Source organism: Salmo trutta, chromosome 6, assembly GCF_901001165.1.
Source record: "Salmo trutta chromosome 6, fSalTru1.1, whole genome shotgun sequence".
Classification (NCBI taxonomy): domain Eukaryota; kingdom Metazoa; phylum Chordata; class Actinopteri; order Salmoniformes; family Salmonidae; genus Salmo; species Salmo trutta.
This window is the reverse complement of record NC_042962.1, coordinates 18,962,616-19,106,794: the sequence shown is the minus strand read 5'-3', so window position 1 is coordinate 19,106,794 and position 144,179 is coordinate 18,962,616. Positions and strand designations below refer to the sequence as shown.

Sequence of the window (144,179 nt, the reverse complement as noted above, 5' to 3'; positions counted from 1 at the left end):
TTGACTGTTTATCGCTAATGCTAAATTAGTAAACACAGGAAATGTAACTTCATGGGGATTAGGGATTAGTTCAGTCATTTGGAAATGAGGGCCGTGTTTATGTTCTGAGACATGAGGAAAGCCATTATTTAGACACCTCAGGGTGTTACTGTAAATGCTCTATGCTCTAAATACTCAGTGCTGCCTCATAGAATACCCTACGCAGGCATTGTCACTGTTAGCAAGTGCCCAACCACCTTGTCTGGTAGCAGTTTATAAGAAAAGTGATATAAAGAGGGCCAGTAAATTAGTTAACAAACTGTTATGATTGGTAGCTTTAGCCCCATGCCATGTACTTTGGTAACTACTACAAAGCCACAAATAGGTTGGCTAAAATAAAAACTATTATTTAACCTTACCTGGGAAAATGGGCTCCTTTTTGATGGTATTTCCTTCTGGAATCTTTTTCGATCCTTACTCTGCACAGGCCGTATTTTTCCCACGTACGTCTGCTCTAACCTTACCTGTGAAAATAGGCCCCATTTTGAAGCCCTTCCCTTCTCTAGTCTATTTTGAGTTAGTCCCTGGTGCCTGTTTGAGATCATTGGCCCCAGTCATTGGTTTACAGACAAACAACAGATCCTGACTCTGCCCAGATCCCAAGAATAGATGGTGATGATACCAGTTGGACATCTTCCTCTGGCAGTTTATACTACAAATGATAGTTTTACATTTTGGGTCCTCTCGTTAAAACCCGATAATGGAGGGGGGTCAGAATTATTAAGGATTATTTTTCCATACTTACACAGTCATTGACATGGGCGTCCGAATTCTCCTTTGACACTTTTGAGTGTGAGGTCTCCGCATACCTTCAGAAACCCATCCACATGGCCCAATACGAGATCCATGAACAAATCCGTCACTGTTGGGCTACTTTGTTACAGTTAGATGGAGATTTAAACTCTCTGTGCCATTGTTAAGCTAATAAAAACAAATTGACACATGGATTTTACAGATACATGTACCGCATTTCTCTCTAGGCCTCTTTGGACTCATCCGTCAGGGCATTTATATTCCGACAGGTGTGGGGTGGGGTGGGGGGGAAGAATACGTACGATCCTCAGTGCTGCAGGTGCTAATCTTTCCCCGTGCTGGAAGGCTCAGTTGGGGTTCAGGGGAGCTGTGAGAGGGGGAGATCTGAGGCAGCGGCTGGTTTACTCCTAGCCCCGATGGAGCAAACCGAGCATGGCCGTCTGCTTTGTCCTTAATCAAACTGATTTTTCCTCCATCCCCTTGCCTTCAAGGGGCTCTCAGCTCTCTGGAAGACTTAATGGTTCCATCATAATGTTTGGCAAAGGTAGAGGAGAGATCCGGGAGAGTTTGATAGATGCGTTCATACTGGATGACTGTATGAAGGGAGGGGGACTTGAGTTGAATCTGTCAGACAACCGAAACAGGGAATCCATTGTGATAAGTACAAAAAAGGAGCTATCTAGAATATTAAAGGGTTCTTCGGCTATCCTCATAGGAGAACCCTTTGAAGAACCCTTGGTTGGTTCCAGGTAGAACCCGTTTAGTTCTAAGTAGAACCATTTTGGGTTCCATGTAGAACCCTTTCCACAGAGGGCTCTACATGGAACCCAAAATAGTTCTATCTGGAACCCAAAAAAGTTTTACCTGGAACCAAAAAGGGTTCTCCTATGGCAGTGGTCATCAAACAGTCAAAATGAAAGCCAAGATCTACTGCTCACATTTTTTTTAAACATGACTTAAAAAACATAAGCCTATGCAACACTAACCTATTAAAAATAGTACTGTAGCAATTTGCTTTTTTGCAGTAGACTATAGGCCCAATACATTATCACTGCATATTTACTTTAATTGACCTGCCAATGCATTGTTGTTCAGACCATTTTTTTTTAGGTAGGCTATATGATCACACCAGTAATAGATCAGTTGTGTATTACTTATGAGGCACAGCTGAGTGAGCTTACTTTTAAATCATTTGCTTTTTATTTTACTGGGCTGATGGTGCCTGCATCTGATGGTCAGTCTCAGCGGAGGGAGAGAGCAGCAGACTGAGGGTCCACCTTTCAACATCCCTCCGCTCTCCCTTTCCTCCACTGACACTGACAATAAAGGGACATCGTCTTCCAGCTGATGGGGAAACTAGTCGCACTGCGTTATTTCTGCCTCATGGACAAATTCCTGTTGTTACTGCTATGAACAGAGAAAGTGAAATATTCCTCAATATTAAAAAAGACCCAAGAGGCTAATAATAACAACGCAAGCTTATAGATACACTTTCCTACTCATTCATTACAGCTGCAGTGCTGGTTGTAGCGTGACTGGAAGTAAGGAGAACGCACATTTTGTGTGTTGACAGTGCTGAGTAAGAACTTATAAAAAGTCACTCATAAAAACTGCAGCTCTTTGCTGTATTCGTTGACAGTCTCTCTCTAGTCATGTTTTAAACGTTTTTAAATCTCACAGTAACAACTTTGCTGTAGGTTTCTTTTCCGCCTGATACGTTACTGCAGACACGGGAATCTGAGCCATCTGATTGGCCATCGAAAGGCCTATAGCAGTGGCGGTTGGTGCCGTTTAAGATGAGGGAGGATAACTTTTTTTTTAATGGACATGGTCTTATTTTTATTACAGCATATTGAATGACTGTCATTCATATTCCATTCACCCAGCTCAATGTAACATAGATAGGTTTAGGCAACTGCATGACACTCACATTTTCCCTATACCCGTCACAACCTAGCCTATGAATGAAAGTTTACAATGTAGGTGCACAGGTAGAGAACATTTTGAGTAATCAAGGTGACAGACAGTGACACATTCAATACCGCCTTGCACACTCTTGCATGCATCTACCTGATCTAGGGTGTAATCATTAGTCCAACAGTTGCAAATTAGAGTTTCTATTGGACAAATTCAGTTATGTTTATCCCTGTTTTGTTCCATTTGCTTCTGTTTAAGATATATTTTTCAGCAGATTTGGCGGAATGAATACACCCCTGATCACACACTTCACTTTCATAGCAGCCACATAAAAACAGCATGATCACTTTTCTCGTTGTACATATAATTCCTTTTTGCAACTATCTATGCGCTTTCATCCTCTCATCTTTTTCCTTCGCTTGTGGACTTCAGTGGACACAACACATCAGCTGTCTGTGGCCAGGCGAAAAGCATTTCCAAGCCAAACCTTCATATCATGACGCTAACCGCTACACACAGCCTACATTGTTGTCACGTCATAGTCAACATAGCTACTAGAACCAATGGATTAGTAAGCCTGCTGCAATCATGCAGTACAGTGTACAGTCAGAAAGCAGTTTAGCAGTTACATCGGCGGGGCCCGGTGGCAATAAATTAATAAAACCAAAAGCTTACCTTGACTTGGAAGAGTTCCGGTGTTGGATAGCCATAGCAGGCTAGCTACAATAGCATCCCTCTCTGTTTGAACCGGGTGTAGGGTAAACTGGCTAGCTGCATTCGCCAGCTAATTGAAAGTGAAAATTAAAAAAACATAACCAAATATAGCTAGCTCTCTCTCGCTTCTCCTAAATTTTGGAACAAAGTAATTTGTTCAAAACTGTTCAACTATTGTCTTTCTCTCTTTGAGTCAACTACTCACCACATTTTATACACTGCAGTGCTAGCTAGCTGTAGCGTATACTTTCAGTACTATATTCATTCTCTGATCCTTTGATTGGGTGGACAACATGTCAGTTCATGCTGCAAGAGCTCTGATAGGTTGGAAGACGTCCTCCGGAAGTTGTCATAATTACTGTGTAAGTCTATGGAAGGGGGTGAGAACCATGAGCCTCCTAAGATTTGTATTGAAGTCAATGTACTCAGAGGACAGAAGTTAGTTGTCCTCCGGCTATACCATGGTGCTATGCTACAGAGTTCTGCTGAGGCTACTGCAGACCTTCATTGCAAAACAGTATGTTTTACTCAATTATTTGATGATGTGTATATATTAAGTATAGTTTTATCTAAAAAGGATAACTTTAATGTTTCACAATTGTTTTATTTTATTAAATTCACTGAGGAGGATGGTACTACACTGAGGAGCCTCCACTGGCCTACAGTGCACTTGAATTGCTCTCTGGGCCCGCCAGGAAGGTAGAGTTTGTACCTTCAGACACATGAAATGGTTCAAAATGAGAACACTTCACCTACCCGGCACACAGGGCTGCTGAATCGGATGTGCCTACAGCGCAAGAGAAAATAAAATAAAATAGGAACACAAGGCTTTATCGTTGGGCTTTTTATTGAAATGTTTGGCGATCGACTAGGAATGCCTTGGAGATCGACCAATCGATTGCTATCAAACTGTTGGTGACCCCTGTCCTATGGGGACGAAGAACCCTTTTGGAAACCTAGTCTAAGAGTGTACTGTGTTCCATCCACATTCCTTTGAGATATTACTCAAAAACGGATATAGCTTATATTGTAGTGACAGTCATTCAAGTGACAATACAATACGTTGTATCCATTTCCCATTGACCATTTAAACCCCTTTTGGGGGGCCCTAGTGGAGATGTTGAATACTGGCAGTTACATCGGACATGCTCTGCACTCTTACAAATTACACAACACTTAAGCTGCCAGACTGGGCTGTCTGCTGTCAACAGCAGTTATTGAAATTACAGTCCAATGCGGCAGATGAAGGTTTAAAGGGAAACAATAGGCGCAAGGTTTGTTTTTGCAGGCGATGTGGTGACATGGATTCTAGCGCTCAGCGCCCTTTAGAATCGGTCTCAGTTGATTTATGTTAATGATACATGGCCGCCACATTCCGCAAAGCACCTGCATTCCAGCAGCCTTTCAGGCAGAGATATCGAGGCCTGGTATAAAGAATAACCTGTCCCTAACCATCTATTCTTAACAATTATGTGACATCTTCAGACTGGCATGCCTGAGATTCTTGCTTCGGTTCACGGCTAAGGGCAAAACAACAGAATCCATCAGGTGCGACAGCTTCCTAGGCTAGCAGACTTACAGTACGTGTCTGAAGACCAGATGTGTGAACCGTGGCATGATTGTCATTGACTGTTGTTGTTTGAAGAAGAAGCTATAAAAAAAAACAGTGAGAGACTAAACTTGTTGGAGATTGATGAGTTTTTAGTTCATTTATTATTGTGTCACAGATCAATTTCATCTGCATTTATGTCTGTATTTGACTGGAGGTAGCTGTGGTGTGATGAATCAGCTTTGTGTAATCTATAGGTGGAACAGAATGTGTTTCTGGGCTCTTCAAGAACAAAATGTAGAGAAGTCACTCATCAATGGTTCTCACTTAAAGGGATCAGAAAAGCTGAAAGGCTCAGAGTTTGAGGCCGTGTGTGTGTCTACACGCTTTACTATACTTGTGAGTACCAGAAGTCCTCACTTGTAAAAAGGCTATTTTAGGTTTATGGGTTAGGCAGTTAGGGTTATGGGTTAGGGAAAATAGTATGTTGATTGGGAATCGATTGTTGGTCCACAAAATGTTTATGTGCCCATCAGTGTGTGTGTGTGTGTGTGTGTGTGTGTGTGTGTGTGTATTTTCATTCATGCGCCCATCAGTGTGCGTGTGTGAGGTACACTCAGACAGAGAGAAAAAGGGCTGTATAAATGGCCTATTTTTCTGGCCAGTAGCAGCTGAGGCCCTGCACTAATCAGCCTGAGTGGCCTGTAGAGAGAGAGAGGCCTACAGAGCCAGAGAGCACCTAGCCTGCCTGTGCTGTGTACCACTACCACTACCACTACCACCACCGTCCAGCAGCTAATGTCAAAGTAGTAGAGGAGCGTAAAAGGCTGTCGCTCAAGCTGTTGGAAGGCTGGTTCAGTGGGCCCACCACCTGGGACCTTCCATCTTAATTTTCACAGGAATGCTTTTTGGGAAAATACTCAAAGCCCCATTCTTTGGGGAGAAATTTTGAAAATGTACAATGGTAAAAAAGAGACATGTCAATGCAGAAAGCAAATGTTTGATGCTTTTGAAAGGGAAAATTGAACCATGAAGGTACAATACAATGCTTTCCTACTGGTAGTCTGTGTTTACCAGCTTTAAAGCGGAAATGTGCAATTTCTGTAAAAAGCTGAGGGATGGGGCTGGAGAAATGTAACCACTCAAATTTATAGAACTGTGGATGCAAGGACTTATTATACAATTTTTATTTTTAACCATGTTTTGAGGCTATATAGTGATTGTTTACATTTACTTTGTTTACAAACATTGGAGGTAAACAAGCTTATATTTTGGTTTCGGATGGGGTACGACAGTTGAACTAAGCTCATGAGGCATTTATAAGTTAAATTCTTCAAGAATCAATGAGTACATATCATTAATGTATAAGTCAAAATATGGATGTATAAACTGCAGATAGGCCTTTTAAGTTAATTCAGTTTCCCCAATATACATGTTCTGTACTGGGCACTGCAACCCTCGTTGTTGGCAATACTTGCCAAGGCCCATAATGTGTTCAACAGTCAAAGGCATCTTCCCACTTCTGAGTGGCTTTTGGATCCCTTTGAAGCGCTATATGGTTGGAGAGATAACCGGGCACCTGCTTTTAAGCATGGCGTATCTCTATCCCACTGTTTGTAAACAAAACCTCTTGAAGTATGATGGTGTAGGATGAGGGCTGGGGGAGGAATATAGGGGTGGCTGCAGATTCACCAACATTAATCAGGCACCCATCAGACAGCCAGTGCTACAGCCCTGACAGCGGTATCGTGGTTCTGTACCTTCTGAGTGGAGCATACTAGCTTAGTCAACCCCTCAGTAGAATTCAAGACAGGTTTCATGAGAGAGAAAGATCAAAGGTCAAGCAGGGGTCAGAGCCCTAGAGTTTAAAGTTTGCTGTGTTTGGGTGAAGATTAAAAATGTCACACAGGTGTGTATTATATGCATTGGAATCCACATGTTCTGGAATGTTCACCAATGAGGTTATTTGCACTATTATTAGCTACCACCACCACTACTATTTGTAGTACTTGTACTACAATACAAGTCGTTGATAGTGGTGAAAGTTGTGTTGATAGGATGATGATTATATGTTGAGGGTCAAAAGCAGAACACTTTGACTTGTTTTTCATCCAGTGTGAATGTGAGTTTAACACAGCTTGAGTCAATGCTTGAAAGAAAATACTGACTACTATCCAAGTTGTAACCTACAGAAACCATCTAAAACCGGACAGTGAAATACAGTTACACACACATCAGAGCCTTGTTCCTCTAGGTTTCTTCCTAGGTTCCTGCCTTTCTAGGGAGTTTTTCCTAGCCACTGTGCTTCTACATCTGCATTGCTTGTTGTTTGGGGTTTTAGGTTGGGTTTCTGTATAGCACTTTGGACATCTGCTAATGTAAAAAGGGCTTTATAAATACATTTAATTGATCACTCTTTTAGAAGAAAGCACTACAGCATCAGTATGTAGGCCTGCAATTTGGTACCAGGAGGGCTCTACTCAATCCGCATCGCGGAAGTTCAGCTTTACAGCGTGATTGAAATTTAAAGGCAATGTTCCTGCTTTAGCGGAGACTGCATTCACGGCTGACGCTGCATATGTAGATTCAATCGGAAATGACCTTTACATTTCTACTGCGGAATGTGTAATGCTTCAGCATTACAGATTTAATAGAGCCCGTAGTTCATTTTTTGAGAAGTGCTAAAAAGTATCCATTGTCACAATTTCGTTGTAAATACTGTACTAAACAAGTGGAAGCTGAAACAGGACTGTGAAATAAAGCCAGGACCCATGTTTTTGTTAGTCATACAGTCCTACAGAGGGGAATTGTATTGTTAATTAGATATATGGATGTACCTGGCAGCTAAACAAGTTAGGTTTGATGAATCACTCAAATCTCAATTAGCTAATCCTGTTTTGTGTTGTACTGCAGTACATTAATTGTGTAAGTAGGGCCTACAAATAATACACTGCACTGTACCTTGCATTGTAATATAATCTATGATCCTAATATACTATAAATCAGCCAAGTTTATAATCTTCAAGAGAAGAAACAGGCTAACAGTCTGTAGCCATCATCCTGGCTATCCAGTCTCATGAGCTCTACGTTACATTTCAACATTTTTACAAGCATGTTGCATATTAACGTTTTTGTGGTCAAAACATTGTATATTAGGTGTAGCCGGCCTACACACCCAGCTTAATTACATAGAAAAGGCTACATCTCTGTAGAATTAAGCCAATACAAGGTAAAGGCTTTCTGAAATATTGAAACAGAGACGTTATTAGTCATCTGTGATCAGTCTGTCTGACAAGGCTACCATTATGTCTCCTGTCAGCACACAGTTACACTAAAAAGGATCACACATATGGAGAAACTGATTCACGGCTAGCACCACCTCTGTCCTTACAATAATAGAGAGAGTCATTTGTTTATCTAGACGGGACATCAGAGGAAAAGTCCCCGGCAGAGTCAGAGTGTTGAGCTTCCAAATGAAGCGGCGCCGCTTCCCTGCTGAACCGGCCGCGAGGAGAGATACTGTCAGCGTCAGGTATTACCGGCATTCTGGAAGAAGGGGAGAAAGACTCATCTCTTCTCCCTCTATCTTTCTCTCGTCTCTACCCCAGAGTGGAGGGAAATACTTGTCAGGGCGCCTCTGAACCACAAGATTGAAAGCGACCCGATGACAAACCTGACGATTAATTGCCCAACTTCATCCCTTTTGACACGAGCACATCCTTTTCTGAGTGAGTGAGTGTGTGTGGGGGGGGTGGCAATGAGCTTATGTTTTTGACTTATGTTCCTCACCCCCCAGTATTTTAAGACAGTCGATAACAGTGTAATTACTTTGTTTAAACTGCAAGGTCTTGCAAAGGGCTGGAAGTGAATGAAGTGAATTTGACCAAAAAAAAGGCAACATCCATAACCACAGCATCAGAATGTGTCAAATCTATGGTAGGAGCTCATTGAATTTTTATGTCACATAACAATGTTCACAAACTGTACAGTTGAAGACTGCATTTACAGTTGCACTGTACCACAAGCATTTTCATGATACTTTGTTGGCCATTCCCAGTCTATAGAACATTTATTTCAGTGCCATAGGAATATGATGTGATATTGTAACAGACAAAATACCTTAAGAATACATATTATTCATTTTCTACAAACACAATAATCCGATTTTAAAAAAAATCCAAAGGCAATAATAATTACTTTGTGGCTTTTTCTTATGCATTAAATGGGGAAATGTTGGGAACATCCTAGAAGAGTCTAGACTCAATGTAGTGTCATCACTAGCAGTCCAAATGGAATCCAACACCTCAAATATATAAATAACAATAGAGCTTTACAAACCTGATAAAAGGTGGCAGAAAGTCTGTTCCAAGCGTTCTTTCTGATCATTTGCATAACTATCAAATCACAGTCTTTGTTTTGGTGGCTTCCTCATCGATCAGTAGTCCCCTCCGTCGTATCTAAATGGATGAGAAACCCTGTCGGGATAGCTGTTGGACGCGTAGTTGCCGTAACGGTAAGTGTCAAAGTTCTCAGCCCTCTCAATTTTAGCTGGCAGGGTTTCCGGCTGGTACGACAGCGCAGACTTGATGACCCCAGAATCTTCAGGAATCTTGAGATCGGAGTAAGAGGTGGGCGAGGTGTCCTCGAGCAGGGAGCTGCAGCTGGGCAGGCCCTTGACGTCGTAGATGTTGTCGCTGTACTTGACCACGGAGGACTTGGGGCAGGGCTGGTAGGACACTTTGGTGGTGGTGGTGATGATGGTCTGCAGGGCAGCGGGCGTGGCTGGCGCTGGGCCAGGGTACCTGCACGGGTACTCACTGTTGTAGTAGTGGTGGTTGGTGTTGCCAGGAAACTGTCCGTACTCGCCCCGCTCGCTGTACGTCCCCTTGCCCAAGATCTGTTTCCAGCCGTGGTGCTTGCTGGTCGTGTCGTAGTTGTTGCGGTCGTGGCCCGAAAGGACCCCGGTGGTGTGGGTTGTGGCAGTGCTGGTACCCAGGCCCGAGCTCACCTTGCTGGGCTCCGGGGCCTCCGCCTGGGGGCTACTGGGGTCCTTATATAGGGCTGTGTAGGAGCCCGAGCCTAAATAGCTCGGCACGGCAAAGTCGTAGCCACACGGAGGCCGGGGCATGTACAGACGGTGGTTGGGCTGCTTCTGGAGTGTGGATTGGGCCTCACCCATGTTGGCGTGGGAATCGTAGGCAAACTTGTAGGGCTCAGGGTTTTGGAAGGGAGGGTAGTGCTGGGTCTGGATGGGGAAGTTGGACTCAGCGATGATGCTAAAGCGGTCTGGGCCCTCCATGCAGGACAGCTGGTGCAGGTTGGGGAAAGGAGCGCCCAGGTCGTGGTATCTCCCAGTCTGAAGAATATTTAGTACTTATTAGTGATTGGCTAGGCAAAGACAGTCCACTGCATCTACCAATTTAATAAATGGCATGTGGGTAGTTTGAGTTTTTTACTTTTCAATCACATTGTATATGCAAAGAAGGGCTTTTACAGTATTCGAAGTACAGGTCACCAAAGTGCTTACTGTTTCTGCCACCCAAACTAAACAACCACAACGGGAAAGCAAAGGCAACAGTGACAAGGAAAACATGTTGAAAGGAACCATCCACCTCTGGCTGAGCAGGTAAATATTCAAAGCACACTTGAACAAAAATATAAACGCAACATGTAAAGTGTTGGTCCCATGTTTCATGAGCTGAAACAAAAGAACCCAGAAATGTTCCATACCCTCAAAAAGCTTTTTTTTCTCTCAAATGTTGTGCACAAATTTGTTTAAATCCCTGTTAGGGAGCATTTCTCCTTTGCCAAAATAATCCATCCACCTGACAGGTGTGGCAAATCAAGAAGCTGATTAAACAGCATGATCATTACACAGGTATACCTTGTGCTGGGGACAATAAAAGGCCACTAAAATGTGCAGTTTTGTCACACAACACAATGCCACAGATGTCTAAAGTTGAGGGAGCGTGCAATTGGCATGCTGACTGCAGGAATGTCCACCAGAGCCGTTGCCAGATAATTTAATGTTCAATTCTCTACCATAAGCCGCATCCAATGTTGTTTTAGAGAATTTGACAGTACGTCTAACCGGCCTCATAACCGCAGACCACGTGTATGGCGTCGTGTGGGCAAGCGGTTTGCCGATGTCAACATTGTGACCAGAGTGCCCCATGGTGACGGTGGGGTTATGGTATGGGCAGGCATAAGCTACGGACAAAGAACACAATTTCATTTTATCGATGGCAATTTGAATGCACAAAAATACTGTGAAGAGATTCTGAGGCCCATTGTGAGGCCCATTTTTTAATTTAAGATATCTGTGGCCAACAGATGCATATCTGTATTCCCAGTCATGAAATCCATAGATTAGGGGCCTAAGGAATTTATTTCAATTGACTGATTTCCTCATATGAACTGTTGCATGTTGCGTTTTGTATTTTTGTTCAGTATAGATATGACTATTGAGGGCAAAGTTTCTTACATCTGGCTCCATCAACCTCCTCTTCTGGGAGAAGTGTGGAGAGGACATCCTCCTCTTCACTGCACTCCTCCGGACCTCCGTCTCAGACTTACTCTCTGGTCTGGGGTGGTCATGGACCCCCTTCGCCTGCAATCACATCAATACATACTAGGATGTTACTTTCTTGAAATTAGAAACATCTTTGGTCACGTTTAGGATTACTCTTAACTAAATAAATTGTAATATTTGTGTGGGAATGTTTTGCACAGAAGCTCATAACTAAAAATGGTTTGTTTATTGTTTTTTACTTTAATTAACTCATCTTTACATTTCACTAATAAAACAACAAATCCATGAAGGCATGTTAATTATCATTTATTGCCTAATATCACAAAATAGAAATACTAAAAACTCAACACTTAAGTTTACAGTACTTGTAGGTCTGCTTATAAACGGCTAATAAACATACATAGTTAAGTAAATGCATGTATAAGATCTGCTGTACTGTACAATACATTACAGTACTGTACATTAATTATTGTATGAACAATTGTATTGTATGAACTTGTATGAATGCTTAAAAACGGTTAATACAGAGATCTGCAAACGTGTTACCTCTCAATTCAGAATATGAACCCACAAACCTGGAAGAATATAGCTTTTCCATCTATTCTCCAGAAGTTGGTGACGGGGTAGCCACTGTGTCCTCTGCATGGCATCAGCTCCAGGGCAGAGTTACAGCTGGGGCACAGCTTCTCTGGAGAACAACCCCCAATACACACAACCACACAGTTTTAAACAAAACCATGTTGGCTAATAGTATAGAAGTGATTTTTGTATTCAAGTATTGTAAGTTTATTTATGAAATATTATACTGTTATGATGTGAGGAGAGGAATAGTCTATTATGTGGAGAGTGGTTGAAAGTGAATGCTGATGAATACATTTTTTACAATAAAAAAAGAATACATATTTACTATGAGGGGTATTATTTTTAATTAGACCGTTTTTTCCCCAGTCAGACCAACAATATCTGAAGTTGTTTAATAAGTAGGTGTTCTGTATATAAAGCTTTATTGAGTTTATTTTATTGAAGCACCAAGTGCCACATTTCTATAGTGTATCAAGGTCATGACGATGTGAATGAATGAGTCAGAAGTATCAAGTGTTACCAGGTGTTAAGTTTAATAGTTTAATCTCTTTACAGAGTGAGTGGAATTATAGGCTATTCTCAAAAACAGCCTACAATATCGACAGGCCCAATAAGTAAGCTATCATTATGAATAATTTAACTGAGCTCATTAAGCTTTAAGAATAATTACAGTGTTTATTTAGACAATAGGCAATTATTTGATTCAACATCAACAAGTGTTTTAATGTCTTCCGAGGAGACGGGTCGCCAGGTGTACACCATATACATGACAGCTGTGCATAATGCATTTACTCACTTTGTTGTTTTTGTCGTGCTTTGTCGCAGATAGCCGGTCGGAGCTGGAGTTTGCTTCCGTCAGCCAGCGTGCAGTTTCGGCCGCAGACTACCACGCCGAGGCAGGACTTCTTGAGAATCTGACAGTTGTGGTTGTTGGTGTTCCGCATGGCCCATCCGCTCAGGTGCCGCTGTGCGTTCTTATCCTCGCCGGTGTAGATGTAACGAACATACCCGTCCGTCCACTCCTGGAAAGCGTCATACTGCTTTGTGTCCTGTCAGAATTAGGGTAAAATATAGATTTTGATGGATTCATTATTTTTCAAGTGCTTTTTATTAAAATGGATAATACGGTTAAAACAAAAACTACAGGCCAATTAATAGAATATTCCTGCAATTAGTGTTTATTGTGACGAGAACCAAAGATATGGACACAAACTGCAAATGAATATATGTTATTTGATATCTGAGCTATGAAAGCATAGCATAAGGCAAATCATGACAACATGCGTGTCAACTAATATATCATTAACTCTGCATATCTTCACAAATTAAAACTGATTTATTCGATTCAACCGTGACCTACTTTATTTTATAGGCTACCACATGCTATAGAATTTGTTATTTTAAATAGCTGTCAATTAATATATTTTAAACGATAGCGTCAACTGGCGTATGCAAAACGTCGACATTAGCCTACCTGAGGCAGCTTTGGGTCGTTGATATCCCACGTTAACTTCATACCAAAGGAAGAAACACAGTCGGGGTTTTCAAACTGATCCGAGGACTTTGACATCTTGTTAGAATCTCACAATTTTACGGTTTTGAACTTGACTCATAGCAGGACCCACCAATACATGTACCGTCCCGTAGCCGCGCACCTTACGAAATCCCTTTCTTTGTAAAAAATAAAGCATATGACAGACAACGCTAAAAATGAAAAAATAATTAGAGAATATATGTCCAGAAGTACATGATCTTCATCCGATTTCCTTTATTTTCTCGGTGTTAATCCAAAATGCCCTTGTGTCCTGGGGAGTGTCACGCGATGCCACCGGAATAACAAGGTGAATGACTGTAGGTAAGGGCTGTCTCGTCTATGTAAAGGAGGAGGCAGGACTAGGAAATATGTCTAGCCTCAGCTCTGTTGAGGCTGAGCACTTTCAGTTCACCTGATCCGTGGCGCTGACCTCAACTTACTGCATGTCCGTTTCCCCGAACGTTTCTTTCTAGCACTGTGTATGTATGAAACATCAAAAACTAATAGGCTATTATACTGTGTCTCTATGTTGATCTTGAATATACACAGACGTCATGAAATGACTCACGGCCGTCCACAAACGATGGGAATTGGCCTGGGCTGTTTCTGTGGGTCTATCTTAATTTATTTTTCGATGATGCTTGCAGTTCTGACAGGAAAATTATCTGTTGTAAATTTCAAACCTGTTGGTTAGGATTAACGAGTCCTCTGAGCTCATAAATCAGCAAAAATATAATGTGAATTATCTGAATGTGAAATAGCAACATTCAACGGTTACACAAGTAGCCTACATTGACAGGTGTCAACAAGTGATCTATCTGAGATCATTAAGAGTTGTTGTATGTAAACCTAAAGCCACACTGACGTGTAAACACCAAAACAGCTGGGGCTGCACATTAACAATAAACAAAGCATCAATCATTCGGCATTGTTAACGAATGTCATGTTTTAGAGATTTTTGTAGGCTACACCCATGTCTTTACCTATTGTTTTATTGTGGAATGTTGTTCACTTTTATTTTATTCGGGAATCAGAATTTGGATATTTTCCCGACAGCATTTGGCAGAGAATAATACACATTTGAAGCATGTCAGGGGTTTGTTTGCATGTTTCCATCCGCCAAATTGGCACTGTTACGACTTGAGGCTGATCAAAACATAGGCTAGGCTACTGTATACGGTTAAAATGTACTTTTTCGATTATTATTCTCCTTCATGTGAAATTAAAATCTATTGCTGTCCATTAGGCTATTCATTGAGCGAATTACCAGAATATCTAAATAGAACCACTGGCATAGCAGCCCATCCAACCCAAACATATAACAAAATGTATTATTTATATACATTTATTTAGGCTATTTATTTAATCGTTTGTTTGGGGTCGCCCCAGAGGTAAGCCCCCGTCCCTCAAACTCTCACAATAAAAATAAACTGTCCATAATGGATAATATCTGGAAAAGGACCTTATGTAGTTTTTTGCAATAGCCCTCTGTGACAAAGGAATATTTATCTCAAAACTGTGATTTCTATAATATGTGTCTGGAGATTTGGTCAACTGTCAGATTTGTCCAAAATTAAACAGTAATGAGTAGGGTCAGCTATAACATAAGGACCCTTTATTAATGTCCTCGTTACATGTAGTGCAACAAGACCACTCTGTAAAGTTCTCTACTGTCGATAGATTTAAACAAACAATATTGTAATCACCAAGGTCACAACCATAAACTGTCAGCTCCATCTGACTGATAGGTTAAACTAGAATATGCATTTTGGCTCAAATATGTTACATTTAATTAGGTTTTAAAGTCATACAGCAACTGAGGAAAAATACAATTGCTACTGTGTATACCACTTGAATGAAGTAGAACATTTTTCTTTGTCAACTCAGTAAGACAAACAGTCAGATTTTTGTCTAACTTCAACTCCGTCACATTGCTGAAAGATCTGATAGAATGGTCGTTTTTATTGGGGATTTTTTACCACTAACTGTGAAAGTCCCATTTTAATTTATCAAAATTCGAATTTTATGCACAACTTTAGATGTTTGTTTGGCCATTATGTATCCTCCTTATGCAAATAAGATCGAATGGCTTCACACACAAAAAAACAACAAATGTTTTTCCGCCCAAAACGGCTTCAAACACAATAATGGATTCAGATTGCTCTTATCAAGAAAAGTTTCACTTAGTTTAGTTTGAATTACCCGTAACGAAAAGAAAGGAGATTACAACATTTATTTGGACAGATTATGGTCCTTCATGCGCGTCTTTTCTAGCGTTAGTTCACTAATTAGATTCACCTGTGGCAAAATTGTCCCTATAGCTACACTCGCACACCGCTAATTATGAACGTAAGTTTGTTAATTTTTTAACAATTAAATGCAATCGTTTCTTCGCGAATTATTACCTAGCTGCCTAAAAAACTAATATTATCGTAAAACATGGTAAATTATGGAAATGTATTTAGATTTGCTAATGTTAGTGAATATAGGACCCCATTGAAGAGATCAGCGGTGTAACGCTAACTATAGGCCTATCTATTACAATTATATTAATCAAAACGATGCGTATTTTTCACATTTTCTATCAGTTCGAAATAATTTTGGAGGATGCTTTCGTCAGCAATAATGTTGGAGCCATCACAGCAGCACTTCTGAGGGAGAAAGCCTCCAAGTCGTTGGTTAACAGATTGAACAAAGTCGCTAACAAGGTAGCCTATTTTCTCACATCCACATTCATCAAATTACATTTAACCCTTTGTGGGTATGAAATTCCTGCTTGAAGTAGCCTATTTATATAAAACAATGATCAGTAAAACCTTACCAAAGCACATTGGTTCCACAATAAATGTGCTGAACAGTTTTGTTAGAATTGTAAACATTCTCTTCCCCGTTCTCCTCTGTGGATTGCAGGAACTTGACAGAAGTGTGTTCAAAAGTGTCACTTTGCTTTTGAGAGCAATTGAAGATGTATGCCAGTATGATGAAGACTGCTTTAACTGCCTGGCCAGGCAAGGTCTCGTTTACAAGATAAGTATCTTACCATTCAATAAATGTATATATATTTTTAAATCTCCAAAGATGTGTTTAACATTCAAATGTAACCTATCGGGTTCTGATGGGTCTATTTGACTGTGTTTGTTCATTTCCACATGTTGACGTGGTTTGAAAGAGCTGCAGACTTTCTGAAAATGGAAGAATGCAAAGGTGTGAAGGACCTGCCCAGCCTTATTGAGACCTTTTTTGATTTTTTCCTGGTAAGGTGTGAGTTGGCCAAATTTTAAATCAACCCCCAGCCCTACCCACTCATGTAGATCTGAAAATATTGGATGTCTAACCAATATGTTAATTACTTCACCTTGCCTTATGTTAGGCTGGGTGGGTTGTTTGCCATGTTGCTTTCCTATCTAGGTTTGCAAAATTCCACAAACTTTCTCAACATGTTGTCCAGAAATCCTGGTTTGAAGACTCCCGGAATCAGGAGGGAATAAGCAGGAAACCCATGAATTTTGGAAAAGTTACAGGAATTTTGCGAGGCTATCCTTATCAAATCATTTCAGATCTACAGAAGTGTCTAGGGCAGGGCTCTCTAGCCCTGTTCCTGGAGAGCTACAGTCATGTAGGTTTTTGCTCCAACCCTAATCTAGCACACTTGATTCTAATAATTAGCTGATAACCTGAATTAGGTTAGTTACAACTGGAGTTGGAGTGGAAAACCTACAGGAGGGCAGCTCTAAAAGAACGCCTGGAGAGCCCTGGTCTAGGGTCGATTTAGAATACATTTCCAATGTTATTTCACTGCATCAGCCAACTAAATACTAATGTTTTTTCACCTCATTTTTCAGCGTTTGCCTCCTTCTGTTGAAGGTGAGCTTTTTCTCTAATTTTGATTATTCCACAATTGCCATCCCTTGCTTTGTTTTATGCTGGTAGCTACAGTAATGCTGTTTGTTTTGGGGGGGAAAGACAGAGGTCAGCTCACCAGCGTCTTCCTGCTGCATGTTGGAGTGGTTGGGACCGATCAAGACGTCACGTTTAGTCTGAGATTAGAGGTAAGGCTGTACAGTCATTGAGAGCGATGATGTTGGTTCAGAAGGTTATGAAGAAATACATTTTGTTCACTAAAAAGGGAGACTGTCTAATAGAAAAGCAGGAAAAACGTTAAAGAACGGAATATATTTTTCTAAACATTAACATCCTGCAATTCTATTGGATGTTACATTGTTCTTGTCTCCAAAATGATAAAACGAATACTTCATTGTTTTCTTTCTATCCATTCAGGCTATAAGGACGATTAACTCGATCCTCGACAATACCACAAAAGAAGAGAGGAGGAAACTGAGCATGTCCAAAGACCATTGTCTACTCCTGTAAGCTTTCAGTCATGACGGATTCCTGTAAATACGAGAACATGGAGAGAGGCCTTTCCAACATTGAAATGGTTGTCTGAGAATGCATTGCCCCCTAGTGGATAGATTTAGTCTACACTGCATTTTCTTTTTTCTTTTCTTTAGCAAGATCGTGTTCATTAATGCAGTTTGACGTTTTTTTCCCCTCCAGTGAGCAATTTGCAAAAGCCATTCTCAATGTGGGCGGTGAGTGACACTTTTCAGTTTTTTTTATGGAATGCAATTCACTGTATGAAAAATGCATAGTTGTCTGTGACTGACTTGGGTAGTGGTTTTGTTCAGACTATGAGATGCAGGTGGCCCTATCAGAAGCACTCTGTCGAATGACCATAAAGAGGTCGAGGAAAGAGCTGACCAACAAGTGGTTTGCCAACCCAGTTTTTGCAGAGGGCTTCAATGCAATAAACGATACAGAATTTGAGATAGTAAGTTTCTGAGTTCCAACCTCCCCCATAAATAATTCAAATGTTGATAGTGGCATTCAAAGAGGGTAAAACATGCATGTCTTAACTGTCAAAGACTAGCCTTAATTTTTTTCTCTGTTGCAAAATAGGACTGCAGAACTTTTCTCAATGACTTGAACAGCTATTTTGGAGATGAAAGAAGGGGAGTCCACACTATTTTTCTCTACATTTCAAACACCCACCTCCTTATTCTCATTTCATATAATTTAAATAAAAAAATATTATTCTGTAAAGAATAAGTCACATCAAACACAAGTTTCACATGGTAAGATAATGGCCTGTTTCTCATAGGGTGTTCACGTTCCCCTGCACCTGTGTGTTTCTTGACACCACTGAGGTAAGACCAGCACTAGTCCCAGGATCACTGCTCCAAAGTCATAAGGGAACATGGATGACACTCCAGATAATATAAAGCTAAATGTGTGGCAGTTACAAATGTCTTATCTAAAGCTAACTGTGTCTCATGTCATGCATGCATTGGGTCTGATATTCCCCTCAGGCAATGATGTGTGTAAGACTTACAAATGAATGTCTGTCTTCAGCTGTTCATGCCAGAGGATGAGAAACTGGAACATTTCTGGGTGGACTTCAACCTAGGAACGTCCTGTATCAGCCTCTTTGTTAACAACCCCGAGGTGAGACTGACCAGACCACACACACCAGTGTACGTCAGCGATAAATGAATGTCAGTAGTGTTTACTTTAATGGGTCGCTCCTAGATTTCCAATGTCCTAAGTGAGGCTTTTAAATTTGTTTTCCCCCTCTGCCATGTCGTCTGGCGCTACAGGGTTCACTGTGGGAATCAATCCATTTGCTAAGAGCAGACGTCTTTAGGTTCAGTGTGTGTGGTGAGTGGAGAATTCCTCTTGCATCATTAGCCCTTCAGTTTGATGCTGAAATGAGGATATGGGACTTTTCCTTTATTTGAGAAGTAACAAGCTGCATTTTATATTGTTTACCATGATTCTCCCTCCAGACTGTGATAATCAGACCATTCTGACTGTTCACCTGTCGAACCCCCTCACCTATCGCATGACCAAGGGAAAGATGGTCCAGATCATCTTCGATCCCAAGCATGACATCCTGGATGCTGCCAAGAGGGTCTTTGAAAGCAAACGACTACTGGTAACCCCTAACATGACAGTTGAATTATGAGGACAATGCTTTACCAATAAGTTTATGCGCATGAGAAGCCCATTGTTAAGTTATGAAAGTAGGCTATGCCATATTCTTCCCTTTCCCACAGCAAAGTGTAGGTTCAGATGACCAGCCATCGATACAACACGTCATGGAACCCTTGCAATCAGATATGTTCAGTTCTTTAATCTCAGACTGTGATGTATTAGACCAGATCACATAGGTTATGCTATATTAATTTCCACATTAAAGGGATGCTTTGGGATTTTGGCAATATTTGTTAACATATACCCATAGACTTCCAGTCAGTAGTTAGCATTGGCTCGCAAAACTACCTCAAACTTCTTTCATACTGTACGTAGATACAGTTGAAGTTGGAAGTTTACATACACTTAGGTTGGAGTCATTAAAACTCGTTTTTAATCCACTCCACAAATTTCTTGTTAACAAACTATAGTTTTGGGAAGTCGGTTAGGACATCTACTTTGTGAATGACACAAGTAATTTTTCCAACAACTGTTTACAGATTACTTCACTGTATCACAATTCCAGTGGGTCAGAAGTTTACATACACTAAGTTGACTGTGCCTTTAAACAGCTTGGAAAATTCCCGAAAATGATGTCATGGCTTTAGAAGCTTCTGATAGGCTAATTGACATCATTTGAGTCAATTGGAGGTGTACCTGTGGATGTATTTTAAGGCCTACCTTCAAACTCAGTGCCTCTTTGCTTGACATCATGGGAAAATCAAAAGAAATCAGCCAAGATCTCAAAAAAGAAGCAGACAAACAATAGTACGCAAGTATAAACACCATGGGACCACGCAGCTGTCATCGCTAAGGAAGGAGACGCATTCTGTCTCCTAGAGATGAACGTACTTTGGTGTGAAAAGAGCAAATCAATCCCAGAACAACTGCAAAGGACCTTGTACATGTTGGAGGAAACATGTACAAAAGTATCTATATCCACAGTAAAACGAGTCCTATAATGACATAACCTGAAAGGCCACTCAGCAAGGAAGAAGCCACTGCTCCAAGACCGCCATAAAAAAGCCAGACTACGGTTTGCAACTGCACATGGGGACAAAGATTGTGCTTTTTAGAGAAATGTCTGATGAAACAAAAATGGAAGTGTTTGGCCATAATGACCATTGTTATATTTGGAGGAAAAATGGGGGAGGCTTGCAAGCCGAAGAACACCATCCCAACCGTGAAGCACGGGGGTAGCAGCATCATGTTGTGGGGGTGCTTTGCTGCAGGAGGGACTGGTGCACTTCACAAAATAGATGGCTTCATGAGGGAGGAAAATTGTGGATATATTGAAGCAACATCTCAGGAAGTTAAAGGCTTGGTCGCAAATGGGTCTTCCAAATGAACAATGACCCCAAGCATACTTCCAAAAATGTGGCAAAATGACTTAAGGACAACTAAGTCAAGGTATTGGAGTGGCCATCACAAAGCCCTGACCTCAATCCCATAGAAAATGTGTGGGCAGAACTGAAAAAGCATGTGCAAGCAAGGAGGCCTACAGACCTGACTCAGTTACACCAGCTCTGTCAGGAGGAATGGGCCAAAATTCCCCCAACTTATTGTGGGAAGCTTGTGGAAGGCTACCCAAAATGTTTGACCCAAGTGAAACAATTTAAAGGCAATGCTACCAAATACTAATTGAGTGTATGTAAACTTCTGACCCACTGGGAATGTGATGAAATAAATAAATACATTCTCTCTACTATTATTCTGACATTTCACATTCTTAAAATAAAGTGGTGATCCTAACTGACCTAAGACGGGGAATGTTTACGAGGATTAAATGTCAGGAATTGTGAAACTGAGTTTAAATGTATTTGGCTAAGGTGTATGTAAACCTCCGACTTCAACTGTACATAAATGGTATCCACAAGTTCATCTGACTGAGGAAGTAGATGAAGGGCCTCAGTCCCAAAATCCCGAAGTGTCCTTTTTAAACGACCTTGACTCTGGGGGTAGAGGTAACATAGTAAATGTAAATCCGGGACACTCCAATATGGTGTGTATTAATTTTGTGGATGTTCGTTCAATTCGTTTAATATGTTACGAATTCCAATTTGTTTTGGCTAAATTAGCTAGGGAGCTATGGTTAGGGGAAGGATTAGCTAACATGCTATCTAGTTACGAAGTTGCTACAGTTGTCTGTGAGATTCGAACACGCAATATATGGTTTGCTCGACTTCGCCTTACTTTTGTTTTAAGAAACCTGTCTTATGTAACCGATCATACTAATTTCAGTGTCTCCGTTTACTATGTTAAGTCTAGTCTGAGACCAGGCTGCTGTAAAAGAATGTATGAATTCATGGAATGTATTTCTCCACTAGATCTCGACGTGCTAGCTGCATTGGAGACCTCATCACTGTAAGTACCCTATGCTTTATTTGGCAGTCTAGATGGTTATTTATGATACATTGGGTTTTTAAGATGAGCAACTGATTGTTTCTGCCAAGGTCCCCTACTCTGGCAACTGCAGGCAGCACAGAGGTAAGCATTAAAACACATGAAGGGGTAACTTAACCATACTCAGTGGGGCTCCTTCAAACTAGTCCCACACTGTGTCCAACTCTGTAAAGCTGTATCATTATATGGCACGTGGTAATAGAGTTGACTGCTGCACAAATAGTATGGGAGTACTAATGATTGTTTTGTCCTATAGATCCCTGCTGTAAACCAGACCAGTCTGGCAACAGCTCTGTCTCGGTGAGTGATCAGAGCAAAAAGTGTTTCAATGGTTCACCAATACTGTACTCTTTCTGTATTGCCATATTTCCGTGAAGTCATTGTTTTTCTCATATCACAGGGAAAGAATTGAAACTTCACCGGAGGACATCTTCGAACTGTGTGCCAGCTCTGACACTGAGGTTTGCTATTTGACTCTTGTCATTTTATGTCATGGGCCTTCCCCCAATGTCTGCTGTGATGCTATTTGAGCAATGCTTTCAATGAGACAATGAGTATTCATCAAGGCAGTGGATCTAATGACTGTAGATGCCTTTAAAAAATATACAGTAGAAGTCGGAAGTTTACATACACCTTAGCTGAATACATTTAAACTCAGTTTTTCACAATTCCTGACTTTTAATCCTAGTAAAAATTCCCTGTCTTAGGTCAGTTAGGATCATCACTTTATTTTAAAAATGTGAACTGTCAGAATAATAGTAGAAAGAATGATTTATTTCAGCTTTTATTCTTTCATCACATTCCCAGTGGGTCAGAAGTTGACATGCACTCAATTAGTATTTGATAGCATTGCCTTTAAATTGTTTAACTTGTGTGAAACGTTTCAGGTAGCCTTCCACAAGCTTCCCACAATAAGTTGGGTGAATTTTGGCCCATTCCTCCTGACAGAGCTGGTGTAACTGAGTCAGGTTTGTAGGCCTCCTTGCTCGCACATGCTTTTTCAGTTCTGCCCACAAATTTTCTATGGGATTGAGGTCAGGGCTTTGTGATGGCCACTCCAATACCTTGACTTTATTGTCCTTAAGCCATTTTGCCACAACTTTGGAAGTATGCTTGGGGTCATTGTCCATTTGGAAGACCCATTTGTGACCAAGCTTTAGCTTCCTGATTGATGTCTTGAGATGTTGCTTCAATATACCCACATCATTTTCCTACCTCATGATGCCATCTATTTCGTGAAGTGCACCAGTCCCTCCTGCAGCAAAGCACCCCCACAACATGATGCTGCCACCCCCGTGCTTCACGGTTGGGATGGTGTTCTTCGGCTTACAAGCCTCCCCCTTTTTCCTCTAAACATAACGATGGTCATTATGTCCAAACAGTTCTATTTTTGTTTCATCAGACCAGAGGACATTTCTCCAAAAACAATGATCTTTGTCCCCATGTGCAGTTGCAAACCGTAGTCTGGCTTTTTTATGGTGGTTTTGGAGCAGTGGCTTCTTCCTTGCTGAGTGGCCTTTCAGGTTATGTTGATATAGGACTCGTTTTACTGTGGCTATAGATACTTTTGTACCTGTTTCCTCCAGCATCTTCACAAGGTCCTTTGCTGTTGTTCTGGGATTGATTTGCTCTTTTCACACCAAAGTACATTCATCTCTAGGAGACAGAAGGCGTCTCCTTCCTGAGCGGTATGACGGCTGCGTGGTCCCATGGTGTTTATACTTGCGTACTATTGTTTGTACAGATGAACGTGGTACCTTCAGGCGTTTGGAAATTGCTTCCAAGGATGAACCAGACTTGTGGAGTTCAATTTTTTTTTCTGAGGTCTTGGCTGATTTCTTTTGATTTTCCCATGATGTCAAGCAAAGAGGCACTGAGTTTGAAGGTAGGCCTTGAAATACATCCACAGGTACACCTCCAATTGACTCAAATGATGTCAATTAGCCTATCAAAAGCTTCTAAAGCCATGACATCATTTTCTGGAATTGTCCAAGCTGTTTAAAGGCACAGTCAACTTAGTGTATGTAAACTTCTGACCCACTGGAATTGTGATAGATTATTTCACTGTCTGTAAACAATTGTTCGAAACATTACGTGTCAGGATATCTTCTTGTGCATAACTGACTTGCCAAAACTATAGTTTAACAAGAAATTTGTGGAGTGGTTGAAAAACGAGTTTTAATGACTCCAACCTAAGTGTATGTAAACTTCCGACTTCAACTGTACATTCAATACGCTTGGTTGGTACTCCCCTCTATTTATTTGGACAGTGACGATAAAATTGGTTAATTTGGCTCTATACTAAGCATTTTTAGATTTGGGAACAATGTTTCATGAGCCGACAGTGCAGAATGTCACCATTTTTTTATTTTGAGGGAATTTTCATGCAAATGTTTAACCATTTTAGAAATGAAAGCACAATGTATCTAGTCCCTCCATTTGAAAGTTAGTCTGTGGACACCTACTCATTCAAGGGTTTTTCTTTATTTGTATTATTTTCTACATTGTAGAATAATAGTGAAGACAAACTATGGAATCATGTAGTAACCAAAAAGGTGTTGATTTAAAATGATTTTAGATTCTTCAAAGTAGCCACCCTTTGCCTTGACCACTTTGCAGACTCTTAGCATTCTCTCAACCAGCTTCATGAGGAATGCTTTTCCAACATTCTTGAAGGAGTTCCCACATATGCATAGCACTTGTTGGCTGCTTTTCCTTCACTCTGCGGTCCAACTCATCCCAAACCATCTCAATTGGGTTGAGGTCTGGGTGATTGCGGAGGCCAGGTCATCTGATGCAGCACTCCATCACTCTCCTTCTTGGTCAAATAGCCATTACACAGCCTGGAGGTGTGTTGGATCATTGTCCTGTTGAAAAACAAATGATAGTCCCACGAAGCGCAAACCAGATTGGATTGCATATCGCTGCAGAATGCTGTGGTAGCCATGCTGGTTAAGTGTGCCTTGAATTCTAAATAGATCACCAGCAAAGCACCATCACACCTCCATGCTTCATGGTGGGAACCACACGTGGAGAGCATCCGTTCACCTACTCTCTCTCTCTCTCTCTCTCTCTCTCTCTCTCTCTCTCTCTCTCAGACAGTGGTTTGAACCAAAAAGTCTCAAATTTGGACTCATCAGGCCAAAGGACAGACTTCCACCGGTCTAATGTCCATTGCTCGTGTTTCTTGGCCCAAGCAAGTCTCTTCTTATTGGTGTCCTTTAGTAGTGCCAGTAGACCATGAAGGCCTGATTCACGCAGTCTCCTCTGAACAGTTGATGTCTGTTATTTGAACTCTGTGAAGCATTTATTTGGCCTGCAATTTCTGAGGCTGGTAACTCTAACTTTTCCTTTGCAGCAGAGGTAACTCTGGGCCTTCTTTTCCTGTGGCGGTCCTCATAAGAGCCAGTTTGTTCAAGTGCAGTCGCGAAAACCATCAAGCGCTATGAAGAAACTTTAAAAGTTCTTGAAATGTTCCGGATTGACTGACCTTTATGTCTTAAAGTAATGATGGACTGTCACTTCTCTTTGCTTATTTGAGCTGTTCTCGCCATGATATGGACTTGGTCTTTTACCAAATAGGGTATCTTCTGTATGCCACCCCTACCTTGTCACAACACAACTGATTGGCTCAAACGCATTAAGAAGGAAAGAAATTCCACAAATTAACTTAAGACACACCTGTTAAATAAAATGCATTCCAGGTGACTACCTCAAGAAGCTGGTGAGAGAATGCCAAGACTGTGCAAAAGGGTGGCTACTTTGAAGAATGTCCAATATAAAATATATTTTGATAAATTTTTTTACTTTCTACATGATTCCATGTGTTATTTCTTAGTTTTGATGTCTTCACTGTTATTCTACAATGTAGAAAATAGTCAAAATAAATAAAAGCCTATGAATGAGTAGGCGTGTTCAAACTTGACTGGTACTGCACACACACCGTGCATTCGGAAAGTATTCAGACTGACTTTTTCCACATTTAGTTACGTTAAATAAGAACAATTCTATATCTACACAATATACCCCATAACGACAAAACAAAGCATTTTTTTGTGCAAATTTCATTAATCTCGAATACCTTATTTACGTAAGTATTCAGACCCTTTTGTTATGAGGCTCTTTCCATTGATCATCCTTGCTGTTTCTTCAACTTGATTGAAGTTCTCCTGTGGTAAATTCAATTGATTGGACATGGTTTGGAAAGGCACACACTTCTATATAAGGTCCTGCAGTTGACAGTGCATGTCAGAGGAAAAACCAAGCCATGAGGTTGAAGGAATTGTCCGTAGAGCTCTGAGACAGGATTGTGTCGAGGCACATATCTGGGGTAGGGTAGCAAAAAAGATTCTGCAGCTTTGAAGGTCCCCAAGAACACTGAGATCTCCATCATTCTTAAATGGAAGAAGTTTAGAACCACCAAGACTCTTCCTCGAGCTGTCCGCCCGGCCAAACTAGCAATCGGGGGAGAAGGGCCTTGGTCAGGGAGGTGACCAAGAACCCGATGGTCACTCTCTGACAGAGCTCCAGAGTTCCTCTGTGGAGATGGGAGAAACATCTCTGCAGGACTCCACCAATCAGCCCTTTTTGGTAGAGCGGCCAGATGGAAGCCACTCCTTAGTAAAATGCACGTGACAGACTGCTTGGAGTTTGCCAAAAGGCACCTAAAAACTCTCAGACAATGATAAACAAGATTGAACTCTGCACAAAGCGAGGTCCATACAGAAATCATTTGAGATCGGTGTGGAAGAACTTGAATGGCCTGCACAGAGCCCTGACCTCAACCCCATTTGGACACTTTTGGGATGTATTGGAACGCCGACTGCGAGCCAGGTCTAATCACCCAACATCAGTGTCTTCACTAATGGTCTTGTGGCTGAATGGCAGCAAGTCCCTGCAGCAATGTTTCAACATCTAGTGGAAAGCCTTCCCAGAAGAGTGGAGGTGTTATATCAGCAAAGGGGGGACCAACTCCATATTATTGCCCATGATTTTGGAATGAGATGTTTGACTAGCAGGTGTCCACATACTTTTGGTGTGTGAATTTTGTACGTGTATATTTTGACGTTCACTTATAGTGTGTTAAAGTAGGCGTAAGTTTAGTATCTGGTCCCATATGACTAGCACTTGGATGCATTTGTAGGTTTCTGATTTTTGTTTTGCCCAAAAAGAACTGAAGGGTGAATGTTTTGTCACTTTAATTGTAAATCAGAATGGAAGACCTTTCTGAACACCTACATTAATATGGATGCTGTCATGGATAATGAATTAATCGTGAATGAGTGATTATCCATAATCATGGTAGGTAGCATCCAAATTAATGTAGATGTGTTCAGAAACCTCTTCCATTCTTATTTACAACAGTGACTCCAAAATTACACTACATTATTAACCATTCAGTTCCTATTGGGCACAACATAATCAGAAACACAACCCAAACTGCAAATGCATGTAAATAAGGTATTCCCTAAGTGAATTTGTCCAAATGCTTATGAAAAAATGGAGGGACTAGATGCATAAAGTGCTTTCATTTCTAAACGGTAAAATGGATATCTATGAAAATACCCTCAATATGTGACATTCTGTACTGTGCCTCGTATGGCACATTTGATCTCAAATTCAAAATGCTGGACTATAGAGACAAATGTATCTTCACTGTCTCTAAATAAATACGGAGGGGAGTGTCCAAGATCATAATGAAAACCTGCCACCTTCTGGAGACCACAGGAACACTGCTTGTGCAGTCAGATCATGTCACTGAAAATGTCTGTCTTGGGCCTCGGCATCACCATCACTGCATGTGTTAACGTCTGACTGCCTCAGGTCACTGTTGAAGTAACTGAGACTATTGGTGCCACGTATACAGACTTGTCACATGTCAGGAAGCCAGAGAGTATTACATTCTTGACTGCTTTGAAGAGGTACCAGGTCAGTTTGTAGATAGAGAAATGTTGACTACTTATTGTCGACTGGCTATTGTGTATGTTTAGTGTGTCAAGTACTAAATTACTTTCCTCAAGGGCATCTGTTTGGCTATATTTCCCTCTACATTTAAATATCTGTGTGTGTGCTGTTTGTCTGTTTTGCAGGTGGCCAGAGCAAAAACAAGGCTCTTCAGCACTCAGTCTCTCTCCTCTGGCGGGTAAGGCCACAGTCCTAAATACTTGTCCAAAAGACTTCTGCTCCTGTTATATTAGTCACAGTTGTCTGAAACTGTATCTATAGTTGATGTTGTCCCTTGGTAATCGAGTGGTCACTACTAGTTGCAGAGGACTAGTGCAATTACAGTTCATTGATTGTCCATGTCCTTCTGTGTCCTCTTCTGCTTCAGGTCAACACACTCCACCCCAACCAACAAGGAGAAACAGCAGCAAAAGGTTTGGAAAACAAATTTCACTATTTGATCAAAGTATAATGGTATTGCACTCTGAATGGGATTCGCTGCTAACCATTTGTGATATCGTAGCTATTTTCACCAATTTCATTCATACTGAAGCCCAATGTTGCCTAACTTCAGTCCTCCAGGACCCCCCAACAAAACACATTTTGTTGTAAACTAAAACACCTGATTCAACTTAAGGGCTTGACGATTAGTTAACTAGTAGAATCAGGTGTGCTTGTCCGAGGCCACAACAAATATATGTACTGTTGAGGGTATGGGGAACCGGAGTTGGGAAACACTGCTGTAGCCAGTGGCGTTGTTTTGAAATTGTCCTATTCGTATGAATGAATAAGGTATTGAACTTTATTGATATCCTCTGTAGTCTAAATCAAAAGGCTCTCCTCCTCCCCCTGCTGAGGCTGGCAGCAGTGTGATCCTGTCCCAGCGGGCCAAACACGACTACACCAGGAAGAAGCCCAAGAGCAAACTGAAGAGTGAGCATGCCACGTCCCGCCTCCCCTCACACCCACTCATTCTGTTTGAGTGCTCTGAGCTGCGTTGGTCTAGTAGACACCCTGCTGTAGCCCGTCTCCCCCTCACTCTCTCTACAGTTCTCCCCCTGTCCTCTCCCAGCAGTGCAGAGGAGGCCTCCCCTGTCAAGGTAACACGTCTCTCCTTTATTCTAGGTTAGTAACGTCATAGCTAGTGGCAACCGTAGCCCTTTTTCACCTAGGCTACCAGACAGTACCACCCCTTAGAACAGACTGTCATTAACATGTTGGGAAGTTATCAAAATGGACAAAATTATTGGGTATGCCAGTGTTTTTTAATTGTTTTTATAGATACAGTATGGGATCTAGGAATCTGTTCCATGGTCATTTATTCTTGAAGAATATCAAGTGAAAAACAAATCCTAGGATGTACAGTCATGGCCAAAAGTTTTGAATGATACAAATATTAATTTCCACGAAGTTTGCTGCTTAATATTTTTGTCAGATGTTACTATGGAATACTGAAGTATAATTACAAGCATTTCATAAGTGTCGAAGGCTTTTATTGACAATTACATGAAGTTGATGCAAAGAGTCAATATTTGTAGTGTTGACCCTACTTTTTCAAGACCTCTGCAATCCGCCCTGGCATGCTGTCAATTAACTTCTGGGCAACATACTGACTGGCAGCCCATTCTTGCATAATCAATGCTTGGACTTTGTCAGAATTTGTGGGTTTTTGTTTGTCCACCCGCCTCTGTAGGATTGACCACAAGTTCTCAATGGGATTCAGGTCTGGGGAGTTTCCTGGCCATGGACCCAAAATATGGATGTTTTGTTCCCCGAGCCACTTAGTTATCACTTTTGCCTTATGGCAAGGTGCTCCATGCTGGCTAAGGCATTGTTCGTCACCAAACTGTTCCTGGATGGTTGGGGGAAGTTGCTCTTGGAGGATGTGTTGGTACCATTCTTTATTCATGGCTGTGTTCTTAGGTAAAATTGTGAGTGAGCCCACTCCCTTGGCTGAGAAGCAATCCCACACATGAGTGGTCTCAGGATGCTTTACTGTTGGCATGACACAGGACTGATGGTAGCGCTCACCTTGTCTTCTCCAGACAAGCTTTTTTCCGGATGCCCCAAACAATCGGAAAGGGGATTCATCAAAGAAAATGACTTTACCCCAGTCCTCAGCAGCCCAATCCCTGTAGCTTTTGCAGAATATCAGTCTGTCCCTGATGTTCTTCCTGGAGAGAAGTGGCTTCTTTGCTGCCCTTCTTGACACCAGGCCATCCTCCAAAAGTCTTCGCCTCACTGTGCGTGCAGATGCACTCACACCTGCCTGCTGCCATTCCTGAGCAAGCTCTGTACTGGTGGTGCCTCGATCCCGCAGCTGAATCAACTTTAGGAGACGTCCTGGCGCTTGCTGGACTTTGTTGGGCGCCCTGAAGCCGCCTTCACAACAATTGAACCGCTCTCCTTGAAGTTCTTGATGATCCGATAAATGGTTGATTTAGGTGCAATCTTACTGGCAGCAATATCCTTGCCTGTGAAGCCCTTTTTGTGCAAAGCAATGATGACGGCACATGTTTCCTTGCAGGTAGCCATGGTTGACAGAGGAAGAACAATGATTCCAAGCACCACCCTCCTTATGAAGCTTCCAGTCTGTTATTCAAACTCAACCAGCATGACAGAGTGATCTCCAGCCTTGTCCTCATCAACACTCGCACCTGTGTTAACGAGAGAATCACTGACATGTCAGCTGGTCCTTTTGTGGCAGGGCTGAAATGCAGTGGAAATGTTTTTTGGGATTCAGTTCATTTGCATGGCAAAGAGGGACTTTGCAACTAATTGCAATTCATCTGATCACTCTTCATAACATTCTGGAGTATATGCAAATTGCCATCATGCAAACTGAGGCAGCAGACTTTGTGAAAATTTAAATTTGTGTCATTCTCAACTTTTGGCCACGACTGTAGCTGTAATAGCATAGGTCCAGTTTTTGGTTTGCCTCTACCTCGGTGTGATATGAAATGTTGTTGCTGTTTGACAATTGATGTCCACGACATCCCCTTTCTGTTTTGAACAGCATCGTACACCAGCATGCAAATCAGCGGAGGGAACACCAAGTAAAAACATTGCAGAACGGCTATTTGACAAGCTCAAAGAGGAAAAAACTCTGGAGTTTCCTCCTCCGTCCAACCTGATATCACGAGATTCAGGCAAGCTATACAGTGCCTTCAGAAAGTATTCAGACCCCTTTTTCCACATTTTGTTACATTACAGCCTTATTCTAAAATGAATTAAATAAATAAAAATCCTCAGCAATCTACACAGAATACCCCATAATGAGAAAGTGTAAACACATTTTTAGAAACAGAAATACCTTTGTTACATAAGTATTCAGACTCGAAATTGAGCTCAGATGCATCCTGTTTCCATTATCATCCTTGAGTTAACCCACTGTTCCCCGGTAGGTCGTCATTGTAAATAAGAATTTGTTCTTAACTGACTTGCCTAGTTAAATAAAGGTTACATTTAAAAATAAGAATAAAAAAAAAATAAAAAAAAAATATCTATCGATTGCAGTCTACCTGTGGTAAATTAAATTGATTGGACCTGATTTGGGTAGAGACTCACCTGACAGTGCCAGAATGTCAGAACAAAAACCAAGCCATGAGGTCGAAGGAATTGTACGTAGATCTCCGAGACAGGATTGTGTCGGGGTGAAGACCTGGGGAAGGGTACCAAAACATTTCTGCAGCATTGAAGGTCCCCCAAACACAGTGGCTTCCACCAAGACTCTTCCTAGGGCTGGCCGCCCGGCCAAACTAGCAATTGGGAAGAAGGGCCTTGGTCAGGGAAATGACCAAGAACCTAATGGTCACTCTGACAGAGCTCCAGAGTTCCTCTGTGGAGATGGGAGAACCTTCCAGAAGGACAGCCATCTCTGGAGCACTCCACCAGTCAGGCCTTTATGGTAGTGTGGCCAGACGGAAGCCACTCCTCAGTAAAAGGCACATGAGAGCCCGCTTGGAGTTTGCCAAAAGCATCTCAGACCATGAGAAACAAGATTTTCTGGTCTGATGAGACCAAGATTGAACTCTTTGGCCTGAATGCCAAGCATCCCGTCTGGAGGAAACCTGGCACCATCCCTACGGTGAAGCGTGGTGGTAGCATGCTGTGGGGTTGTTTTTCAGGGACTGGGAGACTAGTTAGAATCAAGGGAAAGATGAACTGAGCAAAGTACAGAGATCCTTGATGAAAACCTGTTCAGGACCTCAGATTGGGGTGTAGGTTCACCTTCCAACAGGACAACGACCCTAAGCACACAGCCAAGACAACACAGGAGTGGCTTCGGGACAAGTCTCAATGTCCTTGAGTGACCCAGCCAGAGCCCGGACTTGAACCCGATCGAACATCTCTGAAAAGACCTGAAAATAGCTGTGCAGCGACTCTCCCCATCCAACATGACACTGTTTGAGAGGGTCTGCAGAGAAGAATGGGAGAAACTCCCCAAATACAGGTGTGCCAAGCTTGTAGGGTCATACCCAATAATTGATGCTGTAATTGCTGCCAAAGGTGCTTCAACAAAGTACAGAGTAAAGGGTTTGAATACATATGTAAATGTGATAATTCAGTTATTTAATATTTTATTTTTATTTTTTAGCAAATATGTCTAATCGGTTCTTGCTTTGACGTTATGGGTATTGTGTGTAGATTGACACAAAAAACAACAATTTAGTACATTTTAGAATGGGCTGTAGCATTACAAAATCTTGAAAAAGTCAAGGGGTCTGAAAAAGACTGCATCTGAAATGGTACCCTATTCAATATAGTACAGTTGACCAGGGCTCATAAGGGCAATGTTAACTATGGTTGAGTTGATTTTATTTTTGTCATTTAGCAGACACTTTTATCCAGTGTGACTTACAGGAGCATTCGGGTTAAGTGCCTTTCTCAAGGTTGGCACATCGGCAGATTTGTTTTCACACCTGCCACTCACATCGTGGTATACAGACCTGTTTCTCATGGGGCTATAGTTAGACCTGTAGCTGATGTGAAACCTGTATGGGATTTCCACTTCAATACAGGTATACAGCATGTCAAAATAAAAGTCCCATACAGGTCTCATATCACATACAGTTGTCACATTAGCTAACAACATTGCATTCCTTGTAGGCTTCCATGATGTGACTGGGGTGGACTGGGATGAATCTGTGTTTCACCGGGAGGAACAAGATGAATCTACACCTACTGTAAGGTACTCCGTAGTACTTGCCTGGTGCCAGATCTGTTTGTGATCTTTAGCCATCGCCATAGACTACGACCATAAGCATTGGCAAAACAGCACAAACAGATCTGGCACCAGACTCAAGATACATCCCAGTAACACATGTTTGACCTCTCCCAATAGGAGAATCCTTCTCCTATTCCTATGTCTTCTCTTGGAAGATTTACTAACAGAGAACCTCCATTTGTACCCTGGTGCTAGTTATTCTATTGTTTTGTTGGGTGTTTACTGTACTGTTGTTTCTAACTAATGTGTTATAACATGTATAGATTTTCATAATATACATGTAATCTGTCATAATGAGTGCTTGAATTGGAAAGGAGCTCACTGGAGCTGAGAACCGGCACCTCAGTTTTTCTACTGCTTGAGCTCCTGTTCCTCTAGAATATTAGCTCAAAAGTATTGTGGAGCTCCTGCACCTAAATATAAACAGTACTGGCACCCAAAATGAGTACCAGCACCTATTTCAGTCCAGGTCAAGCACTGGTCATAATGTAAAATTATTATTTCAGGACCATGTTCCCAATCAGGAGGCTGGAATTCATAGGAAGAGGCCTTGGGCCTCAGGTATGTCTCTGAATTCCCTCTGCAATGACTTAACATGTACTGTTGACCAATCTGGTCTTTTTTTTTATTTCTAAAAGAGCATTTGTTTTCAAATACTTACCTTGGTCGTATTCATTAGGCATCAAACTGAATTTAAAGGACTAACTGGGAGGGACTACCTGAACTTGTCCTTCGTTTTCAGTTGCAAAATGTTTTAATATGATAGAACACTTGATTAAACATGGCCCTCAATGAAGGAGAAATTACCATAAAGGTGTGGACTGGAGCTGACTGTGGTCAATGGCCATGTTGTGGTCATATTACTCAGCAGAGCGTGCTGACTCGGGAGGTGCAGCAGAGAAGAAGAGTGTGCCACTAGAAAGGGATCCAAGGCAAAGACCCAGGGCCTTCTTTCCCTCAGGACCTCTCGAGGAAGCTGCTGGTAATGCATACATACAGTTGAAGTTGGAAGTTTACAGTGGGGGAAAAAAAGTATTTGATCCCCTGCTGATTTTGTACGTTTGCCCACTTACAAAGAAATTATCAGTCTATAATTTTAATAGTAGGTTTATTTGAACAGTGAGAAACAGAATAACAACAACAAAAAATCAAGAAAAACGCATGTCAAAAATGTTATAAAATGATTTGCATTTTAATGAGGGAAATAAGTATTTGACCCCTCTGCAAAACATGACTTAGTACTTGGTGGCAAAACCCTTGTTGGCAATCAGAGGTCAGACGTTTCTTGTAGTTGGCCACCAGGTTTGCACACATCTCATGAGGGATTCTGTCCCACTCCTCTTTGCAGATCTTCTCCAAGTCATTAAGGTTTCGAGGCTGACGTTTGGCAACTCGAACCTTCAGCTCCCTCCACAGATTTTCTATGGGATTAAGGACTGGAGACTGGCTAGGCCACTCCAGGACCTTAATGTGCTTCTTCTTGAGCCACTCCTTTGTTGCCTTGGCTGTGTGTTTTGGGTCATTGTCATGCTGGAATACCCATCCACGACCCATTTTCAATGCCCTGGCTGAGGGAAGGTTTTCACCCAAGATTTGACGGTACATGGCCCCGTCCATCGTCCCTTTGATGCGGTGAAATTGTCCTGTCCCCTTAGCAGAAAAACACCCCCAAAGCATAATGTTTCCACCTCCATGTTTGACTGTGGAGATGGTGTTCTTGGGGTCATAGGCAGCATTCCTCCTCCTCCAAACACGGCGAGTTGAGTTGATGTCAATGAGCTCCATTTTGGTCTCATCTGACCACAACACTTTCACCCATTTGTCCTCTGAATCATTCAGATGTTCAGACTTCAGACGGGCCTGCATATGTATTCTTGAGCAGGGGGACCTTGCGGGCGCTGCAGGATTTCAGTCCTTCACGGCGTAGTGTGTTACCAATTGTTTTCTTGGTGACTATGGTCCCAGATGCCTTGAAATCATTGACAAGATCCTCCCGTGTAGTTCTGGGCTGATTCCTCACCGTTCTCATGATCATTGCAACTCCACGAGGTGAGATCTTGCATGGAGCCCCAGGCCGAGGGATATTGACAGTTCTTTTGTGTTTCTTCCATTTGCGAATAATCGCACCAAATGTTGTCACCTTCTCACCAAGCTGCTTGGTGATGGTCTTGTAGCCCATTCCAGCCTTGTGTAGGTCTACAATCTTGTCCCTGACATCCTTGGAGAGCTCTTTGGTCTTGGTCATGGTGAAGAGTTTGGAATCTGATTGCTTCTGTGGACAGGTGTCTTTTTTACAGGTAACAAGCTGCGGTTAGGAGCACTCCCTTTTAAGAGTGTGCTCCTAATCTCAGCTCGTTACCTGTATAAAAGACACCTGGGAGCCAGAAATCTTTCTGATTGAGAGGGGGTCAAATACTTATGTCCCTCATTAAAATGCAAATCAATTTATAACATTTTTGACATGTGTTTTTTTCTGGATATTTTTGTTATTCTGTCTCTCACTGTTCAAATAAACCTACCATTAAAATTAGACTGATCCTTTCTTTGTCAGTGGGCAAATGTACAAAATCAGCAGGGGATCAAATACTTTTTTCACCCACTGTACATACACTTAGGTTGGAGTCATTAAAACTCGTTTTTTCAAACACACATTTCTTGTTAACAAACTATAGTTTTGGCAAGTCGGTTAGGACATCTACTTTGTGCATGACACAAGTAATTTTTCCAACAATTGTTGAGACAGATTATTTCACTTATAATTCACTGTATTCCAGTGGGTCAGAAGTTTAGATGCACTAAGTTGACTGTGCTTTTAAACAGCTTGGAAAATTCCCGAAATGATGTCATGGCTTAAGAAGCTTTTGATGGGCTAATTGACATCATTTGAGTCAATTGGAGGTGTACCTGTGGATGTATTTCAAGGCCTACCTTCAAACTCAGTATCATTGGGAGCAATTTCCAAACGCCTGAAGGTACCACGCTCATCTGTACAAACAGTGGTACGCAAGTATAAACACCATGGGACCACGCAGCCGTCATACCGCTCAGGAAGGAGACGCATTCTGTCTCCTAGTGCGAAAAGTGCAAATTAATCCCAGAACAACAGCAAAGGACCTTGTGAAGATGCTGGAGGAAACCGGTACAAAAGTATCTATATCCACAGTAAAACGAGTCTTATATCGACAAGACCTGAAAGGCTGCTCAGCAAGGAAGAAGCCACTGCTTCCAAATCCGCCATAAAAAAAGCCAGACTACGGTTTGCAACTGCACATGGGGACAAAGATTGTACTTTTTGAAGAAATGTCCTCTGGTCTGATGAAACAAAAATAGAACTGTTTGGCCATAATGAACATCATTATGTTTGGAGGAAGAAGGGGGAGGCTTGCAAGCCGACGAACACCATCCCAACCGTGAAGAACAGGGGGTGGCAGGATCATGTTGTGGGGGTGCTTTGCTGCAGGAGGGACTGGTGCACTTCACAAAATAGATGGCTACATGAGGGAGGAAAATTATGTGGATATATTGAAGCAACATCTCAAGACATCAGTCTGGAAGTTAAAAGCTTGGTCGCAAATGGGTCTTCCAAATGGACAATGACCCCAAGCATACTTCCAAAGATGTGGCAAAATGGCTTAAGGACAACGAAGTCAGGGTATTGTAGTGGCCATCACAAAGCCCTGACCTCAATCCTATAGAACATTTGTGGGCAGAACTGAAAAAGCGCATACGAGCAAGGAGGCCTACAGACCTGACACAGTTACACCAGCTCTGTCAGGAGGAAGGGGCCAAAATTCACCCAACTTATTGTGGGAAGCTTGTGGAAGGCTACCCAAAATGTTTGACCCAAGTTAAACAATTTTAAATGCATTGCTACCAAATACTGAGTGTACAGTCGTGGCCAAAAGTTTTGAGAATGACACAAATATTAATTTTCAGTCTGCTGCCTCAGTTTGTATGATGGCAATTTGCGTATACTCCAGAATGATCAGATTAATTGCATAGTCCCTCTTTGCCATGCAAATGAACTGAATCCCAAAAAACATTTCCACTGCATTTCAGCCCTGCCACAAAAGGACCAGCTGACATGTCAGTGATTCTCTCGTTAACACAGGTGAGTGTTGATGAGGACAAGGCTGGAGATCACTCTGTTATGCTGGTTGAGTTCGAATAACAGACTGGAAGCTTCAAAAGGAGGGTGGTGCTTGGAATCATTGTTCTTCCTCTGTCAACCATTGTTACCTGCAAGGAAACACGTGCCGTCATCATTGCTTTGCACAAAAAGGGCTTCACAGGCAAGGATATTGCTGCCAGTAAGATTGCACCTAAATCAACCATTTATCGTATCATCAAGAACTTCAAGGAGAGCGGTTCAATTGTTGTGAAGAAGGCTTCAGGGCGCCCAAGAAAGTCCAGCAAGCGCCAGGACCGTCTCCTAAAGTTGATTCGGCTGCGGGATCGAGGCACCACCAGTACACAGCTTGCTCAGGAATGGCAGCAGGTGTGCAAAGCTGCCATCAAGTGAATGGGTGGCTACTTTGAAGAATCTCAAATATAAATTATATTTTGATTTGTTTTACACTTTTTTGGTAACTAAATGATTCCATATGTGTTATTTCATAGCTTTGATGTCTTCACTATTATTCTACAATGTAGAAAATTTAAAAAAATAAAAACCCTTGAATGAGTAGGTGCATTCTGAAAGTATTCAAACCTCTCACTTTTTCCACATTTTGTTATGTTACAGCATTATTCTGAAATTGATGAGGAAAAACATTGAATCTATCTAAATCATAACCTTATTTACATAAGTATTCAGACCCTTTGCTATGATACTCAAAATTAAGGTTAGGTGCATCCTGTTTCCATTGATCATCCTTGATGTTTCTACATCTTGATTGTAGTCCACCTTCGGTAAATTCAATTGATTGGACATGATTTGGAAAGGCACACACCTGTCTATATAAGGTCCCACAGTTGACATTGCATGTCAGAGCAAAAACCAAGCCATGAGGTCGAAGGATTTGTCCGTAGAATATTTGTATACGTTTTCCCAAAAATTGCTAATGTTTTTAGAAAACAACATGTTTTCACTTCATCTTTATGGGGTGTAGATGGTTGATATTTTATTTAACCAGTTTTAAATTGACTAACACATCAAAATGTGAAATAAGTCGAGGGGTAACAATACTTTCTGAAGGCACCGTATGCTACTGGTTGTGCAGGCATTCATTCCAACCCCATCTGTTTCATGCTTTCCAGAATCAATGAGCAGAGTGCTGAATGAGGAGGTGGAGTCTGAGATGGAGATGGGCTCTGGAGTCATCGCTGCATTCCAGACCTTCAAGAGCCAGCTGAGAGCGCACTTCTCGGTGATCACATCACACTCGTGCAACACAACAGACTCAGCAAAAAAAGAAACGGCCTCTCACTGTCAACTGCTTTTATTTTCAGCAAACTTAACATGTATAAATATTTGTATGAACACAAGGTTCAACAACTGAGACATGAGCTGAACAAGTTCCACAGACATGTGACTAACAGAAATTGAATAATGTGTCCCTGAACAAAGGGGGGGGGGGGTTCAAAATAAAAAAAAATAGGTCAGTATCTGGTGTGGCCACTAGCTGCATTAAGTACTGCAGTGCATCTCTTCATGGACTGCACCAGATTTGCCAGTTCTTGCTGTGAGATGTTACCCCACTCTTCCACCAAGGCACCTGCAAGTTCCCGGACATGTCTGGGGGGGGGGATGGCCCTAGCCCTCACCCTCCGATCCAACATGACCCAGACGTGCTCAATGGGATTGAGACCCGGGCTCTTCGCTGGCCATGGCAGAACACTGACATTCCTGTCTGACACTGACTTTCCTAAGTACAGGCCTTGGTGTAACGCTCATTCCTTCGACAATAAACGCAAATCTGACCATCACCCCTGGTGAGACATAACCGTGACTCGTCAGTGAATAGCACTTTTTGCTAGTCCTGTCTGGTCCAGCGACGGTGGGTTTGTGCCCATAGGCGACGTTGTTGCCGGTGAGGAGCTGCCTTACAACAGGCCTACAAGCCCTCAGTCCAGCCTCTCTCAGCCTATTGCGGACAGTCTGAGCACTGATGGAGGGATTGTGCGTTCCTGGTGTAACTCGGGCAGTTGTTGTCATCCTGTACCTGTCCCGCAGGTGTGATGTACCGATCCTGTGCAGGTGTTGTGGTCTGCCACTGCGAGGACAATCAGCTTTCCGTCCTGTAGCGCTGTCTTAGGCGTCTCACAGTACGGACATTGCAATTTATTGCCCTGGCCACATCTGCAGTCCTCATGCCTCCTTGCAGCATGCCTAAGGCACGTTCACACAGATGAACAGGGACCTTGGGCATCTTTCTTTTGGTGTTTTTCAGAGTCAGTAGAAAGGCCTCTTTAGTGTCTACAGTTTTCATAACTTTGACCTTAATTGCCTACCGTCTGTAAGCTGTTAGTGTCTTAACGATCGTTCCACAGGTGCATGTTCATTAATTGTTTATGTTTCATTGAACAAGCATGGGAAACGGTGTTTAAACCCTTTACAATGTGGATCTGTGAAGTTATTTGGATTATTTCAAATGATCTTTGAAAGACAGGGTCCTGAGAAAGGGACATTTCTTTTTTTGAGTTTACAATAATGGTCCCTCCTGTTACCCTGGTCCTGGAGAGCTCCATTCTAATCTCCAACCCAGAATTATCTTGCGTGCACTGATCAGCTACTGTCACCAGAGACCAGCCCGGCACTAACACACGATTCCTCCAATCGCTTACCCATCAAGACCTTTAAAACGAGACACTAGGAAACATTTGACCATGGAGCTATTTGATAAAGGTTGCTACCCTTCATGTTTCAGTTGACTAATCCCCCTTTCCTATTGTTCCTACAGTCCAGATACAAGAAGATTGAAGCCCGCTCCCTGCAGTCTCTGATGGACTGTCAGAAAAACGTCACCTCTCTCCTGGGTGCTGTCCACGACAGCAGGTAAAAACCATCACCTGGACCAGTCTTAAATAATAATGGATTCATTGATAATTGATGTATTCATTTAGATGACTCAAGTCACTTTCCACTTGGGAACTCGCCTCATCCATGGGTGAAGTTTATACACAGTGATTGGAAATGCCACCCATTCTTATGATTGTTGGAAGGTTCCGCAGAGGTTGGTTGAGGATGTGGTTTACAGTGACATTCTTCCTGTTTGTGCAGGCTGGTCCACCTGGAGCGCTTCCAGGCCACCGTAGTCCAGGAGCTGGGCCGTCTGGAGAATGACTGCATCTCGCTCAAAGAGATCGAGTGGGAAACTGTGGTCTGTATTCTGTCTCTCCGGCTAGCACACCGTCCTCATTGAAACGCGTTACTTAATTTGATGTTACCATTACTTAAACCTGGGCCGTGTGTTTGTTAGGGCAAGCAAAGGAACAGATTTGTAACAGAATTACATGTCTTATGGACAGGTGGTTCAACTTCTGTTTTCTGCCTTCCGGTGCCAAATGAACACGACCCAGGCTGCCTTATGTTCATAATGAGATCATTTGTGGCTGATGTATGCACTGCTACGAAGATGACTTGGAAAGAAGGGCAGGCAAACTGCACAAGAACCAGTTGACAGTACCTCCTTTCTTCCACTAGGGTTCACTCTTGCTTCCACATAATGCTTGCTGGCCCACTCCTAGTAGTTAGGGTTTTGTTCAAAATGATTCAAAGGGTTCACATTGTTTTGTTAACTCCTTTCGTTTTTCAGAACTTTTGGCAGAGCGAGTCTCAGTCCGTGCGGTCGTTCTGTGACCAGCAGCAGCAGAAGTAAGCAAGCACTAAACGGCCAACTGACCTAACCTCAATGCAGGGATATAGTACATATCACATCACATGTATCTAATAATAATAATAATAATAATAATAATAATAATAATAGCCGTGTCAGATTGAAAGTCATGCTCTCCCATGTCCTTCCAGGTTAGAGTCACTAGGAGAGCCCGGAGACGGCTGGAGGAGCAGCATGTCACAGAGGGAGGAGGCTGCAGCACCACCGGTACACTTCTGACCCACACAATGTATACCATGCATCACATGGCACGTCCCGTGGAATAGTCTGTCCGCCCTGCCCTTGGACATCATTCTTGTATTTTCAAATGGCAAATGAGATATTGTATTATAACCTATAAACGCGGACACGGGTCAACCATCTTATTGTTTTTTTGGGACGATGTCTGTGAAAACGTGTAAAAACACTATGTACACTGCAAATCTAGCCAGGGTGAAGCAGGAGAACCCGTCATCTCTGTAGCCGTGCTCTTGGTTGTGATGTCATGGTCACAGAGTTACTGTGTTAGTGGACTTCGGATGTACTCGGGCTCCCCCAGGATGAGCTACAGCCCACACTGAACCAAGCAGAACTGAGCCAGCAGCAGCAATCCGTAACCCACCTGACTCCTAGAGTATCAAAGACAATATTCCCAGCCTGAGCACAGTCAGTGTAGAATATGGCTGTTTTGGATTTCTTGGTCTGGCAGGATGCCTGTAACAATATTCAACATGGGATTACGTTGGTGTAAAGGGATAGGTCACTTTTTGAAGTTGGGAGATTCTGGATGTGGCTAAATAACCAGCCAATTATCTTATTGTTTTGATGGAACTTCAATATCATATGCAAGTTGAAAATAGACTTCAAAAAAGTGAACGATCTCTTTAAGATTACAATAAAGATGACTTCTTTCTTCCTCTCCCCAGGAACCTCCAGAGTAGAAAACTGGTGACAAAAGAACTAGAAGCTAAGACTCTCCAGTTCCTGATGAAACCAACACCACTTTGGACCTTTATACTGACATTGAACCATGAGTGACGTCGTACAGACGTGTAATGGCTGATAGACCGTGACCAAAGTTCTCACACAGGCAATGACCTACCTTGCTCATTTTTGTTCTGCCATTGTTCAAAATACACTCAATGAGAGCCAATACATGAATAGCTAAAGGATAATAATAATAGGCTGATGAATTTCAGGGACTTGGTTAGACATCAGAGAGCAAGGCAGACCATGCGTGTTTATTTTTTTTATAACTTTAGTCATGTTTGTCGATAGCCACTCAGACATTCAGTGATTGATTGAGAAATGCAATGTATGAAGTCTACGAAAGTCATCAGGAAAGCCTGTAAAATATAGTTTTTCTAAAGAACCAGTAAAATGTTTACTATGTTTTGCACCCATAAACTTGCTTTCAAATACAGTGGGATATATCAGGTCTGTTTAGCAGTGTTTCTAAGGCATCTTTAGTTTAACAATGATTTGAGTGAATGCTCTGGAGGGATATTTTTGGTGAGTACATACCGGAGGTTATATTCAATAAAGGCATAGTTGTGGCCAAATATATTGGCACCCTTGCACTTTTATTAAATAATTCCCTGTAAAATAAGTTAATAACTTTTGCAATGTTCAACCCAGTGATATTGGATTTAACATTCCAGAAACAATTTTATTTTTGTGAACTTGTTCATATAAAAAAAAGTGTTTAGAAGATACAGGCAAATGGCCTGGACAAAATGATTGCCACTCCGGAGCTAGTACTTGATTGCACAGTCTTTGGCCAAGATAACGGCAGACAAATGCTTCTTGTAGCTATCAATAAGCTTGCTGCACCTTTTCTACTGACAATTTGGCCCACTTTTCAGCAGCAAATGGCTCTAATTTGTCAGTGTTTGAGGGGTGCCCTCCACCAACTGCTGTTTTCAGATCTCGCGTAGGTTTTGGATGTGATTCAGATCTGGACTTGTCACTGGCCACTTCACAACAGTCAAGCATCTCTTTTCCATTCCTGGGTGCGTTTTGTGTGTTTGGGGTTGTTGTCCTGCTGGAAGATCCACAACCATTAACGGAGACCCAGTTTTTGGCTACTGGGTTGAACATTGGACTCTAACACCTAATCTGCTGATTTCATGATGCCTTGTGCAAATTTGGCCCCCAGTACCAAAAGCAAAGTAACCCTGCAGCATTCTCAAACCCCATCTTTGATTGTATGGAGGGTGTTCTTTTCATTGAATAATTAATTTGGTCGTCAGTTAACAGCACTGATATGCATTGCCATAGAACTCATTTTGTTTCTTTGGTCCACAGAACATTGAAGTGTTTAGTAGTTTTTGTGTAGTTAAAGCAGGCTTTCTTGTCTCCATCAGCAGTGTGGTCTTCCTATGTTTACCATCAACCAAATAAAGTGTTTGAAGAAAAGAACACCGTTCTTACAATTTATTAGAACGAGGTTTGATAATGCTGTGAGGTTGCTTTGGAGCTGGGGTCCGTAAATGTGTGCAAGACCTCGTGAAATCTCCAGTTTGAGTTCAACCAAGTGTCAAAAAACACTCTTTGAGCAGGACAACAACCTAAAACACGCACAAAAAGCCCACTGAATGGTTCAAGAAGAAACACTGGACTGTTCTGGAGTGGCCAGTGACGAGTCCAGGACACGGTTTCCCAAAAGCATCTTCAGGTTAAGTTCATTATAGAATTGATGGTTCTAACGACTTGAGCCTTAAGATGCAAACGGGAAACCGGACCCAGATTCCTATCCATAAAATCCATGATGGCAGCATGTCATGTTGTTTGTCTGTGACTAGTAGATTTTTAACCTACTAATAACCTATTAGTTTATGGTGGAGCAAATCTACAATTTCCTTGTGTTGTGCAAACGATTTAGTTTTACTGTTATAAAGCTCGCGGGTCTCCTTCAACTCAGATACACTTTTTTTTTTTACATTCATTTTTCGCTATTTGCACTTGTTTACTTGACGTTTACCAAAGTAACCCCCTCTGGCTGGCCTGGGTTCTATCCTCAGATTTCCATTAGCGGAGTGTCTCGTCCAAGCTGCTCCTCTTCGCTCTCCGCCTGGCTGTCAGAGGCAGCTCCACAACCCCTAACCCACTCACATACAGACGGATACATGCACACAGTCCCTCCTTACCTTTCATTGGTCACAATTTCTTACGTCGCTCAGAGAAAATGACAATTTTCGTGGTATTACTTTGTGCACTGACTTTACTGAACTATGGAGAAAATATTGTCGCTGGGTGAGTACATCTGACAATGTGCTCTCCCCTCCGTTAGACATTTTGTCTGCGGGAACTCGCTCTTTTTCACACGGTCCACTTGTCCAAGTGCCGATGCATTTGTGGCATGATGTGACTAGTACGAACTTGTCACAACCAAAGTCTAATGGTTTTAAATTACTGTTTTGTATTGTCTGGAAACTCGTAGAATTCACTTGCAGTAGGTCTCTTAAAAAAGAGAAGCCGTGCAAGGTTATTACAGAGGTGCCTAGTTTGTTGATATCAGGTAACGTGCAATGTCTCCAAACCCCCTCTGATTTTAAATCTAGATCTGATTTTGGTCATTTTCATTTAAATGTACGCAGCCGGTTGTCAAAATGATGGGGTTAGGATTTGGGCTAAATCAACAGATGCTGATGTAATTGTGTTTTCTGAAACCTGGCTCAGCAAGTCTGTTCTTGATAAGGATATTTGAAATGTTCACACTGATCGAGTTAAGGTGGAGGTGCGGCTATATATGTAAAGACTAAATTGCTTGTAAGTGTGCCAAAGTCTGAAACAATTTGTAAACCGTTAGAATTTCTTGTTTTGAATGTTGAGGTTTCAAAAGGTCTGTTATAGACCCACCTCCTGCATGCTTTTTCTTCTCTGATGCACCTTATGTCTAAAGTGTTTACAGTGAAATGGTCTTGATAGGTGAGCTCAACTGGTGTTGGTTAAACCCGGTGTCTGATTTTAAAATGCATTGTAATTCTTACCCAGTTGATTATCTCACCCAACCGCCTTAATCTCAAATACCCAGAGAAATCTACCCAGATTGATTTGATATTGACAAATGTTCCACATAAATATTCTGCGGTTGGTGTTTTTTGTAATGATTTAAGTGACCATTGTGCAGTTGTTGCTGTTGCTAAGGTTCCTAAAACAAACCCACACTTTATTCGTAAGATAATTTTTTTGAGTTTTAATGAGCAGGCTTTCTTTCATGATTTGTTTTATTTTGACTGGAGAAAGATTGAGCTTATTCCTGAAGTAGAAACTGCCTGGAAGTTATTTTCATGTTTTTTTTCCACATAGTAAACAAACATGCCCCATTCCACAGGTTCTGAGTTAAAAGGCAGGATTATCCATGGTTTTCTTCTGAGCTGTCTTGTATTATTCACAAACATAGGGCTAAAGCAAGGAAATCATGTTCTGATTGGCTTCTTTTTAAGCAGCTACGAAACAAGTGTTATTTTCTTCTCAGGAAGGCCAAGTCTGAATATTTTATGTCTGTTACCACTGATAACCTGAATGACCCTAAAGTTTTGGAAGGCTATTAAGTCGGTCTGGTAACAGTAATGTTAATGAATTACCGTCATGTGTATTGAAGGACTCTGTTGCTGTATATGGCAACTTAAATGCTGAATTGTTTCAATGAGCACTTTGTATCATCTGGTAGGCTGCTTGATTCAGTATCCCCTGTCTCTGTACAAGCCTGTGTGGATGAACCAGTGAGAGTTGGTAAAACGTTTTGCTTTTTGCTATTCTCAGTGCAGGAGGTACATAAAGCCCTGAAATCCTTAGATCAGAGAAAGCCTGCAGGTCCTGATCTTCTTGATCCCAGCTTTTTAAAACCGGCATCTGATTTCATAGCTTTACCACTTACGTATTTGTTCAATCTAACCTTGGAATGTAATGAAATTCCAAAGATCTGGAAATCAGCATTTGCCCTACCACTTTTAAAAGGGGGAGATCCAACTCTTAAATAATTATAGGCCAATCTCAAAGCTGTCACCCCTGGTGAAAATACTTGAAATGCTTGTTAGTGAACAGCTAATAGTTTTTATGTACTATAATTTATCAATGTACCAATCGGCCTCCAGGAAGAAGCATAGCACAATTACAGCAGCCATTAAGGTTTTAAATGATATCACTGGAGCCCTTGACAAAAACAGCACTGTGTCTCACTTTTTATTGATCTCTCTAAGGCTTTTGATATAGTTGATCATGTTATACTGAGGCAGAGACGTAGGTCTTTCGGAGCATGCAGTTGCATGGTTTGCTAACTGTCTGATAGAACTCAGTGCACTCAATTTGATGGGCTCATGTCTGTCTAATGGTGTGCCCCAGGGCTCTGTACTTGGTTCCCACTTCACTATTTCTATAAATAATTTTGACAAATTTTCAAAATGTGCAACTTCACTTTTATGCTGATACTTTCATTTGTTGTGCCTCGTCTCTCACAAAAGCTTTCAAGAACTTGCAAACTGCTTTTTATACTGTTCAACATACCTTGTCAGTTAAAGCTTATCCTTAATACTGACTAAACTAATGGTGTTTTCTAAAGCAAGAGATGGACCTCTGAACCTTTCACGTATTACTACCTGTCAGGGTAATGAGATTGAGACTGTAACCTCATATTTATATCTTGGAATTTTAATTGATGACTGCCTCTTTTTAAATTGCATATTCAACAACTTACAAAAAAATTGAAGCTGAAGTTGGAATTTTATTTTAGGAATAAGGCCTGTTTTTCTTTTGAAGCCAGGAGGCTAGTATCAGCTATATTTATGCCTTTACTAGACTATGGGGATATTTTATATATGAATGCTTCCGCTCAGTGTTTGAGATCAATTGACACCCTTTACCATGGAGCGTTGAGATTTATTTTAAACTGCAAAACCCTTACGCACCACTGCACTTTATACAAGGGTTGGCTGGTCTTCTCTAGTTAATCGTATGCTCAGTCACTGGTATACTTTTATTTACAAAGCCATTTTGGGTTTACTATTTTATTTGGGCATTTTTATTGTTCAGAAATGTGGTGGGTACTCTCTTCTTTCGCAGGACTTTATCCTGCTAAATGTTCCAAATGTCTGAAAAGCCCTTTTACCAAATTCATTTATGTACTCTGCGCCATCTGCTTGGAACGCCTGAAATACTTTTAATCTGGAAGAACTTGTCATGATTGGTGTTTAAACCATTGAAGGATTTTCAAGCTGATTCCCTGACCTGTCATTGTTTTTAATGATCTGTTTTATAATTTTGTTATACTCTTGTGAATTTTTTTTTTTACTAGATTACCTGTAGTTTTTCATGTTTGTCTGTAATTGTGTAATGACTTGGTGCTGCCCATCTTGGCCAGGATGCTCTTGAAAAATATTTTTCAAATCTCAATGAGCCCTTCCTGGTTAAATAAAAAAAAATATGGAGAGAGCTGAAAACAGCAGTTGGAGGGCACCCCTTTTGATGTGTATCTTTTATGACATGCAAAGACCCAAACGGGGTTCCACATGCAACCAAGTACTAGCTCAGGTTTGGCAATTTTGTCCATGCCGTTCTGTTAAAAATGTTATGTAAACTTAAGTTTACAGAAATACAATTTGTTCTGCAAATCCAATAAGGTGTGGATATCAACTTGTTTAATTTCAACTTCCTTTAGAAGAAATATGGAATTAAGAAAAGTGCCAGGGTGCATATACAAAGTATTGTGGAAATTGCCCTTTGAACTTAAGATGACAATATAGGAATTGAGGGAGCTTTCACACTTACATATGAACACGTGGAAGTGCAATGGAAATGAGCATTGTGTACAGTACTGTTACACGTTCAGTGTCAAGCTACAAGGAAACCAAAACAAGGATTTAATACAAAAAGGAAGTACAAAGTATTCTATAAAAAAATGCTGAGTTTGAGCTTTATAGCAGTGTCACAGCATAAATAGATTCTGGTAGTGGTTGGAGTCTGTCTTGATCTTCCCATCCGGGTCCGACGACTACTGCCTCTTCTTGAGGCTGGTGCCATTGGTCGAGGTGGAGTGGCCATTTGGATGACTGGACTTGATGTGGCTCTGCTCAAAAGTAAGCTTATCGTCTTCGCTGGGCCGTCTTTCTGTAGGTCTAGGATCAAAGCATTTGGACTTCAGTCAACGTCGAACCATTGAAAAACCAGCAAACATTCAGCCTTTAAATAAAGCCCTAATGTAACAAAGACCATGGTTGTGTTTGTTAGGCATCAAATGGACTGAAACAGGGAGGGACTACCTGGACTTTTCCAATAACACTTTCTGTTGCAAAACATTGTAAAGCATTTTTCTTGTAACATGACCCTGTTTAAATCCACTGGCCATGTGAAGTTGGCCCCAGTCATTATTGTACCTGAATGTAGAAGTTGACAAATAGGATGACGAGGGTGGCCATGTAGGAGACCTGGAAGAGGAGGCATCTAACTGGGAAAACCACAGGGGACGATGACTGCACCCAGGGTGTGTATGATGGACAGTAGAAACTGGACCTGAGGCAGAGGGAAAGTAAAGAGTTATCATTCCTCTAACATGCTTGGATCTTATCATCCCATGTTGTTGGTTAATGAAGACACTAAAAAGCATTTATCTTAGTCTAGAACAGGGGTTTCTAAACTAGAAATTAGAAGGGTAGCTCCCTTAATGAGAGTTAAAGGGTTCTTGCATCCTGCATATTCACTGCCAATTTGGGTTGTGCTGCTTGTTGACAGGATATATATTTTTTTTTACGTCCATGTGGATGCTGAAAGAGGGGCGTCATTATCGTTCAGACACAAAAGTGAACTAGAGAGGACCAGTGCACTCACCAGCTGAGCCTGAGTCAGGTAGTGCTTCCACCAGAGGTATTTCTGCATGGAGGGTATTGTGGACAGGCCGTAATAGGAGTACATACACACATGGATGAAACTGTTCAGAGTTGGCCCAAACAAACCTTGAAAGAAGATATTGGCGATATTTGACCAACCCTTTCATTGAAGTTCTTCAGTTTGGTCTGTCACAAAGGCAACAAAATGTGAGAAAAGGAATAAACCAGAATTTGCAAATTACTTGAAGCAGGGAGGGACATGATCGGGTTGTTTTGGGCTATTTAACTTGCTTGAAGAACATTGGCATAATCACAGTCAAATTTGGCTATATAGCATAATGAAAACAAAAATGTAAGATTTGGGTTTTTATATATTTTTTTTAACCTGGCAAGTCAGTTAAGAACAAATTCTTATTTACAATGACGGCCTAGGAACAGTGGGTTAACTGCCTTGTTCAGGTGCAGAACGACATATTTTTACCTTGTCAGCTCGGGGATTCGATCTAGCAACCTTTCGGTTATTGTCCTAATGCTCTAACCAGTAGGCTACCTGCCACCCCGATTTAGGCATAAGGTTTAAAATCAGATTTTATGACTGTGGCTCAGTACATGAGTAATCCCAATGAATGCCAACCGGTGGCATAATCAGCAGAATATGAACTACCCTTGTTGGGCTCCAGCATTGAAGAGTAGGCATTAGAACTTATCCTCAGGAAGAACATCAACCTCAGCTTTAATCTGACCCTTACATTAACCTCTAAGACTGTGTTTGGTCAGGCAGCCCAATTCTGATCTTTTTTTCACTAACTGGTCTTTTGACCAATCACATCTTTTTCAGAGCTGATCAGACAAAAGACCAATTAGTGAAAAAATATTAGAATTGGGCAGCCTGTGTAAACGCAGCCGATGTTCCTTAACCACGCACACAGCCAGCCCAATTCTGATTCGCTCTAGGATCAGTTGAGTCCTTTGAAGGATACATTGTTCTAACAGTGATGTTGGCGAAAGTGGTTGTAACCTACTCTGTCCACAGGGGATCCAGTTGAGAACACTCCACCAGATGTTGAACATGGAGGCGTGGTGATACACGTGCAGGAAGGTGATATGGCTGTTCTTCTTCCGCAGCACAAAGAACATGGTGTCGAGGAACTCAATCAGCTTGGAGAAGTAGTACCACCACAGCACCTTGGCTACCTGTGGAGAGTGTATAGAAGAGCCTATAGGTGAGCGGTCATATGGCCAGCACTGGATCAACTTTCCTTTCATGTATCTGTCACTTTGACCCTGTTACTTACAAAGGTACTTAAAACTTCTTCGGGCTAGGGGGCAGTATTCGGAGGTTCGGATGACTGAGGTGCCCAAAGTAAACTGCCTGTTACTCAGGCCCAGAAGCTAGGATATGCATATAATTGGTAGTATTGGATAGAAAACACTCTGAAGTTTCTAAAACTGTTAAAATAATGTCTGTGAGTATAACAGAACTGATATGGCAGGCAAAAACAAGAGGAGAATCCATCCGGAAATGTATTTTTTTCGATGTCACAGCCCATTCAAATCCTTGTTTATGGGAGATTCAAAGGAATACCTCCCAGATTGCAGTGTCTATGGCTTCCACTAGATGTCAACAGTCTTTAGAAAGGGTTTCAGCCTTGTTTAAAAAAAAAAATTTGCTAGAATTTGTCGTTTTGTCGTGGCTCTCATTTTGACTGTAGTGTTGTGGCGTGCGTGGTTGAGGGCACGCACTTCGTTATTTATCTCCGGTATTGAACGCACTATTCTCTGTCTTAAATTTTATAGTTTATTTACATATTAGGGTACCTGAGGATTGATTAGAAATGTTGTTTGACTTGTTTGGACAAAGTGTATTGGTAACTTTTGGGATTCCTTTGTATGCATTTTGAACGAGGGGAACAGGTGGATTACTGAATCAAGCGTGCCAACTAAACTGACTTTTTTGGGATATAAAGAAGGACTTTATCGAACAAAACTACCATTTGTTATGTAGCTGGGACCCTTGGGATTGCAAACAGAGGAAGATCTTCAAAGGTAAGTGATTTATTTTATCACTATTTCTGACTTTCGTGACAACTCTGCTGGTTTGGAAAATGTTTTTAATGCTTTTGTACGCGGGGTGCTGTCCTCAGATAATCACATGGTATGCTTTCGCCGAAAAGCCTTTTTGAAATCTGACAAAGCGGCTGGATTAACAAGAAGTTAAGCTTTTAAACAATGTAAGACACTTGTATTTTCATGAATGTTTAATATTACAATTTTTGTATTTTGAATTTCGCACTCTGCAATTTCACCGGATGTTGTCAAGGTGTGCCGCTAACGGCACGTCTAGCCCAAAGAGGTTTTAAGAATTCTTATATACAAAACATTTGGCCATAATCTAATTTCAATGTTTTAGTGCAGCAATAAACATTAAACATGTATTATTTGAATTAACTTATGACAGGATCTCTGACGTTACATTCTTGTATTGTGTGTCCATTCCTGTGTCATAAATTACACAGCTGTATTCTTGTGTATGTTGCTTTATGTTATCACATTCAGATGCAATGTTTTCAAACTAGGGGAAGAGAGAGGGGCAGATGACGGGGGGATGCGGGGGCAGCCATGGGATGGGGCGGGGTCATGCTGAAGTAATTCATGGACACTAACTGACCATCATATCATACAACTCATTCCCTTAGAAGTTGGATGAGGTACAGTAGCAGCATGAGCATGTACAAGTAACTGCCAAACTAAAGGAAACACTACCATAGTGTCTTAATAGGGCGTTGGGCCACTACGAGCCGGCAGAACAGTTTCAATGCGCCTTGGCATAGATCAGGGATCGTCAACTATATAGATTTAGCTGTGGGACAATTATTTTTCTTGAGTGCATGGTCGGGCGTCAGGAACATAATTACAGATCAATTGTAGACTGAAAATTGACAGCAAGAATCCCTAACAGATTTAATATTTCACTAAAGATACTAATTTCAAACCTTGTTTACTTGGGAATACTTGGGTACAGATGTCCAAAATGTAAATAAACTGGAGCTGATTTCCTGGTGTTTTTAGTCTTTTATGTCCAACAATTAAAATGTAAAAAAATGTACAGTACCAGTCAAAAGTTTGGACACAGCTACAGTTGAAGTCGGAAATGTACATACACTTAGGTTGGAGTTATTAAATCTCCTTTTACAACCACTCCACAAATTTCTTGTTAACAAACTATAGCTTTTTAAAGTCGGTTAGGACATCTACTTTGTGTAATTTTTCAAACAATTGTTTACGGACAGATTATTTCACTTATAACTCACTGTATCACAATTCCAGTGGGTCAGAAGTTTACATACACTAAGTTAACTATGCCTTTAAACAGCTTGGAAAATTCCAGAAAATGATGTCATGGCTTTAGAAGCTTCTGATAGGATAATAGACATAATTTGAGTCAATTGGAGGTGTACCTGTGGATGTATTTCAAACTCAGTGCCTCTTTGCTTGACTTCATGGGAAAAATAAATAAGCCAAGACCTCAGAAAATAATTGTAGACTTCCACAAGTCTGGTTCATCCTTGAGAGCAATATCCAAATGCCTGAAGGTACCACGTTCATCTGTACAAACAATAGTATGCAAGTATATACACCATGGGACCACGCAGCCATTATACCGCTCAGGAAGGAGACGTGTTCTGTCTCCTAGAGATGATCTTCCTTATTGCCAAAAGTGCAAATCAATCCCAGAACAGCAAAGGGCCTTGTGAAGATGCTGGAGGAAACAGGTACAAAAGTATCTATATCCACAGTAAAACGAGTCCTATATCGACATAACCTGAAAGGCTGCTCAGCAAGGAAGAAGTCACCACTCCAAAACCGCCATAAAAAAAGCCAGACTACGGTTTGCAACTGCACATGGGGACAAAGATTGTACTCTGGTCTGATGAAACAAAAATAGGACTGTTTGGACATAATGACCATCGTTACATTTGGAGGAAAAAGGGGGAGGCTTGCAAGCCAAAGAACACCATCCCAACCGTGAAGCACGGGGGTGGCAGCATTATGTTGTGGGGTGCTTTGCTGCAGGAGGGACTGGTGCACTTCACAAAATAGATGGCATCATGAGGGAGGAAAATTATGTGGATATATTGAAGCAACATCTCAAGACATCAGTCAAGAAGTTAAAGCGTGGTTGCAAATGTGTCTTCCAAATGGACAATGACCCCAAGCATACTTCTAAAGTTGTGGCAAAATGGCTTAAGGACAACAAAGTCAAGATATTGGAGTGGCCATCACAAAGCCCTGACCTCAAACCTATAGAACATTTGTGGGCAGAACTGAAAAAGTGTGTGCGAGCAAGGAGGCCTACAAACCTGACTCTGTTACACCAGCTCTGTCAGGAGGAATGGGCCAAAATTCACCCAACTTATTGTGGGAAGCTTGTGGAAGGCTACCCGAAACGTTTGACCCAAGTTAAACAATTTTAAAAGGCAATGCTACCAAATACTAATTGAGTGTATGTAAAGTTCTGACAAACTGGGAATGTGATGAAAGAAATAAAAGCTGAAATAAATCCTTCTCTCTACCATTATTCTAATATTTCACATTCTTAAAATAAAGTGGTGATCCTAACTGACCTAAGACAGGGAATTATTACTAGGATTAAATGTCAGGAATTGTGAAAAACTGAGTTTAAATGTTTTTGGCTAATGTGTATGTTAACTTCCGACTTCAACTGTACTCATTCAAGTGTTTATTTTTTATTTTTACTTTTTTCTACATTGTAAAATAATAGTGAAGACGTCAAAACTTTGAAATAACACATATGAAATTATGTAGTAACCAAAAAGTGTATAACAAATCAAAATATATTTCAAAGTAGCCACCCTTTGCCTTAATGACGGCTTTGCACACTCTTGGCATTCTCTCAACCAGCTTCATGAGGTAGTCACCTGGAATGCATTTCAGTTAACAGGTGTGCCTTGTTAAAAGTTAATTTGTGGAATTTCTTTCCTTCTTAATGAGTTTCAGCCAATCAGTTGTGTTGTGACAAGGTAGGGGTGGTATACAGAAGATAGCTCTATTTGGTAAAAGACCAAGTCCATATTATGCCAAGAACAGCTCAAATAAGCAAAGAGAAATGACAGCCCATCATTACTTTAAGACCTGATCAGTCATACCGGAAAATTTCAAGAACTTTTAAAGTTTCTTCCAAGTGCATTCGCAAAAACCATCAAGCGCTATGAAAAAACTGAGTCTCATGAGGGCTGCCACAGGAAAGAAAGACCGAGTTACCTCTGTCACAGAGGTTAAGTTCATTAGAGTTACCGGCCTCAGAAATTGCAGCCCAAATAAATTCTTCACAGAGGTCTAGTAACAGACACATCTCAACATCAACTTTTCAGAGGAGACTGTGTGAATCAGGCCTTCATGGTCAAATTGCTGCAAAGAAACCACTACTAAAAGGACACCAATAATAAGAAGAGACTTGCATGGGCCAAGAAACACGAGCAATGGACATTAGACCGGTGGAAATCTGTCCTTTGGTCTGATCAGTCCAAATTTGAAGTTTTTGGTTCCAACCGCCTGGTCTTTGTGAGACGCAGAGTAAGAGAACGGATGATCTCCGCATGTGTGGTTCTCACCATGAAGCATGGAGGAGGAGGTGTGATGGTGCTTTACTGGTGACACCATCTGTGATTTATTTAGAATTCAAAGCCCACTTAACCAGAATGGCTACCACAGCATTCTGCAGAATATACACCATCCCATCTGGTTTGCGCTTAGTTGGACTAATATTTGTTTTTCAACAGGACAATGACCAAACACACCTTTTAAGCTGTGTAAGGGCTATTTGACCAAGAAGTGGCTCAGTTGGTAGAGCATGGTGTTTGCAACGCGAGCATGGTGTGTGCAACGCCAGGGTTGTGGGTTCGATTCCCACGGGGGGCCACTACAAAACAAAACAAAAAAAATGTATGAAATGTATGCATTCACCACTGTAAGTCGCTCTGGATAAGAGCGTCTGCTAAATGACTAAAATGTAAAAAATGTAAATGTAAATGATGGAGGGCTGCATCAGATGACCTGGCCTCCACAATCACCCGACCTCAACCCAATTGAGATGGCTTGGCATGAGTTGGACCGCAGAGTGAAGGAAAAGCAGCCAACAATTGCTCAGCATATGTGGGTACTCTTTCAAGACTGTTGGAAAAGCATTCCTCATGAAGCTGGTTGAGAGAATGCCAAGAGTCTGCAAAGCTGTCATCAAGGCAAAGGGTGGCTTCGAGAGGAATCTCAAATATAAAATATATTTTGATTTGTTTTTTGTTACTACATTATTCCACATGAGTTATTTCATAGTTTTAATGTCTTCACTATTATTCTACAATGTAGAAAATAGTAAAAATAAAGAAAAACCCTTGAATGAGTAGGTGTGTCCAAACCTTTGACTGATACTGTATATATTGTTTTGGAATTTTTACCCCCTTTTTCTCCCCAAATTCGTGACTACGATTTTGTCTCATCAGTGCAACTCCCCAACGGGCTCGGGAGAGGCGAATGTCGAGTCATGCTTCCTCCGAAACATGACCCGCCAAGCCGCGCTTCTTAACACCCGCTCGTTAACCTGGACGCCAGCTGCACCAATGTGTCGGAGGAAACACCACTCAACTGACGACCGAAGACAGCCTGCAGACTAGAGCTCGATGAGCCAAGTAAAGCCCTCCCGGCCAAACCCTCTCCTAACCCGGACCATGCTGGGCCAATTGTGCACCGCCCTATGGGACTACCGGTCACGGCCGGTTGTGACACAACTGGGGATCGAACCCCAGGCTGTAGTGATTCCGCAACATTCCCTGTAGCTCAGTTGGTAGAGCATGGTGTTTGCAACACCAGGGTTGTGGGTTCGATTCCCACGGGGGGCCAGCACAGAAAAAAAATGTATGAAATGTATGCATTCACTACTGTAAGTCGCTCTGGATAAGAGCGTCTGCTAAATGACTAAAATGTAAATGTAAAAAATGTGATGCAGTGCCTTAGACCGCTGCGCCACTTGGTTGGCCCTGGCATACACTACCGGGCAAAGGTTTTAGAACACCTACTCATTCAAGGGTTTTTCTTTATTTTTTTCTGTTTTCTACATTGTATAATAATAGTGAAGACATCAAAACTATGACATAACACATATAAAATGATGTAATAACCCAAAAAATGGTTAAACAAATCAAAATATATTTGAGATTCTTCAAATAGCCACCCTTGCCTTGATGACAGATTTGCACACTTTTGGAAATGTCATAATTTGGTGTTTTGTTGATGGTGGAAACCGCTGTGTCAGGCGCCACTCCAGAACCGGCTGATACCGGGAGCTTAAATAAATGATTTGCTGTACTGTGTCCGTGTAGCGAATTATTTATGTGAGCTCCCGAGATCAGGCTGGTTGTACGAGGCTAAACAGAAAGGGCTTCGATTCGACATAATTTACTTGAGTCATGGAGAACTGGTTCATACAAGCTCCATAGTTTCAACTCATATTGAACTCGTATATATGACGCTTTATATGTGAGTGCAGACGACATCAAATCAAATTTTATTGGTCACATACACATGGTTAGCAGAAATGCTTGTGCTTCTAGTTCCGATAGATTACTTGTTAGATATTACTGCACTAACTATTCCCCAACAACTGCCTAATACACACAAATCTAAAGGGGTGAATGAGTATGTACATGTAAGTATATGGATGAGCGATGGCAGAGCAGCATAGGCAAGGTGCAGTAGATGGTTTAAAATACAGTATATACATGTGATATACATGTGATATGAGTAATGTAAGATATGAAAACATTATTAAAGTGTCATTATTTAAAGTGGCATTGTTTAAAGTGACTAGTGATCAATTAGCCCCCGGTGATGCGTTGTGCAGACATCACCACCCTCTGGAGAGCTTTGCGGTTGTGGGCGGTGCAGTTGCCGCACCAGGCTGTCATACAGCCCGACAGGATGCTCTCGATTGTGCAATTGTAAAAGTTTGTCAGGGTTTTGGGTGACAAGCAAAATTTCTTCAGCCTCCTGAGGTTGCAGAGGCGCTGTTGCGCCTTCTTCACCACACTGTCTGTGTGGGTGGACCATTTAAGTTTGTCTGTGATGTGTACGCCCAGGAACGTAAAACTTTCCACCTTCTCCACTGCTGTCCCTTCGATGTGGATAGGGGGGTGCTCCCTCTGCTGTTTCCTGAAGTCCACGATCATGTCCTTTGTTTTGTTGGCGTTGGTGATCAGGCACACTACTGTTGTGTCGTCTGCAAACTTGATGATTGAGTTGGAGGCGTGCATGGCCACACAGTCATGGGTGAACAGGTAGTACAGCAGAGGGCTGAGCACACACTCTTGTTGGGCCCCAGTGTTGAGGGTCAGCGAAGTGGAGATGATGTTTTCTACCTTCACCGCCTGGGGGCGGCCCGTCAAAGTCAAGGACCCAGTTGCACAGAGCGAGGTTGAGACCTAGGGCCTCCAGCTTGATGATGAGCTTGGAGGGTACTATGGTGTTGAATGCTGAGCTGTAGTCAATGAACAGTATTCTTACATAGGTATTCTTTTTGTCCAGATGGGATAGGGCAGTGAGCAGTGTGATGGCGATATGCGTCATCTGTGGACCTGTTGGGGCGGTATGCAAACTGAAGTGGGTCTAGGGTGGCCGGTAAGGTGGCGGTGATATGATCCTTGACTAGCCTCTCAAAGCACTTCATGATGACAGAAGTAAGTGCTACGGGGTGATAGTAATTTAGTTCAGTTATCTTTGCCTTCCTGGGTACAGGAACAATGGTAGCCATCTTGAAGCATGTGGGGACAACAGACTGCGATAGGGAGCGATTTGAATATGTCCCTAAACACACCAGCCAGCTGGTCTGTGCATGCTCTGAGGACGCGGCTAGGGATGCCGTCCGGGCCAGCAGCCTTGCGAGGGTTAACGAGTTAAAATGTTTTCCTCACGTCAGCCACTGAGAAGGAGAGGGGTGGACGCTGTCTTTGTTAGCGAGCCGCGACAGTGGCCGCGACAGTATTATCCTCAAAGCGGGCAAAGAAGGTGTTTTGTTTGCCTGGAAGCGTGATGTCCGTGACGTGGCTGTTTTTGTAGTCTGTGATTTCCTGTAGACCCTGCCACATACGTCTGGTGTCTGAGCCATTGAATTGCGACTCCACCTTGTCCGTTTACTGGCATTTCACTTGTTTGATTTCCTTGCGGAGGGAATAACTACGCTGTTTAAATTCAGCCATATCACCAGACCTCTTTCCATGGTTAAATGCGGTGGATCAGACTTTCAGTTTTGCGCGAATGCCACCATCCATCCACGGTTTCTGGTTAGGGAAGGTTTTAATAGTCACAGTGGGTACAACATATTGCATTTCTTAACTACACTCTTAGCACCTTTGTTTCTATCTAGAACCTAAAAAGGTTATTTGGCTCTGTGACAAGGGTTCTCCTATGGGGACAGCTGAACAACCCTTTCGGAACCCTTTTTTTCTAAGAATATATAGATTGTATAACGTTTATAATAAGTAGTAAGGGCACAACACTACATGGTTCCTTGCTTAAAAATGTGAATAGTGGATGTGTGTTAGCTACATATATTTCTACATGTCTATTTCAGTGGTTTTCATTGGCCAGTCAAGGAGTAGACAGCAGAGCTCCACAGAAGTGTTATTGAGAGACGAAAGAAGGATGGTGCAAAGGATTAGGGGGTGAGTCAGCACACACACACGGCCATCGTGCCACTAACCCTGACATCCGCTTCCCCTGCTTCATGGAGTCCCTGACACTGTAGCCGGTAGCCTCCCGACCACGATGCACAGATGAGCTGCAACCAAAACACCACGTCAACGTCACAGTGTCTCGCACCAAACACACACATACGCACAGTTGTGCACCATTTCCCTGTAACACGCACACACACCACCCTGCCCCACACAATGGCGATTCGCAATTGAGCACACTTTTTAGTCTAGGACGAGGCTTAATCTGTGTCTGGGAAACAATCCCTATACAGTATGTCTTTAGGACCACTGGTTTATAAACATACCATTTCATAGGGGTATAAGATTGTGATGTGAGATAACTGAGAGTTTTATGCAGTGAAACATACAGAATATACATTAAGTCAAATGAAAAAGTGATGGACACCAACAGTTTAACTGGAGGATATGTTAGAAGCATGTAATGCAGTACAAACTCCTCGTCAGGCCTTTTCAACTGGGCTCATCCATAGGCAAGATGCCGGGGCCCGGAAGCTAACAATACAAGCGACAAAAAAAACCCACCTGAAACTTTATTTCACACTATCAAAAAGATATACATAGGATCTTAATTTGGATTTATATTATTGCATAACATTATCATCTTTCTATCAATATTAATAGTCAAATCTGTGTTGTGTAAGAGTGGCAGCCTGCCTGGAAGGGTTTCCAGTGAAAGTAGTCTGTCTGTATGGTCCTTCACCTAGCCTGGAATCAGAGATGATTTGGCCTCTGGCCCACTGCACAACATGTCATATGAGACCACAGACGGGCCCATGCCCAGAGGTCACAGTGAGAGAGGGAGACGGAGAGGAGTGAGAGAGAGAAGGAAATAGAGATGGGGGGCGGGAGAAGGAGATAGAGATGGGGGGGGGCGGGAGAAAGAGAGAGGAGTGAGAGAGAGAAGGAGATAGAGATGGGGTGGCGGGAGACAGAGGGAGAGATGGGGGGGCGGGAGACAGAGAGAGGAGTAAGAGAGAGACTGAGATAGAGATGGGGGGTGGGAGACAGAGAGAGGGAGGGAGAAAACTAGGAGGGAGTGGAACATGACATAGGACCAAGCGCTCCTCCTCATCCCTCTTATCTTTCTCAATCCCTCCTTTCTCCATCCCTCCCTTTCTCCATCCCTCCCTTCCCGTAAGGCAAAAGTGTAACATGACCTCAACTATAGAATTAGAATACAGTAAATATCTACAGTACCAGTCAAAAGTTTGGACACCGACTCATTCAAGGGTTTTTCTTTATTTGTACTATTTTCTACATTGTAGAATAATAGTGAAGACAAAACTATTAAATAACACACATGGAATCGTGTAGTAACGAAAAAGGTTTAGAGCAGTCAGTGCTCAGCATATGTGGGAACTTCTTCAAGACTGTTGGAAAAGCATTCCAGGTGAAGCTAGTTGAGAGAATGCCAAGAGTGTGCAAAGCTGTCATCAAGGCAAAGGGTGGCTACTTTGAAGAATCAAAAATATGAAATACAGTGAGGGAAAAAAGTATTTGATCCCCTGCTGATTTTGTACGTTTGCCCACTGACAAAGAAATGATCAGTCTATACTTTTAATGGTAGGTTTATTTGAACAGTGAGAGACAGAATAACAACAAAAAAATCCTGAAAAACGCATGTCAAAAATGTTATAAATTGATTTGCATTTTAATGAGGGAAATAAGTATTAAACAAGTTTAATACTGTCACGTCTGTCACGTGCTCAGTGTGAACCTTTCATCTGTGAAGAGCACAGGGCGCCAGTGGCGAATTTGCCAATCTTGGTGTTCTCTGGCAAATGCCAAACATCCTGCACGGTGTTGGGCTGTAAGCACAACCCCCACCTGTGGACGTCGGGCCCTCATACCACCCTCATGGAGTCTGTTTCTGACCGTTTGAGCAGACACATGCACATTTGTGGCCTGCTGGAGGTCATTTTGCAGGGCTCTGGCAGTGCTCCTCCTGCTCCTCCTTGCACAAAGGTGGAGGTAGCGGTCCTGCTGCTGGGTTGATGCCCTCCTACGGCCTCCTCCACATCTCCTGATGTACTGGCCTGTCTCCTGGTAGCGCCTCCATGCTCTGGACACTACACTGACAGACACAGCAAACCTTCTTGCCACAGCTCGCATTGATGTGCCATCCTGGATGAGCTGCACTGCCTGAGCCACTTGTGTGGGTTGTAGACTCCGTCTCATGCTACCACTAGAGTGAAAGCACCGCCATCATTCAAAAGTGACCAAAACATCAGCCAGGAAGCATAGGAACTGAAAAGTGGTCTGTGGTCACCACCTGCAGAACCACTCCTTTATTGGGGGTGTCTTGCTTATTGCCTATAATTTCCACCTGTTGTCTATTCCATTTGCACAACAGCATGTGAAATGTATTGTCAATCAGTGTTGCTTCCTAAGTGGACAGTTTGATTTCACAGAAGTGTGATTGACTTGGAGTTACATTGTGTTGTTTAAGTGCTCCCTTTATTTTTTTGAGCAGTATATATACACACACACACACACACACACACACACACACACACACTTTTTTGGTTACTACATGATTCCCTATGTGTTATTTCATAGTTTGATGTCTTCACTAATTGTAAAAATAAAGCAAAATCCTGGAATGAGTAGGTGTGTCCAAACCTTTGATTGGTACTGTATATAAATAAATGAATATAGTAAATCTAATAGGATTTCTATGACCTTTACACACTGTGGATTCCGCTCTTCAGGGCGAGTGCGAGGAACCGGCACAGGACGTACCGGGCTGCGGAGGCGCACTGGAGGCCTGGTGCGTGGAGCTGGTACAGGTTGCACCGGACTGGTGACACGCTCTTCAGGGCGAGTGCGGGGAGCCGGCACAGGACGTACCGGACTGGGGAGGCGCACTGGAGGCCTGGTGCGTGGAGCTGGTACAGGTTGCACCGGACTGGTGACACGCTCCTCAGGGTGAATGCCGTGCAGAATACACCTAGCCAACATGAGGCGACGGTTCACAGTCCGGAGCCTCCAGGGACGGTTCACAGTATGGAGCCTCCAGGGACGGTTCACAGTACGGAGCCTCCAGGGACGGTTCACAGTACGGAGCATCCAGGGACGGTTCACAGTACGGAGCCTCCAGGGACGGTTCACAAAATGGAGCCTCTAGGGACGGTCAACGACCCGGAGCTTCCAGTGACGGTCAACGGCCCCGGAGCTTCCAGTGACGGTCAACGGCCTGGAGCTTCCAGTGACGGTCAACGGTCCGGAGCTTCCGGTGACGGTCCACGGCCCGGAGCTTCCTGCGCCAGTGCCATGGCCGGAGCCCTCCTCTGCGCCAGTGCCCAGTCTAGGCACGGCATCCAATACCGCTCCAAGGCCGGAGCCTTCCTCTGCGCCGGTGCCCAGTCCAGGCACGGCGTCCAGGCACGGCGTCCAGTCCTGCTCCATGGCCGGATCCGTGGTCTGAGCAGGGGCTACGTCCCGCACTGGAGCTGCCACCGACGCAAGATGCCCACCCTAACCTTCCTCATCTAGGTTCAGGTTTTTGCGGTCGGAGTCCGCACCTTTGGGGGGGGGTACTGTCACGCCCTAACCATAGAGAGCCCGCTGCGCTTTGGTCCGTCCATTATCACGACCGTGACACATTCAAATCAGTTTATTGAATTTCACTATGTCCTTGTCTATGAACTTAATGGTTCATAAACTGAATATGAGAAAAATCTATAAAGAATAACAAGACTGTTGACTAATTGTTCATATAAATAGAGTATGTCACCATGTTCTTGAACTAATGGGGCATGAACAAGCTGCTTTGCAAGCTGTCACTGCTTTCATTTTCATAGTTAAGGGTGTTGTTTTTCTGCTATGGGGTGGGCATTTATTTTCCATTGCAGCTTCTGGCCAATGGATCTTGTGGAGCTGAGTAGAGGCTATCACTATAAACTAATTGCCATCACAACTTTAGGGCAGCACTTCTATCGTAACTTACCTTGTACCTGTTATGTGCAGATAGGTAGTTACATATTACGTCTTTATCAAAAGTTATAAGTATTCCATAAGTGTATGTATTTACTAATCTATTAGAGTTATGACATAGGCTATTACACCATAATTACACAGGTATAAATCCTAATAGGCTTACTTAACAAGGTGATAAGGCACCGCTGTGGAGATTCCTAGTATTCAGAAGGGCCAGTCTGATGACATACAGTGTCCTGGATCTAGACTGCTACTCTCCTGCATGAGGTGAGCCTTGAAGGACTCTGTAATGTCAGTGATACATCAGCTGATGCTACGCTGTAGTCTGAACAGACTTATTTTTTCAAAAAACATATTTGTAGTTTTTCAACAGCCATATTTGCAGTCTTCATTAGGAAGTACATACCTCTCGCTCCAAACACGTAGTACAAAAACGTGTTTAACCGCTTGTCCAAACTTTCTAAATGGTTCTGAAAGCAAAAAAAATGAAGTCACTTGCAATAAATGTGTGTGTGTCCGTTTCTATGGCATTTATCAAAATAATGCACATTACATCATAGAACCCATTTTCACGTAAACAGTCTGATTTTAGATGCCATTATGCATTGGATTACAAACACATCAAGGTCCTCAAATGCATGGGATAAACGCCTAAAAAGTGGTCTGTCACATTCAATGATGACTCCTGTTCTTTAAGTGTCTTTGGGTTTTAGCAAAGCACTATATAAATACTATGTATTATCAAGCAATGGACAACATGGACTCTTTAGCCATGCAGGAGAAGGAAGTCCTTCCTTCCTGTCTGACCTCCCACTCCTCTCCTCCGCTCCGCTCTCCTCTCCTTTCTTCTCCTACCCTCTCCTCCGCTCTCCTCTCCTTTCCTCTCCTACCCTCTCCTCCACTCTCCTCTCCTTACCTTTCCTCTCCTACCCGCTCCTTTCCTCTCCTACCCTCTCCTCCACTCTCCTCTCCTTTCCTACCCTCTGCTCTCCTTTCCTCGCCTACCCTTTTCTATCCTCTCCTCGCCTCTCCTCTGCACTCCTATGCTTTCCTCTCTACTCCATTCTTGTCTACTCCTCTCCTCCTCTTTCCTCTGGTCCAGGAAGCTGGCCAGACTAGGCCTACACTCTGGACAAGTGACCTTCAATTATCCATTGATCTATGGCCCCCAGCACTGACATGAGCATAATCAGGTTAAAACACCTGCTTATTTCCATGAAAACAATCTCCCACGTGTAAGTGAAGTGTTATCAGAACAATGCATTCCACCTCCTGTGGGGAGATGACCCAACAGACCAAAGCTGTTATGGAGTGATGGATTTCTGATACAGAGGTGAGGAGTACAACTTGTGGCCTGTCTTCGGCTCTTTGGTGTCACCATATTGACAACTCCTGTCCTGTCCTGTCCAGCAGCACTTAGTGTCACTTATCTCATTAAACTAAGCTGAGAGGTAAAACTATCCCTTAGGCCTATAGACAGACAGACAGGCAGGCAGGCAGGACTGGCCACTTAGATAGAGAGCCATCAATGAGAGTCAGAGCACATCATTCATTTAACTTTCTCTGAATAACCATCTTTCATATTGTTGATAAGCCATAACACAGTTCTGCAAGAACTATTGAGCATTTTGTGAAGAAAACAACTGGGGTTATTCAAATAATATATCAATGAGAAATGTCATCTCAGCACCCAGAAACAAATCAGTTGTGAAGTCACGAGGAGATAGGAGAAAATGAACTTTTTCATACATTTTGGTACACATACCTGTGGTATTGGCCTGAAATACATAGCTTGTTGTGAAGTAGGTCTAGGTATGAAACTTTGCCATATGGTATCCTCTTTTGTTCTCAGATTCTTTACATTGTCACCTGGCTGTCTTGTCTACTCTTTGTCTTTTTTTGACCTGGCTTAGCTTCAAGCAGGTACTCTAAGCTATAACTACTCAAATTTGGTTCAGATTGTCAGTGTCTCTCCCTACACTAAGTGCAGTGTCTCCCTAACAATTCCCCCATGAGCACTGACAAGGTTATAGTTAGCCCAATTTGTTCCTTTGTATTTTTAATCAAGGAATGAAATGGTGGTATGTACTGGTAAGAACCTGAATTGGTGGTCACATCAGAAGGGCCAGGATTTAGGATTAGCTGTGACTGGAAGGACAGGAAGCATTTTAGTGTGCATCTCAGTAGCCCAGAGCAGCTTTGTAATTCCTGATATCCCAGCTCCTGGCTGACGGCATCTACAGTATGAAGTCACTCTGACTCTTGTTTAAGGTGTTTTAAAAACTCATTCAGATGGATTTGGAAGTATTGTTGTGTTTGAACAGGGTTTGTTGTCAATGGTCAACCAGGACATAACCAACAAAAATGTAGATTCCTTTAAACAATGTAATTGGTTCTTGCTGATAGAAGCACTCAACTAAAAGTGACCAACAAGCAATACATTGCAAGGCATTAAAAAAAATACAAAAAAATAAATAAAGGTCTGAATGATTAAAAAAAAATGAATCATACTTATATGATAGCTTATATCTGATAGAAGACTAGTTCATGACAGTGAGCAGACTGCACAGATTAATAGGCTTACATGCCTCATGAAAATACATATGATCTATGCGCCATGCAATAATAGCAGGCTACAACATACAGGTCTTTTAAATCAAATATGAATAGGCTAATATATTTTTTATATGTTCAGCCTTCTACAGTAAACAAAATCAGTGCCAATGTAATAAACATGTAGCTAAGTATTGATTCGAGTTTGCAATTTGCACTTCCTATTACCTGCTTCCCATTGCCCTGACCCTCTTTCAAGTCAAATGGGAGGTCCACATTCCTTGCTGTGACATTCAACTTTTCCAAGTGTTAAAAAGAGATACTGACTCTAGTTCAAGTCAGACAATACTTCCACCTATTCAACGCACATTTAGACAAGCACAAGAATCCAGAGCAATCAAATCCCTTACACTCTCACATCAACAAGGGGTACTGTATCTTCCCTAGAATATGTGGTAAGTCTGTGCCAAACATCACTTTACCCAAACAGTTCCAATAGATGCCGACAGTAAGCTATAGGCTTAGTGTGCTTACCATCTCATTTTGCTGGGTGTAAGGAGACGAGTATTTGGTACAGCGGAGGTCAAATAGCGTTCAGATTGTGAGGCACGTTACCCTGAAGAGAGACAGATAAGCTAGAGGAGACAGAAGGTGCGCTGTCCGGGGTATCTCGGGATCCGTCTTTATAGCTCGCTGTGGCACGCTTCCACAGACCCTACGAAGTATGGCCCGTCATATGCCGGTCTGTGAAGCCACGACAGGGCCTTTGGGGGATGTTGAAATGACCGATAGGGACTGTGGCCAATCAAGGCGCACGCCAGTGTGGGCGCGGTTCCAGCAGCAGCGCAAGGCAATCTAATCATACCTTGGAGGCTGCGGTGGTTGGACATGACGGAACAGAGGTGATGGATGGGACGGCATTGTTTTTGTTTTGACGACGATGATGCTACTGAATCGGGTATTCATATGTGAGAGAGAACCACTGGATGGTTGACACCTGAGCATAGGCTGCGGGCAGGAAAAAGGCAACGTTATTGACCCGACAAAGACAGGCCACTTTGCGGGATCAACCTACAATGCTCATTTTCTGCAATGTGGGATGTGAACGGCTGTATCTCCCCTGTAATGCAACTAAATGACATAGAATATATTTTTTCAGTGCATTCAGGCAGCTTAGCGTTCATACCTCCAAATGCATTTCAGACTGTTTTTGACTGCTTGGTGAATGAGTGGAATATGAAACATTTATGGAGAAAACATGATGATAATGTGGACTATTTTTGCAGTTGGAATATTTTTTCAAATTTCTCTCCCACACACACACACACACACACACACACACACACACACACACACACACACACACACACACACACACACACACAACAAACAACATGGCCATCATATCCCTTTGATGGTATTATCGCTGTATGAATGTTCCTCAAAGACCAATATGCAAACCATTTACCTTCTCCTTTGTATAAACATACAATTTCCTGTGTTTATGTGACCATTACAAACAACACCCTCCACTCTGCAAGAGAACACCTGCAAACATGCTCTATGTGTACACCATTGCATGGCTTAATACCTTCCTTTGGGATTCATTTGAATAGGCAAACTTCCCAAACATGGAATCTTTACCCATGACACACAAAATGTCCATTGATCAATGCATCCAACTTCAAGGTGTGGTTGTTGATTTGAAAACACTTTGCATAGTGCCAAGTGTTGCCATAAACCCATTCTCAATGCTGTCAGTCAGTGTAGTTATACCCCGACAAGACAATTACCAAGGTTTATAATATATTAGCCTAATATGATTGGTATTAGTATATATGTTTAGAGTTTATGATTTATTTATGAAATACAAGACTAAACATAATGGAGAGTGCATGAGAAAATATTTACAAGAAAGTATGTTCCACTAGGGCAGGGCTCTCCAGCCCTGGTCAGGGATAACTAACTTCCTGTAGGTTTTCCCTCCAAGCCTAATGTACCACACCTGATTCTAATATGTAGCTGGTTGATAAACTGAATCAGGTTAGTTACAAATTGGGCTGGAGCGAAAGCCTACAGGACGGGAGCTCTCCAGGAATAGGGTTGGAGAAACCTGCCCTAGGGCCTATGCACGGAGGTAAGATTTGCTCAGTCTTTTGTTGCTGAAAATGATCCTGCACTGCAGGAAATGCAGATGAGCTTTGTGATTTACATAAATGAACTGAAAACCCACATTCACACACTGTTGTATTAACAGTATTGCACTGTTCATGTAGTCTACTTTTGGCCGGCTAACAGCCTAACCACCAAAAAGAGCAACATTATGGACTAAACATTCAAATCCTGTTGGTGTAGGATTATTTTGCTGTGACAATATAGGTCAAATTAAGATCCCACACCTGTAAATGCTGCAGTGCAGGCTGGGCTGAATTGTGTGTGAGCTGATCATAATGATCTGTATGATCTGGGGGGAGTATATGATCTGTAGCTTTGGTGGTGCTGCCACCCTGTGGATATGCAGCTGAAGGTCTTGTGGTGGTTACCAGTTGACAGTCACATGCATTGGAAGTGAGGTGTTTGGAATGAAACTCAGTTGTGGGTCAACTTAGTCTGGTCCCTGGTCCGTTTGTGCTTTTGTCTACTCTGCTGTCATTGTCAAGCCAAACATGTTAATTGACTACAGCTCAGCGTTCAACACCATAGTGCCCTCCAAGCTAATCACTAAGCTAAGGCCCCTGGGACTGAACGCCTCCCTCTGCAACTGGATCCTGGACTTCATCATGGGCCGCCCTCAAGTGGTGAGGGTAGGCAACAACACATCCGCCACGCTGACCCTAAACACGGGGCCTCTCAGGGGTGCGTGCCCCCTGTACTCCCTGTTCACCCACGACTGCATGGCAGCGCACGACTCCAACACCATCATTAAGTTTGCTGACAGCACGACGGTGGTAGGCCTGATCACCAACGACGATGAGACAGCCTATAGGGAGGAGATCAGAGACCTGGCAGTGTGGTGCCAGGACAACAACCTTTCCCGCAACGACATCAAGACAAAGGAGCCAATCGTTAATTACAGGAAACAGAGGGCCGAGCACGTCTCCATTCACATTGATGGGGCTGTAGTGGAGCTTGTCAAGAGCTTCAAGTTCCTTGGTGTCTACATCACTTAGGATCTATCATGGTCCACACACACCAACATAGCCGTGAAGAGGGCATGACATGGCATATTTCCCCTCAAGAGGCTGAAAAGATTTGGCATGTGCCCTCAGATAGCTGCACCATTGAGAATATTTTGGCTGGGTGCATCACCGCTTGGTATGGCATCTGCTTGGCATCCGACCGCAAGGCGCTAAAGAGGGTAGTACGTATGGCCCTGTACATCACTGGGACCAAGCTCCCTGCCATCCAGGGGCTCTATACCAGGCTGTGTCAAACACTCCAGCCACCCAAATCATAAACTGTTTTCTCTGCTGTCGCATGGCAACTGGTACCGATGCACCAAGTCTGGAACCAACAGGACCCTGAACAGCTTCTACCTCCAAGACTGCTAAATAGTTAGTTAAATATTTTAAGGTACAGTTTGCAGAAATCACCCCTCCATTTGCTGGTTGCTAAAATTCTAATAATTTGCCTAGTTTATGTGACAAAACAAGCAATGTAAAGTGTCGAATCATTGTACCTTCCAAATCGCTGTGAAATATATTTTCAATAACCAAACGTATTGTATTTTCAGCTGTTTTAAAGCTGGTGTACAAAACCGAAAGTAAAAGAAGCAAAAACGAAACTTAAGAACTGGAAGCATAGAAATAGCGCACATAGAACAGATCTGCAGCTTCTTAGACTTGCGCACAACGAGAATGATAGAAAAGTTTCATATTGCAGCTTTAACCAAAAAGCTACCTGGACTATCGGCGTTGACCCATTTTGCACTAACTTTTTTGACTCATCACATACACTGATGCTACTGTTTATTATGTATCCTGTCGCCTAGCCACTTTAATCATAGTTATATGTGCATATCTACCTCAATTACCTCGTACCCCTGCACTTAGACTCGGTACTGGTACCCCCGTGTATATAGCCAAGTTATCATTACTCATTATGTATTTATTATTGCTTTTATTATTAGGTTTTATTATTTTTCCATTATTGCTCTCTGCATTGTTGAAATGGGCCCCCAAGTAAGCATTTCATGTGACAAATACTATTTTATTTGAGTTGGCAGGAGAGCAGAAACAGACTGGCACTCAGGCTAATGTAAACCCTCATGAGTAATTCATTTTTGTTTACTTTTGACAATTATTGTCCTCCATTGCGTTCAATGTGTTGCTTACAAGAACAAGTGTGCCTTGACTTGCAGAAACTAGGCTTGCATGTACAAAATCTCTCCACAAGGTGACAACAATGTATCGTTTTAGAGCATGCACCTGTGATGGCCTCACCACAGACACAGAATAGCCATTCCATGGGAATCCCTTTATGACCTTTGTACTGTGACACACCTCACTCTCTGCACTGCACTGGCCCATCCATACAACATTGTTTATTTTCCAAGATATGAGTTATGGTTACCAATCAACAGGACTGTATACTGTCTAGTCATGGAACTGTTTCGATAAGGAAGCTACAGTGCCTTCAGGATTTATTCATACCCCTTGACTTATTCCAAATTTTGTTGTGCTCAAAGGGATATTCAATGTCTGTTTTTTTGTGCCCTTCTTTGCGAGGCAAGGGAAAACCTCCCTGGTCTTTGTGGTTGAATCTGTGTTTGAAATTCACTGCTTGACAGAGGGACCTTACAGATAATTATATGTGTGGGGTATAAAGATGAGGCAGTCATTAAACAATTGTGCTAAACACTCTTACTGCACACAGAGTGAGTCCATGCAGCTTATGTGACTTCTTCAGAATAATTTTACTCCTGAACTTAGTTATGCTTGCCATAACAAAGTGGTTGAATATGTATTGACTCAAGACATTTTGGTTTTTCATTTTTAATTCATTGTAAAAATTGTGAAAAACATAATTCCACTTTAACATGATGAAATATTGTGTGTAGGCCAGTGACAAAAAAAATCAACATTTCCTCCATTTAATTCAAGCTGTAACACAACAAAATGTGTGTGATGGCCCCATGGAATCAGATGCTTATTCTTTCTGAAGTAACTCAAGATATCTAGAAAAATTATGTTTATTTTTCTTAGTGATATGATATCATCATAGTCTTATAAAACACCCCCAATAAATGTATGGTCTTATGCGGAAAATGCATTGGTGCCAACCTCACTTATTTTCTGAGTGCTTAAATTACATATCCAAAGAGATCAAGCACCCCGATGAAGGCTTTAATACCAAAATGTTTTTTAAGTTAATAAAGAAGGACTTTATATTTCATTTCAATTTCCCAATTTTTGGAACATTCAGTTTATTCTTCAATTCATACACCTTGGTTGGACTGTGAGGTAGAGGCAGTATACTTTCCCTATTGCTACACAGACGGACTGAGTAGAACTTCATCTATTCTCAGAGTGGTGGGTGTCACACCGCTACCAGGCAATACTAATCAATTTGGCTCCAAGTTGCTCTTCTTATCTGTTCAAGAGTCTACTGCCCTGCGTTACACAACTAGTTGCACACGCTGTAAAAAGTCAAGGTAGTACATATGTGGGATCATAATTTGACCTATATTGTCACAGCAAAATAATCCCGCAGCAACAGGATTTGAATATTTAGTCCATAATATTGCTTTATTGGTGGTTAAGCTAATAGCTGGCCAAAATTATAGTCTACTTTAGGTGCAGGAAAATTCTCAGCAATAAAAGTGTGATCAGATTAAGATCCTGCACCTGTAGACAGAACATTCTGGATATCTCCTTTGGGGAAAGTTCACAGACAATTCAGGCAATCAACACCTATCAGTATTTGGTGCTGACACAATGTTTTATTACCCCTGCATTGTTCAGTCTACTTCAGCCCTGTGGTATCAAATAGGCTTTATTGGTGAACTGCCCAATAAACGTTGAGATCACCATTCAAGGCTGACAGCCTGTGCTGGGCTGGAACCTTTGGTCATTGCTGCTGTAGGGATGGTGTAGACCTACACAGGAATCTACACTCATATGTGTAGTGAGAAGTGCCATTTTAGTTTTCTGGTAACATTTTACTTTAAGCTGACATCTATAATGCATTGGGGTGCTGTTATCTGCATTGTAAGACTTGTTATAAGCATGTATGATCCCCATAATGTCTTAAATATAATCTCATAATGTGTTAAATAACATCTATTTTCAGATTTCTATCTTTGGGCAAGGTACAAATGGAAACTAAACCAGCAACCAGAGAGCTGATGGTAGGAGCCTCATCCAAGATAGCCTACCAATCACTGCCATTGTGCCCTTGAGCAAGGCACTTAAGCCCTACACTGTATCCTGAAATGCGTGTGTGGTTGGGTATTGTGACAGCAAAACTATACCTTTCCATTGAAAAATGGCCAGTAAAGTATCTATTTTTTATTATAAATAACCTATTATTTCGGCGTATAATAAGATCATATGGGCTCATACAAATAACAAGTAATAAATCATTTTATCTCTTGATAAAGTGTTACCAAAATAATTAGGTTAGGCTATTGTAGGAGAGAATTTGAAAACAATTCTAGATTTTACTTTGTCCTGGCACACGAATAGTTAAAGTCCATGCCTATACCAGTAGTGAATTTAACGCTGACGCTTCACACCATGAGTGGGACGCACACTACTGGCGCCCCTAGAGAGTGTTCTGGTATTAGAATTCGAGAGCCAGTCCTGGGCGCACACTCTCCCTTGTGTATTTTTTAGGTTGTACTTTAGATTTATTTACGGTAAGGTGGACTAGCGGTGGCCACTGTTACAATCAGGTTATCCACCAACTACAGGCTGGCATTGACAGACGGGACAAAATGGCTCACATGGTGGCAAGTCCAGAACCGTGATGAGATCACCTCTGCAGTTTGAATTCAACACGCATCCCAGGATAGGGGAAATGCCACAATGAGTACAGGCGAGCAGGTAGGCCTACCATCTCTCGAGGAATTTTGCGCTTTTCACCTGAACATTTCCCTTCCATTTTGCTAACGGAACAAACCCCACAATGGGACTGTGCTACAGCCTGCGTCTTAGTCTTGACGAATCCAGTGACACCGAGAAACCGGCGGACTGCTCTGTATCGTTACGCTCCAAGGACCTTGACCACGAGGATACAGGGGCATATAATGACATGGCACTGCTCCGTGGTTGTTGGTGTCGCCGCGGGGGCCCTAGCAAAGGCAAGCTGAATGCACGAGATGCCGGTAGAGGGGACACGACTAAAGGCGTGCCCATACAGAATGGGGACAATGTTGGAGCTGACCGCAGCCAGCGGCAACATTTGCTGCAGAAGAAGCTCAGCAAACAGAAACAGAAAACCTTGGACAAAAAGTTATCGGAGGAGAAGGAGGTCAAAAAACAGGCGAAGAAAGTCAGTAAACATATTGACCGAACTCTGAAGGAGCAGAAACGGGAATATGAGCAGACGCATCGTCTGCTTTTACTCGGTAGGTGTGTGAGATAGATGGCTGGGGATAATACATTAACCAGCCCAGGCTATGTTATCCTTCTACAAACCAATGAGATGTATGTCAGGTCAAGAATAGGCTATAGGCTAATTTATTTAATCTATTCACTAGCTTGATCAAAATAAATACATTAAATGGAATAGGCTAGGTTCGAGAACCCCTCAACCTTTTATTCCCGCGCTATGAAAATAAACGGCCAGTGTAATTAACCCTCTACTGCGCACATTTTTTTTTCTACTGGAAAAAGAAATATTCCATCCTATTTTAATTTAATGTATCAAAAGTAATAAAATACTTTTACCCCCCCACAGCCAGAATTTGTTTTGTTGCCTCAGGGCAATGCTGTGCCATAAGGGTACTAAAAAAACAAAGAACATCTTGATATTTTAATATATAAATTCAAGTTGGGCATAAACTAGTATTTCACTTCCTCTCAATCCTGATTCTGGGGCCCATTCTTCCTTGCTGCCAATGTAGTCAAGATCACTGTTCTTACTATCAGAGGATATGAGCCTCCTAACTGCTTGATTAGGGTCCTATCAACCGTAGAATGTCCCTGTGTCCACTGCCAGTGAATGTCAGTGGATATGTTGGCAAAAACATTGACCAAGGCCATAATTTTACATCAAATGGTATTTCATCGAGCATGATGTTTCCCTGAAATGTAGCCTAACTGCACAATGTTGCTCTGAATGAATATATATATATATATATATATATATGTGTCTGTTCAAAACCTATCAAATATGCTTCTTTAGAGGTTACTACACAACTTGACAATAGAAAATGTGTACTTATCTCTATTTAAACATGTAAAATAATGAAATGTGTTGTACCCTTCACTCACACCATGCGCTAACATTGCTCTGCTTCCTGAAAGAAGGTCCCTGCCCCAATTGATACATCATACCAACTTCTGCACCTCATTGGATTGTTTACAGACATGTCATCACATATTGTCATGTGTAGGATTTTTTATATGGTGGGCGGGTCAGGGGGAAAAGGTTTTCTGTTGCCTGAGGGCGATGATGTGTAGTAGAGGGCTAATGCACGGCATACCTCCAACACTCGTCATGATGGTCCCTGAGGCCTATGGTCTAGTTCTCCTCTACCAATTCATTCAGCTGTAATATTTAATATATATTTGCATTAATGAATGCACATTGTTCATTAGGCCTGACAATATAGCCTACCAGTGACCAATACAGTCACAGGAGTATGGACAGTAGTGCATTGATAACATAATATTAAGTAGGCTACTAGTTCTCATTCCAGGTTGAAGCATTATACGTGCAAAATGTCCTTGAAAATGCACTTGGACTATAGGACAACAGATAAGCAATGGGTTAATCATTATAGCAAAATGCCGTACAAGACACACAGAAGATTTTAAAGGGACACTTCACCCCAAACCTTCAAATGATATTTTCAGTCACTAAAGGAAATTCTACCCTAGGCTAATGCATGTATGCTAACATATGTATTCCACATTTTGTTGTGTTACAGCCTGAATTCAAAATGGATTAAATATATTGTTTTCTCTCACCCATCTACACACAGTGCCTCATAATGACAAAGTTAAAACATGTTTCTAGACATTTTTGCAAATGTATTGAAAATTAAATACAGATATCTAATTTACATAATTATTCACACCCCTGTGGCAATACTTTGTAGAAGCAGCGATTACAGCTTTGAGTCGTCTTGGGTATGTCTGTATCAGCTTTGCACGTCTGGATTTGGGGATTTTCTCCTATTCTTCCTTGGAGATTTTCTCAAGCTCTGTCAAGTTAGATGGGGAGCAGTTGTGAACAGCAATCTTCAAGTCTTTCTACAGATTTTCAATGGGATTCAAGTCTGGGCTTTGGCTGGGCCACTCAAGGACTTTCACATTCTTGTTCTGAAGCCATTCCAGCGTTGCTTTGGCTGTATGCTTGGGGTCATTGTCCTGTTGGAAAGTAAATCTTCGCCCCCAGTCTGAGGTTGTTTGTTCTCATCAAGAATTTGTGTGTATTTTGTGCCATTCATTGTTCCTTCTATCTTTACCAGTCTCCCAGTCCCTGTCACTGAAAAGTATCTTCATAGCATGATGCTGCCACCACCATGCTTCACGGTAGGGATGGTGTTAGACAGGTGATGAGCTGTGTCTGGTTTTCTCCAGACAACGCTTTGCATTCAGGCAAAAGAGTAACATTTTTGTCTCATCTTAAGGCAAAAGTTGATGTGGTCTGATCTCAAAATCTTTCACGTGCCTTTTTACAAACTCTAGGTGTGCTCTCGTGCCTATTTCTCAGGAGTGGCTTCCGTTTGGCCACTGTCCCATGAAGCCCAGATTGGTTTAGTGCTATAGAGACTGTTGTCATTCTGGCAGATTCTCCCATCTCAGCCAAGGAACTCTGTAGTTTTGCCTGAGAGGTCATTGGGTTCTTGGTCACCTCCCTGACCAAGGTCCTTCTTGCCCAGTTGCTCAGTTTGATCGGACGGCCAGAGTCTGGGTAGTTCCATATTATTTCCATTTCCCAATGATGGAGACTGTGCTCTTGGAAACTTTCAGCATTCTAGAGATTGGTTTATACCCTTTCCCAGATACACTGAGTGTACAAAACATTAAGTACACCTGTTCTTCCATGACAGACTGACCAGGTGAATCCAGGTGAAAGCTATGATCCCTTATTGATGTCACCTGTTAAATCCACTTAAATCAGTGTAGATGACAGGGAAGAGACAGGTTAAAGAAGGATTTTTAAGCCTTGATACAATTTTGACATGGATTGTGTATGTATTCCATTCAGAGGGTGAATGGGCAAGACAAAATATTTAAGTGCCTTTGAACGGGTTATGGTAGTAGGTGCCGGCACACTGGTTTGAGTGTGTCAAGAACTGCAACACTGCTGGGTTTTTCATGCTCAACAGTTTCCCATTTGTATCAAGAATGGTTAACCACCCAAAGGACGTCCAGCCAACGACAGACCAGTGGACAAAAACAGGTAATTGATGAAAGAGGACAAAGGAGGCTGACACAAATTGTGCAAAGCAACAGTCGGCTACAGTTAGTCAACTGACAGTCCAGTACAACATTGGTGTCCAAAGACCCATAAAAGAATGCACAACCCGTCGTGCATTGACACAAATGGGGTATGGCAGCCAACGACCTTAGAGTTCCACTTCTTTCAGCAAAAAAAGGGGGCTAATGAACGAAAACACTGGACACTGGAGAATTGGAAAAACATTGCCTGGTCTGGTGAATCCTAGTTCCTGCTGTTTCACGCTGATGGGAGAAAACCACATGAGTACATGCATCCATCATGCAGCGTGTCAACATTGCAGGCTTGTGGTGGTGTGATGGAGTGGGGTGTGTTCTAATTGGAGCAACGTTTGAGTGCCACAGTATATCTGAACATCATTACCAATCAGGTGCATCCCATCATGATAGCAGGGTATCCATTTGCAAGTAGATTTATTTCAGCAGAATAATGCCCCATGCCACAAGACTAGGATAGTCCAGGAATGGTTCCACGAACATGACAGTGAATTCAGCATACTGCAGTGGCCTGCCCAGTCACCAGGTCTCAGTCTAATTGAGCGTCTATGGGATGAGATGGAACGAACAATTCGGAGTAGAGATCCACTACCAGCCAACTTCGCACAACTGTGGGAAGCATCGGTGTCAACATGGACCAGCGTCCATGTGGAACGCTTTCGACACCTTGTAGAGTCCATGCCCCGACGAATTGAGGCTGTTCTGAGGGCAAAAGTAGGTACAACTCAATATTAGGAAGGTGTTCCTTATGTTTTTACTGTCAGTGTATATGCCTCATCACAATTACATCTCAGAGATCTACAGACAGTTCCTTGGACTTCATGGTATAGTTTCTGTTCTGAAATCAATCAATCAAATGTATTTATAAAGCCCTTTTTTTACATCAGCCGATGTCACAAAGTTCTATACAGAAACCCAGCATAAAAGCCCAAACAGCAAGCACTGCAGATGCACTGTCAGCTGTGGAACCTTATGTAGACAGGTGTGTTTCTTTCGAAATCGTGTCCAAAGAATTGAATTAGCCACAGGTTGATTCCAATCAAGTTGTAGCGACATCTCAAGGATGATCAAAGGAAATTGGATGCACCTGTGTGAATACTGTAAATGAGATATTTCTGAATTTCGTTTTCAATAAATTAGCTAACATTTCTAAAAATCTGCTTTCACTTTGTCATTATGGGGTATTGTGTGTAGCTGGATTAGAAAAACAAATATGTAAACCATTTTGAATTCAGGCTGAACACAACAAAATGTGGAATAAGTCAAGGGGTATGAATACTTTCTGAAAGCACTACATGCTATCCTGAAGTTGTGGCACACAGGCGTGAAGCACACCAATGGCAATATGCAGTCACTAGTCATTCGCTAGTGACAGTTATAGCCTACTTCACATCCCAACTCATCATGAAACCTCTGATGTGATATTAGGTCATGTGTGTTCGACTATTTCAGACTTCAAAGGCAAAGAAGAACAGATTTTTTTCAAGACTAGCCTACCACATGCATCCACAGGGATAAGCTACATTCATCCAGTACCATGTATTCCAAATCAAGCATGGAATCAGTGCTTTCTAACCATGTCATAATGACAGCCCCTAGGTTACCTAGCCTGGCCCCAGATCTGTTTGTGATGTCTTGCCTTGGCGTGACAATTATCATATAGCTGTTGCAAGACTGCGGTAACAGATCTGGGACCAGGCTATGTGTAACCGTCACAGTGGTAGTATCTCAGCATTCCAAGAACTAGCTTATCAAAGACCAAGAAGCACACATCAAATGCTGCTTAACAAGCTGTGGCAGTAGGCTAGTGCATGTGACTTGCTAGTGTCCTGGAACATGGCAATCGGTCAGTCAGTCAGTTCCCCTTATGACCTCAGATGGAGTCTGGATTTTAAATTAGGGTAACAATCTGTATTTACTGTTTTCGAATAAAAAATGAATTGAGAGCTGGCAGTGAATATCATAAAATACATTGCTGACTATTAAACTCACATCGGCTATTGAAATTAGCTATACAATGATACAGTCATCTGTAGCTCAGTTGGTAGTGCATGGTGCCTGATATGCCATGGTTGTGGGTTCAACTCCTGGGACCATCCATATGTAAAATGTATGCTTATGACTGTAAGTTGCTTTGGATAAAAGCATCTGCTAAATGGTTTATATTATTATATACTGTATATATTATACAGTGTATTTGGAAAGTATTCAGACACCTTGACTTTTTCCACATTTTCCAGCCTTATTCTAAAATGGATTAAAAAATGTTTTGACACACGCCTACACAATACCCCATAATGACAAAGCGGAAACAGATTTTAGAAATGTTTCGATTGATTCAAAATAAAAAACAGAAATACCTTATTTACATAAGTATTCAGACCCTTTGCTATGCGACTCGAAATTGAGCTCCGGTGCATCCTGTTTCCATTGATCATCCTTGAGATGTTTCTACAACTTGATTGGAGTCCAGCTGTGGTAAATTCAATTGATTGGACATGATTTGGAAAGGCACACACCTGTCTATATAAGGTCCCACAGTTGACAGTGCATGTCAGAGCAAAAACCGAGCCATGAGGACGAAGGAATAGTCCGTAGAGCTCCGAGACAGGATTGTGTTATGGCAACGATCTGGGGAAGGGGAGCAACATTTATTTTGCAGCAATGAAGGTCCCCAAGAACACAGTGGCCTCCATAATTCTTAAATGGAAGAAGTTTGGAACCACCAAGACTTTTTCTAGAGCTGGCCGCCCGGCCAAACTGAGCAATCGGGGGAGAAGGGCCTTGGTCAGTTAGGTGACCAAGAACCTGATGGTCACTCTGACAGAGCTCCAGTGTTCCTCTGTGGAGATGGGAGAAACTTCTAGAAGGACAACCATCTCTGAAGCACTCCACCAATCAGGCCTTTATGGTAGCATGGCCAGATGGAAGCCACTCCTCAGTAAAAGGCACATGACAGCCCGGTTGGAGTTTGCCAAAAGGCACCTAAAGACTCAAATCATGAGAAACAAGATTCTCTGGTTTGATGAAACCAAGATTGAAATCTTTGGCCTGAATGTCAAGCGTCACGTCTGGAGGAAACCTCGCACCATCCCTATAATGAAGCATAGTGGTGGCATCATCGTGTTGTGGGGATGTTTTTCAGCGGCAGGGACTGGGAGACTCGTCAGGATCGAGGGAAAGATGAACGGCGTAAAGTACAGAAAGATCCTTGATGAAAATCTGCTCCAGAGCGCTCAGGACCTCAGACTGGGGTGAAGGTTCACCTTCCAATAGGACAACGACCCTAAGCACACAGCCAAGACAATGCAGGAGTGGCTTCGGGACAAGTCTGAATGTCCTTGAATGACCCAGCCAGAGCCCGGACTTGAACCAAATTGAACATCTCTGGAGAGATGTGAAAATAGCTGTGCAACGACGCTGTCCATCCAACCTGACAGAGCTTGAGAGAATTTGCAGTGAAGAATGGGAGAAACTCCCCAAATACAGGTTTGCCAAGCTTGTATCATCATACCCAAGAAGACTCAAGGCTGTAATCGCTGCCAAAGGTGCTTCAACAAAGTACTGAGCAAAGGGTCTGAATGCTTATGTAAATGTAATATTTCTGTTTTTTATTTTTAATAAATTTGCAAAAATGTCTAAACCTTTTTTTGCTTTGACATTATGAGGTATTGTGTTTAGATTGATGAGGAAAAAACAATTTAATACATTTTAGTCAGGCTGTAACGCAACAATGTGGAAAAAGTCAAGGGGTCTGAGTACTTTCCGAATGTATTGTGTGTGTGTGTTTTTTTGAAAAATATATATATATATATTGTAGTTAATTTTGTTATACAGTGCAAGCTGTAGTAGCATTTTATTGCTGAGACTATAAGGACGCTAGATATGACACCATTCCTCGGCTTTTTATGCAGAATGGAGTTCGAAGGAAGTTGACAACTTCAGCTAGGTTTATATGACTGGCGCCTAGCAACCATGGGTATCAGGACGTTAGCATATGGAATTTAACGTTGAGGGTGGTTGGAGTTCTTGTGTGGCTCAGTTGGTAGAGCATGGCACTTGCAACGCCAGGGTTGTGGGTTTGATTGCCACGGGGGACCAGTACAAATTGAAATGTATCCACTCACTACTGTTAGTTGCTCTGGATACAGGGCCCTTTCCACACTACTGAGCTAAGCCAAACAGAATTAGCCTGGTTACTCATCCACCATAGTTGCTGGAACTGTGGTGAGAAGGGAAATGTGAAAAGAAAATATCAGAGCCGACACAGTATGGTTTGTGTCCCATAACAGTTAGAAAATGGTACATACATGTGACCTGTTGTTACTCATATCTCTGGGTTACCTATGTGCATCTTAACCAATCTCTAACCCTACATGTTCGTTCAGGTGGGGGACCAAGTCCACAAATGCAGCCTCTAGGAACACTGACTCAATTGTTTAGAACACTTTATTTGATCCTTTATTTGAACAGCTAGCAACTTTATCCTATGTGGGTAAGTGACATTAACTGTTAGTGTATAGTTAGTGTATAGTGCCCACTCTCTCTCTCTGTCTTTCTCTCACACACACACATCGCCCTTTCCCCATTCTACTACTCTGAAAAACTCTATGATTGTGTATTTAGGCATTACAGATGTTGCTGAGAATGCAGGAAGTTCAAACTGGTAGTGTATTAGAGGTTAAAAATCCTTCTAAAGTTTGTAATTTCCACTTTCAAATGTCAGACTTGATTTTGCCATAGTGAAACATTTATCAAACCCTACAAAAATGTCCATTAATTATAATCCACATAATAATTTACAATTCCTGTTGTAGCAAACTGGCTCAAATTAAGATCCAACATATGTACCCTTCACTGCATACAGTACACTTGTTCTGGCAGGTATGTATCAAAGTTTTACAAATATTGCTACTTTACTTTGCTACTGCTAGCATACTTTACTGCTGGCATGCGGGTCTGCCTGTAACCAAATAAGGGCTGAAATTATTAGGATTAGCCCTATTCTTTCCTTGACTAAGAACTCCAAACTTTCCTTCTGTAATCCACGTGTCATTCTTATGATATTGTGTTTATTGAGAGTGGGGTCCATCCTTGTGTCATGTTGCCATATATAGACTTAAGTGGGAATAGTCCAAAGTCTGTGCTATTTTTGCTGCCGCCCATCCCATAAACCCTTCCCCACCTTGCTTTCTCAGTCTCATGACCTGATCATAGCAGCCACGTTTTCAGCTATTGTAATCTTTCATATCTGGGATGACCAATGGCCAATGATAAGAGATTGAGGGGAAAGGCTTGGCCTCAGAGTGCCATAGTGCATGTTCATTGATCGTTCATACAATACATTTTCCTTCGTTATTAATATGGAGTTTGAGTTCAAGTGTGTGTGTGTGTGTGTGTATGTGGTGGAAGATGTTTGTGAGGCAACAAAGGGAAGAGTAAATACGTCTGTCTGCAGTGTAACACGTCTGTCTGCAGTGTAACACGTCTCTGTGCAGTGTAACACGTCTCTGTGCAGTGTAACACGTCTCTGTGCAGTGTAACATGTCTGTCTGCAGTGTAACACGTCTGTCTGCAGTGTAACACGTCTCTGTGCAGTGTAACACGTCTCTGTGCAGTGTAACACGTCTCTGTGCAGTGTAACACGTCTGTCTGCAGTGTAACACGTCTGTCTGCAGTGTAACACGTCTGTGTCCAGTGTAACACGTCTGTGTGCAGTGTAACACGTCTCTGTGCAGTGTAACACGTCTCTGTGCAGTGTAACACGTCTCTGTCCAGTGTAACACGTCTCTGTCCAGTGTAACACGTCTCTGTGCAGTGTAACACGTCTCTGTGCAGTGTAACACGTCTGTCTGCAGTGTAACACGTCTGTCTGCAGTGTAACACGTCTGTCTGCAGTGTAACATGTCTGTCTGCAGTGTAACACATCTGTGTGCATGCATGTGTTTTTCCTGCACGCTAAGGGGCAGGTTGGTTCTGTTATCATTCCATATCAGAGCTGCAGAGAGAGGCACAGCGAGAGAGAGAGACACTCTCTGGGAGGGCTATTTTTAGCCCGTATTCAGATGGAATCTGGGTTACGGAATTTCAAGATATGGAACAGAGATGTTCTCAAGCAGGTTCAGGTTCCATCCAAATATGCAAATGTTTGGAGGTCAGTTGGGAAAAGATCCTATCCCCTCAAGTAGCTGTGATTTACCTGAATGGATATAGCGGCCATCTTTTGAAAAAGTAACACAAAACTCATATACATTCAACCTTCTAAGTGAGTAAGTAATCAACAATTGAGAGCTCTTAACAACACCACATTGTCAGGGCTAGGCTAGCTAATCAGTTCCATGGTTCCCGGTGTCACTTAATTGCAATATTCATTAAGGATAGTTCTGAGCTAAGAACTTGTCATGTGAAAAGGCAAAATATGACTCCAAAAGGTTTTATCTATTGTTCATGCCTTCTCTGTTTGTTTGGTAATAGGAAAAATAGCACTGTCATTTTATTTACATTTTTATCGGCATGTACTGCCGGTCTGGTCATTGGGACAAAAGCCTCCTTCTCACTGCTGACCTCTTCTAACGTCCTTTAATGTTCTTTGACGTCAACGTCCCTAATCAGTTTTCACCCTCAGTCACTAGACCAGTAGACCTAACTAGAAGTCGACCGATTATGATTATTCAACGCCGATACCGCTACCGATTTTATTGGAGGCCCCAAAAAAAGGCGGACACCGATTAATCGGCCAATTTTTATTTTATTATTATTTTTTTTTTTTTTTTGTACAATTTTTTTATTTTTTTATTTGTAATAATGACAGTTACAACAATACTGAATGAACACTTATTTTAACTTAATATAATACATCAATAAAATCAATTTAGCCTCAAATAAATAATGAAACATGTTCAATTTGGTTTAAATAATGCAAAAGCAAAGTGTTGGAGAAGAAAGTAAAAGGGCATTATGTGCCATGTAAGAAAGATAACGTTTAAGTTCCTTGCTCAGAACATGAGAACATATGAAAGCTGGTGGTTCCTTTTAACATGAGTCTTCAATATTCCCAGGTAAGAAGTTTTAGGTTGTAGTTATTATAGGAATTATAGGACTATTTCTCTCGATACGATTTGTATTTCATATACCTTTGACTATTGTATGTTCTTATAGGCACTTTAGTATTGCCAGTGTAACAGTATAGCTTCCGTCCCTCTCCTCGCTCCTACCTGGGCTCAAACCAGGAAAACATCGACAACAGCCACCCTCGAAGCAGCGTTACCCATGTAGAGCAAGGGAAACAACTACTCCAAGTCTCAGAGCGAGTGACGTTTGAAACGCTATTAGCGCGCACCCGCTAACTAGCTAGCCATTTCATATCGGTTACACCAGCCTAATCTTGGGAGTTGACAGGCTTGAAGTCATAAACAGCGCAATGCATTGCGAAGGGCTGTTGGCAAAACGCACGAAAGTGCTGTTTTGAATGAATGCTTACGAGCCTGCTGGTGCCTACCATCGCTCAGTCAGACTGCTCTATCAAATCATAGACTTAATTATAACATAATAACACACAGAAACACGAGCCTTAGGTCATTAATATGGTCAAATCCGGAAACTATCACGTTTATTCTTTCAGTGAAATACGGAACCGTTCTGTATTTTATCTAACGGGTGGCATCCATAAGTCTAAATATTCCTGTTACATTGCACAACCTTCAATGTTATGTCATAATTACGTAAAATTCTGGCAAATTAGTTCGCAACGAGCCAGGCGGCCCAAACTGTTGCATATACCCTGACTCTGCGTGCAATGAACGGAAGAGAAGTGACACAATTTCACCTGGTTAATATTGCCTGCTAACCTGGATTTATTTTAGTTAAATATGCAGGTTTAAAAATATATACTTGTGTATTGATTTTAAGAAAGACATTGATGTTTATGGTTAGGTACAAGTTGGAGCAACGACCGTCCTTTTTCGCGAATGCGCACCGCATCGATTATATGCAACACAGGATAGGCTAGATAAACTAGTAATATCATCAACCATGTGTAGTTAACTAGTGATTATGATTGATTGATTGCTTTTTATAAGATAAGTTTAATGCTAGCTAGCAACTTACCTTGGCTTCTTACTGCATTCGTGTAACAGGCAGGCTCCTCGTGGAGTGCAATGTAAAGCAGGTGGTTAGAGCGTTGGACTAGTTAACGGTAAGGTTGCAAGATTGAATCCCCAAGATGACAAGGTAAAAATCTGTCGTTCTGCCCCTGAACAAGGCAGTTAACCCACCGTTCCTAGGCCGTCATTGAAAATAAGAATGTGTTCTTAACTGACTAAAAATATTTATATATATAAAAAAAGTTAGTTTTTTTAAATCGGCAAATCGGTGGCCAAAAATACCGATTACCGATTGTTATGAAAACTTGAAATCGGCCCTAATTAATCAGCCATTCTGATTAATCGGTCGACCTCTAGACCTGACCTGGGAGTTTACTCAAAATCAGAGCTTTAGAGTGTCAAAGTCAGTAGCCAAAAATGTTATAAGATAATTTAGTCAGCTATTTAGGCTGACAGACATGCACACAGTTAAATGTTATTGTCTGTGTCTATATTTTGAAACGTCTGCTGGTTACACTTAAGTGGAAATCTAAGGGTTACATATAGCTGTTCCTTACAGAAAAACAACATGATTTTACATTTTTATTTAGAACACTTCACATGTTTACACATGTAGCTTCATGTTATCACATTTTGCTTTACATGTTGTCACATTGTGATCACATGAAAACGTGTTTTTGGAACACTTCACATGTGTTCACGTGAAATTCACGTGTTGTTCCGTAAGGGGTGCTTATGTCACCTGACTTTACTCGTGACATAAAATAGCACTGAGGTAAGCAAGTTGGCTAGTATTAAACCTTGGATTAGTTCTGTTTGCAAGCTGACAGCAATCCAGCAGACAGATAACATCCGTTACATAATTACTACGTCAGTGATATGTAGCCCTTTCTATAAAGGGTTCAAGTTAAGGTGACTTAATTCTGGGGGGACGTTTTTGTAAAGTTATGTCGTCCCTGGAAATGGTTTCACTTTCTCAGTCCTGTGCCACTCTGGTCAGACAGACAGTGGCGGTAAACCTACCATCCAACCTACCAACCAGCAGCTATGACCTCATCTTGACCTCATCAGACCTCTCTTACACCTCCTGTTCTCTGGGGAGAAAATGTGCGTCCTGTTTTTTTTACTCTCGCTTTCTAAATCGGGCCCCACGTCCTACGGAAACTAGCCCGGGCTGTCCAGCGGGGTTGAAAGTTCACCCCGAACCAAAACAAAACAAAAGATCACGCACCAGGAATGTGTGACAAAGGACAGTAATATCCCAAATGCACTCATTTGGCCAACAGCCTGCTGACAGACTGCCCTACTATAAAAAAGGAATGATTGTCTTAGATGCACTCTCAACTCAGTTGACCTAAAGCAGTTGCTTTTGCAGTTTGCAAGTTTATCTGGTCAATACTAACCTGCAGATCTCCTTGGTCATGTTCAGTAGGGCACACCATAGCAAAGTGTTTTGAAAACCGAAAACAAAAATGACTGTTTGTTATTGGACAAGTCCAGGTAGTCCCTCCCCTTGTCAAGCTGTTTTATTCCATTTAGTGCCTAATGAACATGACCCTGCACTGGGCCTTTGGGAATGCCATGTTATGACTACGGAGAGCTTTTAGAAAGCTAGCTACCATTCCAGGTATCTTCTTAATCTCTAACCATCTCTGTGTACTCACTGGAAAGAGAAACTAGAATACCAGTTTTCCAGCCTAAGGTATGACCTGAGCTATATACTAACTTATCATACACAAGCTATTTGTATCCAGGTAACAGGGTACAAGGAGGAAGGGTGAAAGTCATACAGTCATAGCTTTCTAGTAAAGCACGCATGTATTCTTGACCATTCCTTTGTTGTACATGTATATTGCCATCAAGCATTACACACACACACACACACACACACACACACACACACACACACACACACACACACACACACTGAAGTGTATAGTATTCATCTAAACCACAAGAGGGAGACAAAAGGCAATGTAAGACGATAGTCAATGGGCTGCTCTACGTTAATAACACTATAGAGAGAATTAGATAAGATGATGGTGATCATTTCTACTGACTTTAAAAAATATGTGTGTTACTTTACTCCTTGTGCCAAACAGGGAAAGAACTTTGGCTCTGTAGTTCACATAGTTATGACTGGGCGCGATGCAAACAGGTGACAAAAACCAAAACAAGTGAAAGCAAAGATTGTCTTAACTCCCCATGGCATTGTAGGGAGACATACAGTAAATGACTAATTTCTGAATAGTAGAGAGGTAGGTTTGCCTCGTACGAACCATCCTGATCTTGTGAGTTTACATTCTGTAACAGAGCGTAAGCTCATGAGATCAGGATGGTTTGTACGAGGCTAGAGGTAGGTAGAGCCGACACTCAACCAACACACAACATTAACAGTTAGGAAGCTCCGCGGGCTAAATTTGCATCCAGAGGAGCCACACACTGGCCAACTCGACCTATAACATCACATTTGCATCTTGTTTTCATATTTTTTTTGTACTGGAAAATCTTTCCATTGTTCTGGAGGCTGCTAATGTTCTAAACAGTGACACATCACGACAGATAACCATCTCATATGGTCCCTCAGTTGCCAGTTTGCCTCACACTACTTTTGATATAATCCATGTTTTGATATGTCTGATTTATTTTTGTATGTTTTGAAATCAATCAATCGTTCAATTGATGTAATTAATTCTAGTCCTTCCGAGTCTGGTTTGCCAATGAAATGGTCAAACACATCTACCTCACTTACTTTAGATCACAAAGCGCTACTTTAGTCAGTGTATCTGTCGTCTTTGAATTAGTTTACTACATCTTATTGGAGTTTGAAAGGACTTCATTAATGATTCATTTTCCCAACAATGCTTTACTTTAAGGATGGCTTTTATTGGTTGTCAGGGCATTTGTCTGTTCATCCACACTAACCTTAAAATGACCCAGACACCACCTCCATCCTATCATATTGGGAGATTGTCTTTGGCTCTCGCTCACTACATGGATATACTCTCCACTGTTGATGGGAGCACTGCCCAGCTGTGCTGCTAGGACATGGATGCTGATATGCAAACACATGAACTCGTTTGCATATATTCCATTGCATTTGCATTGTGCCTTTTTTTTCTCAAAGGTTGAGGTGCTGTTATATTCACACCTTTGGATTCTCTTTAAACTCGGCAAAAAAAGAAACATCCCTTTTTCAGGACCCTGTCTTTCAAAGATAATTCGTAAAAATCCAAATAACTTCACAGATCTTCATTGTAAATGGTTTAAACACTGTTTCCCATGCTTGTTCAATGAACCATAAACAATTAATGAACATGCACCTGTGGAACAGTCATTAAGACACTAACAGCTTACAGACAGACGGTAGACAATTAAGGTCACAGTTATGAAAACTTAGGACACTAAAGAGGCCTTTCTACTGACTCTGAAAAACACCAAAGAAAGATGCTCAGGGTCCATGTTCATCTGCGTGAACATGCCTTAGGCATGCTGCAAGGAGGCATGAGGACTGCAGATGTGGCCAGGGCAATAAATTGTAATGTCCGTACTGTGAGACGCCTAAGACAGTGCTACAGGGAGACAGGACAGACAGCTGATCATCCTCGCAGTGGCAGACCACAGGTAACAACATCTGCACAGGATCGGTACATCTGAACATAACACCTGCGGGACAGGTACAGGATGGCAACAACAACTGCCCGAGTTACACCAGGAACGCACAATCCCTCCATCAATGCTCAGACTGTCCGCAATAGGCTGAGAGAGGCTGGACTGAGGGCTTGTAGGCCTGTTGTAAGGCAGGTCTTCACCAGACATCACCGGCAATAACTTCGCATATGGGCACAAACCCACCGGCGCTGGACCACAGAACTGGCAAAAAGTGCTCTTCACTGACGAGTCGCGGTTTTGTCTCACCAGGGGTGATGGTCGGATTCGTGTTTATCGTTGAAGGAATGAGCGTTACACCGAGGCCTGTACTCTGGAGCGGGATCGATTTGGAGGTGGAGGGTCCGTCATGGTCTGGGCCGGTGTGTCACAGCATCATCTGACTGAGCTTGTTATCATTGCAGGTAATCTCAATGCTGTGCGTTACAGGGAAGACATCCACTTCCCTCATGTGGTACCCTTCTTGCAGGCTCATCCTGACATGACCCTCCAGCATGACAATGCCACCAGCCAGACTTCTCGTTCTGTGCGTGATTTCCTGCAAGACAGGAATGTCAGCGTTCTGCCATGGCCAGCGAAGAGCCCGGATCTCAATCCCATTGAGCACGTCTGGGACCTGTTGGATCGGAGGGTGAGGGCTAGGATCATTCCCCCCAGAAATGTCCAGGAACTTGCAGGTGCCTTGGTGGAAGAGTGGGGTAACATCTCACAGAAAGAACTGGCAAATCTGGTGCAGTCCATGAGGAGGAGATGCATTGCAGTACTTAATACAGCTGGTGGCCACACCAGACACTGACTGTTACTTTTGATTTTGACCCTCCCCTTTTTTCAGGGACACATTATTCAATTTCTGTTAGTCACATGTCTGTGGAACTTGTTCAGTTTGTCTCAGTTGTTGAATCTTATGTTCATACAAATATTTACACATGTTAAGTTTGCTGAAATAAACGCAGTTGACAGTGAGAGGACGTTTATTTTTTGCTGAGTTTATTATTGTAGTGTGGCATTTTGTATTGCTACAGATGAAAGAGAACCTCCCAGGCTATAGAGTAGGCTATAGTAGGCCTATGTCAAGTTAATAGGCTACTTCAGAGAAATTTGAATAGCAGCAAACTAGTTTTTTCATTATCTTTTGTATAGAGTTTAACAGTGTTATTATTTGGTTTTGTAATATGATCCATATGGTTTGTGTGATTATACGCTGGTGCGCAGCCCTGATTGTCTACGGTCGCGCTCTCTGGTTAACCTCCATTTACCGGTGTTTGCAAGCACCTGTGAAATGACTTACGCGCGCAAAGTGGATAGAGAAATGATTTGTGTAGGAAACGTGATTAAAGTGTCTGTCTGGATCAAACATAAACCCGTTTTTGGAAACAACTGTACTATATTATTCACCAATTATCTTACACTGAACAGCCTACTGAAATGAAACTTTTCGGCGCACATTTTATTAGATAAACGCAGCCTGTCTTTTTGTTTGTTGTACATGTGAAATTAAGAAATGTTGTTTTAAACTGGGTATTCAAACAGTGGTAAGGTGGCGCGCGCTCTGTGAGGTGTTTCTCTTTCGGTGCAGTGTGACTTCCTGGTGCTACAGAGAGAGGCAGTGCTGAGTTAAAGGGACCGAAACACAAACAGAATTTTAGACCGGAAAAATAGAGAGTGGGAAGCAGGAGAGAGAGAGAGAAGAGCAGTTGGCTGGCTTCCAGATTCAGCCCCGCTCCACTCTTTGCATATTTATGAAGTCAATGTATCTTTTTGTTCTATTTATGATGCACATATTTATTAGAATCGACTGAATCCACTGGGTTGGGTTTGACAAGGGGTTAAAACGAAATTGTAACGGGGAAGATTTTTTTCTGAGCGACGGAGAAGTGGCGCACGGATTTTTCGCCCTATTTCTTCTCCTTTTATATTGAAAGTAGGATTTGCATTAGCTGTTATTTTATACTTTCTTTTTACGAGAAGAGCTCAGCGGAAGATGGGGTGTTTGGGCAACAGCAAGACTGAAGATCAACGCATCGATGAAAAGGCACAAAGAGAAGCGAATAAAAAAATCGAGAAACAATTACAAAAGGAAAGACAAGCATATAAAGCCACACATCGACTGCTTTTATTGGGTAAGGTCCAGAAGGTGGATGTGATAACGGATATGTATCATGTATGTTTTCAGATTCGCCCCCAGCCCACATATGTTGACAGGTCTCGCAAGCGAGCGCTGACTGAATCGTCAGATGGATAGTACATTTGGCATGGATTTTAAACACCAGCATATGCGGCACCCAAGTACATTCTTATATTTTAGCGATGGCTCCATTTCCTTATGCTTCATCTGTGTTTTATTTCGAAGGGGCCGGAGAGTCTGGGAAAAGTACGATTGTCAAGCAGATGCGGATTCTGCACGTCAATGGCTTTAATGCAGAGTAAGTACCCGTTATTTCATTTATTTTAAATTATTTACGTGCAAAATTGGACGTATTCCTGTTCTATTTTGATAGTGTTGAGTATTAAAATATATTTTCTTGTTGTCATTTTGATTTGTTTGATGTAAGATAAGAAAAGGACCGAGGGTTGGGTAGACGTTTCTTTGCTCTGTAGCACTGCAGTGTCCATCGGGCCCAATGGTTTAACAACAGCATGGCAACAAGCCTGCTATGTCCAACTGATTTCTAATAGCTGTCACAGTGATAAAGACTTGTGGTCGAGATTATGTGTGTCAAAACACTGACAGATACATGTTACGCTGTATTTACAGTTGCTATTGCATTATAATGTGGACCCCAAAAACAAATCTCAACTGAATTTATGTGTTGAAAAAAAAAAATATATATTCTGCGACAGTAATGTGTGCAGTGGTATTTTAAAACGGTGCTAAAACGATGTATCTTTATATGTATGTGTCAATGTATCCCACTGGGCACAGGCGTCAATTCAAGGTCTATTCCACGTTGGCTCAACGTAATTTCATTGAAATGACGTGGGAAACAGTGTTGATTCAACCAGTGTGTGTCCAGTGGGATCTTTCTGTGGTTTATGATATCCTACTATATTCAATCGAGACTTGGTTACATTGTAGTTTGATTTGGTTACATTGTGCACTGTGGTATATGCTTCTGTATAGACTGTAGTGTATTCAATACGTTTTTTAGGAAATGAATGATGATACCCAATCATAAACTGTCCTCAATATTTATATCTTTAATAATACATTTGATATTATTTGAGAAAATGGACCAAGTAAATAAAGGCTATGCTTAATTTCCGTCCACCTTTGGTTCTAAATGAGACACATCTCGTTGAATATTGGTGTAGCATAGGCTAGCCTAATGTAATAGCTTAAAAAGTAAACTTTCAAATAACATTTTAGCACAATACATCATTACTGTTAATTTACAAATAGTGAGTATTACTAAATAGGCTACTAGGCCTATGATGGTTTGCATTAGTGGTGATATGAGACAACCGTTCCTTTCTGTGGGGCAGCATAAACATTCCTTTAATGAATCCAATGATAGTTTTTAAGGTATTAATGAATGTTTAACAGACCTATTTGTATATGTTGTTTCTCCACCCAGAGAAAAGAAACAGAAAGTCCTGGATATTCGGAAAAATGTGAAGGATGCCATCGTGGTAAGTTGATGTGCTGAGATTTGTATGATAGAATATGGTCACACCCTATGAGATTGTTTCCTGCAATCCCATTTTACTGATTAGACTGGTTTATCCCACATTTATCCAGCTTAACGTCTAATGTTTTTGTTTTGATCCGCTTTTTAGACGGTAGTTTCGGCGATGAGCACGTTAATACCCCCAGTTCCAATAGGCAACCCAGCGAACGAGTCCAGAATTGACTACATCAAAAGTATAGCACCTCTCTCGGACTTCGACTACACAGAGGTAAGGGAGACTGACCGACCGTCAAACACTGTCATTAATGCTTTATAGTCTTTGACGCTGATTTCTGTCTGTCTTTGTCTGTCTACAGCTTGTTAGTTATGTCCTGAGAAGCAACTTTAAGGCATTGATCAGGTCTGCTAATGATAGACTATCCAACGGATTGAATATACTCATTCAGTAGACACTCTAATACAAATGTTTTCTAAGTTTATTTATAGTGAAGTTGTTCTATGTGGTGTCTAAATGCTGATGCCAAATATACGGTCACCATGAAAAAGCGGTTATGTAGGCCTATACTCAAATAGCAGTAATCTAAATTAGCCACATTCACTAGTGTCCTTTTTTTAAAGCTGTAATCAGACTAGTTTAGTAGGCCTGGTGGATGGACATTTTTCCCAATGGGGAGGAGTCATATGCTTCAGACAATCAACCACAGCACTATTTGCAATTACTTCCTTGAGGAAACAACGAGAAGCGAGTTATTCAAGTTTGTTCTGAGAAGTGTTCAGATCCTACTCACAACGGATCAAATTCCAATCAAAAACCACAAACTACTGAGCCATAAGCTACGTGATTAGGTCATTTATAAATGTATGAACCATTGCAGGGTTTAATAATTTAAAAAAAAAAAGTTGTAAATGCTTTACTAAATTGTGTAATATGTATGACTACCTGAGCTCTGCAACAGGTTCTGCAAATGCCCAGTAATAGGCTACAGTGGATACCTTGGATGTTTTCTTTACTTTGGATTTGAATGAAAGGGCCTGATGTGGGCAAATAGATGACATCACTCCTGGTGTTTGCTTTCAATGATATCTCCCAGCTATGAATTGAATTGTCGTATGAAGTTAACAGTACTTTGTATGAGTACCCAAGAAAATAGATAGACCTGTATTTGACTCCCTGGAAATATATGATATTTTAGAAGATGCTGTTATCCAGAGCGATGAGGGATTATGTACATTGCTCAAGGTCACATGGAGGGGGGAAAAAATCACCTTGTCAGCTCTGGGATTCAAACCAGCAACCTATCAGTTACTGGCCCCATATTCTTAACCACAAGGCTACCTGCCGCCTTATACACAGTATATACCTTATAACATAGGGCCCATGGGTTTTGTTTTAATATGTCACATGACCTTGAGCTTACCCTTTTCTTTAAAGTTTTTTCATCGAACTGTTCACTATTGCGTTCATAAAAAAAATATGTCGCTCTGGATAAGAGCATCTGCTAAATGTAAATGTTATTTTGTTGTAATTCTAATTTCTGGAAAGGCTTGAAATAAAAAATGGGTAACATGACATGATTTAACTAAAACAAGAGAGTTACTATTGGCTGTGATATTTGTTGTTACGTCCTCCCATTGGAATGTCCACAAAATAGGACATAGGTCCAAAAGTTTGCTCCAATCAGTAACCTTGTTTTTTCAGACAGTGAGTAAGGGGAGGCTGGCCCAGTGTGCAATCTGGGCACATCTGTTGGACTAGATAAATACTAATAAACTGTTACATGATGAGTCTGCTTCCTAGAAAAAGCTTTTACTAACCTAATTTGCTTTTTTTGGAGGAGGGGTGAGTTTGGGGGAGTGCATCGTTAGACATTTAAATTAAAGCGTCCCTTCTTCCTCACAAGGAATTGTTTGATGCCTTCTCTGCATGCACTGGGTCAAGGCAAGGCAGACAAAGCGTTGGTCTGTTGGTGCCGAGGTGTTACGAAAGAATCCAAACAGTAGTTTCTTTTAGTGTTTTAGATTCCCTGTGTTGGTTCTGAGACGTTGCAGACGACATGAAGCGGATGACGAGAATATGGTTCTGCTCCAGGACGTGTTGATGCTGACTTATCTAATGCTTTCAACCGTGTACAGTACGAGCCCTGATGAAGGCCACTGTGAATTTGACATCGGCTTGCTAATGATAAGCACTGGTTGTGATTGGCCGACAAACTTGAAGTATGGGACTTTCAAAAGTTTATTTGACCCCAAGAGGAGGATATTTGTTAAGAGCTTACGTTTCCTCTGTTTTAGTGTTTTCAATTAGTTTTTATAATGGGCCGTTGTAAGAAGAGGTTCTACGTAAAGTTTATTGCATTGAGTCTCAAACATGTCCACGTTGTTCAGGTCAGACATTTTGAGTTGGGTCTGATATTTCAACCGAGTGCTTTTGCTTTAGCGTTCAAACTAAAGCTGATTAGAACGCCATTTCAGTCCTATTCTCTCTTGTGTTGCCCAGTTGTTGGAGGTGTCGGCACGTCCGTCTGTGTATTTCTGCTAGTGGAGATGCATACTGTATACTAGTCTGTCAGAACAGTAGATGTATTGGCTGCAACACACAGGCTTCATTAATTAGGCCTATTATGTAATGGCGCATCGATTTCTGTTAGTAAACATGCTGGCTAGAGGCTCAGAGACAAAGAGAGGCCCTCACAGCAACCAAACGACTTAATAATTTCCCTCTAAAGCAGGTCTGTGTTTTATGTCTGGCCTCCCATGTCACATGTACGGCCCTGTTTCTGCTGGGACTCAAAACCGCCTTTGTCTACCACAGCAGAGATTCAAAATGCAATTTTTCCTCAAATCGGGTAAAAAAAAAATGTAATAATACATTTCAGCATTGGCCTCTGCTGAAGATTTGATGTGATGTCTTTACTTCCATGCTAGGCTATATAGGCCTTTAGGTAAATCATATCATCCAATTAGCTTCTTAATGTTGCTAATAAACAGACTTTAAAAAGAGCAATTGTCCGGTGTTTAAGTTGAGAAATAAATGGGTTTAACCACGTTTTTTTCTAATTTAAACCTGAATGAATGAAATTATGCCTTCAACTTCATTCACCATGCCCACACGCATGCACGCACGCACGCAGGCACTTTCAAAATGGTTCCCTTCAGATTATTAAAACAATAAAATGCAGTCTGCATACCATACGCTTTAATCTATACCCACCCGCATTCGTTGATAATTGAGAATCACAGTAGTCCATTTTTTCATACGGCAATATCACCCCACATCTGTTTTGGTAAAAAGCTGAAGGATGAGCCTGGAGAAATGTAATTACTCTCAAATTCATAGATGGCACTATGGACTGACCATCCATGATATCAAACATTGGAGTAGAACAATCTTATACCTTGGGTTCTGACCAGGTGCCCCAGTGGAAGTTCATGAGGAATTTATAAGTTATATTCTTCAATAATCAATGGGTATATATATAATTTATAAGTTTAAAAATGGATGTAGCAACTACATATTGCCCCTTTTTTAAATAACGCCTCAGCAGTTGAGCATTTGATTGTGGTTACATAATTTAAGAGCTTTAATTTTTTCATCCATTCCAAGATTTCTTGACATGGTGCCAGTAGCGGCTAGACTAGAATAATCGTAGATAGTATTTTGGGCCTGCGACTTGGCTCCAATGCATTCTCGTGTTCAGTTTGCTCTGCTTTTTGCATTTGCCCAAAGTTGACATGTGATACTTCATTATGCAACATCACGACTACACTTTATCTACTTGTCTATCTATTCTATTTAGCAGAAAATATTGATGGCAGATGCGGGTGTTAAGCGGAAACTATCCATGATATAAAACGCACGTTAATATCTCCTGTAAATTACGGAATCTACCAATGAATACATTTATCTGAGACAACTACAGAATTGTAAATACAAAACATACGAATGGGTTTGGCCAATATGGTGAGAGTGCGGTAACCGGCCATAGGTTTGAAACGGTTAAGGAGACGTAAGCTAAGTACACATCGTCCCGTTTGCTGTCTTTCATGGGCCCCTCCATTAGAGACCGTAAACTGCACACTGCGTTTATTCAGGCTGTGTCACGAGCCTCCTTAAACCCGAGCCCTGAGGAGTGTCTCCTGCTTCTCCACACACACACACACACACACACACACACACACACACACACACACACACACACACACACACAGCTTGATCGTATTAGGCCGCCTTTGTTAAGCCATCGGAAGAGGAGAGAGAAGCGCCAGTGAGTTTTTAGATTGTCGGCTGGAGGGACGCTCCAGAGTGTAATGGTTGGAATGGTGGACGGGATTGATACCATACAGTACGATATGGAGTAAACTGCCTCTCTAACTTCATTAAGCCTACATAGTATACATACAGTATATTGGGCGTTGGCCACCACGAGCCAGAAGAGCTTCAATGCACCTTGGCATAGATTCTACAAGTGTCTGGAAGTCTATTGGAGGGATGCAACACCATTGTTCCACGAGAAACTCCATCATTTGGTGTTTTGTTGACGGTGGTTGAAAACGCTGTCTGAGGCACCGCTCCAGAATCTCCCATAAGTGTTCAATTAATTGGGTTGAGATCTAGTGACTGAGACGGCCATGGCATATGGTTTACATCGTTTTCATGCTCATCAAACCATTCAGTGACCACTCCTGCCCTGTGAATAGGGGCATTGTCATCCTATGGGGGCATAGCCACGGTAGCCAAAATAATGGCCTGCCCATTATCATTATACATGACCCTAAGCATGATGGGATGTTAACTGCTTAATTTACTCAGAAACAACACCTGTGTGGAAGCACCTGCTTTCAATATACTTTGTATACTCATGTGTTTCCATTATTTTGGTGCAGTTAACTGTAGTATGTGTTAACCGTCAGATCAGTCCTACGTTCTTTAGTAGGCCAATGATGGCAAGTTGAAGACCGATATGCTTTAAAATCTAAATAAAATGATCATATGAGACACAGACCTCTAGTCTTCAGACATGCCTCAGCAATGGCATTTTGTAATGCTTGTCGAAGACACTGAATACCACTGTATAATTGTGTGCCCTCCCGAACTTCCTTAAACTCGATTAAAAGCGCCAATTGTTAATTGTGGATTAATCCTGAAGTGCTGTGTGGCATGTTAGTAAAATGTTACCTCATAGGGCTTTTTTGGTCTAAGGGGTGTGTATGTCAGGCTAGCATTTCAACACATTGTCACCGACAGATCCATTTCAGTGCTATTCTTCTCTTTGTCTGCCAGTGAAAAGCTCATACATCAAGAAGAGTTGGTAACAGGACCAGATGTTCTCTTTCTTTCTTTCTTTCTCTTACTCTCTTCTCTCGTTTGCTCTCTTGTTTTCTCTCTCGCGCGTGTGCGCTCCCCTTCTCTCGTGCGCTCCCCTTCTCTCTAGATCTCTTCCTGTTAATCCTTTGTCTGGGGCTCCTTTGCTCTGGCCTGCATCACCATTTCCTGACGGCAGCCATTTACACCAGATTATCTTAGTGACAGACAGGCAAAAGGGCAGAGAGACAGTTGTGTGTGTGTGTGTGTTTGACAGGAAGGGGTGTTTTGAAGTGTAACAGGACGTATCTGAGAGACGCAGGATCATGCCTCGCTGGCGTTGTGACCAGCGTTATGTCTCCCCTGACGGTTTTGTCTGAGGGTGTGTGTGTTGTGTTCGAGAACTATTAGGTGCTAAAAATATCCTCTTCATTTTGTTGATGACTCATCGTAGCTTTATGTGTGACAGGAAAGCTAAACCTGGGACAGAAAAGCAGGCTCTGTGATAGTGGGATTCCTGAGAAATTGCATAATGCATAGCTGTGCGTTGACAAATATATCTAAGAATCCTTTGTCTGATTGTACTCTGAAATTTGGTTTCTGAGTAGAAATTCATTCAAGGCAGTTGTTCTTGGGACTTCTTGTTTTGATGTTGTTTTCATAAAGTTGATGAACCATCTCATTCAAAAAAGGATGGCCATGACTAACAATGTGGAAATTGCAACGTGAGTTTTATGGAACATGCATACAATTGTATTCAACCCTGCATCCATATGCACAAACAACTGAAACACTTGAACATTTAATTGAGCGTTTAGTGACAGCAAACCGTAGCTGACAGGCAGGCTACCAAAAAGGCTTTTTATTTCACTGTAAGTGTGCTCATTACTTGTTACACATGGCTGAGGATGTCGTCTCACCAGAATTTAGATTGGTCTGTGAAGGTTACCATAACATTGTTAAAGTGTTGTAGAAGACACGGCTAGTACCCCCTCTCTCCCTCCAACCAACCACCCACACACACATTTGTTTTGAGTGGAACATCCCCAGTGAAAACATAGCCTTCCTGGGTTCTAGGTCAGGTACCAGACCACAGGCGCTGCCTGAACCCTGCCTAACCCATCACTTAGCACCCACCTGGACAGAACTGTGGCCCTAAAAATGAACAAACACGCCATAGATTGAGACCCTGCCCTGGGAGCTCAAATGTTGTGGCACTAAAGACATTGGTATCCTAGCACAATCTCCCTCACTGATCCACTGGAGGGTATACAAGGGGGAGTGTTGATAACTAGGGTAGCGGTGTGGAGGGACTGGAGGAAGCCCCAAAGTAGCCAGGGACGCCATTAGCCAAAGCCCCTTGGCACAGGACTAGCTCTGTTTAACACACTCCTAATTACTCTTTTTGCCATTGCTTCGTCACTAATGAAGGCCTAGGTACAGTAAAGGACATACTGGTTAAATGGGCATCAGGGTTTTGTTAACGTGTTTTTGTGTCACCAGGTGTTCCCCAGGGCTCAGTGTTGGGCCTTGTGAGTTTTGACTGTGGGGACCCACAGAGCTGCTTTAGTGATCCCCAGCCCTGTGATATGCTGCCTATCACAGTCTACATACGTTCTTTACAGTTCCTTTGTTTTTAGCTCAGGTGTTTTTCCAGCAATTTAAACTGGTGTAAATTTGGATTTCATAAACTGCGTTTAGACAGGCAGCCCAATTCTGATATTCTTTCCACTAATTGGTCTTTTGACCAAACAATCGCATTAGATCTTTTCACATCAGATCTTTTTCAGAGTTGATCTGATTGGTCAAAAGACCTTTTCGTGAAAAAAATATCAGAATTGGGCTGCCTGTCTAAACGCAGCCGAAGTCGTGGATTTCACTTATTTTCGAGGTGGATTTAACTAGGCTGGGTACCTCCTCATTTCTACACTCCACAGTGCTCGATCATTCACTTGCTAAGTCAAAAACTTTGACAAAACTGTAGAAAAAGATGGGCTGGGTGTTTGTCACTTGGAATTAGTAGTTCTAAACCATTTTTAGAGCACCCTCATTGTGCTCTCTGTTTTGGTCCAGTGCAAGTAATAACTCATTCATTTGGGGAAAAACATCAAATTTTCCTCAGTCACAAGACAGATAGGACCTGGCTCAGTGTTGCTGTAACATAATAACATGGCACACATTAAAGCAACATCCCTGTATCTTCTCCATTCTCCCTGTAAACACATAGTACAGCAGCATCTGGGCTGATACAGGCAGCAGAGCATATGAACTGGCTCGGTGTCCTCCCGCTTCTGTCCTCCTCCGCTTATCAACTTCCTGTTCCCGCGGTAAGATCATCAGCCTTGACTAGGAAACTGCCCTGGCAGACAGACGCACTCTGCTTTGTAGAGAAAGAGACATCCTGACTCTGCTTTGTAGAGAAAGAGACATCCTGACTCTGCTTTGCATGTGGAGAAAGAGATCCCCACTCTGCTTTGTGGAGAAAGAGACATCCTGACTCTGCTTTGTGGAGAAAGAGACATCCTGACTCTGCTTTGTGGAGAAAGAGACATCCTGACTCTGCTTTGTGGAGAAAGAGACATCCTGACTCTGCTTTGTGGAGAGAGCGAGACATCCTGACTCTGCTTTGTGGAGAGAGCGAGACATCCTGACTCTGCTTTGTGGAGAGAGCGAGACATCCTGACTCTGCTTTGTGGAGAGAGCGAGACATCCTGACTCTGCTTTGTGGAGAAAGAGACATCCTGACTCTGCTTTGTGGAGAGAGCGAGACATCCTGACTCTGCTTTGTGGAGAGAGCGAGACATCCTGACTCTGCTTTGCATGTGGAGAAAGAGATCCCCACTCTGCTTTGTGGAGAAAGAGACATCCTGACTCTGCTTTGTGGAGAAAGAGACATCCTGACTCTGCTTTGTGGAGAAAGAGACATCCTGACTCTGCTTTGTGGAGAAAGAGACATCCTGACTCTGCTTTGTGGAGAGAGCGAGACATCCTGACTCTGCTTTGTGGAGAGAGCGAGACATCCTGACTCTGCTTTGTGGAGAGAGCGAGACATCCTGACTCTGCTTTGTGGAGAGAGCGAGACATCCTGACTCTGCTTTGTGGAGAGAGCGAGACATCCTGACTCTGCTTTGTGGAGAGAGCGAGACATCCTGACTCTGCTTTGTGGAGAAAGAGACATCCTGACTCTGCTTTGTGGAGAGAGCGAGACATCCTGACTCTGCTTTGTGGAGAGAGCGAGACATCCTGACTCTGCTTTGCATGTGGAGAAAGAGATCCCCACTCTGCTTTGTGGAGAAAGAGACATCCTGACTCTGCTTTGTGGAGAGAGCGACTCTGCTGGGTCAGTACATCCAAAATGTCACCTGGAACTAATGGGGGCAAAGAGGAAGTCCGAGAGGTGCGGTTGTGATCGTATACAGAGCTGTATTTCAGTGGAGACATTAAACCTGATAAGTGACGCTTAGTAAGTCGTTTTGGAGCGCTTTTTATTTGTTCTGAAATATCATAGGAACTATGTAGAATTTTTCTTTCTTGCAATTTGCACATTCCAGTGTGTGGAAGGATGTTTTTTTTTCTCTGATGGCAGCTTTGAGGCGTGCGTGGTGAAAACCTTTCTCTACCACTGTATGAAAGTAAACTATGACAATATGACTAAATGTCCTCCTACTGTGTTGGATTTCTGGAAAATGGTTGACACATGGTAGATAGTAGGGATGTCCATCTTTTCCTTTTAAGACCAATCGATACGTTTCTAGATAGATGGGCTCTGATATGATACAGGAACGATACGTTTTATACTGAACAAAAAATATAAACACAACATGTAAAGTGTTGGTCCCATGTTTCATGAGCTGAAATAAAATATCCCAGAAATATTCCATAAGCACAAAAATCTTATTTCTCTCAAATTTTGTGCACAAATGTGTTTACATCCCTGTAAGTGAGCATTTCCATCCACCTGACGGGTGTGGCATATCAAGAAGCTGATTAAACAGCATGATCATTACACAGGTGCACCTTGTGCTGGGGACAATAAAAGGCCACTCTAAAATGTGTTACAGAACACAATGCTACAGATGTCTGAAGTTTTGAGGGAGCACACAATTGGCGTGGTGACTGCAGGAATGTCCACCAGAGCTGTTGCCAGAGAATTGGATGTTCATTTCTCTACCAACGTTGTTTTAAAGAATTTGACAGTGTGTCCAACCGGCATCACAACCGCAGACAACGTGTAACCATTCCAGCCATGACATCCACATATGACTTCTTCACCTGTGGGATCGTCTGAGACCAGCCACCCGGGCAGCTGTTTGTAATAAAGCCCTTTTGTGGGGGAAAAAGTAATTTTGATTGGCTGCGTCCCTGCCCAGTTATGTGAAATCCACAAATTAGGGCCTAATACATTTTATTTCAATTGACTGATTTCCTTATAGTAACTGTAACTCAGTAAAATCTTTGAAATTGTTGCATTTTATATTTTGTGCGATTCATTTTGATTAGAGAACGAATCGATGCGATATGATTCGATGCACTAACATTTGTTGCATAAACACATTTTCCATTGTACATTAACATCTGCTGCTGATGGAGCTCATGAGCTGGGCCTCTGAGCTGGGTCTGTCTGAGCTGACCTCTCTCTGTGTATGTGTGTGTGTGTGTTTAAATGATGTATGTCTATGGTGTATATGCTATGTAGGCAACTGATCTGAGCTATAAGGTAGACTAGGGATCTACCAACCCACTACCAATAAGAGTTTTTTTTGTCCCCCCTACTTTGGTTCTGAAATCACCATCCACCCACTATTATGTAAATATTTATTGTTTACAAATTAGCTATGACATATGAATATATATAGCACAACTTTGGATTTCACCCCCATCTCAAAATCCAATTGTTTTGATCGTTTGGAAGTTTTAATGAAGTGATCTTCTCTCCCTTCGGCCATGCGGTGTGCCCTTGCAAAAGTGATTGTATTCCCCATTATGAAATTATAAGCTTTACCTTGTACAGTATCTAAAAATAGCATATACACTGATTTGTTTAAAGCAAAACTACCAAAACTATTGCCTATGGTAAACCTGAACAATCCAAATAAAATCTATTGTAAGTCCTGATCAGAAGGTATAGCCAGATGAGAGTTGTTGTCTCCGGTAGCTTACTTTCTATTCCGGTAAAATATCATTTTCATCAGCACATAGATAATAATAACCTAGCAAATGATATAGGTTGTCACTCAACTCATAAAGCCTAGTATCACGCAAGCCATTTTGGGGTGCAACACAGATGTGCAAGATCAGGAACAGGCCGCCTATCTTGCGCTGTTCAGCCTGCGAAGCTGGGCACAGTGCGCAGTTTGACTAGGCTACTGAACAGTGAAAATTGCCTGGGGTTGTTCAGCATGCAGAATTACTTGTAGATTAATGACTGTCAACAGTTACATGCAGTTCGACACTAAAGGAGAGAAAGCATCAGTTGTCACAAAATAAGATTTTTTAAATTTTTGAAGATTCAAGTGAATTGCATGCTACATTTGGATCGGTTTGGGGTCTGTGGACCGATGCACTTGTAACTTTTTAAATATTTGAATTGGGAAAACAATGTTATATCCCTAGTAGACAGCAGATACATGGTCGATACTGCGCAGTGGATCAGCGCAGACTGTTTAGCAGAATCGTGAACAAGGCTGGATCAAACGTTGCTCAAGCCCTTGTTGCATCGGCGTTAGCGACTTTAGCAGGCCTTGACATTGTCCGGGTCAATTAAAACAAATTGTTGGACAAGCAGATTATATATTTAAGTTGTCTGAATGGACAAGTAAAAAAATCACAATATCAAAAATGTGGCTGCCACGGTCAGAATTGGATCAAAGTGCGACGTGTTCAAATCAAATTCTATTAGTAACATGCGCCGAATACTACAGGTGTAATGCTTACTTACGAGCCCCTAACCAACAATGCAGTTTTAAAAAATTACGGATAAGAATAACAGATAAAAGTAACAAGTAATTAAAGAGCAGCACTACAATAGTGAGACTACATACAGGGGGGTACCGATACAGAGTCAATGTGCGGGGGCATTGGTTAGTTGAGGTGCGGGGATGCACCGCAAATAGTCTAGGGAGCTATTTGACTAGATGTTCAAGAGTTTTATGGTTTGGAGGTAGAAGCTGTTAAGAAGCCTCTTGGACCTAGACTTGGCGTTCCGGTACCCTCTTGCCGTGTGGTAGTAGAAAGAACAGTCTATGACTAGGGTGGCTGGAGTCTTTGACAATTTTTAGGGCCTTACTCTGACACCGCCTGGTATAGAGGTCCTGGATGGCAGGAAGCTTGGCCCCAGTGATGTACTGGGCCTTTTGCATTTTTCTGTTCTATCCTGCCGGTACATCGTATAACCAGCCAGCTGTATGTTGATATTGTCATCATTCAGCCACGACTCAATGAAGCATAAGATGTTATAGTTTTTAATGTCCCGTTGGTAGTTTAATTTTCCGCGTAACTCGTCGAATTTATTCTCCAAAGATTGCACGTTTGCTAGCAGATTGGAGGGAAGTGGGGGTTTATTCGATTACCTATGAATTCTCAGATAGCAGCCCGACCTTCGTCCCCTCTTTCTCCGCCTCCTCTTTACGCAGATCACGGGGATTGGGGCCTGTTCCCGAGGAAGCAGTATAACCTTCGCATCGGGCTCGTCAGAGTCGTGAAAGGAAAAAAAGGATTCTCTAGTCTGTGCTGAGTAATCGCAGTCCTGATTTCTAGAAGTTATTTTCGGTCATAAGAGATGGTAGTGGCAACATTATGTACACAATAAGTAAAAAAAACAAGTTACAAACAAAAACAATCGGCTGGGGGCACGTAAAATGGCTGCCTTCTCCGGTGCCATTTGTCCTCCCAATCTTTGCAGAGCGCATCGCAATAAAATTATTGTAGGCCTTCATTGACAGGCACGAGCAGTCTTTCAATCATGCGGTCGCGTTCAGTCATGAAGTCGTGACATACGTTTTTTGAGATCAAAGCGAGCCACGTGTGCACATTTGTTGATATTCATCGCTAGTTAGTGAGTTATTTGCACAGTTATAACAAATTTTAGGTCGGCAATGAAAATCCTGGAAAAGTCATGGTGTTGGCATCACCTGCGTATGTGCCAGTGGACTGTTGCCGGGGAGGGGGAGAGAGTTGATGAAACCAATGCTTCATACTCCGGCTGTAAAACCGTCTCTCAAGCTCTCAAAATTGGTTGTTGAGAAATAATGTCACTGTTTTAGCAAATTTTGGGGGTTATTGGGACAAGTGATCTTGTTGGGACAAGTGAATTTCAAAAGTGAATAATCTGTCCTACCTTGTTCGATGGACAAGTAGATAAAAAAAGTTAATGTCAAGCCCTGTTTAGCATTTGAGTTTGTTTTGAGTGTCTGTTGCCATTTGTTTGCTTGTGTTGTGGTTATGTGATGACCCCACCGGGGGACTAATTATTGTATACCAATCTCTCGACTCTCTCTAAGGAACAAGCCTCTTTTTCTCAGAACCTCCCTCTCTCCTCTGTTCGTCTTCCTGCCTCCAATCATCCCTACCTTCTCCCTCCCTCTTTCCTATTGGTATACTTCTGAGGCAGAAGACAGCGAATAGTGTGTTTGTGTTGTGTCCAAAAAAGCGTTTCGGATTTTAGCGCTTGTTTAGCGCTGGTTTGTCCCTAAAAGTTCAGCATTATATTGTCTTGTCTTTCTCGGTTTGGATATTAAAAGTTCATCTTTATACAGTATGTCTCTCTGGCTCTCTAAAAGCCACCGGTATCATGTCAGATTAGCCCTGTCCTCATGATACAAGTTCCCTTCCCAACCTCCTCCACCACACACCTTCTGTCATTACAAACCATAGACTGCTCCTCCACTCACTAGCCCCTCATTGAATTGGTAATTATGGGGATGCTCTTTCTCCGCGAGCGGTATCATTTTACCCCCCTTTTTCTTGTTTTTGTGTTCACGCTGTGAATGGATCAGACGTTTTCCACCTTAGTTTTATTTATTTCATCCCTTACGACCAATCTTTTCACATGGTGCAACACGTGAATAATGTATGATGGAAGACACTTGTGATCATCTAACCTGCTGCTACAGAGGGCACTTACATGAAATGTACTTTAATCTATCATGCAGATATACATGGAACTCAAAGTGATGATAAGTTGGCTCTCTTGTCTCTCTGCTTTGACAGCACAGGTTTCTCCCTGGGCTGTCACGTGTCTCTCCTCCTAACCCTGTCCCTCTCTGTTCTTCCCTCTTTTATTTGAATTCGTGGAAAAACAGGAGTTCTTCGAACATGCCAAGCAGCTCTGGGACGATGAAGGCGTGAAGGCGTGCTTCGAGCGCTCCAACGAGTACCAGCTCATCGACTGCGCACAGTAGTGAGTAACCCCCCCATCCCTCGTGCCCTCCCTTTCTCCCATCTCATCCTTTTTTCTCCATCCATCCCTCCTTGCCTCTTTCATCCTCCATGCCAATCATTCTCCCCCCGTCTTCATCCTATCTCCCCTCTCTCTTGTCCCTGTGGACTCCCCGTCTCTCCACTGACGTTGCATGCAAACTATTAGAATTTTATCAACCAGGAAATGGAGAAGCGATTTCTACATAGTGCAACTTCAATTAAGCCGGTCCAGTTGTGTTACGGGTGAGAATATCCATTGTGTGTTCATGAGTGTTACTCAAGCATCCTCTTTAATGAAAGCTGGGTCCTTACAGATGTAGTAACTTAATTTGAGCTAGTTTTCTTCAGCAGGAAAATAATCCTGTAGCAACAGGAAATGTGGATTATAATTAATGGATCTTTTTGTAGGAGTTGATACATATTTAGTAAGGGAAAGTTCTCCACGTTGATCCAATTAAGATCCTACAGCTGTAGAAGAGTTCTGCAGTTTCCATCCAATCACAGCCCTGGGGTGCTTTCTCAGCCAGTGACGTGTCTCCGTCGACTCTCCTCATGTGTCCTGGGCCCTCACGGCATTCTGATTTGGCCTTTTTAGACCTCACATAAGCACCCAAGTCCTCAGAGGTGCTCCTTAGAGATTCAATGGAGCATGATGTTTTAGGCGTTTGTGTCTGCGTGTGTGTGTGTTGGGGCGCGTGTGTGGAAACAGTACCAGTCAAAAGTTTGGACACACCTACTCATTTCAGGGTTTATCTTTATTTTACTATTTTCTACATTGTAGAATAAAACATCAAAACTATGAAATAACATAGATGGAATCATGTATTAACCAAAAAAGTGTTAAACAAATTAAAATAGATTTTATATTTGAGATTCTTCAAAGTAGCCACCCTTTGCCTTGATGACAGATTTGCACATTCTTGATATTCTCTCAACCAGCTTCATGAGGTAGTCACCTGGAATGCATTTCGATTAACAGGTGTGCCTTGTTAAGTTAATTTGTGGGATTTCTTTCCTTCTCAATATGTTTGAGCCAATCAGTTGTGTTGTGAGAAGATAGCCCTATTTGGTAAAAGACCAAGTCCATATTATGGCAAAAACAGCTCAAATAATTAAAGAGAAACGACAGTCCATCATTACTTTGACTGACCTTCATGTCTTAATCTGGAAAATTTCAAGAACTTTGAAGTGCAGTTGCTAAAACCATCAAGCGCTATGATGAAACTGTTTCTCATGAGGACCGCCACAGGAAAGGAAGACCCAGAGTTACCTCTGCTGCAGAAGATACGTTATTTAGAGTTACCAGCCTCAGAAATTGCAGCCCAAATAAAAGCTTCACAGAGTTGAAGTAGCAGACACATCTCAACATCAACTGTTCAAAGGAGACTGCGTGAATCAGCCTTCACGGTCGAATTGCTACAAAGAAACCACTACAGCATTCTGCAGCGATACGCCATCCCACCTGGTTTGCTCTTAGTGGGACTATCATTTGTTTTTCAACAGGACAATGCCCCAACACACACGCCCATGCTGTGTAAGGGCTATTTGACCAAGAATGAGAGTGATGGAGTGCTGCATCAGATGACCTGGCCTCCATAATCACCCGACCTCAACCCAATTGAGATGGTTTGGGATGAGTTGGACCGCAGAGTGAAGGAAAAGCAGCCAACAAGTGCTCAGCATGTGTGGGAACTCCTTCAAGACTGTTGGAAAAGCATTCCATGTGAAGCTGGTTGAGAGAAGGCTTTGCACACTCTTGGCAATCATCAAGGCAAAGGGTGGCTACCTTTGAATAATCTCAAATATAACATATCTTTTGATTTATTCAAAAAACATTTTGGTTACTACATGATTCCATATGTGTTATTTCATAGTTTTGATGTCTTCACTATTATTTTACAATGTAGAAAATAGTAAAAATAAAGAAAAACCCTTGAATGAGTAGGTGTGTCCAAACTTTTGACTGGTACTATATGTGTATACACTTTTTTGTGTGCACTTCTCAGAACCCGACCCCTTATTTGGTCTTTATTTGACCCTCATTAATAACCATACCATTTCCATAGGCGACGGTACAGCCCATTATGCAGCATACATATTCTAACATATTATGCATGATGTGCTTGAATGAGAAGCACTCCTTTGTTTAGGAAAGCGCTACGGACGCCACTTGGCTTACCGCGGTCTAGTCTCTGTTTGTGCTCCCCTCTTCGCTGTGAAGCAGTGTATTATACCCCTGGCAAATACTGTGACTGTGAAATACACACAAGTTGTCCTCTTCTAATCTCCAGTCATTCTGTACATGGCAGCGGGTTGTGTCGAGTGGAGTGAAATATGTGACGTCAGACCCCCTTGTTGTTCCTCTCCCAGGAAGTCACCCATTATGCTGAGGCTTACTGAAGGCAGACACACACCCATCTGAGTGTTTGCTCTGGCTGAGTGTGTGTGTGAGAGCATGTGTGTCTGTGTGTGCGCACGCACATATCGCTCAATGCCATGACGCACAGTAGCTCCACTGTATCCATGTTCAACTGCTCACTGGCTATCTCGTTTCCATTGACACCTATTGGGCTAGGAGGAGGAAACTGCCATCTGTGAGGGCCCATAACTGATGGTTAGCGCTAAGTTAGCACAAGCTGGCATTTCGACCTCCTGTTCCTGTCCATTTTAGCCGTAGCTAGCATGATAGCATGTTTCTTCTAGTCTGCTCACTTTGTTTAGCTTTAAAGGTAGTTTTAGCAATATCACATCATCATACTGAAGTCAAATCTGGCAAGACTGCCACTATTGGCTGTTTTAAAATCTGTTGTTGATGACTGTAAGCAAGAAGTCGCCCTTCTGTTATGATTGTCATATTGCTGAGTCTTTTTAAGTTGTGATCGTCCAGTGGTAGCTGGTTCAGAACACATTGTATCTAGGCAGCCAGCATAGCCTACCCTCTTCTCTGTGCTGAATTTAGCCTGTGTAGTATCCAGGATGGCTCCATGGTGCTATTCTTAAGTCCTCCAATGACTATGTAAAGCAATGGAAAATGCTCAGTAGTCAGTGTCTGGTAGCACCCCCTTTTCCACTTAGCTTTTTCAGTTAGCCGCTGCTATTTCAGTTAGCCGCTGCTATTTTTCAGTTAGCCGCTGCTTCAGTTAGCCGCTCTCAACCCCAATTTAAACTCTAAATGATTATGGGCAGATAGACAAGTCGGCAGATCCAAGTGCTTGTGTCAAAGAGGAGGCCCATATTGACATTCCACAATCCTATAAGCCAATCAATACCGATTGTACATTTAGACTGTACATAGTGCATCTAGGGTTTTTTTGGGAGGTGGGGGAGATCCGTTTTCTGTTTCATTTAAATTGATTTCAATGTTCTGTTCCGTTGTACAGTTTGGAGCCGTTGGGCTGTGCATTGATGCATCGTTGTGTGCCTTTGAAAAGCCCATAAATGTCATGGAATGGCTAGTTTGTTTCATTCCACTTTGTTTATCCATTGGAGTGTTGTCAGGAGATTGACTCAACTTGTTCTGAAGTGAAGTGTCTTGTTTAGTAACAATCGTGTTACGTATTTACTCTACTTCCTACTATATCAATCCCAAAAAACGGTCCGTTTGTAGGCGTATCACACTGCATTGAAACTACAGTGACCTAAATGCAGTGTACAAAATGACCAAGCAACTGGTATAGGGGGGCAGTCCAACATTTTGACGACTTGCCAACAACTATACCAAAGATTCTTATATTTTTCTAGTTTTCTATATCATTTGTGAGAATACTGTACTGTAGCTTGAATCCTAGCATCTAGACACACTGCCGCTTGTGTACCATTGAGTTTATCCATAAGCTTGCTGTATATTTCAGTAACTGATATCATACAAGTACACAGAGGATCCTCTTCCTCTTACTCTCTGGTAATGTTGGCTTCAGGCTAGTCGATTACTTTATCCTAATATACAAAACTCTGAGATTTAAGCTTGTCGAAATGGACCCCGTCTGGGACTTCAGGTTTTGCATAGAAACAACCTAGTGCAATAGTTACTGTAAGAAAAAGAAATAAGAATTGGCCTATGCAGAATTATTAAGACTTTTGTGCTTTATGACACACTGAATTCCTGACACTCACTGAATGTCTTAACTTTTGTTTTATGCTTTTCAATTTTTATTATGCCCTTTTACTTTTCATTGTAGACATCTTGCATATTCACACTGTTAATTAATGGTGGCAACGATGTACATTCTATGCATGGACTTGGTGGTGTGGGGTGGTCCTGAGGGCTGCATTGCATAACTGGACTTGCTTATGGACTATTGTTGATCTATGGATTGGTGTGAGAGAAGTCTCCATGATAATGTGAAAATGGCATGTGTGTCTGAACCTTGTTTTAAATAAAAACAGAATTTCCACAACAACATGTATACAAATATACACATAGCAACCGTATGTTGTACTCTCAAAGCTACACAGCAACTCCCCTCGAGTATGTCACTGATGCTCAAGTAGTCATGTATTTAATAGCTACCATCGCCACAATAGCAACAACATCGCCACCTCAGCAACAACATCGCCACCTCAAAAACATTAGCGTTAGCACGATAAACGTTAGCGTTAGCCTAGCACGCTAAAGCTGTCTGCGCTAGCTGCATATCCTGGTTTGTGTGCTCTGTGGGCAGTAGGAAGCAGAGGACACTGTTGATGTTGCAGGCTGATAAGGCCTTAATATAGTCCTGTGGGAGCACAATAGGAATCCTGTTCTGACTGGCCTGTTCTGTTCCTAGCTGGGGAGAGCATTGTGCATACACGCTCGCTCGCTCACGCACGCTCTCGCTCGCTGTCTCTTGCTTTCTATCTCTCTCGCTTTCTTTCTGTCCTCTCTCGCTTTCTTTCCGTCCTCTCTCGCTTTCTTTCTGTCCTCTCTCGCTTTCTTTCTGTCCTCTCGCTTTCTTTCTGTCCTCTCGCTTTCTTTCTGTCCTCTCTCGCTTTCTTTCTGTCCTCTCGCTTTCTTTCTGTCCTCTCGCTTTCTTTCTGTCCTCTCTCGCTTTCTTTCTGTCCTCTCTCGCTTTCTTTCTGTCCTCTCTCGCTTTCTTTCTGTCCTCTCGCTTTCTTTCTGTCCTCTCTCGCTTTCTTTCTGTCCTCTCTCGCTTTCTTTCTGTCCTCTCGCTTTCTTTCTGTCCTCTCTCGCTTTCTTTCTGTCCTCTCTCGCTTTCTTTCCGTCCTCTCTCGCTTTCTTTCTGTCCTCTCTCGCTTTCTTTCTGTCCTCTCTCGCTTTCTTTCCGTCCTCTCTCGCTTTCTTTCTGTCCTCTCTCGCTTTCTTTCTGTCCTCTCTCGCTTTCTTTCTGTCCTCTCTCGCTTTCTTTCTGTCCTCTCGCTTTCTTTCTGTCCTCTCGCTTTTTTCTGTCCTCTCGCTTTCTTTCTGTCCTCTCTCGCTTTCTTTCTGTCCTCTCTCGCTTTCTTTCTGTCCTCTCTCGCTTTCTTTCTGTCCTCTCTCGCTTTCTTTCCGTCCTCTCTCGCTTTCTTTCTGTCCTCTCTCGCTCTGTCTCTCGCTCGGTCTCACCTCTCTGGCGCTCGCTCGGTCTCTCCTCTCTCGCTTGGTCTCCTCTCTGCTCGCTCTCTCTCTGTTCTGTCTCTCGCTCTGTCGCTCTCTCTGTCTGTGTGTGTCTCTCTCTCCCAGCTAGCCTAGTTCATCTAGTTGGTCCTATGTGAAGATTGTTTTTCCTTGCCCAAACCAGGTTGGTATAAGACCTTTAGTTGAGTTAAGGTTTCTGTCTCAGCTGTATTTCACCCTTAATTCTGGTAATCCACTGAGTTTGGTATGAACTTTGGCTGAACACATATAGCCTACATTTTACAAAATAAAAATATCAGAACACAGTCTTGAGATTTCAACTTGAGATCAAGTATTGTTTTTGTTGAAGTGGGTGCGATTTGCTTGTTTTCTCAATGAACTCAGGAATATCAGGTTTCCTATGCAAATATTTGCCATACATGGCAGGGCCGGAATAGTCCTAGAATAGTCCCAGTAAGCAAAATTACTTTGAAAAGACGTATTTTACAGACGTTGAAGTTGGGTTCAATTTCCGTTCTGAATTAAAGGTATTTTCCGTATTTTTTAAATACATATTTTCCAGGATGTTGAAAAGGTATCTTTTCCGGATATTAAATAATACGTATTTCCCGGACATTGAAATCAAATACATTTTTGGTTTTGAATGAAAGTTGAAAATAAGTAATTTATAGACGTCTATGATTGGATCAAATCAAGGCTGTTCTAGACCGGACAAAATCTGAACCAAACAAAAACGGACCAAAAACAAATATCCGTGGATGTGGATATCAAGGCCGGTCCTGAGCTGCACCAAAAAAAAGATGTCCGTAAGGCATCGGCCCATGCTTACTGAGGTGTTGCCTGAAATGGAATTTTAGGAATGCCCATATATCTACTGTATGTGGTAAGCCTACCGGTTGTAAAACGACTTCCAGACAGGACCAAAAAAGATGTTGGCTCATGCTTACTGGGGTGTAGCCTACAATGTCGAACCGCAATATCATTTTATGAATGCCCATCCATGTGGTCGGCCCACCGTTTTTAAAAAAGGCCATTGAATTCGCTTTATTAATCCTGATTCCTGTGACTAATCAATTTGGCTAAATAAACTCTGAATATCATCTACCTAACTTTATCAGGAGTTATCGCGAGCATATTTGCAATGTGTTTACACAGCGGGAAATGCAAGAGTATTTTCTTTTTCACTATGATCAGCTTGTCAAAAAATTTACAGATACAAACTTGAAACCACTGATCATGACAATGAGGTGAAACTTCTGGACAATAGTTGATTGTCCATTCAACTTTGACCTGTCCTGTTTTTAGGATATGTTTGTTAACATGACAGCACATTTTTTATTTGATTGAGCGCCATTAAGGTTAGCCTATTTGATCAGAGAAACCTGCATGATGTAAAAAGTGTAATTCATACATTGTATCTCCAGCCTGTAGGCTACAGAAAAGGTCACATACTCTTTCTACCATATCCTAGATCTGCCACATCATTTATGTTTGATCATCTTTTTTGATGGAACGTTGGTGGAGCGCTGCAGAGATCCCGAGTGGCGCAGCATCTCAGTGCTAGAGGCGTCACTACAGACCCTGGTTCGATTCCAGGCTGTATCACAACCGGCCGTGATTGGGAGTCCCATATGGCGGCGCGCAATTGGCCCAGTGTCGCCCGGGTTAGGGTTTGGCCGGGGGTAGGCTATCATTGTAAATAAAAATGTATTCTTAACTGACTTGCCTAGTTAAATAAAGGTTAAATAAAAAAAAGATGCATCTCTCCAACAGCACCCTGTAGAGACGCGCTGGGAATAGACAAGCTAAATAATTTCCCCCCTGCCTTTGACAAAGTGGGCACTGCTTATCAAAGGGCGGCATCAACGCTCACCTAAAAAGCCCACATGCCACTGGTTGAGAGAAATTGTCATTGGCAGAATTTTGTGAGGTTTGAGGTGCATCTTGGTCAGTAAAGCTCAGAAAATGCCGCCCTTGTCAATCTGCCGCCATAGACGGCCGCCTAATCCTGCCTAATGAGCGGGCCAGCCGTGATACAAGGGCTCCCTAGCATGTGCAATGCAGCCCAATTACTCAGTACAGTTGAATTCAATCACACTATGGCATTGTCCTACCATACTGTTCATGTGGTTCTGCCGTTGCACTGGACTTCTTCCAGATTATACAAAGAGGTGGCACTCACACAAGTGTGTAGCCTACACACCGGAGGTCCTCTGTACAGTAGCTCGTTTGGTAGAGCATGGCACTTGCAATGCCAGGATAGTGGGTTCGATTCCCGGGACCACCCATACGCAAAAAGTGTATGTACACATGACTGTAAGTCACTTTTGATAAAAGCATCTGCTACATGGCATATTATATTATTGCACAGTGCCCTTATACTGCCTGACTTGTTTTAAAGACCATTGAGTTGCAGTAGTTATTTTTAATTCTGATTGGACCATGGTGCTTGCAACAGCAGGGTGGTACTGACTCCTGCAATAGGCCACATACTGGATATACAGTTAAATACATCAAAATGACCATATATCATGACAAACTGTTCCCACCCCTCTTGTTGTTGGAGAGAATTTTGCAGTTTTAAAGCTCATTTTCTTGCAATTCTATACATTTTACCATGTCTAATGTGTATTAATGTGAAATTTGAGTAACAAAAAAATGTATATGGATTTAATATTTGTCCAATTATTGGGTATGTGCTCAACCCATAAGCATCAGAAATTGTCCTTATTTAGCATATCAAAATGCTGATATGGACCTCAGGCAAGAGCATATGCATTGTATGTGCTGAGAAAATATACTATGTAGGCTGAGTGTGTGTCATTCCTCATATAGGCCTATCTGGACATTGTATGTTCTCTATCTCAGGATATCTAATGAGTCAATATCCAGCCATGCCATGTATGATATCCAGAGGCAATCCAAAAATGATTTGTGAATAATAAATATGGATTTTATTTTTGACAAATTATTGAGTATGTGCTGAAAACTCCGAAATTATCCTTATTTTCAGCATGTCGAAAATCCTATCAAGATCCGGATATGGACCTCAGCCAAGAGAAGCATATCTGAAATCAAAATAGCTTCATATCTTGAATGTGCTGAGAAAACACATATGTGATGTATACAGTCAGTTTTTGTCAACGTGAAGAGAGAAAATAGGATGTCACATATCTCAGGATATTGAATGAGCCCATATCCAGCCATAGGAAATGTCCATGTGTAATATTCTGAGTAATCCCAATATCATACAGTGCCTTCAGAAAGTATTCAAACCCCTTGACTTATTCAACATTTTGTTTTGTTACAGCCTGAATTCAAAATTGATTAAATATATGTTTTGTTGTTGACATCTACACACAAATACCCCGTACTGACAGTGAAAACATGTTTTTAGACATTTTTGCAACTATGTTTTAATATGAAATACAGAAATATTTAATTTACAAGTATTCACATCCTTGAGTCAATACATGTTAGAATCACCAGCAGCAGCAATTTCAGCTGTGAGTCTTTCTGGGTAAGTCTGTAAGAGCTTTGCACACCTGGATTGCACAGTATTTGCACAATACTATTTTCAAAATTGGTTGAGCATTGTTAGACAGCCATTTTTTAGGTCTTACCATAGCTTTTCAAGCAGATTGAGTCAAACTGTAACTCGGCTACTCAGGAAAATTCACTGTCTTCTTGGTAAGCAACTCCAGTGTAGATTTGGCCTTGTGTTTTAGGTTATTGTCCTGCTGAAAGGTGAATTAATCTCCCAGTGTCAAGTGGAAAGCTGAACCAGGTTTTCCTCTAGGATTTTGCCTGTGCTTAGCCCCATTCCGTTTCTTTTTTTATCCTTAACTCCCCAGTCCTTAACGATTACAAGCATACCCATAACATGATGCAGCCACCACTATGCTTGAAAATATGGAGAGTGGTACTCTGTAATGTGTTGTATTGGATTTGCACCAAACATAACACTTTGTATTCTGGACAAAAAGTGAATTGCTTTGCCACATTTTTTGCAGTATTACTTTAGTGCCTTGTTGCAAACAGGATGCATGTTTAGGAATATTTTTCATTACAGGATTCCTTCTTTTCACTCTGTCAATTCGTTAGTATTGTGGAGTAACTACAATGTTGTTGATCCATCCTCAGTTTAATTGCTGTGATTGGAGAAAACTATGTAATTGTTTTAAAGTCACCATTGGCCTCATGGTGAAATCCCTGAGTAGTTTCCTCCCTCTCCGGCAACTGAGTTAGGAAGGACACCTGTATCTTTGTAATGACTGGGTGTATTGACACACCATCCAAAGTGTAATTAATAACTTCACTATGCTCAAAGGGATATTCAATGGCAGGTTTTTTTTTTTTTTTTCATCTACCAGTAGGTGCCTTTCTTTGCAAAGCATTGGAAAACCATCCTATGACAGTTTAGTACAGCTTAGAACTACAGATGTTACTCCAGCACGATACAAGCTACAGGTGTAAGACCTTAATTTGACCAATATTGTCATAGCAAAATAATCCTGCAGCAACAGGATTTTAACATTTAGTTCATAATGTTGCTTGATCAGTGGTTAGGATATTAGCTGGCCAAAAGTAGGCTACATGAAAAGTGCAATACTGTTAGTGTGGGTTTTCAGTGATTTTATGTTAATCACGATGCTCATCTGCACTTCTTGCAGTGCAGGAAAATTCTCAGCAACAAAAGTGATCAAATTAAGATCCTATACCTGTAGTTTGGTTGATTGGTACTTTGACACATTAGTGGTGTGTGATTGGTTGTGCTTAGCAGCAGAGGAACATATCACCATAAGGACAGACTAGGGGCTTGATTCAATCAGATCAGCTTTAGCCAACATGCACATAGCGGTGGTTTTGGAGGTGTCTGAGGAGGAACTGAGTTAGAGCTGAGAAATCCACAAGTGGCTCCCGGCATTATACCTAAAGCGGAAATTGCCATTGGCTATACGCAGTCGCATTAACAGAAATCCCATGCAGCGTTCTTTACAAGTTTGAACACTGGAATGTGAGATGTAAACTATACCTTGATTAGGATGATAGAAATTCTCATTATTTTGTTGAATTCATTTTACATTTGAGCATAATTATTTCTACAGTACGCTTTCTCGTTCTGAACTTCTAACGCAAGTGGGGCGGGTGTGGCTGTGGCAATGATCAGGAGTAGCTGCTCTCTGATTTGTCGGCTCCAACACCACCTCCGACACAGCCAAAACATCCGCTATGCGGGTGTCTGCTATCGCTGGTGAAAGCTTGATCTGATTGAATCTAGGCCTAGGTAATGCCTCCTGTTTCAAAGCAGCTATGTTAAATGAGGTCAAGTAGAGCACCTCCCTATAGCGCTAGCTAGCACAAGGTACAGAGGCACAGGCAGCAGGGTGTCTGCATCTAGAGTGTGTTTGTGTGCGTGTTTCTGTGTCAGTCTGTACGTGTGCGTGCCCCAGCCCACGAGTACAGAGAGAAGACTGGAGAGAGGGGGAGAGCGAAAAAGAGGGAGATCTTAAGGAAGGAAGGAAGAGAAGGGCAGAGCAGTCGGCAGCAGCGCTGCATTTTAGGCCCCAGCCAGCGCCTGTGGACTTCTGTACAATGCTCCTGTCCTCCCTCATCCCCTTCTCCCCTCTTCTCCACGGGGTCTCTCCTCCCCCTTCCACAGAGCTTATGTAAACGAGCCGTGGAGCCGGGGCAAGCTGGAGCTATTTTTAGCCACTCACTGCTGCCGAGCACAAACTGGCTACAGGGTCACATGGCTGCATGGCCAAATCAAAGAGAGAACCCCTCCAATAGGCTCTAAACAAAGGAAGGTCAGCCACAGAAGGAGAGAGAGCGAGAGGAGGGAGGGAGGGACTATGCCACCGAGGTGGTCTGCACACATACTAGATAGTATTCCATGGTGTTTGGGCAGATTAACACACACAGACTGTACTACTTACACACATGAGGTGGTCTGCAGTGCACACACTAGCATAAACACACACACACCTACACTCAGACCGAGAGACGTGCACATAGCTTGGCTTGTGCACTCACACAGTCCTGCCAAACACTCCAACCCTACGGTTCACGGAACCAGCTTCTGTTCACGGGCAGAAGGCCTTGAGAGGATCTCATTGTGACACCATCTCTGATTATAGCAGCACAGGCACACGCACATTTGTGATGGTAGTGGAGAGGGATCGGTAGGCCTTTGAGGTGTGTGTGCTCACAGCCTGCTCATCCTTGTGTGAAGCCTCATCAGTGATAGGGAGCCCCCAGTGCCTTCCACCCCCTCCTCTGTCACTCAGGAGTGCGACAAACTGGGGGGGGGGGGGGGGGTGTGCGTGCGTGAGTGCGTGTGCGCGTGTGAAGGAGACGTGAAAGCTAGCTGTTTTAGGGAAGTGGAGGGGACGGCCCCACACAGACTACATACACAGAGCATTTGCTATAGTCATGTAGCACAGGCAAACACACACACACACACCTACTGCATGCTCAGAAGATATGCTGCGTTTTAGGATTATATACATATATATTAGACTCTGGTTTGACTAATGTGTACGGCAACTTCTGTATATAGGCCCCAAATGGCAACTATACTATATAGCTTCTTTTCACTCTGTCAATTCTTTAGTATTGTGGTGTAACTACAATGTTGTTGATCCATCCTCAGTTTTCTCAAATCACAGCAATTAAACTATGTAATTGTTTTAAAGTCACCATTGGCCTCATGATGAAATCCCTGAGCGTTTTCCTCCCTCTCCGGCAACTGAGTTAGGAAGGACACCTGTATCATTGTAATGACTGGGTGTATTGACACACCATCCAAAGTGTAATTAATAACTTCACCATGCTCAAAGGGATATTCAATGTCAGGTTTTTTTTTACCCTTCTACCAATAGGTGCCCTTCTTTGCAAGGCATTGGAAAACCTCCCTGGTCTTTTTGGTTGAATCTGTGTTTGAAATTCACTGCTGGTAATTCATCTAAAATGGAGGATAGAGTAGGCCCGTCCTTCTCTACCACTTGGTCCTCGTCAGTTCATTCCTTCTCTAGTTTACCTTCATCATTCCCTACATATCTTTTGGTCATTGTTTGTCCATGTGCAGATGTTTGTAGCCAGATAAAATCTGAAGACCGTGTGTGTGATGTACACTGTGATTCTTTGGCTAGTTTATGACTTCTCTCCCCAGTCAGCTAGGCCCAGCTGTTATGGCTTCTTTTCTCATATTGTTGGACTGAATTTTGACATACTTGCATTCCTCCCGAGGTGGAGTATGAGAGTGTGGTGCAGGGCAAGAGATGTGTGTGTACTCGCGAGTGTGTCTTTGTTTACATTTTATTCTAATCTAGGCTATTGTAGACGTGTGGGTTTGTTTGTGATTGTTTCATTGCCTATGGTTGTGTGTGAGTGAGTGAGCGCAAGCCAGCTAAGGAAGAGGAGGAGCGCTCTCTATCGACCCAGCTGACAGAGGTTGCCACGGCAACCCAGCTGCAGCTCAACGCAGGCACGGTCAGTCACTAAAGGAGGTGCTCTGGCTTCACCCATCTCAGTCAGAGGGGGTGCCACCCAGAGGCCACTAGAGGAATAACACAAACAGAGCCTAGCCGTCTGCTGGGTTCGGTCAGTTAAGAGTCAAGAAGCTGGCCCTGTTCCTTTAGGATAAATCAAACATCCTATCACGGCTCTGCTTCTATTTCCGTCCCTGTTTTATTTATGGAAGTTAGTGATTGGACCAACTGTAGAGATACAGACCTCTCTCTCCTTCTCTCTCGCTTTTTTTCTCTCTCTCCATGAGCAGTTTCTCAAAAGTGTGTCCATAAATCTAGTCGTTTGTGTGTGTGTGTGTGTGTGTGTGTGTGTGTGTGTGTGTGTGTGTGTGTGTGTGTGTGTGTGTGTGTGTGTGTGTGTGTGTGTCAAACTGGTGGGGCCTGCGCAGTGTATGTGCTGAGCTGTACTTACCTAAATAGAATAATATGTTTTATAACATTAATGTGCAGTGCACAAATGATCCTTTAAACTACTAATACTTTTTATTTTACCATTTGTTTTGGGGGGGGTAGTCAGCTTTAAAATTGCTGATAAATTGTGGTTTCTATCAATGTAATTGTCTGCATTTCCAATCCCATATATATCCCTTTTTTTATGTTTTCTTTCTTTATTATTTTCCCCTAATCCTACCACTCCTCCCTTAATTTGGAGTAAACTAATGGACAGCAACACTTAGGCTTCTACTTCCAGCTTATACATACTATATACATTTTACAGACACAGTACCAATTACACTAGTAATCCATTTTTTTGGCCCACCCTTCAGCTACCCTCAACCCCTCCCATCTATCTCTGAAAACCATCCAGAGATGATTTCTATTTGCCATATATTTTTTCAAATGTTCTGTGATGTTTCACAAAATTAATGTTCTAAACCTTTCTATTCTCATAGTTTCTACAGATTGTAAATTAAAGATGACCATTTTTACTAAGAGTATTATTATATTAGTGATCAAATGACTATGGCTTTTCAAGTCACCCAGCTGTGGTATTTGCAGAGTTAGCTTTAGGTAATTGTTGTGTTGCATCCCCTATATACATAACGTCCTATTGGCTACAATCATTTTTTTTATAATTGAAATTGAAAAACGTATTTGTGTATCAGTTCATAAACCATGTGCGACGGAATCGGCACATCGCAAATCTCTTTCAAACTATTTTGCAACTTGTATGGCGTAGCTGTCATTTTTCTGGTCTTTATATGGAACTGGTATGCTTTTTTATTTATCACAACATAAACATTTGACCTATTTTAGTCTTTAATGCAGGGCTGACAAGTTCATTAGCTTCTCCCACTTCTACTTTCCTCCTCCATTTTTAGCTGCATGCCGTGACAACTCCAACAGTCTTATTTATAATATAATTGACAAAGATTTTACAGTAAAAAAATATAATATCTAAAAATAATGTTTGATAAAAAAACGGAGTATATTTGAGTTTAACCATAATAATTGTTGTAATATTTATTTCGTCTTTTCTGGTGGATTAAACTGAAATTGCAACCAGCTTTTCTATGGCTTGTTTTAAAAATAGCTATATTTTGGAGATTATTTAATTGTCAAATTAAGTGAGAGGTTGTAATCTGAATGAAGGGAAAGAGGCTATTTTTGAACACTAGGTGAGCCATTCTTACTAATCTGCTGGAGAACCAGTTCGGATTAAAGTTTAACTTTTGCATGACTGAAGATTTTAGTGAGAGGTTTAATGCTTTAATATTTAAATATTTTTGCCCTCCGAATTCATATGCATTATATAAATAGGGCGTTTTAATTTTGTCAGGTTTGCCGTTCCAAATAAAGTGGAATATTTTTTGATCATATAATTTTAAAAAGTTGTTCTGTGTAGGCAGGTCCATAAGTAAATGAGGAAACTGGGATATGACTAAAGAATTAAACAGGGTGATTTTTCCACATAGACAGATATTTACCTTTCCATGGTAGCAAGATCAACTACTACTACTAGTTTGATGGTTTTCGCCATCAATTGTCCCATGAACATTTTCCCTAGCATAGAGCTACTTATCGTAATGAACAATATCAGCAAAATGCATGCGATAAGTGATGGTCCGTGTCGAAAATGTTCAGTTTATTGTCCCAGCTCTAATGTGTGTGTGTGTGTGTGTGTGTGTGTGTGTGTGTGTGTGTGTGTGTGTGTGTGTGTTTTTATATGCCCGCTCGGGGCTTGTATAATCTGTCTTTTTCGGAGCGGATCCATTCCCAGGGATATTTTTAGCCCCAGCTCCCCTGCAGCTGGGTGGGTGTGTGTGTGTGTCTCTGTCTGTGTGGTATCTGTTAGGATGCAAAATGGCCCCGTCTTTCCTCGTATAAACTCTCCATTGCCAGGGAGAACGAGAGCTCCTACCATAGCTTCTAGTAGCACTAAGAATCCTAACATCAATCTAGTCAACTAAATCTTCATGTTCTTCCCTCATTTCCCCCCTAGACATCAATGGCAACCTATTCCCTATATAGCGCACTACTTTTGACCAGAGCCCATATAGGTCAAACATGCACACTATATGAATATCATTTCAGACTAGCATTAATTTGGACCGGAGCTGGGCTTTGGTGAAAAGTAGTACACTTTATAGGGAATAGGGTTTCATTTCAGACACAGACCTGGATGGAGATAGAGTTCGTAATGTTAAATGACTGCTGCTACCAGGAATATAGGAGTTGTGTAAATTCCTGTCGTTTTCTGGCAGAGCCAGAGATAAGCAGGCCAGACTCACACACATAAACACCCAGCAGCTATTCAGACATGTAACACTAGAACCAGACAGAGCTATTTTAGTATACTGCTCTGGTGTGTAACTGAGAACGTGTGTGTGTGTGTGGGGGGGGGGGGCTCAGTTGGTAGAGCATGGTGCTTGCAATGCCAGGGTTGTGGGTTCGATTCCCACTGGGGACCAGTACGCAAAAAGTATGAAAATGTATGAACTCACTACTCTAAGTTGCTCTGGATAATAGCATCTACTAAATGACAGAAAGTACAAATATGACATTTCAGCATCCTAGTTTTCCTAGTGTGAAATGGGTTCAAACTCATCAAGCTTGCATGTTTGCCTTTATACTATAACTTGTGGCGTAAAATACAGCCATTTTCTTCAATTTATTAATAGAAGTAGAAAAGACTACAGTATAGGCCGTCCAGATCCATTGGGAATATATATATATTTCTCTGCCTGTTATTTGGAACTGTCAGGTTCCTCTGATAAAGCCATTCCCTGTACGTTGTGTTGTTGTTTTGGTGACTGACCAGATTTTCACATTAACCACAACAGCCACTCAAAATGTGGAAACTATTGATCCCATCTTTCCATTCAACCAATTAATAGCATCAGTGCAGTAGATCTAGGCTATGGACAAGTCTGAGTCAAAAAAGCAGGGCAGCATTGGTCTGTTAGTGGATTAACAGGTCAACCTTGCATTTAATAGCGGAGTGTTGGTAGCAGGGGATGGTGGGGGCGGGTCACTGCAGTCATGGATAATTAATGATGAAACTTGGCTGTGTTGCTGTAGTGTTTACAGGCCCAAACTTCAGAGCAGGGCACCTTTTTTTTGTTTCAGTGTTTTTTGTGTAAACAATCTGGCACTTGTATCAAAGGTTTGTTAACACTTTATTAACTATGGTACTTGCTAAAGAATTCTATTGGTAACTGCCTTGTACCAAATGATGCCGACTGGTGCTAGTTTGAATAATTCCAATATAAACCAAAAGGTAAAGGTTATTACCTTTTATATCATACGCTGTACATTCTGAATCTCAGTAACTACCTGGTTCTTTATTTACTGTAAAATAAAGGTTTTAGTGGATCCAACTCTCTATGAACAGTGACTGGTTAAATAGACTTTAGAATTGACCTGATTGGCCCTTTTCTAGGTACTTAGAGATGAGGACTGAGACAGTCGGACTTCCCTAAGGCTCATAGTGTGATCATTGTCATCACACACAGACCTACATATCAGTCAGTTCCTAGAACTGAATTCTTAGGTAAAAACACAATGTCAAATAAACCTGTACAGAACTGCTCTGTGTTGTCGTTGCTTCCTAGAATACAATAGAACAGAATAGAACGGAACAGAACAGAATAGGGATTTGTAGTGTGGTATCTGCTGGTTTAGACTAGTGACAGTGCTGGTGATATCACCATGCTGTTCAGTGGTTACAGGCTGCCGTGTGTGTGTGTCTTTTCCCCCCGTCTCTTCTACCGCAGGGACACACACACACACACACACACACCCAGGGAACATACAGCTCATGCACAGTGCACACCAGAGCGAGAGGCTCTCGTCTAGCTCTGGCAGGAACTAATTGCGGTCTTATGTAATGGGACAGGAAAAGGGGGACATAAATAGGCGGGGGATGTGCTCTGATGCCCTCTGCTGGGGAAGGATGGTACAGTGCTGGGATCAGCCCTACAGTAGTATTATAGTCCGTTGTCATAGGGATATAGCTATCTAGTGAGGTGAAACATTCAAAAGGCTACAGATAGATATGCAGTGGATAGAATGGACCCCATTCTATATCTTACAATATAGCACTGCTCTATGTGATGAGATATTCTGGATATGATTGTTCTATGCTAGTGCCTGCATTAGTTTCTTTTCTTAGTTTAAATGTGTAGAGTCAGATCTTAAGCTGTATCTACTGTAATGACAGTGATATTTACTGTTCTTAAGATCCAGGGCAGTGTCGTATAATGATGTTTTGTGTTTTGCAGCTTCTTGGACAGAATTGAGTCGGTGAGGTCGAATGACTACACACCAACAGATCAGGTAAGATGACTTTTCAACACTCTAGCGCATGGCTAAATAGTGATAAAATGACATGCCAAATGTTACCAACCATAGCTGTAACTGTATTGCTTAATCAATAAGCACTGCGTAGGAAAACATACACTTTTAGTCTCTCCGTCTCTCTACCTCTCTTTTCTACTCATTCCTTTAGTGCATATCTTCATCTCTGTGCTCCTCTTGTTTTAAACCCCAGGACTTGCTTCGCTGCCGAGTTCTGACTTCAGGGATTTTCGAAACAAGATTTCAAGTCGACAAAGTGAACTTTCAGTAAGTGTCCCCTTCATTGTGATGTTGTCTGTTGTATTAACTGTATGAAGTCACAGTGTACTGTACATGGCCATTGTTGTTTCATATTATAATGGAAATGTCCCCACCTTTTGGTCCCTTAGGGTCGTTTTTCATTTCAGTTTGTTACGAACCGGCTCGTATTCCGTAACAAAGAGAGAGACAACGCAGAGATAAAGAACTAACAAAAATATATTTAAAAAAGTAAACTATATACAAATAACAATTTTGTGTGTGTGTAGTGTAAGTGAGTGGATGACTGCATAGATGGTGATATGAGGGGTGTTGAGAGGTGCAAAAAACAAATAAACACAAAGAAGCCCCAAAATGCCAAAAACAACAGCGTGTCTGCGTGGAGAGAGTCTCCTCAATGTATGGGGGGAAAGGTGTATTTATCCCCGGGACAGACCCGAACCCAGGTAAAAACAAACAAAATACTACCCTGGTAAACGCTACCTACTGCCCCAGCCAACCTCAGCCTCCCAATACCTCAGCAACCTTTGTGCACAGGAAGCAACCTTTAAGAGGAAAGAAAAAAATGAGGACAGCAGCGAACAGAAGACAGGCACAACAGGACAACACAAAATAAACAGTGGCCGGTCACGTGGACGACACGCATACACTCGGGGACAACGAGTATGAGAACGCGTGTCCACCGATCAATAGGACCAGACGCGTTCAGGAACAGGGCGCACGAGAGAATGTGTCAGCAACGACATTATCAGACCCCCTGATGTGCTGCACATCGAGATGGAATGCCTGTAAAAAGAAACGTCATCGCATTATCCTCTGGTTAGGACACATCATAGACCTCAAGAAGGTGAGAGGGTTATGGTCAATGTAGACCACAATAGGTACTACACCCGACCTACACCTCGAAGTGTTGTAGCGCCCATATGAGGGCTAGCGCTTCTTTTTCCACCACGGAGTAGTTGAACTGATAACGATTAAACTTCTTGGAAATTAACTAACAGGCCTCTCAACACCAGACACATCTGCTTGCAGAAAAACTCCACCTGCCCCCACGTGACTTACATCCACCTGCAAGGTAAATGACAAATCCACACGAGGAGCAGCCAGCACCGGAGTTGAGGTAAGTAACCTCTGCATCTTCAAAAGCCTGTTGACAGAGAGGAGACCTGACGTAAACCGCCATAGCTTTCAGAAAATCTGTCAGGGGAGCAACTACGGTAGAGAAGTTCCTACAAAATCTACGGTAATAACCTATCATTCCCAAGAAACGCATCAGTTCCTTTTTAGTGGTTGGCGGTGGAAAAGCATCAATAGCTACCACTTTAGCCCAAACAGGACACACTTCACCCTGCCCAACCAAGGTACAAACTCACACTTTGCCAGATTGAGGGAATCCGCAGCCAGGCGGTCGAACAAGGCTTGAATACAGGCCAGATGCTCCTCCCAAATATCTGCATAAACCACTACATCGTCCAGATAAACAGCGCACCCGACTAGACCGAAGACAACCCTATTCATAAGGCACTGAAAAGTGGCAGGTGCATTACGCAGGCCGAAACTCATAACCAAATACGTGTACAGACCTGAAGGTGTAACAAAGGCAGAGCATTCACATGCCCTATGCGTCAGTGGCACCAGCCAATAGCCCTTTAATAGGTCAAAATTGCTCACAAACCTCGCTGCTCCGACCTGATCAACGCTTAGTGACACTGTTTACCTTATGGTAGTCCGTGCAAATCTGTTTGTCCCATCCGGTTTACTGACCAAGATACAGGGAGAAGCCCAGCTGGAGAAAGAAGGCTCTGCAATTTCATTCTCAATTTCATTTCAGTCAGCATCCCCAACGTCAATATCGTGTTCTGTTACGTTTGTACATGTTGGTGTATCAGAAAACAAAACTGGAAAACTCAGACTGACCAAATCGTCTCGCCTATCAGCAGGTAGATGAGCAAGAAGGCTATCCAAAACATCTAGTGACGCTGTATTTTTTTGTATCTACCCTGCCGTACACAATAGTCAGGACCAAGGATATCCTCCTCACCATGCACGGACATAGCATGACAAAGAGAAGGACCCAGCAGTGTAACAGTACTGGCCAAAAGAACAGGTTTACCGTCCTCTGTGGACTCCCACTCTTCGTCCCCAGAGGAACGTGTGTAGTAGGGTTTTAGCAGATTGACATGGCACAGATGGTGCTTTTTTTCCTCCGTTCCCGGAGAGGCAACTAGATAGTTTTGCTCAGTGCACTGGCGCACAACCGTATATGGACCTTAAAGTTGGCTTGAAAAGGAGAACCAACAATTGGCAGCAGAGCAAGAACCTGGTCACCTGGACTAAAGTGACGAGGCTCAGCTCGCCGATCAAATATTCCTTTCATCCTCCCCTGTGAAGATGACAGCTTCTCTTTGGCCATCTCACCATACAGGCGGCGCCGGAAATCACACACAAGATAACAGGGACTGCGGTGGCTTAGGAGACTTCCATTCATCCTGGAGCACTGCTAGAAGCCCACGTACACTATGTCCAAACACTAGGTCATTTGGACTGAAACCTGTGCTCTCCTGTGAAACCTCCCTGGCGGCTAACGGTAACCATGGCAACCCCTCCTCCCAATCCTTATCCATCTCCGTACAATAAGCTCTCAACAAAGACGTGTTTGATGGAAACGTTCCAGCACTCTTTGACTCTGCGCGGGATAGGCACTAGACACATTGTGTTTTAATATGGAGCTGTTGGAGAACCTGACCAAACATATTAGAAGTGAAATTAGAACCTTGGTCACTCTGAATAACCTTATGGATTCCAAACAGCGAGAAACTGAGTCAAAGCTTTTAGCGCAGACTTAGTTGTGATAGACCGGAGAGGATAGGCAGCAGGAAACCTAGTGGTCTGACACATCACAGTGAACAGGTAACTACCCTTCTTAGAGCGAGGCAGAGGGCCAACACAGTCAACAATCAGATACTCAAAAGGTTGGCTGAGTACAGGAATAGGAAACAGCAGTACCGGCTTGATTAGGTTTACCCATTAATTGACAGGTTATGAACGCAGAAACATCCCTCTTTAACCTTGGCCAAAAGAAATGTCTCAGTATGCGATTGTAGGTTTTCCTCACGCCCAGATGTCCAGCAACATTGTCGTGGGAAGTTTTCAGCACCAACTCACACAACTTAACTGGGTCAACAATATGACTAATAGCCTCCCCCACAAAACAACTACTATGAGGTACCCACTTTCTCATCAGGACATCATCCTGGAGAAAATAGCCTTGGGCGACATCGCCAAACTGTTCCACAAGCACAATTTGGTCACGCAACTCTTCTAATGTGGGGTCAGACCGTTGCTCCTTGATTAGATTGGAGTGGGCCACAGATAATAGGATCACAGGTAAAGTAGTGACAGATTTCTTTGTAACATCGTTAGCCAGCTCAGTGACCAGGTCGCCACGGCTCATGGACCGCGTCACCACGTAAGCAGAGAACGCATCTGGCGAAACTCTGCGCGCTCTCATCGGGAAACCCTACAAACGACGACTTAGCGGAAACCACTAGAGATGGAGACTCGACAGGCCATACATGCTCACCAGCGAAGTTATTCCCAAGGATAACGTTGATACCCTCAATAGGCAACGAATCCTGCACGCCTACAACAACCTCACCTTTCACCATTTCAGAATCCAACATCAGTTTATGTAATAGAACTGACAGTGTTCAACCCGATTCCCCTTACTGATTCAGGGAATAGTGTTTTAGTCTCAGCAGAGAAGGGTAACAGACTCTAACACAATCGACTTAGAAGCACCTGTGTCCCTCAGGATCTTCACTGGCACTAAGTCGTTACTTCCTAACAGAGACACAAAACCCTCCGTAATGAACGGTAAGTAATCTGGGTCAATTGGGACTTTCACATGCCCCTGGGCATGAGACGGAGTGAACTGATGCGGGACCGGCGCTGCAAACACCGTAGGCTTTGGTTTAACTTTAGCGTGAGTAATGCATTTACCCTTAGACTTGAGAACAGGACATTCGTTTTTCCAATGACCTGAACTCTGACAGTAGTGACACTCTTGACTGAAGCCTGCTATGCCACAGGAGCCAGGCTCAACCCTGGATAAATGAAGCTCTGCCCGTGAACCAGAGTATCTCGGTGGGCGAGACCCAAATCTCTCTGAACGTCCCCACTCATTCCGAATACGGGGCTCTGCAAAGGCACTTTTCTGAGTCAAAACATACTCGTCCTCCAAAATCGCAGCTTCAGAGACAATCTTCCCTTTTTGTTTGTTAATGTACGTGGCTATTTGATCAGGGATTGTGTCCTTAAATTGTTATAGCATAACCAGATCACAGCCCCGGGAAAGTCATGACCGCAGGGGCGGCACACCTGCGATTAAAATGTGAAGATAACTCTCACACAAACTCAACATGAGTCTGTTTATCAGCCCTTTTTAAAGTTCTAAATTGTTGGCGGTAAGACTCAAGAACCAATTCGTAAATCTGTAACGCAGCCATTTTACCCTTAGCATAGCTGACATTTGTTGGCTACACTAAGAACTGAATATGCTTCCTGCGCTTTGCCAGTCAACACACACTGCAACATTTAAAGTGGTTCAGAATCAGGCCAAATCCTAGCGTCAGCAACACGCTCAAACAACGGAAAAAACGTCTCGGGGTCTTTCTCATTACATTTTGGCAACAGCCATAAGTTTCCAACAATATCAAATGTGTCCGGGGCACGACCGAGAGAGGAGCGACCCATAGGTAAATCAGGGTCACCTTCTCAAAGCAAACTCTCCCCCGAGAGCTTTGCTTCCCTAACCGATTTTAACCGCTCTTGTTACAGACGTCAGTCACAAGTAACTGCAAAAAAAAAATCCAGACCGGACCACAACAAGAGAAGTGCCAATCACACTGGGCACCACAGAAGAGAGATGAGATATATAAGGAGCTTCCCCAAATCCTGCAATACCTCAACCCTAATCTTCGTGCGGATTTGCGGCCGGTAATTACGTACTGCAGCTCGCGGGCATGGAAAAATTCCCCAGCACGCTGGCAGATCACCCCCCCACCCCCCCGAGCCACGGATGTGCCCCCGAGACAAGTACTCCATCCACGGACACCGCACAAAAATAACAAAATAAGCATGCCCAACATATTCCAAAGTGGAACACGTCACCAAGCCTAAAAGGGGAAAAGAAAGGCTATAGCTCCTGGTAGCAAATGGCACTACCCTAACCAAATCACCCACTGAGGTACACAGCCGATTGTACTCACCTCCCCGGACCAATGTCCCAACAGTGAGTAGAGCAAGAGTTTCCAGCCTGGGCAGGGGCCTGGAAACTAACCAATGTACTCTCTCCAATGCAGCACACAACCAACTATCCACCGCAGTGGCAAGTTTTTACCAAACAAACAAAAAGGCAACCAACACTGGGCACCAAACAGCACAACTCAAAAAAGCTGGAACAAAAGATGCAAACAAAGCACCTACAGAGTTTAACAAACACTAACTCTGCGTTTTCTCCCAAACATTATACTCATTCCAGTTAGCTTAACAACCCAAGTATTAGGATTACTGGCATACTTTAAGGCAACGCACCTGTTTGATGACATCACAGGACAACCAAAATCACTGATACGTCTCTAAGGCACTATACCGAACACTTATAAGACTGGGCAGTGAAAACCAACCAAAGCGCATCCCAATTAGCATTAACCCATCATAATGCAACAAAATACTATACGCCAAAATGTCTAGGAACCAACTTTATGATCCCGGATGAGCCCCCACTTGCTACGAACCGGCTCGTAGGCCATAACAAAGAGGGAGACAACGCGGAGAGAAAACAATAACAAAAATATATTTATTAAACAAAGTAAACTATATACAAATAACAATGGTGCTCGTAGTGTAAGTGAGTGGATGACTGCATAGATGGTGATAATGAGGGGTGTTGAGAGGTGCCAAAACAAATAAACACAAAGAAGCCCCAAAATGCCACAACTAAAAACAAGTGTTTTCTGCATGGCGAGAGTCTCCTCAAGGTATGGGGGGGAAGGTGCATCTATCCCCGGGACAGACCCGAGCCCAGGTGTGTCCCATTTCGCTGACGATCCTCCTGGCTCTGCCCACCGACATCCTATTAAGGAAAACGAGCAAAGGAAAAGAATTTGGCAGAAAGAGTGGGAGGGTCGTCAGAAGTTTAACTGGATATCATGCAAAGTATTGTTTCCTTTTGTTTGTTAGGTTTTTGTTTTTTGTTTATTTTTGACATTGTGAAATTACCATTTTGTCTAACGTATGCACGCTAAATAGGAAAGCAGTATCTGCTCTAAAACACCACGACACAGGAACTCAACATACTGCCAAGTGGTTTAGTGTAGTGGTTAACTTTACCCACAGGAGCTCTGTTTCCATCATCACTCCATGTAGAAAACTAGTCCAATCAACTGTATTGCAAGGTCTTTATTGAGAAATCCCTATTCTATAAGTCACCTACAGTGCATTCGGAAAGTATTCAGACCCCTTGACTTTATCCACATTTTGTTACGTTACATCCTTATTCTAAAATTGATTAAATTAAATGTTTTCCTCATCAATCTACACACAATACCCCATAATGACAAAGCGAAAACAGGTCTCTCGGGAAAAAAATCAAATGTATTAAAAATAAAAAAACAAACCTTATTTACATAAATAGTCAGACCCTTTGCTATGAGACTCGAAATTGAGCTCAGGTGCATCCTGTTTCCATTGATCATCCTTGAGGTGTTTCTACAACTTGATTGGAGTCCAGCTGTGGTAAATTCAATTGATTGGACATGATTTGGAAAGGCACACACCTGTCTATATAAGGTCCCACAGTTAACAGTGCATGTCAGAGCAAAAACCAACCCATGAGGTCGAAGGAATTGTCCGTAGAGCTCCGAGACAGGATTGTGTCGAGGCACAGATCTAGGGAAGGGTACCAAAACATTTCTGCAGCATTGAAGGTCCCCAAGAACAGAGGCCTCCATCATTCTAAAATGGAAGAAGTTTGGAACCACCAAGACTTTTCCTAGAGCTGGCCGCCCGGCCAAACTGAGAAATCGAGGGAGAAGGGCCTTGGTCAAGAAGGTGACCAAGAACCCAATGGTCACTGACTGAGCTCCAGAGTTCCTCTGTGGAGATGGGATAACCTTCCAGAAGGACAACCATCGCTGCAGCATTGCACGAAACAAGCCTTTATGGTAGAGTGGCCAGAGGGTAGCCACTCCTCAGTAAAAGGCACATGACATCCCACTTGGAGTTTGCCAAAAGGCATCTAAAGACAAGATTCTCTGGTCTGATGAAACCAAGATTGAACTCTTTAGCCTGAATGCCAAGTGTCACATCTGGAGGAAACCTGGCACCATCCAAGCATGGTGGCAGCATAATACTGTGGGGATGTTTTTCAGCGGCAGGGATTGAGAGACTAGTCAGGATCGAGGTAAAGATGAATGGTGCAAAGTACAGAGAGATCCTTGATAAAAAACCTGCTCCAGAGCGCTCAGGATCTCAGACAGGGGCGACGGTTCACCTTCCAACAGGGCAACGACCCTAAGCACACAGCCAAGACAATGCTAGAGTGGCTTCGTAACAAGTCTCTGAATGTCCTTGAGTGGCCCAGCCAAAGCCCGGACCTGAACCCGATCAAACATCTCTGGAGAGACTTGAAAAGAGCTGTGCAGTGACGCTTACCATCCTACCTGACTGAGCTCGAGAGGATCTGCAGAGAATAATGGGAGACACTCCCAAATACAGGTGTCAAGCTTGTATCATCATACCTATGAAGACTCAATGCTGTAAATTAGCTAAAATGTCAACAAAAAATTGCTTTGTCTTTATGGGGTATTATGTGTATATTGAGAAATGTTTTTTCATCAATTTTAGAATAAGGCGTAACAAAAGTTGGAAAAAGTCAAGAGGTCTGAGTACTTTCCGAAGGCACTATATTCAAGTCCAATCAAGTCAAACTGTATTGGTAACATACACATGTTTAGCAGATGTTAATGCGAGTGTAGCAAAATGCTTGTGCTTCTAGTTCCGACAATGCAGTAATATCTAACAAATTCACAACAACTACCTTATACACACACATGAAAAGGGAGGAATAAGAATATGTACAGTTGAAGTCGAAAGTTTACATACACGTTAGCCAAATATATTTAAACTCCGTTTTTCACAATTCCTGACATTTAATCCTAGTAAAACTTGCCTGTCTTAGGTCAGTCAAGATCACCACTTTATTTTAAGAATGTGAAATGTCAGAAGAATAATAGTAGAGAGAATGATTTATTTCAGCTTTTATTTCTTTCATCACATTCCCAGTGGGTCAGAAGTTTACATACACTCAATTAGTAGTTGGTAGCATTGCCTTTTAAAATTGTTTAACTTGGGTCAAACGTTTCGGGTAGCCTTCCACAAGCTTCCCACAATAAGTTGGGTGAATTTTGGCCCATTCCTCCTGACAGAGCTGGTGTAACTGAGTCAGGTTTGTAGGCCTCCTTGCTCGCACACGCTTTTTCAGTTCTGCCCACAAATTTTCTATAGGATTGAGGTCAGGGCGTTGTGATGGCCACTCCAATACCTTGACTTTGTTGTCCTTAAGCCATTTTGCCACAACTTTAGAAGTATGCTTGGGGCGATTGTCCATTTGGAAGACCCATTTGCCACCAAGCTTTAACTTCCTGACTGATGTCTTGAGATGTTGCTTCAATATATCCACATCATTTTTCTTCCTTATGATGCCATCTATTTTGTGAAGAGCACAAGCTCCTCCTGCAGCAAAGCACCCCCACAACATGATGCTGCCACACCCGTGCTTCACGGTTTGGATGGTGTTCTTCGGCTTGCAAGCCTCCCCCTTTTTCCTCCAAACATAACAATGGTCATTACAGTTCTATTTTTGTTTCATCAGACCAGAGGGCATTTTTCAAAAAAGTACGATCTTTGTCCCCATGTGCAGTTGCAAACCGTAGTCTGTCTTTTTTTATGGCGGTTTTGGAGCAGTGGCTTTTTCCTTGCTGAGCGGCCTTTCAGGTTATGTCAATATAGGACTTGTTTTACTGTGGGTATAGATACTTTTGTACCTGTTTCCTCCAGCATCTTCACAAGGTCCTTTGCTGTTGTTCTGGATTTGATTTGCACTTTTCGCACCAAAGTACGTTCATCTCTAGGAGACAGAATGCGTCTCCTTCCTAAGCGGTATGATGGCTGCGTGGTCCCATGGTGTTTATACTTCTCTACTATTGTTAGTACAGATGAACGTGGTACCTTCAGGTGTTTGGAAATTGCTCCCAAGGATGAACCAGACTTGTGGAGGTCTTCCATTTTTTTCTGAGGTCTTGGCTAATTTCTTTAGATTTCCCCATGATGTCAAGCAAAGAGGCACTGAGTTTGAAGGTAGACCTTGAAATACATCCACAGGTACACCTCCAATTGACTCAGATGATGTCAATTAGCCTATCAGAAGCTTCTAAAGCCATGACGCAATTTTCTGGAATTTTCCAAGCTGTTTAAAGGCATAGTCAACTTAGTGTATGTAAACTTCTGGCTCACTGGAATTGTGATGCAGTGAATTATAAGTGAAATAATTTGTCTGTAAACAATTTTTGGAAAAATGACTTGTATCATGCACAAAGTAGATCTCCTAACCACCTTGCCAAAACTATAGTTTGTTAACAAGAAATGTGTGGAGTGGTTGAAAAACGATTTTTAATGACTCCAACCTAAGTGTATGTAAACTTCCAACTTCAACTGTACATATAAATATATGGAATAAGTGGCCAGAGATTTGATTCTGTCTGTTGGAAGCAGCCACTCTGTCAGTGATGGCTGTATAACAGTCTGATGGCCTTGAGATAGAAGCTGTTTTTCAGTCTCTCGGTCCCAGCTTTGATGCACCTGTACTGAGGTGTCATGGAGGGCAGGTAGTTTGCCCCCGGTGATGCGTTGTGCAGACCGCACTACCCTCTGGAGAGCCTTGCGGTTGAGGGCGGTGCAGTTTCTGTACCAGTTGGCAATACAGCCCGACAGAATGCTCTCGATTGTGCATCTGTAAAAGTTTGACTGTTTTAGGTGACAAGCCACATTTCTTCAGCCTCCTGAGCTTGAAGATGCGCTATTGCGCCTTCTTCACCATGCGGTCACCACGCTGTCCATTTCAATTTGTCCGTGATTTGTACCTCAATTACCTCGACTAACCTGTACCCTGCACATTGACTCGGTACAGGTACCCTCTGTATATAGTCTTGTTATTTTGTAAAAATGTTTATTTTGTAAATATTTTCTTAACTCTATTTTCTTCAAACTGCATTGTTGGTTAAGGGCTTGTAAGTAAGCATTCACAATATGGTCTACACCTGTTGGATTCAGCGCATGTGACAAATAAGATATGTTTTGAGATCAAGACATGTTTGAGTTAAATAGGCACCTTCACACATTGGACCATCTGTTAAAGAGTTTTCCTTCCCTCCAAGTATGTTTGATGTAGGTGGCCAGAGAGACGAGAGGAGAAAATGGATCCAGTGCTTCAATGGTAAGTTTGGATTATGTGTATAATTTTGCTGCCCACAATGTTGTTTTGCAAATGTAGTGTTGGTGGTTCAGTGAACCATGCTCGCTTAATGAGTAACCTTACCTGAAACCGGAAGTCCTGCGTTATCTCCTGACCGTCTTGTGGTGGAACAGGGACTGTGCCACAGTAGCTCAGCATTGTATACCATCTGGATCCACTTCCACATTTTATATGGAAGAGTTCATTAAAGTAAAATACCACTCAAAAATCTCCTATTTTGCTATTTGTTTAATTAGTCCATTTAAAAATATATATAATTTTACACTTATGTATTAGTTCCAAATAAGACAGTCAACCATTACAGAAATACAATTATTATTTTTCACCCAACCCAAAGACAAAAACATAACAACAACCCAACATTTAACAACAGATAAACGGAAGAGGAAAAAGGCCTCACGTTATCATTACGCTTGAACTATAGCCAATATTCATATCAATTTCTTTAGAATATACAGATGTACAGTTCCAATGCTTCTACAATATCACCGGTTTGTAGGTGGCAGGTAGCCTAGTGGTTAGAGCGTTGGACTTGTAACCGAGAGGTTGCAAGATCGAATCCCCGAGCTGACAAGATAAGAATCTGTTGTTTTAACCAATGACCAAGTGGGGGGAAACTGACATACTTCCAGAGGAGAGAAATTGAACATCTAGCTTGTAATAGACAGAGGTCAACCATTTTCTTCTCTCTCCTATGTAAAGAGAGATTGTCTGGGTAAAGATTTAGGTCGCAAAGTTTAGGGATTAATGGTATTGGGGTAATCTCAGAGATGTAGTGCAGCACTGAGCTCCAAAATGTTTATCTCAGCACACTCCCACGGGCAATGATACAAGGTGCCTAGATGTGTGTTACAATTAACACACAGGTCCGGGATATTGGGGTGTGTGAACGGGTTGGTTAACAGGGGTGATGGTGTATGTTTAGTAACCACAAGGACCACATTAGTATTTTGTAGTGAGGATCTGTTGAAACAAACATAAATCTATCCTAAAAGTAAAACACTGAACCCCATTCCCCTGTCTCCCTAACCGAGACACCCAACGCCCACCTCCCTCTAATCGTAGAGTGTAGCCTGGTGGACGACTGATCCATTACAGGGAGCAGTCTAGCCAATGTGACGCTAAACAAAACAAAGTGTCTCCTGCCTTCTCTCGGCTATTACTCCTCATGAATAAAAGAGAAGGCATATATAGCAACTTGTTATGTGAAATATTACTTAGTCTTCGTTTGAAAAGTAGCAAAGAGTATCTCCACTTAAAACTGTAACGTTAGTTAGTGAAGCATGAGATTAACATGAATGTTACAGTTTGGACAGTCCAAACTAGTTGTAAATGATCCGCAACACAGGGTCTGTAGCTAGTTGCTACCAAGTAACAAAAAATACAGAAGGTGTCATAGTGTGATGTTTTTGGACTGTATCAACAGTGGACTAATGAAACAAATGACTAAAGATAGTCTTTTAGTGGAATTTTCCTTTAACATTACATGGTTTACGATGTCACTGCGTCTGGTCCTTATAGTACACACCATTATGCACCATTATGCACCATTCATGCTAAAACAACCCATTTAATGTGCTCTTATTTCTTTTAGACGTGACGGCCATCATCTTTGTGGCGGCAAGCAGCAGTTATAACATGGTCATAAGGGAAGACAACAGCACCAACAGACTCCGGGAATCCCTGGATCTCTTCAAGAGCATCTGGAATAACAGGTTGGTCCTGGTCACCTAATCAGGCTCTCTGCCCTCTCCCGACTCAATTATGCCCTAATGAAAATTTCACACCAGATTTAGTAATAGGCGAATATAACGTTTGCATTCCATTTTGTTGTGATTTCAATATACTTGCAATACATTTGCAAACTGAATTAATTTCAAACCAGCTTTGTTTATTTCTGTAACAAATTCTTGGTGAACATTTGTTTTAAATTACATTGCAACACTACATGTATAAAAATATGACCAATGGATTATATATTATTGTAAGAGGATGTACTTTTAGCGATTGACAGTAATAATAGTAACAGAATGAAGCGTGCTTCCCATTTTAGTTTTAATCAGTCAAGGTGGTGATGTCAGTGTGAATCGGTCAAACAGAAGCAAAACATGAGCGATGGATAGAGAGATTTTCTTTTTGAACCCATCCATTCACATTCCAATAACTCTGACACAGTGTCATTGTTTAAATGCCCGTCTAGTCACGTCATTCTTTACAATCTTTCTTTTCAGATTTTTACGGACCATTTCAGTCATCCTGTTCTTGAACAAGCAGGATATGCTGGCTGACAAGATCTTAGCAGGGAAATCCAAGCTTGAAGACTACTTCCCTGAGTACTCTCGCTATACTGTGCCGGCCGAAGGTGGGTACTGAGATGTGCGGAAAACACTCTGTTTCTCTAAGTAAAACTTGATCATAATAATTAAGAAGATTTACTAACCTAAGAGACCCACACATTACACTCTTCCAGCAACGAAGCGTGCACCAAATCGTTGTTGTTGCTTCACAGTGAAGGACCTCCGAACCGATCCTCAAGATGTATACAAAGGTTATCCCATTTTGGCGACTCGCACTTTTGAAATTTGTGGCTCAAATGGAATCATTTGCGCGGGCCCTGGAATAAACCTTTATTTAGACCTCATATGACCCTCTAATTTATAGATAATCCCGGGTACTCAGTTGCAGTATGTAAACAATAGCATAAACATGCCTTTCTTCCCTATCGTCAAATGAAATCACAGAATAGTTTGGAGCACGGAGAGCACTAGTTAGAGATGCTCCATAAACATTTGATTGCAGATACTGTCATCAGGCACTGCACTACATCCTGTCCTAATGATATGGTATCCTTGTACTGATGAACCTGGATTTCTTCTGTTTGTCTCTTTCTGAACAGCTGTTCCAGACCCTGGAGAAGACCCTAAAGTGACCCGGGCCAAGTTTTTCATCCGAGATGAGTTCCTTGTACGTACAATTTTCATTCTATGTACTGACTGTAGATGCTTGTATTGTAGTGTTAACCATTTCAGGTTTGGGGTAATTTCCGTTTCAATTCAGGAAGTTAACAGAAATGTGCATGTCTCCCCACAGAGGATCAGCACGGCGAGCGGCGACGGAAAGCACTACTGCTACCCCCACTTCACCTGCGCCGTGGACACGGAGAACATCCGCCGCGTCTTCAACGACTGCCGAGACATCATCCAGAGGATGCACCTGCGCCAGTACGAACTCTTGTGATTGGTCGCAGCCCACCATCCAGTCGGCTCTGGGCCAATCCCGGTGCAGTTTGTTTCCACTCCCAAAACACAAGTTCCTTTCACCACAGGGACCAGGAGAACTACTGAAGCATCACAATGCTGTCATTTTGTTTGCCATTGTTGGTTTTATTTTGTTCTTTAATTTTGGCCCATTTTTTTACTCTTATTTTGTAGGTATAAGTGGGGATGGGAAAGGATGTGTGTGTGCCTCAGTCTTTTATTTCAAATGCCTTTATTCTGCTCATTCCACTAAGCCTTTTTAGACATCTTGTTTTGTAGTTTTTGATTTGAACTAGTCTTCTGTAGTTTCTGTTGGGGTTGGATCTGGACCAGCTGATGTTGTCAGAGGGTGTGTGTGTGTGTGTGTGTGTGTGTGTGTGTGTGTGTGTGTGTGTGTGTGTGTATGTACGTTTGTGCATTTGTGTGTACGTTTGTGCATTTGTGCGTGTCTGTGTGAGAGAGTTGAGGTATCTAATGAGGTAACTCCTGTGTGTGTTGGTTCCAGAGTTGGAATCAACCTTCCGACACTCCTTTGCATGGATTACTCCGCTTTGCTCGCTCGCTCGCTCTCCCTCCCTCCCTCGCTCTCTCTCTCTCTATTCTGCTCTGAGTACTTGATGAAGGAGTGGGGCGGTGGGGCGGGCAGGAGATGTAATGCACTTTGCATCAGGTAACTTAACGCCGTCAAGGAAGTATACACATGATGTAGCACCGAGATATTTATTACTCTGTCACTTTTTATTTGGGGTTGTTTGTTTTTATTGCAACATGATGGAGAGAGAGACTTTCAGACTGCCTTTGTGTGGATGCTGAGAGCTGTAGAATTAGCATAGGGGGGGTGGGGCTTGTGGGAGACCAGGAGGATGCTGGGGGTTTGAGTCCAATGCACCTCCTGCCGTAGGGCAGCAGCAGCATTCTGCCACGTGTCTAGATGGAAAGAGAAATACCACACTCACTTTGATTTGCCCACAGACAGTCCTTTTTGACTTAGATCCTCTTGGGCAATAGTTATATATATATATATATATATATTATTTTTTTTTGTTTTAGTTTATTATCTTGCACACTGTGCAAGGTTGATTATCTTGTACAGACTGCAAAATGTAATGTTATTTTGTACAACTTTATTGAGAGAAAAAACTTCTTGTAGAATATCTTTGTGCCTTGATAATGGCTGTACCTGTAAATTGAGCTCTGATGTATGTTTTTGACTGCGCTGTACAGCTTGATGTCAAACTCTATCTGACAGTAGAGACTGCAGGCAGGGAGTTTCTCTCTCTCTCTCTCTCTCTCTCTCTCTCTGTAGAGGTTAGTTTTTCTGGTTTATAAAAAAGGAAAATGTTCTTTAGTAGAAAACGGCAGAAAAATTTGTGCGGTGTAAAAAACAAAAAAACAAATCCTGTATACATTATGCAAATTAACCACTTACCTACCGCAGTGACCCCAGGTCGCAGCCAGAGACATGCCTTCATCCTCTTTCGTTTCGACGGTGAAAATGTATATTTTTATTTCTGATTCTCAGCTTTAATACATTGGAAGATCCATTGACGTGTCCAAATCGCAACCTGGCGTTGTTTTACTACAGTAGGAAGCATCTTTTTAGATATGAAGTGTGTATGAGATGTATACATGCGCGTGCCAGTAAATGTGTGTGTATGTGTGCTTCAAAGCATGCATGTACTGTAAAACATATATACACACATGTACTCATGCATTGTATATGTACATTGTACATGTGCATTTTATATTAATATATATGTACATATACATTTATAAAGATATACATATATTCTATAAATCTATATGTACAATTATACATAGTAATGTGTGTGCCTATGCGTATACATATTTATGAATGTCTAGAACGTATGTATGCATACAGATGCATAGGCATCAACTTATATAGAATGAGACGAGATGATAAAGTAGTGATCCTTCGGTCATAGAGATCCCTTCACAATGGCACAGGCATTGTGAGCGTGGGCACAGTTAGACAGGATATTCTTTACACTGAACAGAAGCTTTCAATGTGCAAGTCTATTCTCAGAGCGAGGAGGTAGATGTGATAACGTTTGTGTTTTCAGGCCTTTTAAGGAATACAAAAAGTATTTTTATTTTAATAAAGAGGCACATCAGAAGACCTTTGTTTTTTTTTGTTTTTGTTGGTTTGTCTAAACTGAATATGTGGGGAAATGACACTTATGTACACTTTGTATATGCATAAATTACAGTTGCAAGAAACCCAGTTCCACCGTCTTCCCTCGACTGTTTTTGTCCGGGTCACATTTAAAGGTCAAAAAACCGCATTCAGTTGCCAATAATTTATAAGGAGAATGAACGGATAACATCAGTGCACGCTATTAAAATGCACCAACAAAGAGCGACCAAGGCCCTTTAAAAGGTGCTGTTGGTTTGGATGTCAGGAGTGTCAACCCTACTGCAGTCTCTTTGGTCTCGGGGATGAACATGGTCAGGGTGAGGGGGTCAAAGGTGGTCGGTCACACAGATGAGACGTCCCCTGCCGTTACTTTGATTTCAATCACACTTGGTTTATTTGCTACCCTGAATGCTGCTTCAGGGGCCTATTTTTATGTGGCCTGCCAAGGAAATAATAAATATTTGATCTAGGGGAAACACTCACTATAACAGTCACAGGCCCTTGTGCTTGCCCATGAGGCTGGTGGCTAGGAGCATGAAGCTCTTTTGAGAAGTGGAGGTGGGCTATGAGCATGAGGGAGACGACCATGGCTGTGGCGCAGTAGATGGCCACCATGCTGCTCTCCTCTAGCAGGAAGCACTTAGCCAACTGGAAGTCCGTGGGAGAGAAGGTGCCCTGCAGGGAGAGGGATGTTGTGTCCCGATTCTCTACCCTTCTAACACTATATTTAAATTCATGAAGTAAACTTAAATTGAAATGGAATTGACCCCAACCCTGACAGTTAGTTACCAGGATGAAGCTGGGGTTGTTGCGGTTTCTCCAGCTGAAGGAAGGAACGCTGATCTCTGGGTGCTTGTTGTCATGAACCACCTTACAGGCACTGTGGGTGTGGCCACTCAGGATAAGGCAGGGCGGAAAATAACAAAGTAACTGCAGAGTGGAATCAAAAGAATCCATCATATTTCTCCAATCACAAGCTTGTAAGTGACAACCTATTATTGTTTTCAGTCAAAAAGATACCCTTCAGAATGATTCTTAGGGATTTATCTCAGTCTGAAGTGGCTTCCTCTGTTGGGACCTTTCCTTCATCTGCACTGATCTGGAAAAAAACGAGTTATGAAAGCAAGCAGAGACCACTTCAGACAATAGAGATGAATCCCATGTGTGAGTGATAGTTCTGTGTATTTAAACTCACCCTTTGAGAAGCTTCCTGGTATAGCATGTCATAATGCTCATGGAACACCTGGTGGCGCTCTTCAAGAGAGGCGATATCCTGCCCAGTGCACTCTACATCGTTCAGGTGGTACATAGGGTAGTGCTGCCCACAGAAAAGGTCAACAAACAGTAAATAGATGTTTTTTATTGTCACATACACCAGATAGATGCAGTGAAACGTGTTGTTTAAAGAGTCGGCCATAGTAGTCAAATCAAACTTTATTTGTCACATGCGCCGAATACAACAAGTGTAGACCTTACTGTGAAATGCTTACTTACAAGCCCTTAACCAACAGTGCAGTTCAAGAAGAGTTAAGAAAATATTTACCAAATAAACGAAATAAAAAAAATATAAAAAGTAACACAATAATGAGGCTATATACAGGGGGTACCGGTACAGAGTCAGTGTGCGGGGGTACAGGTTAAAGGTAATTTGTACATGTAGGTAGGGGTGAAGTGACTATGCATAGCAGCAGTGTACAAAACAAATGGGGGGCAATGTAATAGTCCGGTGGCCATTTGATTAATTGTTCAGCAGTCTTATGGCTTGGGTGTAGAAGCTGTTAAGGAGACTTTTGGTCCTAGACTTGGTGCTCCGGTACCGCTTGCCGTGCGGTAGCAGAGAAAACAGTCTATGACTTTGGTGACTGGCGTCTCTGACAATTTTATGGGCTTTCCTCTGACACCGCCTAATATATAGGTCCTGGATGGCAGGAAGCTTGGCCCCAGTGATGTACTGGGCCGTACGCACTACCCTCTGTAGCGGCTTACGGTCAGATGCAGAGCAGTTGCCATACCAGGCGGTGATGCAACTGGTCAGGATGCTCTCGATTGTGCAGCTGTAGAACTTTTTGAGGATCTGGGGACCCATGCCAAATATTTTCAGTGTTCTGAAGGGGAAAAGGTTTTGTTGTACCCTCTTCACGACTGTCTTGGTGTGTTTGGACCAAGTATGCACCTTTGGAGAAAATTAGGGTTAAATGCCTTGCTCAAGGGCACATCGACAGATTTTCACCTAGTCGGCTCATGTATTTGAACCAGCGACCTTTTAGTTATTGGCCCAACGCTCTAACCGCTAGGCAACCTGCCACACTTAGGACATTATGTGAGTGAACTATGCTAATGAATGCTAATGATACAGATGTGGTCAAATACACTCTGTGGCCACTGTATTAGGTACACCCATTTAATACCGGCCTGGACCCCCTTTGCCTCCAGAACAGCCTGAATTATTCGGGGCATCGATTCTACAAGGTGTCGGAAACATTCCACAGGGATGTTGGTCCATATTGACTCAATGGCATCACACAGTTGCTGCAGATTGGACGGCGGTACATTCATGCTGCAAACAACCCATTCCATCTCCTCCCAAATATACTCTATTGGGTTTGGTCAGCAACAATGTTCAGATACCTTGTGGCGTTCAATCGTTGCTCAATTGATATCAAGGGACCTAACGTGTGCCAGGAAAACATTCCCCACACCATAATGCTCCATGCATTGTCAACTGTGGGACCTTATATTGAAGGTGTGTGCCTTTCCAAATCATGTCAAATCAATTGAATTTACCACAGGTGGACTCCAATCAAGTTGTAGAAACATCTCCAGGATGATCAATGGAAACAGGGTGCACCTAAACTCAATTTCGATTATCATAGTAAAGGGTCTGAATACTTATGTAAATAAGGTATAAGCACGTCTACTAAATGACTTACTGTAAATGTAAGCTAAAATACTCTCAAGCACACACTGGGTTTCCTTCTGTACTCTGTGACAGGACAACAACGTCAGCAAGACAAAGGAGCTGATTGTGGACTACAGGAAACAGACAGCTGAGCACGCCCCCATCCACATCGATGGGGCTGTAGTGGAGCGGGTCGAGAATTTCAAGTTCCTCTGTGTCCACATCACTAAGGATATATCATGGTCCACACACACCAACACAGTTGTGAAGAGAGCACGACAACGCCTTTTCCCCCTCAGGAGGCTGAAAAGATTTGGCATCTGGGGGAGAAACAGCTTTATTTAGTCAATGCTCAAATCTCTGCTTCTCTCAAATGCTCTGTGTGTGTGAGTGTTTGTTGTGTGCTGTGTGGCATTGACGAGGATGATGAGTGTGATGAAGATCACCTGCACAGAGCAGTTGAGAGCCTGAGAGAGGCTGTACAGCTCGTTCTCCACATGCTCGCAGATGGGGCAACGGTCTCCATGCATAGCCATACGTACTGTTCACCAGCACAAAGCTAAATTGGGAAACACACACACGCATACAAAATGTACATTAATGACGGTGCAATGATGGAAGCTAAGGAACACATCAACGTGACTAACCACAAACCACACATTGTTAAACTGTTAGATGTTGCTATTTACACTAGACCTACTTGACTCCCTTTGTGGTTACAATCCGGGCAGAGGTGACGTTGAACACCCTCTCGAAGTGTTCAAGTTTGTGCCAGTTCATACTGTTCAAAGAGAAAGAATGTTACCAAGGCTACCAAGTGAGCATCACTTGGTAGCTTCTATTTAACAGTGAGACTTCTGAACTTAACATACCCATGATGGAAGCCGATGTTGTGGTTCCCAATGATGGCATTAGCTCCATATCACTGGGGTGTCGGAAGATCAGCCTCCCAGTCCTGAAGAGCACAAGGTTCATATTCAGATTGTCACAGAGGAGAAGTTGGTAATACTTTACTTGACACCCAGATTCATAACACGTTAATAATATGTCATAACAGCTGGCATAACTTGTCATAACCCATTATAATATGGTCATTACACTGTCATGACACATATTTTTATACCTGTTGTGACAATGCATATTACGTTAAGGCAAAGGGTGGCTACTTTGAAGAATCTCAAATATAAAATATATTTTAATTTGTTTAACACTTTTTTGGTTACAACATGATTAAATATGTGTTATTTGATAGTTGTGATGTCTTCACTATTATTCTACAATGTAGAAAATAGTAAAAATAAAGAAAAACCCTGGAAGTAGTTGGTGTGTCCAAACCTTTTACTGATACTGTATATGTTTTTAACTGACCACATAAAATGATCATTGTAATTGCGTACACATCAATATCAGACCCACCCAATGATCTGTTGCTGATGATTGCAGGAGCAGATTTCAGGAGCAGGACAAGACACCCTCTTTTTGACTGATGACTGACATAAGGGCATGTACAGTTGAAGTCGGAGGTTTACATACACCTTAGCCAAATACATTTAAACTCAGTTTTTCACAATTCCTGACATTTCCTGTCAGGATCACCACTTTATTTTAAGAGTGTGAAATGTCAGAAGAATAATAGTAGAGAGAATGATTTATTTCAGCTTTTATTTCTTTCATCACATTCCCAGTGGGTCAGAAGTTTACATACACTCAATTAGTATTTGGTAGCGTTGCCTTTTAAAATTGTTTAACTTGGGTCAAACGTTTCGGGTAGCCTTCCACAAGCTTCCCACAGTAAGTTGGGTGAGTTTTGGCCCATTCCTCGGTATTCTTCGGCTTGCAAGCCTCCCCCTTTTTCCTCCAAACATAACGATGGTCATTATGTCCAAACAGTTCTATTTTTGTTTCATCAGACCATAGGACATTTCTCCAAAAAGTACAATCTTTGTCCTCATGTGCATTTGCAAACCACAGTCTGGCTTTTATATGGCGGTTTTGGAGCAGTGGCTTCTTCCTTGCTGAGCAGCCTTTCAGGTTATGTCAATATAGGACTCATTTTACTGTGGATATAGATACTTTTGTACCTGTTTCCTCCACTATCTTCACAAAGTCCTTTGCTATTGTTCTGGGATTGATTTGCTCTTTTCACACCAAAGTATGTTCATCTCTAGGAGACAGAATGCGTCTCCTTCCTGCGCGGTATGATGGCTGCGTGGTCCCATGGTGTTTATACTTG

General features: G+C 42.2%; 4 protein-coding genes and 1 pseudogene across 10 annotated transcripts; 2 read left to right on the top strand and 3 right to left on the bottom strand.

Annotated features, from left to right (window-relative positions):
• Positions 1-8,906: 8,906 nt before the first annotated feature.
• On the bottom strand, positions 8,907-16,668 carry gcm2 (glial cells missing transcription factor 2). Of its 2 annotated transcripts, none has more exons than XM_029755599.1 (5): positions 16,442-16,668; positions 12,883-13,135; positions 12,080-12,192; positions 11,457-11,582; positions 8,907-10,328 (listed from the first exon to the last, which is right to left on the bottom strand). In XM_029755599.1, exons 2-5 carry the CDS (start codon positions 13,028-13,030, stop codon positions 9,408-9,410), a joined length of 1,308 nt encoding a protein of 435 aa, XP_029611459.1. In that variant the 5' UTR covers positions 13,031-13,135; positions 16,442-16,668; the 3' UTR covers positions 8,907-9,407. The 2 variants fall into 2 exon arrangements, with proteins under 2 accessions (XP_029611459.1, XP_029611458.1); XM_029755598.1 differs by lacking the exon at positions 16,442-16,668 and adding an exon at positions 13,561-14,102.
• Positions 15,830-43,461, top strand: sycp2l (synaptonemal complex protein 2-like). Of its 5 annotated transcripts, XM_029755596.1 has the most exons (33): positions 15,830-15,969; positions 16,209-16,328; positions 16,531-16,647; positions 16,770-16,874; positions 17,463-17,484; positions 17,584-17,669; positions 17,899-17,987; positions 18,178-18,212; positions 18,309-18,451; positions 18,580-18,632; positions 18,782-18,827; positions 19,033-19,125; positions 19,278-19,338; positions 19,467-19,615; positions 19,737-19,797; positions 21,978-22,017; positions 22,107-22,140; positions 22,313-22,356; positions 22,457-22,517; positions 28,146-28,198; positions 28,388-28,433; positions 28,821-28,932; positions 29,050-29,099; positions 31,016-31,148; positions 33,109-33,185; positions 33,733-33,787; positions 34,095-34,208; positions 38,486-38,595; positions 40,129-40,223; positions 40,449-40,548; positions 40,984-41,042; positions 41,196-41,271; positions 41,970-43,461. In XM_029755596.1, the coding sequence occupies exons 1-33, from the start codon at positions 15,964-15,966 to the stop codon at positions 41,982-41,984; spliced, it is 2,460 nt and encodes an 819-aa protein (XP_029611456.1). In that variant the 5' UTR covers positions 15,830-15,963; the 3' UTR covers positions 41,985-43,461. The 5 variants fall into 5 exon arrangements, with proteins under 5 accessions (XP_029611456.1, XP_029611455.1, XP_029611453.1 ...); XM_029755595.1 differs by lacking the exon at positions 15,830-15,969 and having other exon boundaries at positions 16,089-16,328; positions 21,981-22,017; XM_029755593.1 differs by lacking the exon at positions 15,830-15,969 and having other exon boundaries at positions 16,089-16,328.
• A 4,151-nt stretch (positions 43,462-47,612) lies between these two features.
• LOC115195203 (elongation of very long chain fatty acids protein 2) lies at positions 47,613-58,785 on the bottom strand. The gene is given in 7 exon segments (XM_075074283.1): positions 47,613-48,145; positions 48,147-48,158; positions 48,417-48,494; positions 48,496-48,552; positions 48,868-48,992; positions 49,889-50,060; positions 58,636-58,785. Coding segments are annotated over 7 exon segments (687 nt in total). The 5' UTR covers positions 58,768-58,785; the 3' UTR covers positions 47,613-48,034.
• Positions 58,786-71,888: 13,103 nt separating this feature from the next.
• Positions 71,889-139,134, top strand: gnal (guanine nucleotide binding protein (G protein), alpha activating activity polypeptide, olfactory type). Of its 2 annotated transcripts, none has more exons than XM_029755591.1 (12): positions 71,889-72,713; positions 89,896-89,968; positions 91,121-91,175; positions 91,323-91,442; positions 104,777-104,874; positions 122,705-122,759; positions 122,974-123,047; positions 133,535-133,593; positions 135,227-135,347; positions 135,864-135,994; positions 136,529-136,596; positions 136,723-139,134. In XM_029755591.1, the coding sequence occupies exons 1-12, from the start codon at positions 72,272-72,274 to the stop codon at positions 136,867-136,869; spliced, it is 1,443 nt and encodes a 480-aa protein (XP_029611451.1). In that variant the 5' UTR covers positions 71,889-72,271; the 3' UTR covers positions 136,870-139,134. The 2 variants fall into 2 exon arrangements, with proteins under 2 accessions (XP_029611451.1, XP_029611452.1); XM_029755592.1 differs by lacking the exon at positions 71,889-72,713 and adding an exon at positions 89,145-89,665.
• LOC115195278 (metallophosphoesterase 1-like) lies at positions 137,677-142,938 on the bottom strand (annotated as a pseudogene).
• Positions 142,939-144,179: the final 1,241 nt, after the last annotated feature.

What these genes read in the sequence shown, in the direction of transcription:
- gcm2 (XM_029755598.1), bottom strand. Translation starts at nt 13,656, where the DNA reads ATGTCAAAGTCCTCGGATCAGTTTGAAAACCCCGACTGTGTTTCTTCC. An exon ending in ACGACCCAAAGCTGCCTCAG is followed by an intron (nt 13,136 to 13,560) that starts GTAGGCTAATGT and finishes TAATTCTGACAG; the next exon opens with GACACAAAGCAGTATGACGC. An exon ending in AGCACGACAAAAACAACAAA is followed by an intron (nt 12,193 to 12,882) that starts GTGAGTAAATGC and finishes GTTGTTCTCCAG; the next exon opens with AGAAGCTGTGCCCCAGCTGT.
- sycp2l (XM_029755593.1), top strand. Translation starts at nt 16,182, where the DNA reads ATGCGTATTTTTCACATTTTCTATCAGTTCGAAATAATTTTGGAGGAT. An exon ending in AAAGACCATTGTCTACTCCT is followed by an intron (nt 17,988 to 18,177) that starts GTAAGCTTTCAG and finishes TTTCCCCTCCAG; the next exon opens with TGAGCAATTTGCAAAAGCCA. An exon ending in AAGATGAATCTACACCTACT is followed by an intron (nt 33,186 to 33,732) that starts GTAAGGTACTCC and finishes TTATTATTTCAG; the next exon opens with GACCATGTTCCCAATCAGGA.
- gnal (XM_029755591.1), top strand. Translation starts at nt 72,272, where the DNA reads ATGGGACTGTGCTACAGCCTGCGTCTTAGTCTTGACGAATCCAGTGAC. An exon ending in GTCAATGGCTTTAATGCAGA is followed by an intron (nt 89,969 to 91,120) that starts GTAAGTACCCGT and finishes TTCTCCACCCAG; the next exon opens with AGAAAAGAAACAGAAAGTCC. An exon ending in ATGTGAAGGATGCCATCGTG is followed by an intron (nt 91,176 to 91,322) that starts GTAAGTTGATGT and finishes TCCGCTTTTTAG; the next exon opens with ACGGTAGTTTCGGCGATGAG.